Source organism: Nicotiana sylvestris, chromosome 12 (genome assembly GCF_000393655.2).
Source record: "Nicotiana sylvestris chromosome 12, ASM39365v2, whole genome shotgun sequence".
Taxonomy (NCBI): Eukaryota; Viridiplantae; Streptophyta; class Magnoliopsida; order Solanales; family Solanaceae; genus Nicotiana; species Nicotiana sylvestris.
In genome coordinates this window covers 3,229,425-3,372,953 of record NC_091068.1, presented here as the reverse complement: position 1 = coordinate 3,372,953, position 143,529 = coordinate 3,229,425, and the positions used below count along the sequence as shown (strand labels likewise).

General features: G+C 35.0%; 12 protein-coding genes and 1 non-coding gene across 32 annotated transcripts; 7 read left to right on the top strand and 6 right to left on the bottom strand.

Annotated features, from left to right (window-relative positions):
* The first annotated feature begins 18,087 nt into the window (after positions 1–18,087).
* Positions 18,088–20,808, top strand: LOC104229744 (non-specific lipid transfer protein GPI-anchored 7-like). Its single transcript, XM_009782435.2, has 3 exons — positions 18,088–18,480; positions 18,847–18,891; positions 20,592–20,808. The coding sequence occupies exons 1-3, from the start codon at positions 18,171–18,173 to the stop codon at positions 20,690–20,692; spliced, it is 456 nt and encodes a 151-aa protein (XP_009780737.1). The 5' UTR covers positions 18,088–18,170; the 3' UTR covers positions 20,693–20,808.
* A 1,420-nt stretch (positions 20,809–22,228) lies between these two features.
* LOC104229745 (FAM10 family protein At4g22670-like) lies at positions 22,229–27,599 on the top strand. Of its 2 annotated transcripts, none has more exons than XM_009782436.2 (11): positions 22,229–22,509; positions 22,732–22,774; positions 23,856–24,020; positions 24,113–24,200; positions 24,293–24,373; positions 24,486–24,550; positions 24,820–24,960; positions 25,098–25,214; positions 25,292–25,561; positions 25,759–25,816; positions 27,293–27,599. In XM_009782436.2, the coding sequence occupies exons 1-11, from the start codon at positions 22,400–22,402 to the stop codon at positions 27,388–27,390; spliced, it is 1,236 nt and encodes a 411-aa protein (XP_009780738.1). In that variant the 5' UTR covers positions 22,229–22,399; the 3' UTR covers positions 27,391–27,599. The 2 variants fall into 2 exon arrangements, with proteins under 2 accessions (XP_009780738.1, XP_009780739.1); XM_009782437.2 differs by having other exon boundaries at positions 22,268–22,509; positions 23,859–24,020.
* A 2,498-nt stretch (positions 27,600–30,097) lies between these two features.
* Positions 30,098–30,970, top strand: LOC138882612 (uncharacterized). Its single transcript, XM_070163217.1, has one exon. It carries the CDS (start codon positions 30,098–30,100, stop codon positions 30,968–30,970), a length of 873 nt encoding a protein of 290 aa, XP_070019318.1.
* A 13,098-nt stretch (positions 30,971–44,068) lies between these two features.
* On the top strand, positions 44,069–51,907 carry LOC104229747 (uncharacterized). Of its 13 annotated transcripts, none has more exons than XM_070165010.1 (7): positions 44,069–44,202; positions 45,495–47,192; positions 47,481–47,825; positions 50,246–50,737; positions 50,857–50,887; positions 51,001–51,175; positions 51,286–51,907. In XM_070165010.1, the coding sequence occupies exons 2-4, from the start codon at positions 45,527–45,529 to the stop codon at positions 50,281–50,283; spliced, it is 2,049 nt and encodes a 682-aa protein (XP_070021111.1). In that variant the 5' UTR covers positions 44,069–44,202; positions 45,495–45,526; the 3' UTR covers positions 50,284–50,737; positions 50,857–50,887; positions 51,001–51,175; positions 51,286–51,907. The 13 variants fall into 13 exon arrangements, with proteins under 13 accessions (XP_070021111.1, XP_070021112.1, XP_009780743.1 ...); XM_070165011.1 differs by having other exon boundaries at positions 50,857–50,906; XM_009782441.2 differs by lacking the exon at positions 50,246–50,737.
* LOC104229746 (MDIS1-interacting receptor like kinase 2-like) lies at positions 50,949–51,874 on the bottom strand. Its single transcript, XM_070163216.1, has 2 exons — positions 51,036–51,874; positions 50,949–50,994 (listed from the first exon to the last, which is right to left on the bottom strand). The coding sequence occupies exons 1-2, from the start codon at positions 51,872–51,874 to the stop codon at positions 50,949–50,951; spliced, it is 885 nt and encodes a 294-aa protein (XP_070019317.1).
* Positions 51,908–59,442: 7,535 nt separating the features above from the next.
* On the top strand, positions 59,443–60,968 carry LOC104229748 (uncharacterized). 3 transcript variants are annotated; one of them, XM_009782443.2, is made up of 2 exons: positions 59,443–59,584; positions 59,943–60,968. In XM_009782443.2, exons 1-2 carry the CDS (start codon positions 59,525–59,527, stop codon positions 60,555–60,557), a joined length of 675 nt encoding a protein of 224 aa, XP_009780745.1. In that variant the 5' UTR covers positions 59,443–59,524; the 3' UTR covers positions 60,558–60,968. The 3 variants fall into 3 exon arrangements, 2 of the variants coding, with proteins under 2 accessions (XP_009780745.1, XP_009780746.1); XR_011404205.1 differs by having other exon boundaries at positions 59,494–59,697; positions 59,943–60,031; XM_009782444.2 differs by having other exon boundaries at positions 59,494–59,723.
* A 623-nt stretch (positions 60,969–61,591) lies between these two features.
* LOC104229749 (uncharacterized) lies at positions 61,592–68,521 on the bottom strand. Of its 2 annotated transcripts, XR_011404204.1 has the most exons (10): positions 68,151–68,521; positions 66,337–66,402; positions 66,185–66,262; positions 65,888–65,920; positions 65,684–65,766; positions 63,131–63,192; positions 62,979–63,033; positions 62,621–62,691; positions 62,063–62,531; positions 61,592–61,850 (listed from the first exon to the last, which is right to left on the bottom strand). XR_011404204.1 is itself a non-coding variant. In XM_009782447.2 (9 exons), exons 1-9 carry the CDS (start codon positions 68,422–68,424, stop codon positions 62,498–62,500), a joined length of 756 nt encoding a protein of 251 aa, XP_009780749.1. In that variant the 5' UTR covers positions 68,425–68,521; the 3' UTR covers positions 62,037–62,497. The 2 variants fall into 2 exon arrangements, 1 of the variants encoding a protein (XP_009780749.1); XM_009782447.2 differs by lacking the exon at positions 61,592–61,850 and having other exon boundaries at positions 62,037–62,531.
* A 4,258-nt stretch (positions 68,522–72,779) lies between these two features.
* Positions 72,780–72,852, bottom strand: TRNAK-CUU (transfer RNA lysine (anticodon CUU)). Its single transcript has one exon. It is a non-coding gene; the product is annotated as a tRNA-Lys (tRNA).
* A 2,579-nt stretch (positions 72,853–75,431) lies between these two features.
* LOC104229751 (uncharacterized protein At4g22758-like) lies at positions 75,432–78,729 on the top strand. 4 transcript variants are annotated; one of them, XM_070165427.1, is made up of 4 exons: positions 75,432–75,957; positions 76,108–76,178; positions 76,888–77,095; positions 78,245–78,729. In XM_070165427.1, exons 2-4 carry the CDS (start codon positions 76,173–76,175, stop codon positions 78,481–78,483), a joined length of 453 nt encoding a protein of 150 aa, XP_070021528.1. In that variant the 5' UTR covers positions 75,432–75,957; positions 76,108–76,172; the 3' UTR covers positions 78,484–78,729. The 4 variants fall into 4 exon arrangements, with proteins under 4 accessions (XP_070021528.1, XP_070021526.1, XP_009780752.1 ...); XM_070165425.1 differs by having other exon boundaries at positions 76,108–76,222; XM_009782450.2 differs by lacking the exon at positions 76,108–76,178.
* A 739-nt stretch (positions 78,730–79,468) lies between these two features.
* Positions 79,469–84,118, top strand: LOC104229752 (protein cornichon homolog 4-like). Its single transcript, XM_009782451.2, has 4 exons — positions 79,469–79,717; positions 81,296–81,477; positions 83,093–83,215; positions 83,603–84,118. Exons 1-4 carry the CDS (start codon positions 79,646–79,648, stop codon positions 83,640–83,642), a joined length of 417 nt encoding a protein of 138 aa, XP_009780753.1. The 5' UTR covers positions 79,469–79,645; the 3' UTR covers positions 83,643–84,118.
* Positions 84,119–84,684: 566 nt separating this feature from the next.
* LOC104229753 (uncharacterized) lies at positions 84,685–88,319 on the bottom strand. Its single transcript, XM_009782452.2, has 8 exons — positions 88,092–88,319; positions 86,656–86,783; positions 86,506–86,562; positions 86,288–86,380; positions 86,089–86,167; positions 85,815–85,939; positions 85,206–85,349; positions 84,685–85,110 (listed from the first exon to the last, which is right to left on the bottom strand). Exons 2-8 carry the CDS (start codon positions 86,779–86,781, stop codon positions 84,868–84,870), a joined length of 867 nt encoding a protein of 288 aa, XP_009780754.1. The 5' UTR covers positions 86,782–86,783; positions 88,092–88,319; the 3' UTR covers positions 84,685–84,867.
* Positions 88,320–92,433: 4,114 nt separating this feature from the next.
* LOC104229754 (AT-hook motif nuclear-localized protein 1) lies at positions 92,434–98,003 on the bottom strand. Its single transcript, XM_009782454.2, has 6 exons — positions 97,814–98,003; positions 96,849–97,323; positions 95,247–95,314; positions 94,890–95,021; positions 93,615–93,776; positions 92,434–92,917 (listed from the first exon to the last, which is right to left on the bottom strand). Exons 2-6 carry the CDS (start codon positions 97,231–97,233, stop codon positions 92,687–92,689), a joined length of 978 nt encoding a protein of 325 aa, XP_009780756.1. The 5' UTR covers positions 97,234–97,323; positions 97,814–98,003; the 3' UTR covers positions 92,434–92,686.
* A 34,630-nt stretch (positions 98,004–132,633) lies between these two features.
* LOC104229755 (ACT domain-containing protein ACR8-like) lies at positions 132,634–137,098 on the bottom strand. The gene is made up of 7 exons (XM_009782455.2): positions 136,847–137,098; positions 136,029–136,074; positions 135,463–135,577; positions 135,255–135,322; positions 134,212–134,778; positions 134,016–134,120; positions 132,634–133,775 (listed from the first exon to the last, which is right to left on the bottom strand). The coding sequence occupies exons 1-7, from the start codon at positions 136,930–136,932 to the stop codon at positions 133,413–133,415; spliced, it is 1,350 nt and encodes a 449-aa protein (XP_009780757.1). The 5' UTR covers positions 136,933–137,098; the 3' UTR covers positions 132,634–133,412.
* Between the last annotated feature and the right edge of the window lie 6,431 nt (positions 137,099–143,529).

Genomic DNA, 143,529 nt, shown 5'->3' with positions numbered 1-143,529 from the left:
ATATTTGGGAAGTGGATTTAATACTTCCATACACGTATTAATTTTTCATTGGTTCTGCAGTTTTTGCAGCCTCTTTCAAGGTTTTTACGGTTCCACTATTTACGAAGTGTCAGTTATCATAATTGTGATCCTTCCTTCACTGCACTTTTATCTTTGGCGGTCGATTATCAATATAAATATAACTTCTTACCTTGTCTTTTACCTCATAAAGTTTTATTGAACACTTAATTTCTCAATTCTCTGTTTACTTCTTCTTTACATCATTCCTCTTCGCTATGTCTTCACCAAACCCTCACTCTCGAGAAGTCTCCATTGTTGATTCTTTCCCCAATGCCCCTATTAGGCATAGAAGGGGGTAGGCTTCGTAGCTTAGGATCTACTCGAGGTGGTTCGTCTATGCCTTCTTCTAGAACCAGAGGTTCCCTTTCTCACAAATCTTCTTCTAGGAGTAAAGAATCTTCTGAACCATTACGCGAGCCTTTAGTAGAAGAGATAGTCCCTACATAATTATCTTTTTACCACGATAGGGAATCTCTTAGAAACCAGATTGCTGCTTTAGATCGTGTCGATACTTACCCCACTCAAATTACAGAAGTTTTGACTCTTGTGGTTCGTAAGGACTGTCATTGGAGTAACGATTTTTCCATTATTGTCCCTAATCCGAATGAGAGAATAACTTCTTATTTAACTGGGTTTTCTTTTGTTTACACATACCCTTTTACTTTAGGGTTTAGACCAGCGATTGACCCAGTCATTCTCGAATTTTGTTGTTTCTTCAACGTCTGTTTGGGCCAAATTGGTCCGATCATATGGAGAGTTGTTGCCTATTTAAGGAATTTAGCCACTAAAGCCGAAGTTCCTTTTACTTTCCCCCATTTGATTCATCTTTACTCACCTAGGCTTTTTCGCAATGGTGTTTTTACACTAGTAGCCAGGAGTAAGAGGGTTTTGGTGACTCCCGAAGATGACAAAGACCGCGGCTGGTATGCCCAATTTGTTGTTGCCCCCACTGTTGGTTTAGTGGGTGAGGATAATGTTCCCTTCCCTGAGAAGTGGAATTTTGCACGTAAGTCTTTTAACCTTCTCGTACTTTTTTCCTTCAAGTTTGCCAACTTCTCTAATTTTGCTTTTGTTGTTTTCTTTTTTTAGCTACCATGGGAGTTGTGGGGGATGTTCCCAACTTTCGTGGTTGGGTAGATAAATTGCTGAAGATCGCACCGATGGACGGTAGGTTTTGGAAAATACTTTCTAACCGTTTTGGTTGGAAGGTAAAGACTAATGGTAAGAATTTATATTTTGTGCCTTTCGTGTCTATATTCTCTTTTATTGCTCTAATTTCTATCCTTCTTTTCGTCAGGATTTGCTATTCGAGGAGTTACTGCTGAAGCAGTTGCGGCTTCTCGTGTTTCCTCGGGAACCCGTACTCCTTTAGGAACCCGTATCTCTCTAGAAAGAGCCCGAAAAATAGTTTTGGGTTCTTCTTCTGCAAAAAGGAAAGTTGCAGAAGAGGAAGACTCTAAAGAAGAGGGAGATGAGGACTCCCTGGTGACAAGGCCTCGAGTTAGGAGACGCATCATCTCTGATGACGAAGCTGAAGTGTCGGTTTCTCTTACCGAACCTGTTGAAACTCCAATAACAATTCCTGACGATGACGTCACTCCCCACGATACTCGTGAGTCTATTGACCAACTTTTCATCAGCGGATTTGGCCATGAAGATGTAGGACCTGTTTTAGACGAAGTACCCTTATCTTCTTTTCCAACTCTCGTGCTTGTGGTTCCTTCCTTACCGGCCCCAGCTATTTCTGTTCCTTCTTCTACTGCTTTCACTTCTTCTCCGGCTCCTCCTTTGACTATTCCCCCTCCTATCGTTCATCATACAGAAACGGGCTCTTCAAGTAGAAGTGTCGCTATGAGGCGGGTAATTATTGAAGTTCCTACTGAGAACAGCCTTTTGAAAAAGTCAGGTTAGGCAGATGTATGGTTGGAGCCTTTAATCGGCCCAATTGAAAAAGCCAAGTTTGAGAGTCATAGTTCCTTGACTTTAATGAATGATATTGTACATGCTACTTTGAAGGTACTTTCCTTCTCTTCATTTTTTGCTTTATAATTCGACTATCTTTGAGGATTCTTACTTCCTTTTCCCCTTTTCAGGCCAACCTTATTGGCACAGAAATGATGAAAAGAATTGCCCCCTTAGAGAAGATAGCATGTGACTCTCAGTCGGAAGAAATCAATTGGAAGGAGCAATTTGAGAGTGCACAGATTGATATAGAAGACTTACAAGAGAGCAAGAGTACCTTAGAGCGGCGAGTGCGGGCTTTAACTTCAGAATTGGCGATTACAAAAGCTTCTTCAAGCCAAGCAGAAAAAGACAAAGAACGTCTTGAGTCCTCCTTCTCAGAGCAACTATCTAAATCTAGTGAAGAGATCAGAGAGTTAAAAGCTCTTTTGGACCAAAAGGAAGTTTACGCTGGGGAGCTTGTGCAAAACTTGACTTAAGCACAAGAGGACCTCAAAATCTCTGTTGATAAAGTGCGTGTTTTAGAATGCTCCCATGCCTCTCTTCAAGCTTCCCACAACTCCGCCTTGGCTGAAAATGAAGAGCTAAAGAATGAGACCGCTGCTTGGAAAAAGGATTATGAGATCCTTAAAGAAAAGTCTGTTGTCAAGACAAGTTGGGCATTTTTGAATTCTCGTCGTGATGCCCTACTTGAAGCTGGTCAAGAAAACTTCAACCTGGAGTTGGAGTTAGCTAAGATCAACGAAACCATTGAAACGGCTCAACAAACTCAGAACTTCCCTTCTCCCGTGGCTAAAGCTCCCATGAATGTTGAAGCTGATATGGGTATCCCAATTCTTTCAAGCCCAATCGAATATGTTGCTACAAGCCAAATTGAAACCGCATCTATTGATATAGCTACCCAAATTGAACCCACTGCTATCGATGCTCCTGTTTCGGTTCCTCAAACTTCTCACTGACCGGTTTTGAACATTCTAGTGATTTTGCTTTTGTTTTGGAAAACTATAATCAAACCCTTAACTTTATTTGAGGGTTGATTTTGAAGTCGTAAGTCCCCAGTCCTTTTATGGGGCAATCTATATAAACAATCTCGTAGTTTTATGACTAAGTTTGTCCTTAGTCTTAGATTTTTACATATTAAGAAGTTCTTCGTGTTATTATTATAAACTTCTGTTTTCTTTATTCTTGCCTTAATTTTTAAGGACTTACAGAATAATTTGCATTTTTATTCTTCGAAAATGCTTCTGTTATCCTCATGACTAATTAATTTGAACATGAGTTTTATAAAAGAGGGCCCTTTTATATTTCGACACTTAATGAAGTAGACGTCTCAACTTTATAATGGTGTTAACATACGATAAAAGAAATAGGAACACATATGTTTCTTTGAAATAACTTTGACAAGTTGTTATTGGAACTTATAATACTTTACATGTATTTGAAGTACATCTATAACTTTCTTGTAACTGTTTTTCTTGTAACAAATTTTTACAAAAGAGGAGTAATAGGTACGGGGTTTTTCCTTATAACACGTTTTAGTATATGGCCTTTACCCTAATATCCTAACTATAATGAGGTTTTTTTTCTTTAGCCTCAGCTCATGGCTCCATCTCGTAACTTTTACTCTGTACTTGACTCTTTTAGGCTTGATTTTCCCTCAATCTTCTTTGCCTTCTTTATACACATGTCTATGTATATTATGTAGTCCCCCAAGTATTTTAGTGTTGAAGTATGAAGTCTCGAGTACTTGATAGTTCCTCTTATTTGGTCTTTTTCCTGAAAAGGAAAAACATACGGGACTCGGAGGGGCGATTATAGATGAAGACTTCATACCCCATATTCATTTCTATCAGAATAGTTGTAACCCTAGGCCATAACTTTTAGGTTACTCCGTGTGTCTTACAGGTCGTGACTCATCATTTAGTACGGGATAACTTTTTGCCTATCATCTAAAATCGTTAGTAAAATTTTAACAATTCAAAAATGAAATGTAAAAGGGTTATACCTGACCGTGGGTTTCCCTTAGAAATAGTATCTCTTCAAATGAATAGCATTCCAATGTGAAGGTAGTACCCTGTCATCCATTATTTCTAGTTCATATGCTCCTTTTCCTGCAACATCACGAACTCTGTAGGGTCCTTCCCATGTTGGACTTAATTTTTCTGCGTTAGCTGCTTTTATAGATTGAAAAACCTTTTTAAGCACGAAGTCCCCAATTTTGAAGAACCTGAGGCGTGCTTTTCTATTGTAGTATCGGTCTATGACCTGCTTTTGTGCTGCCATTCTTATTAGTGCAGCTTCTCTCCTTGCTTTGAGTAAATCTAGATTGACCCGCATCTCCTCGTCATTAGATTCTTGTGTCGCCTGCGTTAATCGGGTACTCGGTTCTCCTATCTCGACTGGAATTAAAGCTTCAGTTCCATAAACCAATAAAAATGGTGTTTCTCCCGTACTAGTTTACGTCGTTGTACGATATGCCCATAAAACACCAGGTAGCACTTCTGGCCAATTCCCTTTTGCCTCTTCTAATCGTTTCTTTAAATTGTTGATAATGACTTTATTTGTTGATTCTGCTTGCCCATTACCCACCGGATGATAAGGCGTAGACGTTATCCTTTTAATTTGCCAACTTTGAAGGAATTCCGTGAACTGAGCTCCTATAAATTGAGGGCCATTATCACATACGATCTCCTTTGGTACACCGAATCGACATATGATATTCCGCCAAATAAAATCTCTGACTTCCTTTTCTCGCACCTGTTTGAATGCACCTGCCTCCACCCATTTAGTAAAATAATTAGTAAGAACAAGCAAAAACTTTACCTGTCCTTTTGCTTGTGGTAATGGACCCACGATATTCATTCCCCATTTCATAAATGGCCATGGTGCAATGACCGGATGTAATAATTCCGCAGGTCTATGCATATTGTTACCGTACCTTTGGCATTTATCACATTTGGCCACGAAATTTTCCGCCTCTTCTTCCATTTTAGGCCAGTAATAACCTACTCTAATTAAGGTTCTTACTAGTGATCTTCCACCTGCGTGATTCCCGCAATGTCCCTCGTGTATTTCTCTCATTACATACTCTGTTTGCGAACGTAGAAGGCATCTTGCTAAGGGACCACCGAACATTTTACGATATAGATTGCCTTGTTTTAAGCAGTATCGAGCAGCCTTTCTTCGAAGCGCATAAGCTTTTTTCTTGTTATCAGGGACGGTTCCATACTGCAAAAATCAATAATTTCGTTCCTCCAATCCCAGGTTAAGTTATTAAAATTTACCTCATTCACATCAGGATCAAGAACTGAATGAAATAAATGTATCACTTAGGCATTTGCATCATTTGCCACGTCGGCTGCAGATGCGAGATTAGCTAGGGCGTCTGCTTCAAGATTTTCGTCCCTGAGTATTTGTCTAACTTTCCAATTTTGAAATTGTTTTATCAATTCCCGTAGCTTTTCCAAGTACTGCTACATCCTTGCTTCCCTGGCTGTATAAGTCTCTAGCATCTGATTGACCACGAGTTGTGAATCACTCTTAATTATAATCTGATTTGTGCCAAGTTCTCGTGCCAGTTCTAAACCTGCAATCATAGCCTCATATTCTGCCTCATTATTAGTTATGGAATGATATTTGATAGCTTGCCGAATGGTTTCACCCGTAGGTGGTACCAATACGACCCCTAATCCTGCTCCTTTTACGTTAGACGGGCCATTAGTGAATAAAGTCCAAGTTCCTGGGTTAGCTCCATTGAACACCTGCAATTCTTTTTCTACTTCTAACTGCATTCCCTGACTAAAATCAGCCACGAAATCAGCTAATACTTGCGATTTTATAGCAGTTCTAGGTTGGTATGCAATTTCGTATTCACTTAACTCTATTGCCCACTTGGCTAACCTACCTGATAACTCATGCTTATGTAATATGTTACGTAAAGGGAAGGCAGTTACTACAACGATAGGATGACACTGAAAGTAAGGTCTTAGCTTTCTAGATGCAATGATTAATGCAAGTGCAAGTTTTTCTAACTGAGGATACCTCGTCTCCGCATCTAATAAAGATTTACTTACGTAATAGATAGGGGATTGTTTACCTTGTTCTTCTCGGACCAAAACAGCGTTTACCGCCACTTCCAAAACAGCAAGGTAAATGAGTAATTTTTCCCCAGCCTTTGGTTTTGCCAGCAAAGGTGGATTTGAAAAGTACGTTTTCAAATTCCTAAGTTCCTGTTGACATTCCTCATTCCATTCAAAATGATCATACTTCTTAAGGGCTGAGAAGAATTTAAAACACTTCTCTGATGATCTAGAAATGAATCTTCCCAAGGCAACAATTCTTCCTGTTAATCTTTGAACTTCTTTCTTATTTGAAACTATGTCTGGAATTTCCTCAATGGCTTTAATCTGTGTAGGATTCACTTCAATACCACGGGTAGAAACAAGAAAACCCAAAAACTTACCTGAAGCAACGCCAAATGCATATTTTCGGGATTTAGTTTCATATTAAATTTGCGCAAAATCGAAAATGTGTCAGATAAGTGTGATATGTGATCTTTTGAGTACTGAGTTTTAACAAGCATATCATCTATATATATCTCCATGGTCTTTCCTAAATGCTCTTGAAACATTTTGGTAACTAACCTTTGATACGTTGCACCTGCATTCTTTAGACCAAAGAGCATTACTTTATAACAGTAAGTCCCCATGTCTGTTATGAATAAAGTTTTTTCTTCATCTCGCGGATCCATTTTAATCTGATTATAACCTGAATATGCATCTAAAAAACTTAACAGCTCGTGACCTGCAGTTGCATCAATCAATTGATCTATATGTGGTAGTGGAAAATAATCTTTAGGGCAGGCTTTGTTAAGATCTGTGTAATCTACACAAACCCGACACTTACCGTTCTTTTTTGGAACCACAACAGTGTTAGCTAACCAGTTAGGATACTTTACCTCTCGAATGGAACCAATTTTTAGCAATTTTTGGACTTCTTCTTGAATCACCTGATTCTTGAAAGCTATTTGCTTTCTTTTCTTTTGCTTCACAGAGGGGTATGATGGATCTCCATTTAGTTTATGAGTCATCACCTCTGGTGGTATTCCTGTTATGTCAGAGTGGGACCAAGCAAAGCAGTCCATGTTAGTTTTCAAAAATTCAATTAACTTACCTTTCATTCCTTGGTCAAGATTGGCTCCTACATAGACTTTTTTGTCAGGCCATTAAGAAAATAACACAATAGGCTCTAATTCCTCTATCATTTTTTTGATATTTTCATTCTCTTCTGGTTCTTGAATGGTATCAGGCCTTGAGTCTACATCTGTTTGCCCTTGTTCAGTCGAGGTTTGTGTTGTGAAGTCCTCAACTGCCTTCTGTAATTACTATTTACCTTCATTTCTCGTGCTTGTATTTGCAACGGAGTTGATAGCCCTGGATATATGTTGTTCTCCACGAATTTGACAGATTCCCCATGGCGATGGAAATTTAATGACTTGATGCAAGGTTGAAGGAACAACATTCATTTCGTGGATCTAGGGTCTCCCAAGAATCATGTTGTAAGCCATCTCCATGTCTACTACCTGGAACTTTGTATCTTTGACGACCCCTTCAGCAAATGTGGTAAGTATTACCTCTCCTTTCGTGACAACACTAGAATTATCAAATCCAGATAGAGTATGCGCCTTTGGTATTACTCTATCTTCAGCTTGCATCTCACGTAATACTCTTAGCAAAATAATGTTGACGGAACTACCTGGATCAATCAAAACTCATTTCATATTAGTATCATGTACAATTAAAGATATTACCAGTGCATCGTTATGAGGGGTTAATACGCCATCTGTATCTACATCATTGAATATAATACTGTCTTCCTCTAAAATTGCCGCACCCGTTTTCCTTGGGTAATTGTTACTCTGGAAATTTTGTTAGCTGCAGTATATGATATACCATTGACATCTTCACTCCCACTTAATTAACAGTTCTTTTGGGAGAAGGTGATTTTGGAGGCTCCTGCCTGTTCTTCATGTAATCCTGCTTGCCTTTCTCACTGAACAATTCAGTAAGATATCCTTGTTTTAATAAATGATCAACTTCACTTTGTAAGAATCTGCAATCTGCTGTTTTATGCCCGTGGTTATTATGAAACTCGCACCAGTGGTCAGGGTTGCGCCTGTTTGGATTCGATCTCATTTCCTTTGGCCACCGAACCTTATCTCTCATGCTTCTCAAAACAGCCACGAGCTCAGAGGTACTGACGTTGAAGTTATAACCACCGAATCTTGCTTTTAAATTTCTATCATCATCTCGTGACTCTCTGTTGTTTCGTTCGTTCCTGAATTTTGATGAAGAACCTAATTCTCTTTTTCTTGATCTATGATCGTACCTTTGATTATCTTGCTTTGACCGTGAGTCTTTTCCCAAAGGTCCCATATAAGGCTCGTACCTATTTTTACCGGACCTTTTTTCGGTCTCCGCCCGTCTCGAACTTATTTTTTCTTCTTTTTAGAATTACGGAATAGTATCTTCCTCAATCCTCAACTTCGTGCTATACCTGTTATAAACAGCATTCCACGTTGTAGTTGGGAATTCTCGAAGGCTTTCCTTAAGTCTCTTCGTAGCTTCCGAACTCTTTTCATTCAAATTACTTGTGAAAGCTATCGCTGCCCAATTGTCAGGTACGCGTGGCAATGTCATTCTTTCACGTTGAAATCTATCCACTAATTCTCTAAGCAGTTCAGAGTCCCCTTGCTTGATTTTAAAAATATCCTCCATTCTATTCTCTACTTTTTGAGCTCCCGAGTATGCTTTGATGAAAGAATCTACAAGCTCATCAAAAGAATTTATAGAATTTTCGGGTAAAAGAGAATACCATGTTAACGCTCTTTTGGTGAGTGTTTCACCAAATTTTTTGACTAAAACTGATTCAATCTCCTGCTTATTCAAATCGTTGCCTTTTACACCCGTTGTGAACGCAGTCACGTAATCTCGTGGGTCTGTTATTCCATCATACTTTGAAATATCAGACATTTTGAACTTTTTTGGTATTGGGAGTGGAGCAGCACTTGGCTTCCAGGGTTGTTGTGAATATCTATCCATATCTACCCTTTTGATTATGGGCGGCACCCCGGGTATCTGCTCTATGCGCTCACTTTGCTCCTTGAGCTGTTTCTGCAAGGTTAGTACTAAATTTTGTAAATCAGAATTAATTACATTACCTGGTTCCCTCTCCTGTGATTTACTGGGAGTTCCACCGCTACCTGAATTAACAATCCCAGAACGAGGGTTTTCCACAGTGTTATTATTTGGAGTAGGTATGAGTGTTGCAATAGGTAACTGGTTAACAAGTGTCTCAACAGCTTTGTTGACCTGAGCAGCAATTAATTTCTGCAACGCTTCATCAATGGCTTCAACATTTTCAAATTGAGCATACTCGTTTATTTGAGACCCATTAGAAGAACCCTCACGAGATTGCCGTGGAGAGTCTTGCGGAGTAGGAACTTGAATATTAATATTCTGTGGACCTCCCTAACTTTGCTGGTTCTCTTGGTTTCCTGGGGTGTTGTCATTGTTATTCGACATAATTGATGCAACAAGGAAGGTTAAGTGAAAAGAAAATAGATTATTAGATTCCTGGTAACGGAACCAATTTGTTTAACCAAAAAATAGAATTTCAGTCAAAGCTAGAATTTAGAAGAACACGGGTTACTGATAATCAAAAGAATATGCAAAGGAAAGTAATTTTGGGTAATTAGAGTATAATCAGGATAAAAAACAAGTAAATCAAACTATATTCCGATAATGTCTCTTGTCCCTACAATTGATCAAATACCTCCAATTTATAGGTATCTTGAAGATATACGCTTTCCCCAAATCATAATGAGACTATTATGAATAATTAAAGACATTGAATGCTACGTTACATAATCATTATAATCAATACAAATTCTCTAACGTATCCAGTATTTAATGCCTGTCAAATTCTGTATCTGCGCTCTATACTATGGTCAGATCCATTCCTTTTGATTCTTGGATATAAATGACTTAAACAGGTATGGTCACTCGTGCCTCTTCCTTTGTCCTTGCTCGTTTCTATTGCTGCTCGTGCCTCTTGACTAATTGTAATTCTCTGACTATTTGACCAGTCCACGTGTCTCGACACGTCATCTTTATAAATGTAATTTTTTCCCAATACAAAAAGGTCACTTAATGTTTAGATATTTTTAAAATTGCAACTATCTCTAGTGTACCTGCGAGTTGCGAGAGAAATAAAGGTAAGTTGTATCAATTAAAGGATATAAATTATATGTCCTGATATTTGTTATTTTATTTTACAATATTAAGGACTTTTTCTGGTATAATATTTTTTCTTTTCATTTAATGTTTGGTACTATTGGACATCAGGTAAGATAGGATAAGGAATTAAGTTATTCGCGACAAGGCGTGGATGTGGCCCCTATTGAGGATAAGATGCGGGAAACGCGTCTTAGGTGGTTTCGTCATATGAGGAGGAAGAGCACAGTTGCCCCGTGACGAGGTATGAGAGGTTGATATTGGAGCACCTATGGTGTACGGAGAGGTATAGATAGGCCGAAGATGAGGTGAGGAGAGGTGATTAGGCAAGACATGGCTCAACTTCAGCTGACCGAGGACATGATCTTTAATAAGAAGGTATGGAGGTCGAGGATTAGGGTAGTAGGGTAGGTAGTCTTGAGTGTTCATAACAATAGTATTGACACACAGTCTCTCTTTATGTTGGTAATAGGTTTTTATTACTAACTGTTGTTTTCTTTCATTGTTGATCACCTTACTATCATGTTATTTTTATTCTGCTTTTATATGGCTTTTTTGTGTTGTTCCTTCTTGTCTATATTTTCATTAATATGGTGCTTATACTTTTCTGAACCGAGTGTCTATTGGAAACAACATCTATCCTCATAAGGTAAGGATAAGGTCTGCGTCCACATTATCCTTCCCAGACCTCACACTATAGGATAATATTGGGTATGTTATTATTTGGTGCTATTGGAGTTACGATTAATTTGGATGCGCACGTGAGGGTCATTATAGGGGGGAAATGGTTCATGTTATAATTTTTTTTATTTTCAAAGCTTAAAATCGAAACCTTCGATTATGAGGAAAAGTTTCTTATCCATCCCGTCATAACCCGAATTCCCGCTCCTGCCAGGATTCCTTCTTGTATAACGTTGCCCACTAGTTAGTAGACATTCCACGTGGCAGATAATTTTTTTTAAGTTGTTACTGCTTTTTCAAGAAATGAGGGACAAACAAAGAATCAGAACTGCTTTGGATTTTTTTTTGGAATTAAATGCTTTAGATTTTTTAAATCGTGATTCTGGGTCCATATTTATAGTTTCATGCTAAAAATATAATTATTTAGGTACCTTTTTGGTAGAATACCTATTACTGTTAGATAACTAAAAAAATTTCTTAAATATGGCCTACTTATGTTTTTTCCTCCTTAATTAATTAATTAAATATGTATATATTTGGTCGTCTTTTTTATTCAATTCAAGAACTATCGAGAATCATCTGGCCAAAGCTTTCCTTCAAAACTTGACAATCTTGTGTTTTAAATTTTTAGGTATTTTAAACTTGACATCAGTCACTTAGAGCCCGTTTGGACGTAAGAAATTTTTTCCTTTTTTTTTTCAATTTTTTTTTTCAAAATCATTGTTTGTTCATAAAATTTTCAATTTTCACTTCAAGATGCATTTTTGAATTTTTTGAAAATTAGAAAAACTCCAAAAAGTTATTTTTCAAAAATTTCACTCAGGAAACTTCAAAAACAACGCAAAATTATATTCATGTCCAAACATAACTCTAATTTTCAAATATCATTTTCACTTGAATTTGTTTGGAATTTTATAATTCTTATGTCCAAACGCCCACTTAGTGGCCTGACTAATCTTAATTCATAATATGTGCCAGTTAAGGTGGGTTAGGAATTTCTTCAGTTCTAAAACTTGTACCGGAACCTCTGATTAAGGGTGAGAGATTCGGCCAACTTCATAATTGAATAGCATTTCACACTGGACAAGCTACATTAATTGTTTTATAGCTTGTTTGGCCAAGTTTTTCTAATCCTAAAAGCATTTTTTTTCTTCAAATTAATTAGCCAAACACAAATTGTTTATCACCAAAAGTACTTTTGAGAAAACACTTCTCAAAATAAGCTGATGTTTGCAGCTTGGCCAAACAGGCTATTATTTTCTCATAACATCCCATTTACTACTCTCTCCGCGTAAAAAAAAAAGTATATAGGATTCAAGACTACAAAGGATTAATATAGTGAAATTTTTGTAAAAACTCAGAGTTAAAAATTTTCTTTTTGCAGTTTTCTACCATGCAATGGTAAATGATTGTGGTAGATGTCATATTTTAACTTCAAATTGTGCTGGTATTAATAAAGTTGTTTGATCGTAGTTTAGAGTTGGTTCCTTTTATGCTTGAGGTTGAGGGGAGAAATTTAAAAATAGCCAGATTTACAGCTGGTCATTCAAAAATAGCCTAGTTTCAAAAGTAATCGAAATTTAGCCATTTTTCATGTAAAGATAAATGTGAGCGAAAACACTGTTTAAAACCCGGAAAATACGCCCGTATATTATACTGGAGTTCCAGCATAAGTATGCTTGAACTCTAGCATATTATACGGGAGTTCCATGATAACAATGCTGGAACTCCCGCATAATATGTTGGAGTTCCAGCATAAGTACACTAGAACTCCAACATAATATACTGGAGTTCCAACAAGTATAAATGTCCAGTATAATATACTGGAGTTTGGAGCACCGGTGCTTCAATCTCCCGTATATTATACAGGAGTCAGCAAAGTATACCGGTCCAGCATAATATGCTGGAGTTCGTACACAGATGCACCGAACTCCCGTATATTATGCGAGACCGGTCTCTATTGCAGCAAAATAGTTGCTATTTTTATTGACTTCGTAAACGGTGGTTATTTTTGAATGATCAGTTCGAAAAATGGCTATACCGTGCTATTTTAGTGAAGAGAGGTCCAATTACAGAAAATTACACTCGATGACTTTATGGAAGTCTTAATTTTTTGACCTTCGTTTGCCCCCATTGGCAAATTTTTACGGTCAAAAATCAAAAGTGATGTCCATTCGGAAAGCGAGGGGTAATACTTGTTATACTTGAAGTTGTGCCTATGGGGCTAGATCAGAAAAATCAATATCACCCATTTTTAAGGCCATTCTTGCAAATCCACCCTCTAATAAAGTGTAAATATTGGGATCTTTGGGCCAAACCAAATAGTTGGTGCGTTGGATAAAATTACATACAAGTTTCGGGCTGCTAGTTTTCTTTTAAAGGCCCAGAAATGCTGGATGGGCTTCAAGAATAAGATGGGCCGACACTGAGGATTGGAAGTATTAAGGGAAAATGGTAAAACTAGCCAGTTTTCGGACTGGTTATTCAAAAATAGCTAACGTTTGCAAAGTCAATGAAAAATAGCTAGCGTTTGCAAAGTCAATAAAAAATAGCCACCATTTTACTGTAATAGGGACCGGTCCAGCATAATATACTGGAGATCGGTGCATCTGTGTATGACTTTCAGCATATTATGCTGGAATTCCAACACGCGGAAAGTTCCAGCAGAATATACTGGAGATTGGAGCACTTGCGTATGAACTTCCAACATATTATGCTGGACCGGTATATTATACTGGAACTCCAGTATATTATAATGGAGTTCTAGTACACTTATGCTGGAACTCCATTATAATATGCTGGAGTACCAGTATACTTATGCTGGAATTCCAGTATATTATGTTGTAATATTTTCCAGATTTTGAACAAAATTTTTGTTCAGATTTATCTTTACATGAAAAGTGGCTAAATTTCGATTACTTTTGAAACTGTGGTTATTTTTTGAATGACCACTTATAAATCGGGCTATTTTTGAATTTCTCCCGGAAAAATGATACTGTATAGCCGTTGTAAAAATAATAGCTGAAAAATATATAAATTTGTATATTTTTTGTATATATATACATTCTGTATGTTATATACATAAATTATACAAGATTTATATACTTTTTCGACTACCAAATGTAAATAATTTTTGGCGCATGCTAAAAATGATAATACCCAAGTATTAACGAGTACATACACACTTTTATAGTTTTGATTTCGTTTTTCAGGACTTCAAAATCTTTATGATCCTACAAATATTATAATGTATATTTATGAGTTCAATTGTTTAGTAGAAGGACAAATATTTGTTGCTTAGTAGCAAATAATCACTTATTTACAAACTTCATATGGGAAAAATAATTTTTATTTTCCATCTCATAAAGAACCTTTTTCTTTACGATTCACGTTATTCTTTTGTAGGGGTAATTTAGTGATACGTTCTATAGGAATTGGACGATCATATTTGGTCACATACCTAGAGGCAAACTCTTACATTTCTTTCATTACGGTATTTCTTTATTTTATCAAACAAACGAAAATAATCTAAGTAGTATTTCTTTATTATTATATATATCTAAATTTTGCTAGGCAAAATTATTCAATAATCATGTTGGAAAAAATAAATAATATGCAATAGAATAGTCGAGATGCGAAAAAACTGACTAGGCGCCGGTGATATTTCTTTATTATTGTTTGCAATTTGTATAGTGCTATTGGAATTTTAGCATCTAGAAAAGTAAAAGCTAGAAGTCGTCGATGAGTGTGAATACTAGAATTATCAAGTCGTTCAAAATTTCCAAAGAAAACAACAAAAGCAACAATTCCTTCATCACTTTCTCAGAATGATCTTATATTATAAATATCAAGTTATCATTTAATTCACGCAGTTGACTTTGACAAAAACAACTTCTCTTTAGTCACGTACGTTGGTGTTAGTGACTCTTTCGTTAACCACAATTAGATTTGATCTCATTAACGGAGGCGGATATAGAATTCCCGTGAATTGTTCAGGAGATATTTTTCTAATAGGGATTGAAATCGTGAGATAATTCGGTTCTCTAGATCATCCGCTGCCCTGGACAAGGGGCACGGTATTGAAAGTGTTGAACCGGAGAAATAAGTTGGAAAGGAGTGGAACGAAAGTAGACAACCGAAGACCTAAAAAGATAGGCTTATTACTAAATACTACCTGAACGAAGCCCAACCGATTCTAATTGATCAGTCGATCGAGCAAACATACACTATAGTTCGCGATCAAGTCGTTCGCTTTTATAGCGGTTTGGAATTCCATTTTGATATGTAAAGTTGTTCAATTGATTCATCAAGGGAAGAAGGAAGCATGGGTGTAAGTAAGGGCTTTTTGAATGAGATGGTTTTTTTTGGATGTCCCAGAAATAAGGCCTCCATTAAGTTTATGGGTCCGACAACAACAACAACATACTTAGTATTATCCCACACCGTAGGGTCTGGGTCTGTATAACGGCCTCAAATTAATTTATAAGAATAACTAAATTTATAAATATTTAGAGATATTTAGTGAATTTCTAAATAAATATACAACATCTAGGTAAAAGCTGTTGGATTCACATCAACTCATAAGTTAATTATAAGCTAGATTCACCCCTGAACTCGTAGCACTTGTTACTTAATTAACTTGGTTCCGAATCACCTAATATTTTTTTGTTGATTTCTTTTATCAAAACTTTTGAACCACCCTATAAGAATGCACATTCTGAAGAAAAATTAATACCTTACAGCTTGTTTGGATGGTTGTTACATATCGTTTCATAATGTATCGTATTATATTGTATTGTATTATACTATATTGAATCGTTTGATAAATACAATGTTTGGATAAATTGTATCGCTTACTGTTGTTTCATGATATCATGCACTATCAGTATGAAGAATAAACTTGCAATATAAAAAAAAATTATGATACAAGATAAAATTATTATATAAAAAGGTAGGGTAAATGATAAAATAAAATTATTTAATAATAATAAAGGGTGAGATAAGAGAAAAAGACAAGGTAACACGCGACCACACCAAATTGGTTCTTACATGAAGTGACACTTTTCGTTGTTACGTAACGACGGATTTAGCGATACGATACGATACGATAAAATTTAAGTAACAATCAAAATAAATATTATATTTAAAATAGCAATACAATAAGTAACAATCATCCAAACAAGTTGTTAGTCCATAGAAAATGTCTACGAAGTTTCCTAAAAATTAGCAAATGTAGGCTAATTGAAGAAAATAAACATTTTGGAACTAAAACATCTTGAAATTATGATTAACCCCTAATTAATATGAACAAGTCTTGTTGACTCCATTATTTATTTTGTCATTTTCCTTGAAAAAGATGGAAACTTGATTAATACGCAATACTAAAGTTAAGAGCAAATACTTAGTGGTGAAAAATGAAATATATTATTGACCATTGACCACTTCATGGTCCACCAAATAATTTTAATCTCTAGCCATTAGCCATCAGATCTTCGCAAGTATTTTAATCAAAATCATATTTTATTTTAATTTGTATAGCACTAAATAGAAAAGATTTTCTTTTTTCTTAAGAAAAGAAAGTGTGAAAAAGAATGAAGAAAAATATACATAACAAACAACAAATAAAGAAGATTTTTCTCGTTTTTTGACAAAGTTTATTAATTGAAATATGTAATTTTGATCTCTTCACATAGGAAATATGTTTATACTTAAATAATTAATACAATTATATAATCCTCACATTTAACATAATAAATAACTAATTAATTGATTTAGAAGTTAATATTCCCTCTGTTTCAATTTATATAAATTTATTTTCTTTTTAATCTGTTTAAAAAAAGAAGACTCTTTGCTAAATATATAAATAGTTTATTTAACTTTTTATTTTACCCTTAATGAAAAGTTTTTATAGCCACATAAATGTTATGGTATGTTTAATATTACAAGTTTCACAAAAAAACTTTCGGCCAAACTAATGTTAGGACATATCTAAAATCAAAAGTTTCAAAGGTCCTTGTAGACTATAAATTTGCGTCGAGAAAATAAAATCAAGACCGAAAAATATTGCAACAATCGTAGTATTTTATTTTGAATATTTTAGTATTACAATCTCTATGAATCCTTTGATTCTACTTTTCAATAGTATAAATAAATTCAAGGGCCTTTGAGCTTGATCTTGAATATGTATTTGTTGCCTCGAACGATGATCTTGTTCTTGAGCTTGAGCTAGATTGCTTGAACTTGACTTTGATTTGTTCGTCGTTCTTGAACTTGCACTTGATTTCTTGAACTTGAACTTGAAGCCTGAAACTTGTGGAGGAATTTGCAGCGTTTGATCCACGAACTCTTTCTTACTTCTTGTTATAACTTATGGTGTCTTTTCTGAGTTATGAAGACCCCTATTTATAGTTGTGGAAGGGAAGAGTTGTGATAAGAACAAACTCTTTCTGACCAATCAAATTGAAGTATGACATGGCCACATTTGATTGGCCAGAACATGTCACTTGCACACGTGACGCGATTTCATTGGCCTTTTAGCGTGATTGGACATGCCTTGTCATTTTGACACGTGACATGGTCCTACTGGCTCTTCCGCTTGACTTGGTGCGCCACGTCATTTGACACGTGGCACCAAACTGGGCCTCTAGGAAGATGACATCTTGGGCTTAATGAAGTGGGCTCATTACTTTAGCCCAATGGATAAGACTTATTTATTTAATCCATATATATTGGATTTATATAACTAATTCAATTATATTAGCCCAATAATATTTATTTGAACTAGCATATTAAAATATAGTCCATATTATTTTATCGATTTAAATTTGATAAAATTTTAATGCTTACAGTCTTTCTTTTTTATTAAATTTTATATCAAGTCAAATATATTCACATAAATTAAAGTAGATGAAGTAATTTGTTAAAATTTTGTGAAAATTCATAAGAAGAAGGATCAAAAGTACACATTTCAACTAATTGAGGGTTAAAATCAAATTTTATCAATTTTTCATGGATTAAAAGCACATATTCCAAAAACAAGGTAAAAAAAAAAATTAAGAAGAAAACCCAACCAAACCACTGCTATAAATTTAGCAATTAACATTTCCTACATAGAAAGTAGAAACACAACGTAGACCAATACGAAACCAAAACAAAACAGAAAAAACACACACGATGTTTTCTTCTAAAATGTCTGCTCTGATCATGGTGGTAGTCACGGTGGCGATTATGGCGGCGACGACGGCGGAAGCTCAAACGCCGTCGTGTGCTATGAAATTAGTTCCCTGTGCACCTTACCTTAATTCCACCAAACCGCCGGCAGAATGTTGTGATCCATTGAAAGAAGCCATAACTAATGAACTTGATTGTCTATGTAAATTGTACGAGAATCCTACGTTGTTGCCTTCATTTGGTATTAATATTACTCAAGCACTTGCACTTCCTAAAGCATGTAATATTCCTGGTGATCTCAGTTCTTGCAATGGTATGCTCTTTTCTTCTTCATGTTTTTTTTCGGTATTCGAGTCGTGAAATCAGTCATTAATGTTTGTATTAGGGTAGACGGTTTATATCACATCTTCTTGGGGCAGAGGCGGACCCATGATTTAAAACTTATGAGTTCTGAATTCCAAATCTTTTAAGTTAGTGTATTCTAAATTAATAATTTGTACATTTTCAATAAATTTCTTAAGAAAAATACTTCTGGTTTCGGCCGAACCCGTAAATTTTACTCTCCCTCCGCCCCTGCCTTGGGGTGCAGTACATTACGCGAGATGCTTCGTGCATTGAGTTTTTTTTTTTTAATTCGGTATTTGAACATATTTGGATTTATTTGTTTTCGTGTATATAGGTAAAGCTGCTCCAGGTCCTGGTTCTGAAACCTTGCCACCACCAGGTAACTAAGAATTAATTTTTTTTTATATTTATTTTAACAAATAGTCATTAATTTATTGTCCCAAACAAGGCTTATACTGCAATTTAAAACTAGAATTATAATCTGGATAGTTAATCCTATATAGTATATGGGATAAGTAATATCAATTTCTGATATAAAAATAATACTTGCTCTATTCCAATCGTGTGTTATACTTTCATTTTTATTCTGTCCCAAAAGAATGTCTATACTTCCTTATTTTAAAAAAATTTAACTTTAAACTTTCTACTTTACTCTTAATGAAATAATTTATAGTCACACAATATTTGTGGCTTATTTCAGAATACAAATTTGAAAAAAAATATCTTAAACTTCGTATCAGATCAAACACCGTCTATGTAAATTGAAACGGAGAAAGTATTGATATAAGTCAATACCTTCACGAAAAAAAAAAGAAGGGATAATTTTATCCTAAAAGTTATATCGGAATAACCCACTTAAATTCTTTGAATCAAATAACAGACTTATATTTATTGGTTAATGATGTAACTAAGCCCCCATTTTTATAGTCAATGATAAGTTTTAGTAATTTTGTTTTATTAACTTCCTTAACTATGATAAAGAAGTTTTATCTAATTTTATTTTTGTTTTAAGGGCCTATTTTGTGATAATTCTCCATGTTATTGCTTCAAATATGGACTTTGATTTAGTCTTTGTTCTATAATTTTTGGGACCCCAATGTTGAAAATGAAAGATTAGCTGTATTCCTTTACTTTTTCCAAGTTTCTAATAATGATGTTCTAGACTTCTAATTATAGTCACATGAAATGTTGGACAAGGAAAGAAGAAAAACTTTGATTTTACATGATACTCTATAGTTTTCTTGTTTATTAATAAATTTATATTTCAAAAAAAAATTAACTTTAAACTTTCCTTTTACACTTGATAATTTGAAATATCATGTGTTATAATGGTGCTTTTGACATATGTCAAAAATTAGTTTTTCTTTCTTAAACTTCATTATCATCAAGTTCAACACATCGTCGTATGAAACGAAACTGAGGAAGTAATAGTCTTCTCCATCTTGCTATTATACATATTGGACTTCCACTACGTGTTGGTGCGTTGGATATGATCCCTTCACTCTTAATCAAAGGTCTTATAGCCCGTTTGGCCAAGCTGGAAAAATCAGCTTATTTTGATAAATGTTTTTCTCAAAAGTACTTTTGGTGAGAAGCAATTTGTGTTTGGCTAATTAATTTGAAAAACAATTCTAAGCAGCAATTAGTATTTGACCAAACTTTAAAAAATTGCTTCTAGGTGTATTTTTCTCAAAAGTACTTTTGGAGAAAAAAATACTTTTTTTACTTCTCCAAAACTGCTTCTGCTTCTCCTCAAAAGCACTTTTTTCCTTTCAAAACCTTGGCCAAATACCTTAATTTTATAAAAAAGTACTTTTGATAAAAAAATAAAAATAAAAAAGGTGCTTTTGCCTTAAAAAAAAATTGGCCAAACAGGCTATGATTGGAGCTCTAGGAATAGAAAAATCCTGGTAAGAAGCGCTTTTCCCTAATGAGCGTTACGCGGTGCAAAGCTGAGTTAGTCGAAATCTTAAAGCAGATAACGGACACCGAATAAAAAACAAAAGAAACTTGTCTACTTATTAAAGTGTGGGGAAGTTTTGCCTAACAATTTTACTGTCATGATTGAAATTTTTACAGCAACACCAGGTGGGAATAATGACAACAATGGAGTAAACAAGATTGGATGGACTGGAATCTCAAGTTTATTTGTTCTTTGTGCTTCTTTGATTCTTGCTTAGAAGCAATGGTTGTGTTCAAATTTTAGGGAAATATGAGGTTTATTCCCTTACCTAATGTACTATTGAGAAAATTTGGCTGATTACATGATAGAGGCTGTGTATTGTTGCTTGTTTCACTCATTATTTATAGTGTGTGTAGTGTTACCTTCTTGGTGTATGGATTTGGTTAGAGGCTGAATTTATTTTCAAATATTTGAATTTATAGAAAAGGGAAAAGTATTATGTAATGTTAATTAACAACAACAACAACAACAACCCAGTATAGTTCCATTAGTGGGATCTGGGGAGGGTAGTATGTACGCAGACCTTACCCCTACCCTGGGGTAGAGAGGCTGTTTCCAAATAGACTCTCGGCATCCTTCCCTCCAAGAACTTCCCACCTTGCTTTTGGGGTGACTCGAACTCACGACCTCTTGATTGTAATGTTAATTAAAAATGGAGTAATATTTTTAAGATATTTCGAAAGTATATTGTAGTAATCAAACACCAAAAGATATGACTTTTTTTTTTTTTTGGTGAATCTCAAGATCCTCTAGTTGAATCCAACTAAACGTTCAATTTATTCTTTCCTCTTACACTATTCACGGCCTCAAGCACAAGATTTTCACTAAAGAGTTCAAAAAAGAAAGGGACTATGGTTAGTGAGAATTGAATCAGTAATCTCACAAAATTTTGAACCCCTTGACCACTGAGTTATACTTTTGCAACGTGGCTAGGGGATTCAAAATATAATATATAAAAGCACAAAACAGATATTGCTTTATATGTATATAGGGATGGCAAACAGGTGGATCGAGTTGGGTCGGATATGAGCGGGTCGAAAATGGGTAATGCAAAAAATGGATAAATTATCCGACCCGACCCATATTTAATACAGATAAAAAATGGGTTAACCGACAGATAATATGGATATCCATATTATCCACGACTTCTTGAATATGATCACTTTTGAGAGAATTCCTCGTTTCCCAAATTTGAAGAACCCTCAATTTGAGGCTTTACAAATGTAAAAGTTAAATTCATTAGTTATTCATTGGTTATCTATTTTCTAAGTGAATAATATGGTTTTTATCCATATTTGATCCGTTTTTAAAAAAGTCCATTGTCCAACCAATTTTTAATGGCTAATATGAGTGAATAATTATTTTCCTTAACCATTTTACAATATAGTATAACATTCCAGCGAAGGGGATTCGAACATCGTTCCGTCCCCCTAAATCCGCCCGTGGCATCAAGGATCCACCTGCACTTCAAAAAATAATTTAAACAGTAAAATTGAAAAGGAAAAAAGTCGATAAAAATCGATTAGTAAGAAAGAAAAGATAAACAAAGAAACTTTGTGGAATTTGATTGTGTTTACACGAAGAAAAAGCAAAGGTCTAAAATAGGTATTAGGACCATAAGTGCACACTTTATCAAAGAATGTAGGTTATCAGTGCACAATGTGAAAGAAGTAGGATTATTTTGAATCTAAGTCCAAAATAATGAACTATTGTGAAGTTTTTCGAATAAAAAATCTAAATTTAGAAGTTTCTAAAAATAGCTACGAGTAGAAGTTTCTAGAACACCCCTCACAGGTCCGCTAGTAAACCACAGCAGTAGCAGTAATTGAAGCTGCCGTCAGTAGCAAATTCCTCAAATTCCTATCCGATTCTTCTCAATTTGTATCAAAATTCAAAGAGCAAAAAATAGGGTAACGAAAAAGCTATGGACGCAACAAAGTTGAATCAACTGAAGCAATTCGTCGAACAGTGCAAGTCCGATCCTTCACTTCTCTCCGATCCTTCTCTTTCCTTTTTCCGTGATTACATTGAAAGGTATTTTATTTCATCCATTATATATAGATAATTTTTATGGCTCGAACTCGTGACCTTTAGATTATCATAGGAATAACTCTACTGTTTGGTATAAGGGTTTCAAATGGCATTTCGTAAGCAAATTTAAGTATATGAATGTATTAATACTACTAAGATTACTGTTATTGTGGTGTTTTCTGAGTGATTCTCAGCTTGATTTATATTTGTTTGATTTTGTGGCAGTCTTGGTGGTAATATTCCTCCAGCGGCTGGAGAATACAAAGCGGTATTTACCCTAAATCAGTAAATGTTATGGCATTATATATTTTGTTCTTTTGGATATATTTATGGTTCCGTTGTAACAGAAGCGGATCTAGGATTTAAGCTCTATGAGTTTAATTTTTAAGGTTATTAGCATTGTGCAATTTTAGTAGATTTTTACACATAATTTGTGCTCCACGTCGAAAGTATTGAGTTCAGATGAACCCGATGTTGCCACAGTAGATCCGCCTTTGCCTGGTAATCACCAGGAGAGTAAATATGCAAAACCCTCGGGCTTTGGTCTAGTGGTAAGAAAGCACCACGTGATGTGTGGTTTAGACATAAGTCACGGGTTCGAACCCTGTGGCGAAAGCCTGATATATAAGTGGAGAAGGGAAGAGGAGTGGATCCATTATCCATCGAGTTTTGAACCGTGCGCCACTGGTTATCAAGGATTTGTTCGTTATAAAGCAATATACATGCTATGTCTGGTTACTTAAATCCTCAAAACCAGTTTGGATTTCACAATTTGCAGGAGATGAATAAGAGAAGTTAAAATGATATATGAAATCTTTTCCTTGTTTAAATAGGGAAGGAGAAGAATTTTAATGTCCTTATTTTCGTTTAAATAGGGAAGATAAGACTTCCAAGTTCAAGTCATGAAATAGGGATATACGAGATGACTGACTGTAAAGCATCTATGTGGAGATACGTATTTTGAAAAGATAACCTACACTCTTTATTTTATCTAAGCAGTTATTTATTTTCTCGTGAGCTTCACGTAGCCTGTTTAAATTCCAGAGGTTAAAGTAGGTTCACGACCAGTATAAAAACAATGTCATGACTATACAAATATCAAAGCAGAATGGATACAGATGATTCACATGACTGGCTTCAACTAGTTTGGAATTGAGACGTAATTGATAGAGTTTCGGTTTTCTGTACTCGGGTCTATATCCATCCATTTTGATTTCCTTTAAGACCTAAAAAAGGCGGATCTTTTAGATCCATTGTCTAAAATAATTTGTGGTGCGTGTAAAGAAAACAAATGCTTTTCTAGGCACTCCAATTGTCTGAAACGTTGTGCACTATTATTTGTTGTGCAGAAGTCTCATGCAGTGGATGAGAGTGATGAAGAAATGGGTGATCTTGAGAATGAGACTCATAAAACAGGGACTGCTGAAGAGGAAGAGGAGCCTGAGATAATTGAATCTGATGTTGAACTTGATGAGAGTGAGGTTGTGGACCCTGACAATGATGAGCCACAACAGGTTTGGCTAACTGACATTGGCCTTTTGATTTTTTGCTATGGCTCATGTTTAAATTGACCAGTAAAATGAACTTTTCAAGTTTAATCTTCTAGATGGGAGACCCCTCTGTGGAGGTTACTGAGGAAAGCCGTGATGCTTCTCAAGAGGCCAAATCTCAGGCCATGGAAGCAATTTCTGAAGGTGATGCTGATTGATTTATAGACCTTCATACTTTCAGCGTGTATTATTCAGTTGGCATTGCATTACTCATGTTTGTTGCTTGTTGTTGATAGGTAAGCTAGAAGAAGCAAGTGAACTTTTGACAAAGGCAATTCTCCTCAACCCTACTTCAGCAATTATGTATGCTACCAGAGGTACAGTTTTCCATATGCTTCTCGACTTGGATATTATTTTTACTGGTTTCATGTTATTACATTATCCATTCGCATTCATTGAGTGACAATGTGAAAGTTTTGATGTTAACAGCCACAGTATACATCAAAATGAAGAAACCAAATGCAGCCATACGAGATGCAACTGCAGCCTTAGAGGTTGATCTTACCACTTGATTTGCTTGCCAAGAATCTGATTCTGGTCTTTATTTTTTTATTTTTTGTCTATTCCAAATATCCGCATTGAGTGATTATTACTACTCATAAAGCCTTTATTCGGAAGTATCCTGAAGGCCTCAGCAGGCATATACTTGTCATATGCTTTTCATGCTCGGGGAACAGATGGATCATTACATGCATAGAGTTTGGTCAACTTTGTGCATGATATCTTAATTAATGCATTATTTCTCATTTAATTGCTCTTACAGATCAACCCAGATTCAGCTAAAGGATATAAATCACGTGGCATTGCACGAGCCATGCTTGGACAATGGGGTGAAGCAGCCAAAGATCTTCATGTGGCCTCCAAGCTAGACTATGATGAGGAAATAAGTGCTGTGCTTAAGAAGGTTGCGTCCAGTGATATAATGTCAATTATAGAATGTCTTATTATATGGATGCTAGTGTTCCGAAGCTTTTTATTCTTAGTTGTGGTGTGCATCATGATAATTGTCAAGTGATTTAATTGCATATATTTGTGTCGCAGGTTGAGCCTAATGCACGTAAAATTGAAGAGCACCACAAGAAGTATGAAAGGCTGCGTAAAGAACGAGAAGATAGAAAGATTGAGCGTGAGAGACTACGAAGAAAGGCTGAAGCTCAGGTGAAACCTCAGTTACTTGTTTGCTTACATATTGGGCTTTTTAACTTCTCTGAACCCTCTTCTGATTTATATCTCAGGCTGCTTATGAAAAGGCCAAGAAGCAAGAAGAATCATCATCAAGGAGAGCTGGTGGCATGCCCGGGGGCTTCCCTGGTGGCATGCCCGGGGGCTTCCCTGGTGGCATGCCCGGGGGCTTCCCTGGTATGCCCGGAGGATTCCCTGGAGGCATGCCTGGGGGCTTCCCTGGAGGTATGCCGGGGGGCTCCCCTGGAGGCATGCCCGGAGGCTCCCCTGGGGGCATGCCTGGAGGAATGCCCGGTAATATTGACTACAGCAAAATATTGAATGTAAGTAGCTGTACTTTTATATATTCACTTGTGATGCTTATACCAATTAATTATGATGAATAAAGTGTAGAGTTAGTGTGCTGAAGATTGTTATCAGAAAGTTTTTTCGTTACTATGTAAACTGAGGAGTCATCTAGTCACATTTTCTTTTTGTATCAATTAAGTTAAAACAATCTTTATGTTTTTTACTTGAGCAGGACCCTGAACTAATGGCTGCATTCCAGGACCCAGAAGTCATGGCTGCGCTACAAGATGGTAATTTCCTTTGATCATAATCCATTCATTTTCTTTATTCTAGTATTTGGATTTCTTAGATAATGTGTATGTGTGCGTGCGTGTATATATAAAAGAAGATTATCAATTGTGCAAGATCCATAATCATGGTTTTGTAATTAATGTCCCAAAGCCTTAAAGTGCAAAGAATGTCATCCTATTAGTTTGGTGTGATTGACTGACCTTCTATATAGTATATATTACAGTGTTACCTCCCAATTAAGCACCTCTTATTTTGAAGTATTTCAAAATTACTTATACTTTTTTACAAGCGAAGCTTCTGCCATCGGAGCATGCACTGTACTTTAAATTATATAAACTATATAATACCTTGGATCCGTATTTCCATTCTCAGGATCCCTGTTCTCCTACTTACTATGAAAGAATTTTATAAAGGAGTTGTATACCTTATGCATAGGAATTGTTGCTCTATATGGTTCTGTTTAATTGTTATGTTCTGCAACTTTTTATCTTGTGTATCTTTCGTTTCTTCCAAGGTATGATGGAGGATTTTCTTATACTTCTCCATTTAGGAGAGTCTATTCAGACTCTTTTTTCGGCTTACCCACGTTGAACTCTTTTGTTCAATTGGACATCAATGGATAATTATTAGATTTAGCAATGAGAATTTCCTGTGTCGCTACCATGCATCAGAGGAGGATGCAATGTATTTGATGTCAATCATATATTAATGCCAGTTGGTAGCACTTGAATTAGAAACTAGTTTCTGGATAATCAAAGGATAGGTCTAATATATGTCTTCTAGGCTGCATGATCTATCGTGTAGCTCCTATACAAAAGGATAACTAATTAAGAAAGTAACCATAAATGGATATGAGAGTTAATTACGAAGATAATCAAAGTAACTACTCCCTCCGTTCCAATTTGTGTTACATACTTTCCTTTTTTATCAGTCCCAAAAAGAATGATTTCTTCTATATTTGGTAACAATCCAACTTTAAATTTCCTACCTTATCAAAAAGAAACTTTAGATTTTCCTTTAACCCTTAATGAGCGGATTTCTTTCCACACAAGTTTCTATGATTTGTAGTAGACCACAAGGTTCAAAAGTCTTTATGTATTTCTTAAACTTCGTATCCAATCAAACACCTTCACATAAATTGGGAAGGAGGGAGTATATGGGTAGGGGTGCGTCCCTCCATATACAGACTGTTGCATAGCAATGTATCTTGTCTATCTCTGTTTGTGTTCCTGTGCTCATTGAGGTGTTGAAAGAGGAGATTGGTAAACTGTTGTTGGTAAGCTATATTAGTTGTCATCTTGGAAGGGAGTAAAGTGATTTTAGATTAGTATAGTGTGGAATTTCTACTCTTGTTGGCTGGGTAGATGATGCTTATGCATCTTATTGCTTATGAATGAAATACAACGATTCATGGCTGGAGCTTTCAGGATATTCAACTCATTGTTCTCGACTGTTCATGGCTGTTTGTTTTGTAGTGATGAAGAACCCCGCTAATCTGGCCAAGCATCAAGCAAATCCCAAAGTTGCTCCTATTATTGCAAAGATGATGAACAAATTTGCTGGACCAAAGTGAGAGTTTTCTGTCTTTGGTTGTAAACTTGTATCGTCAAGCAGGTGCACTAAGTCATGCCCCAAATATGTCTCTCCAAGTATATATTTAAATGTCATGCATCTGTTGATCGATTGAGTTGATCAACTTCAATAGATTACTTGGTATCGGCAGCTACCTTATTTTTCAGAAGCCGAATGGGATTTATGCAATATGGTTTAGATTTGTTCTTTTTTCGCGTTGTTATTGTTTTTGATGCAGTAATAGTTGGTTATGATTAATTGTTCCATAGCTTCCATGGGTTAAATATTCCATACAATTGCAACAACAATGAGATATTCCGTTTGTTAAGCTGTTCAAAATCACAAGTTTCTGGTATCCGCGCTAGCTTGTGCGTATCTCAACTAATTTCACGGGATGTCTGCTATCTCTTATCGACAAAATTACCTGGTAATATAAAAACTTAAAAGCTGTCTCTCTATTTTCTTGAGTTCTCAGGCACACTCCCCGAGGAGTCTGAGAACAAGGAATCTTGAGGATCCATAAACACCATGAGCATGCTTATTCAATTCCGACCAACCCTCTGAAAACAGTTCCGACAAACAGTCTCTCACGCGCCGCCACGCGCGGCACTTTCCGGCGAGCCAAATACCACGCGCCGGCGCGTGAGCTCAATCCCGGCCACTTTTCAAAATTTTTGTTTTGGACAGCTTGCTCGCTGGGAAATTCCGAGCACATCCATACAACTTGTTCTGAATTCCGACAACTTTTATTTTTTCCGGTGGCGGGGAATCTCTCTCTGTCCAGAATTCTGGTTTTTCTGTTCTTTTTTTCAAGCTTTATAGCTCACGGTGATAACTTCCAAACAACCCCTAAAATTCCATAACCTGAGCAGCTGTTTAGTACAATATGGGAGACAACAGGATATACTTCAATGCAGGATTCAAATCTTTTGACATCACCAGATGGAACTCCAACAAAGATACTTGGTTTGAATGGGTGGAGAGAAGCCGCAACATGATGAGAAGATCATCCATGGGTAGAAAGGCAATGGAATGGATATGCTTTGCACTTAAAGAAGCGTCGACAGATCAAAACAATCTAGTGAAGAGATGGAAGTACAAGGAGCAAATGACAGAATATTTCTGTACTAGGAAATTTAACGCCCATGGAAGATATATGAGTATTCTGTCACTGAAGAGAGAAGGGAGGTCAGTGATTATAATCCCAGAGTTAACTTTGAATTCTGGCTGGAATGACATAGCAGCTAAGATAGAGAGATTCATATCCACCAAGTTGAATCCCATAGTACCACCCAGAAATACTGTGAAAAATTTCCCTTATGCCCAAGCAGTTAAGGAGAGTAAGTGGCAATCCAATACTCTTCGAGAGGCAAGGGTCAGCACGAACAATGGCGATATCACTGTTTTGGAACCTACTGGAGGAGAGGATACATGCCTACTAAAAAGATGCATTATCGGGTCTTTAGGGAAAGAAATCAATGAGAGACCCACTTTAGCAGATATAAGGCGATGGGCTAGTGCTTCATGGAACAAAGCATACGGAGTAAACATATATGAAATGACAGGAAGCATGTTTCTTTTTGAATTTCCAAACAGATTCATGGCAGAGCAGATTGTGCAAGGAGAATGGAGATGGAAAAAATACAAGCTTCATCTGGATTGGTGGAATCATACAGCCGGTTGCATTCCAAACTCACAAATTGAGGAAACATGCTGGATTAGAGCCATGGGGATTTCTTTACATCTATGGTCACAAAAGATCTTCAAAGAAATAGGAGATCTCTGTGGGGGTTGGTTAGCTACAGAAGAAGAAACTGATCTCAAAAACTATCTTAAGTGGGCGAGAATCAAAATTGTTGGTGATGGCAGAAAGACTCCCAATGAGGTGGGGATTGAAAAAGACGGTACCAAATTCTTCATCCCAATCTGGGCTGAAAGAAAGACACGGTATGAGGTAAACACTGGTAAAGGAAAAGCAAGTGGACAATTTACACAAGGTTCAACTTCGATGAATCAAAGCAGTAAAGTGTCAAAAGTCAAGCTGAAATCCTATATGACCCCGATATGGCTGCACAAGTCATTTTTAATGACCTCTCGTGTGAGATCTCTGATGATACTGGGCTGAAGCCTTATATCGAGGAAATGGGAGGACCTTCTCAATCGGGGGCAAAAGAGTCACCTCCAGGGGATCAAACCCTTAATGTGAATCGTGAAAGTATGCAAAAGGAAACAATTACCAGTTGCAGTCAACCAGAAGGTGGAGTAGATTTAGCAAGATTGGAACAGAAGGAAGTGGAGCAAAGCATAAACTCAAAGATGGGGGATGATCACGTGGGAAGTACTTTGGAACATCTAAAGCAATTTAGCCCTATTTAAGAGTGGGAAATTGAGGAGGTGAATCCTTTAGCAGTTCAGCAACACAATCCATTATTGGATAAAGACATGGATGCAACAATATGGGTCCATCAAAATATGATCAAATTGGGGAAAATGTTTGGAGTAGATTTCCAAGGACATGAAGAAGAAGCACTGGAATTGTTAATGCAAATTGACAGCTGCAGACAGGTTAGAAGGGTGGAGACAGAGTTGGAGGTGAAGAAACAAAGATTCAAAGGATCACTGGAATTAAAAGGTTTGACTTCTTTCGATGTCAAATTCAAGAGTGACGGGAAAAGGAGTAGGGGAAGAGATCTATCAATTATTTCTATATGAGGATCAAAGTAATTTCCTGGAATGTAAGGGGTCTAAATGATAAGAAGAAAAGGGAGATAATAAAAAGTCAAGTGCAGAATTGGAGGGCAGACATTATTTGCATGCAAGAAACAAAAGTCGAGGGGGATATCGAGGAAATAGTCAGGCAAATATGGGGTGGTAGATGGGTTAGGTATGCAAGTTTAGAAGCTAGCGGCACGAGATGGGGGATTTTGATGTTATGGGATTGCAGAGTATGGAAAGGGGAGGTGTTACAGACTGGTGCATACACTTTGACGTGCAAGTTTGACGCTCTTCTACAGAATTTTCAATGTCACATAACAGGAGTGTATGCTCCAAATTGTAGAATAGAAAGGAAAAAAGTATGGAGTGAAATTGGTGCAGTGAGGGGATTGATGGAAGGTCCTTGGGCGGTTTGTGGCGATTTTAACGTTACAAGGTACCCTTCTAAAAAACGGGAATGCTCAAGGAGGTCCAGAGCGATGGTGGAGTTTTCGGATTTTATAGAAGATATGGAGCTGATAGATCTTCGACTTGAAGGAGGAAACTACACTTGGTTCAAAGGGGACAATCATACAGCGGCTTCAAGAATTGATAGATTTCTCATTTCAGAAGAATGGGATGTAAGGCTCAGAAACATCAAGCAAACTATCCAACAAAGGCTGATTTCGGACCATTCACCTGTGGCTCTAGACTGTGGTGCGTGGGAACAAGCTAAATCATACTTTAAGTTTGAAAATTGGTGGCTGAATGTGGAAGGTTTTGAGGACAGAATTAGAGAGTGGTGGGGATCTTTTGAATTCTCAGGAATACCTGATTACATTTTAGCTTGCAAGTTAAAGGCTCTCAAGGGCAAGCTAAAAGGATAGAGCAGAAGTTACGAAGGCAATTTGGGACTGCAGAAATCAAAATTGCTAAGTCAACTAGCAGATTTTGAGACAACGCAACAACTAAGAGCGTTGACAGAGGAGGAATCAGTCAGGAAAGCAGCCACTCTAATGGAGATTGAGGTGCAACTCAAGAATGAAGAATTTGCATGGAGACAAAAATCAAGAGCTTTGTGGCTCAAAGAAGGGGATAGGAATACAAAATTTTTCCATCGGACTGCAAATGCACGCAAGAGAAACAACAACATTGACCAAATAATGATTCGACATGAAGTAATCGAGGATCCAGAAAGAATAGAGAACGAGATTATTGAATTCTACAAGGAGCTATACACAGAACCTGAACAGTGGAGACCAACAGTCAATTTCGAAAATAGTCCAAGCATTTCTGAATCGGAAAGGGAGTCTTTACAGAGTAACTTTGAGGAACAAGAAGTGCTGAGCAGTCTGAAGACGTGTGCAAGTGACAAGGCTCCAGGTCCAGATGGATACACAATGGGTTTTTTCAGAAAGTGTTGGGACATTTTGAAGGAAGATATCATGGCGGCTTTTAACAACTTCCATTCACAGGAGATGTTTGAGAAAAGCTTCAATGCAACATATATAGCATTGATTCCAAAGAAGACAAGTGCGAAAGAATTGAGAGATTTCAGACCGATCAGTCTGATAGGGAGCTTCTACAAACTACTCTCAAAAGTCTTAACTGAAAGACTTAAGAGGGTGGTTGGGAAACTTGTTGATGCTCAACAAATGGCGTTCATCAAAGGAAGACAAATAATTGATGCAGTGATGATTGCCAATGAAGCTGTGGATTCAAGAATAAAAAAGAAAGAACCTGGAATCTTATGCAAATTGGATATCGAGAAGGCCTATGATCATGTGAACTGGAGCTTCCTACTAAGAATGTTAGAACAAATGGGTTTTGGGCAAAAATGGATTAGATGGATGAAATTTTGCATATCTACTGTGAAATTCTCCATTCTTATAAATGGAAGTCCTAAAGGTTATTTTCACTCACACAGAGGTCTCAGACAAGGTGATCCGTTATCTCCCTTTCTATTCATCATAGCCATGGAAGGATTGAACAACATGATCAAAACAGCTAAAGTCAGTGGATGGGTTAAAGGTTTTGAGGTAAACAGGAGTGGGGCTAACAATCTAGAGATCACACATCTCCAATATGCTGATGATACTCTAGTCTTCTGTGATGCTGAAAAAGACCAACTTAGATTCTTAAGGATCATTTTGGTTTTATTTGAAGGAGTATCAGGATTACACATTAACTGGAGAAAGAGCAATATTTTTCCCATTAATGAAGTTAACAACATGGGGCAACTGACTCAGATATTGGGAGGAGAAGTTGGGTCCCTACCAACTGTTTACCTTGGGATGCCTCTTGGTGCAAGATCCAAATCAAAAGAAATCTGGAATTCAGTCATAGAAAAGTGTGAGAAGAAGTTGTCAAGATGGAAATCGCAGTACCTATCATTGGGGGGTAGGCTAGTTCTAATCAACTCAGTATTAGACTCTCTACCTACTTACATGATGTCTTTGTTCCCAATTCCAGCAGGCATTTTACAGAGATTGGACAAACTCCGAAGAACATTCCTCTGGCAAGGCAATAAGGAGAAAAAAGGTCTTCCATTTAGTCAATTGGAAGACACTAACAATGGATAAAAAACAAGGTGGATTAGGGATAAGGAATTTGAAGAACCAAAGCAAGGCTCTTAGAATTAAATGGTTATGGAAGTACTCTAAAGAACCCCAATCTTTATGGGCCAAAGTGATCAAAGCAAAGTATGGTGAAGAAAACAACTGGGTGTCAAAAAAAGTCAGTACATCATATGGAGTAAGTGTGTGGAAATCCATCAGAGATCTTTGGCCAATAATGAAGAATCACTCCTCCATAAGAGTGAACAACGGAAGGAACACATCATTTTGGAATGATAACTGGCTAGGAATGGGAAGCTTAAAGGAAAGATACCCAGATATGTTCGGTTTAGCACAAAACCAGCATAAGACAGTCGCTGATATGAGGAGTTGTCAAGGATGGGAAATAGCTCTAAGAAGACAGCTGAATGACTGGGAGATAACAAGATTAACTGACCTCTACAAAGAGCTGGAAGCATTTACAGGACTACAGGAAGGTTTGGATTCACTATGGTGGAAGAGGCACAACAAAGGGATTTACCGAGTGAAGGATGTATATAAGATTTTGAATCATGATAATCAACAGGTAGACACATGGCCTTGGAAACATATATGGAAAACAAAGATTCCATACAAGGTAGCCTGCTTCACTTGGCTACTAGCAAAGGAGGCGGTTTTAACCCAGGATAATCTCATAAAAATGGGAATTTCTCTGAGTTCAAGATGTTTTCTGTGTGGGGAAAATGCAGAAACTGTCAACCATTTGTTTCTACACTGCAAGATTACAGACCAACTATGGAAAATCTTTATTAGTCTTAGGGGTATTTCATGGTCAATGCCATACATGATTAAAGATGTCATTTATAGCTGGGAAGAAGCTGGAGCTGAAGCAATTAGCAGAGATAGATGGAGGACTGTTCCGGCATGTATTTGGTGGACAGTCTGGAGGGAAAGGAATACTAGATGTTTTGAAGATAGAAGCAATTCACTACAGAAGATCAAACTCAATTGTATTCTTCTATTTTGTTTTTGGTGCAAACAGATGTACACAGAAGATACATTGACAATCATAGACATACTAGGATCCTGCTAGGTCTCAAATTAGAATATCTATAAATTCTCTCTATGTAATTTGGTTTTCAGTGCAACCTATGTACTGATTTTTATAATATATACAATAGTTACCAATTCAAAAAAAATTACCTGGTAATTCTGTCCACCAAAACTTGGTAAATAGTGTACTTTCTTTGACTACCAAATTCTAAGAGTAGATAAAGGCTCACCATCTAACACTTAACAAAATTTAGAACACTATTTACCAAAAATTCGTAAGCAACTACCTGCTAGTGACCTTACATTTTTTTTTGTTATGACTTATGCTCCTACGTAGGGCTGTCAAATTTGGCCCAAGCCCAAATGATCCGTCCAAGGTTGGGTTGGTTATTGACCCGCCCATTTATTGAACTTAGCCCATCTTGATCCAACTCATCTCAACCCAATTAAAGTTGGGCTAATTTTTAGCCCAAATTGATCCATGAACAAGTTTGTCAAAATATCTTAGAAATAATTTTATTTTTTGTTTAATATTTTAAATATGACCATAACAAAAGCAAAAAAGCTTTATTTAGTAATTATACAATTTATAAGAAAATAACACATATTAATTAAAGTTTAATAAGAGTTGGGCGGGTTGGGTTATGACCCGAATTTTAACCCATCTTGACCCAACCCATTTTAGCCCAAATAACTTTTGGGCGGGTCAAATTATTGATTCAACCCATTTTAACCCGCCCAAAATTGACCCAACCCGCCCATTTGACACCCCTACTCCTACGGTAGAATTAAATATTTTCATACATATATAAAATGTTTAATCCCTTGTTAGAATTCTTGGCTCCACCACGATCTTAAAGAATTTTCATTTTTGAGCCAAGTAGTATAACTCAAGTGAAAAGAGTCGATAGTGATTCAAGATTCTAAAATTAACCTCTCGAAATATTTCAAGATCTGTTACAAAAGAGACGCTATAGCCAAACCCAAAAAAATTTATGAAGATAAAAGATATACCTCTAGGGAGACAGAAAAAATCATGACTAACTTGAAAAAATGGACTTAGAATAGGGGAGTCAGGTGCTCGAAATATCCTGTATTTACGCAAAGTGCGTGCTACTGTAATGGTTGAAAGTTGAAACTATAAGCTTCGGACATTTGCAAGTTTCTTCCTATGATTTTCTTTTAATAATCGTGGTATTCGAGCTAGCTTGTGCGTATCTCAACTAATTTTATAAGGTACTTGCTATCTCATCAGCAACACGGTAATTTCATTTACCAAAATTTGGACAGGAGTTTCTTCAGAGACAAAAGGAACAATTTTCAAGCACCAACTGACCAACATATAACTTAATCCATCTGTCAATAGAATATCTAATTTTTTATGATTGTCTCGTCATTAAGCCACTAATTACGGAGTTGAATTTCTAAAAATCTTTTCATACCTTACTCTATTCTGAACTCTACTTTAACGCTCTTTAAGTGCAAAGATCAACTAATCTCGCAAGCGGTGGCGGATCCATAATTTAGACACAAAGGATTAAGTTAAGTGAGTGAATTCTAAAATATATATATATATATATATATATATGGTTGAAGTCGAAGATAATGAATGCCAATCCATTGTATTAATGCCTAATTAAGTAGCTAGATTAGCCCATGCGTGTGATTAATTCGGTTTAATGATGTCTGCAATACATACAAATGATATCATAATAGTATTCTTTAGTTATACTTTTTTAGATATCAGAAATCCAATAAATAGGGAGATTAAGATTTACACTCATTGGTTTGTTAGCTAATCAATCGCTTTGAGAATTAAGATGATGCTTAAGCCATATTGGTGGGGCTTTTCTTGCATTAAAGGGGATTATATTAATTAATGAACATAAAAACATAACGTAGATGAATTGCTCTTAATTAAATTACACTACTATACATTGGTCCTAATTTTCCCTTTAAGATTAAGGAAAATTATGTCTTATGAGTTACATTTTTGCACTAATTTCACCTTATTTGAAACAAAAAAAAAAAAAAAATCAAGGTTTACTTTCTAAGAATTAATACGCACTAAATAACGAAACAAAGCCAAGTGATCAAGATAAAACTAATGGTCATCAGCAGGTCCATGTAGTACCAGAGGAGTACAAATATCACAGCACAGAGTACACATGTCATAGCAGAAAGTACAAATGTCACAGCCTCGGCTGTTGGGAATAAACCCGCAACAAAAATAATATTCACGATAATAAAAGCGGAATAAGAACGTAGCACCGAGATACGGTAATTAACAAGAATAAAAAAGTAACAACGACACCAAGATTTTTACGTGGAAAACCCTTTTGAATAAGGGAAAAAAACCACGGCCCTGAGAAGAGCAACTGATATCACTATAGCAAGGAATTTTACACTTTGTAGGTCCGAGTAAAATACTCAAAAGGCCACTACAACACTCAAAAGAAATAACCCTTTTTTTATATTCCCACCTCACTACAATATCACCCACTCTCTATTCTTCTCACAGACTATTTTCTTATACCCTGTCTGTGAAACCTCACTCTTTCTTTCTAACTCTCAGATATATTTTTCTTCTGAGATTGGTTTGTCGAGATGAGAGCTGAAGCTCTCCTTTTATAGGCAGAGCCTCACTCTCTTACGCCTACTACATTTGACATTTTCTCTCATGCAGATCTGCTATGCCTACCAATCTTGACATTTTTTTCCCTTGACAATTCAAGAATTGCGGTGCCTTCCAATTTCAAAGAAAAAGACTTAGAAGTCTTTATCAATACCTTAAATCATGGGATGGACCCCACAAATCTCCCCCTCCAGTCCCATTCACCTGAAGGAGGTAACACCGGAGGTTCTAGTTTGAGTGTATGCCGACAAGTTCTTTGCATAGCTCAAACTTGTCTCTTGGTACCACTTTGATCAGCATATCCGAAGGATTCTCACTTATATGGATCTTCTTTACCTGCATAGACTCATCCTCTATCCTTTCTCGAATCCAATGATATCTCACGTCGATATGCTTCGTCCTTGCATGATACATGATATTTTTGCTCAGGTCTATTGCACTTTGACTGTCACAATAGATGACATACTCCTTCTGATGCAATCCAAGCTCTTGAAGGAACTGTTTGAGCCATACCATCTCTTTGCCAGCTTCAGTAGTGGCAATATACTCCGCTTCAGTTGTAGAGAGTGCGACACACTTCTGCAACCTCGACTGCCATGATATAGCTCCCCCATTGCATACATCAAGCTTCCGACTGCTGAAGAATAAGGAACTCTAGCCATGTTCCCATTCGTCTCTTCTGTTGTAGGACACATCTTTTTGCTCAACTTTAGATGACTAGCAAGAGGTGTGCTGACTAGCTTATCATTCTTCATGTTGTAGCGTTCTAGTACACGTTCAATGTACTTCTCCTAAGATTGCCACAACTTTCTACTTGTTCTTTCTCGAACTATCTTCATCCCTAGAATTTGTTGTGTTGGGTCCAAGTCCTTCATATCAAATGACTTGGACAAATCTTTCTTCAACTTTGCGATCAACCCCTTGTCTTTTCCTACAATTAACATGTCATCCACATACAACAACAATATAATGAAGTTATTCTCAAAAAATCTTTTGAAGTATACACATGAATCAGAATAGATCTTTAGGTATGCTTGACTTTTCATGAATGGGTCAAACTTCATGTACCACTGCCTTGGTGCATGCTTCAATCCATAAAGACTCTTATTCAATTTGCACACCATATGTTTCTTTCCAGCTACTTCAAATCCTTCTGGCTGCTCCATATAAATCTCCTCTTCCAAATCTCCATGAAGAAATGCAGTTTTCACATCCAACTGCTCCACTTCAAGATCTAGGCTAGCTGCTAAGCTCAAAATTGTTCGAATAGAAGTCATTTTGACAACAGGTGAGAAAATTTCGTCAAAATCAATACCTTTCTTTTGTTCGAAGCCTTTAACCACCAATCGAGCTTTGTATCTGACCAGCTTGCCATTTCCATCTTTCTTGAGTTTAAAGACCCATTTGCATTTGAGTGGTCTTTTACCCTTTGGAAGTTCAACCAGCTTGTATGTGCCATTTTTCTGTAGAGATTCCATCTCTTCTTGCATAGCTTTCATCCACTGGTTCTTTTCTGGATGGGACAACACCTCCTTAAGACTTTCTGGCTCCCCCTCATCACTGATGAGGACATACTCTGTGGAAGGGTACCTGCGTGACTCTACCCTTGGCCTCTCTGATCTCCTCAGAGGTTGAGGTTGTTCTTCTCCCTGAGTGGGGTGCTCCACTTCCTCGACACCTTCATCAAGTTGCTCCCCCTGCTCAATAACCTCACCAGGTTGCTCCCCCTGCTCGGCAACCTCGTCGGTCGTACTTTCTGCACTTGTGGGATTGTTAGAAGTAGAAGGAATAGTAACAAAGTTAGGAATTATACCATTCTTCGCCTTTTCTGACATATCAGCAGCAGTTCCAACTTCACTTTCTCGGAAGACTACATCTCTGCTTCTGATGACCTTCTTCTTTACAGGATCCCACAGTCTGTACCCGAACTCTTCATCTCCATATCCGATAAATATGCAGGGAACAGATTTATCATCCAGCTTTGTTCTCTGCTCTTTTGGTACATGTGCAAAAGCTCTGCAACCGAACACCTTCAGATGCGAGTAGGACACCTCCTTGTTGGTCCAAACTCTCTCTGGGATTTCAAACGCCAACGGAACTGATGGACTCCTATTGATCAGGTAACAGGCTGTCTGAACTGCTTCACCCCAGAATGACTTAGGCAGTTTAGCCATTCTGAGCATGCTTCTCACCTTCTCCACAATGGTGCGGTTCATCCTCTCGGCTACGCCATTGTGCTGTGGGGTTCCAGGAACTGTCTTTTCATGTCTGATCCCATGACTTGAACAATACTCTTCAAATTCCCTTGAAGTGTACTCACCTCCATTGTCACTTCGGAGACGCTTTAGCTTTCGACCCGTCTCCCTTTCTACTAGAGCATGAAACTTCTGGAAAACTTGAAACACCTGATCTTTGGTTTTCAAAATATAAACCCATAATTTTCGTGAAGCATCATCAATAAAAGTAACAAAATATTTGTTACCGCCCATTGATTCAATTTCCATTGGGCCGCAAACATCAGAATATACTAAATCAAGTATATTCAATTTTCTTTCAGACGATGTCTGAAATGAGACTCTATGCTGCTTACCAAATAAACAGTAGTCACAAGGTTTTACCGTTGTACCTTTGGCATAAGAAATGAGTGATTTCTTGGCAAGAATCTGCAATCCCTTCTCGCTCATATGACCCATTCTTTTGTGCCACAAATCTACAGAAATCTCATCTTGTGCCGCGTTCAATTCACCTTGGCATATTTCTGCATTTGTCCTGTACAACGTGCCACGAGCAACTCCCTTTGCAATCACCAATGATCCCTTAGTGAGTCTCCACTTTTGATTTGCAAAATGTATCCATCTCGGTCTAAAGCAATTCCCCATATCAAGTTTATCCGCAAATCAAGTACATGCCGCACATCCTTTAGAACCAATGTGCATCCGACATTTGTCTTGATACAAATATCACCAATCCCTGCAATCTTTGAGTAACTTGTGTTACCCTTTCTCACTGTGCCGAAATCACCTGTTACATATCTGCAAAAAAGATCTCTTACCGGTGTGGCATAGTAAGATGCCGCTGTGTCAACCACCCATTCCGACATTGGACCTGACAGGTGCATGCATTCCTCGTCCTCATTTATAAAGAGGACAACATTATCATTGTTTTGCACCATGGCGACTGTGTTGTCGTCATTCTTCTGGCCACTGGTTTCACCTTTGCCCTTCCTTGGATTTGGGCAATCTCTTTTGAAGTGACCTGGTTAATCACAGTTGTAGCAATTTTTGGCTCTTGATTTGGATCGGTTCTTTGACTTCCCACGAGCTCCGGATCTACCATAGTTGCTCGAACTCCTTTGATAACTCCTGCCTCTACCTTCTGTGATGAGAGTCTGTCCTTGATTTTCAGGCTTCTTTCTCATCTTCTCATTGAGTAGAAGAGCCGATGTGACATCTTTCAACTCAATAGTAGTCTTACCGTGCAGGATGGTTGTTGCCAAATTATCGTACGAAGATGGCAACGAGTTCAATAGCAAGATGGCTTTATCTTCTTCCTCGATTTTCACTCCGAGGTTGGCAAGCTGTGTGATTAGTCCGTTAAACACATTTAAATGTGACAAAAAATTCGTACCTTCACTCATGTGTAGGGCGTATAACTGCTTCTTCAGGTACAATTTATTTGTCAGCGTTTTGGACATGTATAGGCTTTCCAACCTTGTCCAAATTCCACGTGCAGTGTCTTCATCAATGATGTTATTTACCACATCATCTGATAAGTGCAACCTGATTGCACTAGCAGCTCTTTCAACCAAGTCAGCCCAATCCTCAGCTTTCATGGTATCAGACTTTTTGGCATCAACATCTAGTACCTTGTGTAATCCTTGTTGAATAAGCAGATCCCTCATTCTTCTTTACCATGTTGAGAAACCGTTATCTCCGTTGAATTTTGCTACCTCGTACTTTACTCCAGACATTTTTATTTTTCACCGAATATAGTATTACTGACAGTGAATAGTATTTCAGTGAACGAGCAGAACATGTGCTCTGATACCAGTTGTTGGGAATAAACCCACTACAAAAATAATATTCACGATAATAAAAGCGGAATAAGAACGTAGCACCGAGATACGGTAATTAACAAGAATAAAAAAGTAACAATGACACCAAGATTTTTATGTGGAAAACCCTTTTGAATAAGGGAAAAAACCACGGCCCTGAGAAGAGCAACTGATATCACTATATCAAGGAATTTTACACTTTATAGGTCCGAGTAAAATACTCAAAAGGCCACTACAACACTCAAAAGAAATAACCCTCTTTTAATATTCTCACCTCACTACAATATCACCCACTCTCTATTTTTCTCACAGACTATTTTCTTATACCCTGTCTGTGAAACCTCACTCTTTCTTTCTAACTCTCAGATATATTTTTCTTCTGAGATTAGTGTGTCGAGATGAGAGATGAAGCTCTCCTTTTATAGGCAGAGCCTCACTCTCTTACGCCTACTAATTTGACATTTTCTCACCTGCAGATCTGCTATGCCTACTAATCTTGACATTTTTTTCCCTTGACAATTCAAGAATTGTGGTGGCTGCCAATTTCAAAGAAAAAGACTTAGAAGTCTTTATCAATACCTTAAATCATGGGATGAACCCCACATCGGCCACCTCTTTAGAACTAGAGAACTCATCAATATCTTCATCTTTCTCCACAAATGAAAACTCTTCTTGCATTACTGATGAAACTCTGCTTGTTCTTGACACCTTTAGTGATGATGATACGCTGCTAAGTACCAACCTGTATATCGATATTGCTCCTCTTGTTGATAAAGGCGGAGCCAGAATTTTAAGTTTATGAGTTCGAAATTCTAATCGTTTTAAATTATTGGGTTCTAAATTAATAGTTTATACATATTCTATGAACTTTTTAAGAGAAATACATAGTTCGAACCAAAGCTACTGTATTTGGCTGAACCCGCTCCCAACACTCTAGCTTCGCCCCCTGGCTGCAAATTTTACAACAATATTTATAACTATGCGTCAATCCCAAGCAAGTCAGGATCGGCTATATGAATTCTTACCATCTATATCGCTCCATTGAAGCATGTCTTAGTCCCTGCAGATTTTCTCAGATGAAAAATCAACGGGAGTAAAGAAAGAACATACTAAGAAAATCTAGCTAGACTTTACAACATAGTGATCTTTTTACATGCTTGTTTAATTGTTTACTAAGGTATCATGCCTAGAGTACGTATTAAATAGTTAGATTTTGTTTATATTGTACAATATTTGTAGAATATATTCTCGAATGGGTTGGCTGTCTATAGGTTACGAGTTCAAACCATAGAAGCAGTTATTAATGCTTGCATTGGGGTAGACTGTCTTCATCACGCTCCTTTTAATGCGGTCTTTTTCCGAACTCTATGTGAATACAAGATGCTTTGTGCACTGTGCTGCCTTTAATATTCGCGGAAGGGTCCAAAGATAAAGTCTTGGATCAACCATACACAAAAAATGAAAAATGAAATTGTATATAGCTAGTATGTAGTAGCAATAGTTAATTGGAATTACTCCCATGCCAATAATAAGTTTGAGGCAAATTATAATGGGGTTCACGAGTATATATCAAGAAAACTTTGTAAATATACTGTATATATCTATGTTGAAATTAATAAAAGATAATAACACTTCTCTTGTTTACCACTTTCATTTTCTCAATTATTTATTGTTTGTACAGAGTTCACCTTTTTTATGTATGACAGTGAAGTGTTAACCTTACGCTAGTGAATTCATTCGACATGTAACCAATTTATCTGAACTTTTTATAATTAAGGAAATATTTTGCGATAGAAAATTCTACTTTTTTCGATAGCCAAGTACTTAAACCCATCATATTCGGGGATTTGCATCTATATTTGTTTTTTGGGTCACGTTTTAACTTATACCCACTTTACAAAAAAAATTGCAAGCGTACCCACTTTTCGCGTAAACTTCAGGCATACGGGCCTGAAGTAGCAAACAGTGGCGGAGGCAGGATCTCCACGAAGGGGGTTCAAAAAAAAATTGTATCTAGTGGGAATTGAACTCATGACCTTATGTAGATTTTGAACCCCTTTGACCACTAAACTACACTTTTGGATTGTGTTAAGGGGGTTCAAAACTAATATATAGAGGTAAAAAACAGATTTTGCCTTATATATACAGTGTATTTTTTCGGCGAAGGGGGTTCGGGTGAACCCCCCTGCGCCCCCTAAATCCGCCCCTGGTAGCAAAGACAATCACGCAAACTTCAGCATTCTAGTAGACGGGCCTGAAGTTGTTTGTAATTGCCGAACTTAAGCATTCTACTAGCTGAAGTTTTGTTCTCTATTTGTTGAACTTCAGCATGTTTTAGCTAAAGTTTTTCGCGTAAACTTAGTATTGGCTGAAGTTTTTGTTTGTAATTGTTGAACTTAAGCATTCTACTAGCTGAAGTTTTGTTCTCTATTTGCTGAACTTCAACATGTTTTAGCTGAAGTTTTGTTCTATATTTGCTGAACTTCAACTGATTTATGGACTGTATTTAAAGTCACAAACTCGTTATAGGTCTACTGCCTCAAAGAAGCTATCCCTAAACCTGATGTGATCTTATTAAGTTTGTAGCAGTAGCTTGAAAAATTTCATAAATTATACCATTTATGTTCATCAAGAGGGGTTGTTCTGATGGTAAGCAACATCCACTTCCAACCAAGAGGTTGTGAGTTCGAGTCTACCCAAGAGCAAGGTGGGAAGGTGGGAAGGTGCACTGCATTCAAACTATCGAGTCAGAGACAGTTGGAGAAGGAAAACTTTGGAGGCGATGAAAGTGATTACAGCGGCTATTCTTTCAGGACTCATGTGTTTTCTTGTGAAAAAAGATGAGAAGTTTTTTCATGCCACATATTTGCTAAATCTCAAGAATCATCAATTAAATACTTTCTTAGTTTATCAGTAAGCACAAGACCACATAAGAAAGATCCTAGAGCCAGGCAAAACATGAGAGTTTCATTTGCGGAAGAGGAAAAGAAATGAAGAAGAAAGGAGCGCACAGGTAGCAGAAAGAAGGAGGGGCCTAAAGTTGTAAAAATTAGGGTATAAGTTAAATAATTTTAAAAATATGGGTATAGATTAAATAGGGACGACCAAATAGGGCGCGTCGTGCAATTTTTACATCATATTCCATCTAACGCAAATTAAGATTTACTTTAATAAAATGACTTCATTGTACAGCATACCAAATTTAGTACCTTAGTAACATGCACTAACACCCATTAATTACGTTACATTATTAATTTTTATTATAAACAAGAAATATTGTTTCAGAAAATATTACCCCTAAAAAGTTGAGAGACGTTAGTAATGAATAATTAGGGGTCTTTACAAAATAGCCGATCTAGTTCACTATTTACTTTTTCTAGCCAATATATATAAATAATACAATGATTATATACGATTATACACATATTATATATGAATTATACATATATTATATATCCACCATCTATTATAATTTTAAGTTATTGGGTGGACGAATATTTAAGTTAATTATACCGACTAAGAAAAATAAACAGTAAACTCAACTGGCTATTGCGTAAAATTCCAGTAAATGAAGAATTAATAAAATCAAAATATGGGCTGGGCACCGACCCGAATGCCAAAGACTTCGGGAGGAGCCCAAATATAATGCACGTGAGCATCACGTGAGAAGGCAAGGACCGATCTTCTCGTTAACTCGCCCTAAAAAATCGGCTGGGCGATTACAGCAAATTCATCGCCGTGGTCTTTCATTTCCTCGGATCGCCATCACCGACTTTTCTTACACCACCGTCAAACACCGTCAACAACCAAAATAACCACCAGGTAAATAGTCCTCTCCGTCGAATATTCTAGATCCTTCTATAACTAGATGCTATAATATTAAAAATTAGCTCATTTTGTCGTAGTTGTGTAGAAGGGTTTGATATTTTTTAGTTTAATGCTTCAAACTGATAAAATGAGCTAAACTTAGTATTTTGATTAATTACCTGGCTTGTTCCTTGAACTTTGTAGGTGGTTAATGCTTATTCTTGCTTATGTTAGCATTTTATATGACGGTGTTCGACTAGATACTAAGTTTAAGCTATTAGTTTGACTTGTATATTATATTAATTGAAGTTGAAGAAAAGTATTAGAGTAACAACAACGACGACTCAGTATAATCCCACAAGTGAGGTTTGGGGAGGGTAATATGTACGCTGACCTTACCCCTACCCGAAGGGTATAGAGGCTGTTTCCAGGAGACCCTCGGCTCAAAAAAAAAAAAAAAGCAACAGGAGACGATATATTAGTACCATAAAAATGCATAATAAAATAACAGCAATATAAGAGATATGAAATACGAAATAGATGGCTGGTATAGTAAAAACTAGCAGGTAAAACGCTGCATCAATAGAGTAACAGTTGGAAAATTAGTTTGACAGGGAAAATATCACCTCAAAGTTTTAAAATTTAAGTACTAAAAATAAAATTGAAGTCTCTAAAGCTATATAAAGTAACATTATTACTCCATTTGTCCCTATTTATGTGATACACTTTCTTTTTTAGTCTGTCCCAAGAAAATAAATACTTTTTTTATATTAAGAAATAATTTAATGTTAAACTTTATATTTTACCTGGTTCTTGTTTGTTTTCCTTAGCGGTATAGTAAGGCACATGGGAAATTACAATCAGAGAGAAGCAACGATACGATAGATCCGCAAGAAATAGTGAAGTACATGAATTCTCTATCTCTTTCCTTAGCTGGGAGCGAACTCTCGACATGCAGGCATATCTCGTTGAATCAGTATTTTTCGCAACATCGCGTATAACGACATGATTTATAGTCACACAAATATTTATGACTTGTTCCAGACCATAAGTTTCAAAAGTCTTTCTTTCTTTGTTAAACTCCGTTAAACAACATCAAATAAAATGGGACACATGGGATATTGGTTATTGCAATGTCACATATTCTTGTCAATTCCATACTTTATAGATCTGTTGTGGTAATTTCATTCCTGCATACCAGACTACATATTACATATCCAATGACAATGTTTTTATTTTGTTCAAGTTTTGATATGATGTAGATAGCTTTAATTTACAGCTCATTTATATTATTACTACTAGTACAGGGGAAAAACCTCTTTTGCTTAGTCTAATAGTTATGGTTAGAGGAAGAGATGCCTGTTGGGAACACTGTCTCCTTGGTGATGCTACAAGACAGAAGGTAAGATGTAACTACTGTCGGCGGGAGTTCAGTGGAGGAGTTTACAGAATGAAGTTTCATTTGGCTCAAATTAAAAACAAAGACATAATTCCATGTGCTGAGGTCCCGAATGAGGTGAGAGACCACATTAGAAGCATTTTAAACACTCCGAAGAAACAGAAAAATCCTAAGAAACCAAAGCTGGATCAAGCTGCCAATTATCAGCAAAGAAGCTCTTCAGCTAGTGGTGGAGTCCATCCTCTTCGTGGATTTAGTGGAGAGAATGGTAGCCCTTGTCCTTCTATTATGTTTGCGCGCCATTCTCCGAGTTCACAGCCAGCAATTGATGATGTTCAAAAGCAAAAACAGGACAATGCTGATAAGAAGATTGCTGCGTTTTTCTACCACAATGCAATACCTTTTACAGCTGCAAAGTCCTTGTACTATCAGGAAATGGTGGACGCGATTCTTGAGTGCGAAGTAGGGTATAAAGCTCCATGTGCTGAAAATTTGGGCGGTCATCTTTTGGAAAAAGTCAAAGTCGATATTAACGACAGTTACAAGAGATTAAAGGATGAATGGAAAGAAACGGGCTGTACAATCCTGTGTGATTGCTGGTCCGATGGAAAGGCTAAATCCCTTGTGGTACTTTCTGTGGCATGTGCCAAAGGGACATTGTTCCTTAGGTCTGTAGACGTATCTGATCACGCAGATGATCCTCATTATTTATTTGGGTTGCTTGAATCAGTTGTTCTGGAAATTGGCATGAAAAATGTTGTCCAAGTTATTACTGATAGTTCTGCTAGTTACGTATATGCGGGAAGGCTTCTGACAGACAAGTACCCTTCGGTTTTCTGGTCTCCGTGCGCTTCACATTGTATCAATAAAATGTTGGAGGATTTTAGCAAACATGAGTGGGTGAATGTTGTTCTTGACGAGGCAAATACTATCACAAAGTACATATATGGTAATGACTGGATTCTAGATATGATGAGAAAATTTTCAGGTGGAGAGGAGTTCGTTCGACCAAGAATCACAAAACATGTGGCTAATTTCCTTTCCTTAAGGGCCCTTGTGACCCAAGAGGATAATTTAAAACACATGTTTTCTCGTGCCGAGTGGTTGTCATCTATATATAGTAGGCACCCCGACGTCCAGGCCATAAAGTCATTGTTGTGCCTTGAAAGATTCTGGAGATCTGCACGTGAAGCTGTCACGGTGTCCGAACCATTACTTAAACTGTTAAGGATCATGGATGGAGACATGCCTGCTATGGCATATATGTATGACGGAGTGGAAAGAGCAAAGATGTCCATCAAAGCATTCTATAAGGATATTGAGGAAAACTATGCGCCGGTTTGGGATATAATTGACAGGAGATGGAGCATGCTTCTTCAATCCCCATTACATGCAGCAGCAGCATTCCTTAATCCTTCCATTTTCTACAACCCAAGCTTTAAGATTGATTCAAGGATCAGGAACGGTTTTCAAGAGGCCATGATGAAAATGGCTTCCGAGGATAAAAATAATATAGAAATTACTAAAGAACATCCCATATACATAAATGCTCAAGGTGCTCTAGGGACTGATTTTGCAATAAAGGGAAGGACACTGAATGCCCCAGGTATATATGGTTAAACTTCAATTGCCAGAAGTTCACTTGCATAATATTCACTTGTTAGGAAGTGGATCTCTGGTTTGATTTATAAGCTGTAATATGTACATAAACATCTAGTTTATACTTTATACTGTAAGTCAAATAATATATTTATAAACTCTAGCATAATGTTTAGGAAAGAAGTTGATAGGCTTATTCTACCATTAACATATAGGAAACAAGATTTCTAGTTGATTTGATATTTTATTCCTTCAATCGTCATAGCATTTTAAAGTCTGCTCTATGTGTCTTCAGCTGATTGGTGGATGTGTTATGGTTACGAAATTCCAAGTCTACAGAGAGCTGCTATACGGATTTTGAGTCAACCTTGCAGTCTGCACTGGTGTAGATGGAACTGGAGCACTTTTGATAGCGTTCATAGCAAAAGACGGGACAGGTTGGAGCTTGATAGATTTGACGATCTTGTTTATGTGCACTGCAATCTCTGGTTACAGGCAATTGTAAGAAGTAAAGATGGCAAATGTAAACCAATCAATTTTGACGAAATAGATGTCGGCGCTGAATGGCCTACTGAAGCTGAAGTTGCATGCACTTTCTTGGATGATTCCTGGTTGCACACTCCACCCATTGAAGTCAGAGGTATTCCTTCATTTAGTGAATTATCTATAAACGCAGATAATAAGTTCTATTTCTCTATTTTTTTATTGGCCTATCTGAAAAATAGATACGTCTGGATTATCTATGGTTGCACAATTCATCCCTTATGTGAATACTTCTGGATTCTGAATTGCACTGATTCGAGTATCATAATTTTATTTCTGATATATGTTTGTGACCAGGCAGTGATTGTTTTTTTGTTTATAAAGCTGGAATATTTTGGTATCTGGCTTAAATGTCGTTATACAAATTTACAGTGTGAATCATATTTTATAAGCACCCTAACAATATAGAAATATTAATCCCAGTAATACTTTTGTCATGGACCTTTTTTTTTAGAATGGTAACAGTAAGGAAGCGCTGGGCACCATATTTACAAAGTAGATTAAGCAAAAGAGAACTTTACCCTTCTTACGAGGTTACTACAAGGCTTCTAGAAAATCTAGTAACGAAACAGTATCTTCTAGATTTTGTCATGGACCTTCTCATCAAATTACTTGCATCACAACCACTTGGTGTCAAAGGTTATTCATTTCCATAAAAAGACACCTTACGTATCAGGGATTATATAGCTCGCCTTACATGGGGGTTTATCTGATGAGTAGGTGGACGTAGATCCATTGATGATAACCTATGAGAGATGAAGTGCATTGTTGGCCTTGATTTTGGAGTTTCAAGCAAACAAGAGCTTGCTAGATTGATGATGAAAACCAAAACCTCTTTTACTCTATCTTCAGGACATGGAAGGCGTTCATCCAACAAATCACTAAGCTGCACATGATCTCTACTCGATGAATTTGCTAGCAGAGTAATGCATTCCCCAAGATGCTTTCCTTTGATTATCTCCAATGTTAATACTCCAAAGCTATAGACATCACACATTTGTGTAACCTTCATTGTATATGCAAGCTCTGAAACAATACAATTTCCAAAACAGTATAAGAATTCAAACGTGTAAAATGAGATAAAAACAGCACAGAGTGTGCGGCTATACTTCATGAAATTGTTAAAAAAAGGGTAAAAAGTTAGACCGTACCAGGTGCAACATAGCCATATGTGCCTGCAAGCACAGTGCAATTGGATGAGTCTGGCATGAGAAGCTTAGCTATGCCAAAATCTGAAACACGAGCTTCATACTCAGAATCTAGCAAAACATTACTGCTTGATATGTCTCGATGAACAATCGGTGGTGAGCAATCCTGGTGCAGGTAAGATAAAGCAAAAGCAACACCTTTGATGATATTCACCCTTTTAAGCCAATCCAAATTCTTGGACTCAATTTCATTACTCAAAATACTAGACAAACTCCCCCTCTCGGCGTACTCGTAAACCAAGAACGAGTGTTCTGCATTCGAACAATAGCCATAAAGTTTCACAATGTTCCGATGCTTAGTCCCTATCAATGCCCTTACCTCATTCATGAAGCTTTTGCGATGTGTATTCTCAAATGAAGAATGAAGTCTCTTCACAGCTATATTCCCTAATGATGGAAGGTTTACCTTGTAAACGCTTCCATGTCCTCCTTTCCCAATGCAAAATGTTGAATCAAACTCCTGTGTGGCGTTTAAGATATCCTTGTACAATGCTTTTCCATCTAACATGGTTATGGAAAACAAACCATCATCCCGTCTTTCAACATCTTTAAATTTCCTTCTTTTATTACACATAAGTAGAACACCAATGAAAGCACAGAGAAGTACTAGTGCTCCCATAACAGGAAGTACAGTGATGAGGATTTTTTTACGTCTTGAGTTCTTCTTCACCACAGAAAATGGACTTTCGCAAGGCTGGAATCCTGTTACATTGCCACAAAGACCTTTATTACCTTCTAATAAGGCAGTCAAAAAAGCTTTATTATTTGGTATTGGACCTTCCAACTCATTGTATGACAAGACAACATCCTGCAAAGCAGTTAAACTTTCAAATTCTTCAGGAATGCGGCCAGAGAGGCCATTGTGAGAAAGATTCAAGTCTGCCAAGTCTAGCAAACTGGCTAATGGAGGGGGTATTTCTCCATCAAGAAGGTTATGGCTCAAATCAAGTACACTAAGATGAGTTATCCTACCTATCTCTTCTGGAATTTTCTGGCCGAACTTGTTGTTGCTCAGGTTCAAGAGAAACATGTTCGTGTAACCTCCTATAAATGTTGGAATCGGCCCGTTCAATCTATTATCTGACAGATCAAGGGACTCTAACTTTGTTAGTGACTCAAGCTCCGTAGGAATACTACCATGAATGTGGTTGTTTTTCACAAATAAGTTAACTAAAGAGGTCAATTTTCCAAAATCCTTAGGAATCTGCCCAACTAATTGATTCGATGAAAGATCAAGTCCTAGAAGCCCTTTGAGATTTCCAATCTCTGGTGGTATGCTACCACTAATGTTATTTCTGGCTATCTGCAGATCAGTCAGATTCTTGCATTTCCCCCAGTTGCTGCTGAGTTCTCCATGAAAGTCATTGTCACTCAAATCGATGAACTGAAGCTCTGGATAGATGCCAAAAGCTTCAGATAAATTCCCAGTGAAACTGTTGTTAGAAAAACGAACCCATTGGAAACTCGAGCACTTGCTCAAGCTTCGTGATATTGGCCCTGTCAGCTTGTTACTAGTCACCGAGAAGCTCACAAGCTTCCCAGCTTGGCAAAGATGCTCTGGCAATTGGCCTGAAAACTGATTTACACCCAATGCCAGCACAACCAAGTTATCTAAATATTCAAGTTCTTTAGGAATGGAACCTGAAAGTTTGTTGTGATGGAGAGACAGAACTTGCAAGTTTCTCAAATTGCCAAATGAAGCAGGAATTGAACCAGTAAGTTGATTACTGGATATATCAAGACGAGTGAGATTTTTCAGATTCCCCAACTCACTGGGAATGAGACCAGACAATTCGTTTGAGTAAGCATAGAACAGTTTTGCATTGATCATGTTACTTATTTCTACAGGAATACGACCTGTTAACTGGTTTGTATCAAGATCAGCTTCAATAAGATTGACAAGTTTCCCTATTTCGGCAGGAATGGAGCCAGAAAGTTTGTTAACATAAAGGTACAGAGTTTTGAGCTCAGTTAAGTCACCTAGAGTTTTTGGAATTTGACCAGAAAGATTGTTAGCCTGTAAGATTAAATGCTGAAGTGACTTCATCTTTCCTATTTCTGCAGGAATGGAGCCAGAAAGTCTATTAACATGGAGAAACAGAAATTGCAATTTTCTTAAATTGCCAAATGAAGCAGGAATTGGACCGGTAAGTTGATTACGGGATAATTCAAGATCCATGAGGTTTTCCAGATTTCCCAACTCACTAGGAATGGAGCCAGAAAGTTTGTTAACATAAAGGTACAGAAGTGTGAGATCAATTAAGTCACCTATACTGTTTGGGATTGGACCAGAAAGATTGTTTCTATATAACAATAATTGCTTAAGTGACTTCATCTTCCCTATTTCAGCAGGAATGGCACCAGACAATTCATTGGAGAAAGCATAGAAAATTTTTGCATTGATCAAGTTACCTATTTCTGGAGGAATATGATCTGTTAATTGGTTTTTCTCAAGACGAGCTTCAACAAGATTGACAAGTGCGCCAATTTGTGGTGGGATTGTGCCTGAAATCTGATTAGTCGACAAGTCAAGATAGACAAGATTAGTGAGTTTGCCTATTTCAGGTGGGATAGTGCCAGAGAGCTGGTTCATGCTAAGATCAACATATTCAAGAAAAGGGAGGGACGAACATGGAAAATCATAGAGCGTGCCGATGACACCAGCATTTGTAATATTCAACCTGTTTACCCTATCGTTAACGCATATAACTCCATACCAGCCCCTGCATGCACCAGAACTCGCCGCTCCAATGCCGGAAGAATTCTTGGAACCAACAGGACTTAGTTTCCATGAAGCCAACAAGGTATTATTCTGGTTTTGGAAAGTGGCTTTCCATTTGAGGAGAGCAGTTGCTTCCTCAGTGGAAGCAAGAGTAAATGTGAAGAGATATAAGAAAGTGAAAAACTGAAGTAAAAAAATTGTTCTTGGAATCTTCATTATGGCTAAAGGATTTAAGCTGTTTATTTTGTTTATTGATGAACTTGTGTGCAGAGTAGAGTTCTCAGCTAAAATACAGGTAGAATTAGAATGACTCGGGAGTTAATGATTTAGTGGGCGTTTGGACATAAGAATTATAAAATTCCGGAAAAAAGTGAAATTATTTTGTAAGTGAAAATGGTATTTGAAAATTAGAGTTGTGTTTGGACAGGAATATAATTTTGGGTTATTTTTGAATTTTTGTGAGTGATCTAACGTGAAAATTTTGAAAAGTTAGCCTTTTGGAGTTTTTCAAATTTTCAAAAAAATCCAAAATTTGTTTTCAAGTAAAAATTGAAGATGCTATGACCAAAAAATGATTTTTAAAAAAAGTGAATTCTTTTTTTATGGCCAAACGGGCCCTTAATGTTTCACTAACTCCTGCCCAATAATACTTGATTTGACGTATGAATAGTATAACATACATAATTGATTGAAATTAATTATAGAATAAGCAGCAGCTTTACTTGTTAGTACGGAGGTTTCCTCCAAGTTTATTATTATAACTAATAAATTTGTCCGCGCTTCGCACAGTTATTAAAGAAAAATAAATATGACTAAATAATAATAATAATAATTATATATAAGATCAATCAATTTTTACCTTGGCAATTATTCGAAGAACTTGATGTGCATGCTATATAATCTTTTTATACACGATAGGAATCACGTATGATAAAAGATAACTGCATTTTAAAGATATGAGCATATGTAAAACTACATTAATTAGTACAAAAATTGAAAAGGTTAATAGTGGTACCTTTTACCAAATAATATCGTGTACTTTCTCCGTTCCAGTTTATGTTAACCTATTTCCTTTTTGGTCTGTTCCAAAAAAGAATGACCTCTTTCTAAATTTGAAAACAATTTAGTTTAAACTTACAATTTTACCCTTAATGAGAAGCTTTTATAACTTCACAAATACACTGGGCACAAATGCTGATTTATAGGCATATAAGAGTTATAATGATTATAAATTGTAAGTTGCAACTAATGTAGAGTTGGCAATATTATTACTTTATTTTTATAAGCCTTTATTGTGGAGTATATTATAGTTGTTATGATTATAATCAATTTTTACTCATGTATAGTTTTTTTCGAATAAACTCATGTAAAATTTTGATAAGAAGTTAGAGCCAAATTTGATATAACTTTTTGCAACATGAAATCTTATGTGAATGTTTTTTTTTTTTTTTTTGTCTTGGTATTCCTCCCTTTTCTCCATTGAAGCCCTTTGAATTTATAAGAGATAATGATAAGGGTATTTTAACGAAAAAATTAATTTTTAGGGATTTTTACATAAAATTAGGAGGAGATATTAAAGGAAAAATATAGGCAAAAAAGGTAACCAATATGTGTAGTAACGGGAGGGAAAAACATATGAAAACAAACAAAATAGAAAAATAAAAATTACAAGAAAAGAAAATTGATATTGTCCAATCTTTGAAAGCAAAACAGAAAATGAGACAACAATTGCAATCCAACAAAATGGAAAAATGAGGTTATTTAATGGCATAAGATATAATTCTATGAATTAAATCTGCCAACTTAAGTGTAACTTACCCTAGGATTTCATCCCCCATGGCTGGTTTTGTTCCAAAAATAATGTATTAACACCGCTGTTTTGATTGGGTATTGCTGCAAACGATCGAGAATATTCTTTCGAGTTTATATCTCAATTTTGAAGGGTTTTGGTGAAAATTAGAGTTGATTTTGGATGAATTTATAGATTGAAATCGGAAGATGTATTAAAATTGTATTTAAGTTGTGTTATGTTGTAGTTATATTTTTATTATTTGAATATTGTATGAAAGTTGAAAAATAATTGTATCATGTATGAAATTTGTATTTTAGTTATAAATACTTTCTTTGTGTAAAGTTATTGATATATATCAAAATTGTATTAAGAGAGGAAGTTTTGATTGGAATTTCAGAGAAGAACAAGAACACACACATAAAAAATATATATAAACCATATACAAAAGACATATTTGTATAAAATTTGTATGAAAATTGTATTTAAGTTGTATGATATTGTATTTATTTTTAACAGGGTAAAAATGATGCATGAAAGTTAAAGGTAAGATATAAATAAGTTGCATACTATATAATTAGTTGTATAAAATTTATTTTTAGTTTATATGTTGTTGAGGATGTATCAAATTTATATCAAATTTAAATATTCCGGCATTCAACTTGTTTGGTTTAGGTGATGTCTATCGTCATTGTATCTATTGCTTTGGTTTGATGCTACTTTCTGGTTCAAGCTATTAAAATAATTTTATAAAATTTGGTTCTCAATTAATTCTTGAACTATTTTACGTTACTATGGTTCGACTTTATTGGAATTGTTGTACTACAGTTAAGGCACTATTGAAAAGAGGGTACGAGAGAGGAAAATAAGGAAAACTGGTGTAATTGAATCCCATAATTTAAAGCTCTAATAATGGATTGTATATAAAGAAAAGAAAAAAGAGAAAAAATGAAAAGACTATAACTGAATCTCCTAATTTAAAGCACTAATAACGAATTGTAGATAAATTATAAAAAATTCTTATTTAGGACGGATAATATACAAATTAGAATAATTTTAATAAATAAATTTCAAATATTATATATGAACGAAAAAAATCTTATTTTTATTACGCTGGGCCTCTATTTGGGCCATTGTACATTAACCGGAACGTTTGGAATTTAGACATTTATGTAGAGTTGTTGTATATAATGGCCCATTTTCGCCATTAGAGCTCTCATATGTATGGTGAAGGGGTTCAATTATATCCTTCTGCCGGAAAATTGTACTGTATATATGCATAAAATTATTTCTTTTAGGTATATATGTAACTTATTCCTCTTTATAAAAAGAAAATTTTTAGTGTAGTTTTTTTTAAACCCTTGTTAAAGTTTCTAGACGCCCGCTTCTATCTTCGTTTATTCATTCTTCTTTTATTCACTATTCACGTGGCAAATGCACAAATAGCCATTCTCAGGGAAGCTATTTAGAGATTAATTCATATTTATTTTGTCCTGAAATATTAAACTAAAAATCGTAACTATAGGACAATTCAGGATATTTTTGTACTGAAAAATTGAACTGAAAAAATGAAATTCATAATATACTGGCTAATTTCTAAATAATACCCTTTAAAGTGGCTAACTGGTGTCATTTCTACACTATTCACGGGTCCACTCTTATCCAAAAATAATAATTGTAAACAAACAAGAATTTATTATGGAAAATGGCTCATGCTTCTTATCCAGAGTTGAAGTAACAAGCATATGTTATAGTGAATGGGTGGCAATTTGAGCCCAAACTCATTTAACCCGTCCAACCTGCCCAGAGATTAATGAGTTGGGTTACAAACATTTTAGCTCATTGGTTAATTTGGGTTCAACCCAAATTAACTCATTATATTTTATAGCTCATTTTGACTCATTAAGCAACCCAAATACAATCCATGAAACTCACTCAAAACAAAAAGGTATCTCAACCCAACTTATGTAGAAATTTATTTAGTTACCCCAATTTTACTTTTTTTTTTTGTTTTGTATTTTCAATTTTCTGTTATTTTGTTTTTCTGCACCATCCACCCCTCCCCCCTCCCCGCAAACCCCTCAAAAAAAAATTTACTTTTTTTTATTTTTAATATTCTGTTTTCTGTTTTTTTTCATTTTTTTGCACCGTCCACCCGCCCAACCCCCCAACCCCACCCACAAATTCTTTTTCAACTTACACATTGTAAGGTAAAAAGGCTTTTTTATGCAAGATGAGCATGGTCTAAAACATGGTTCAAGTTGGGCGAGTTGGGTTATGACCCATTGTTTAGTCCATCTTGACCCAACCCATCTTACCCAAGTACACTTTGGGTTGGGTTAGGCAATGACTCATTTATTGACCTAACTCATCTTGACCCGCCCAAATTCAATCCAACCCGCTCATTTGTCACCCCTACACTTATACAATTATCTTTTAACCATGATCAAATCTTACAACTATAAACTCGTGTATTTTGTGACTATATATTAAAAGGCAATACTGTTAGGATTAAAGTATTGACCACTAAATATGGGACCATATATAAAATAAAAAATGAAGCTGTAAAATCTTAGCTTAAATATTAAGCTATGATGCTTAATTTATACAACAAAAAGACTCCAACTCCTTAGCCAACATAAAATAACAAAAATATTATAACTTTATTGATTGAGGGATAATAAATATATAAATATATCCTGCTTGAATCTTACATAAACGTGCATATTCAATTATATTAAAAGGCAACACGGTTTGGAGTCTATAAAACCATACTATATAAAATGAAAATGAAGGTTTGAAATCTTAGCTTATACATAAAGCTATGATGCTTAATTTATATTTAAAATCTCTGGCTTTCACTAACGTTGACTTTCTCAAAAATAAAATAAAATAAAGTTAATAAATATTATAACAACATAAACCCTTGGGATATAAAATTAAGTGATATTAACAAACTATAAAAAGAAATGTGAATTGAAAATTTCTCTTTTCAAACAACAGATAGAATATTAAATATGCGGCAAAAATACATATATAGTACTTGTAAGTAGGTGTTGTATGGGGGTGGGTGGGTCCTTGGTGACATGAGAAAAGTTACAATATTAAGTAGGGGTTTCGTATTAGAAATTTCATTAAATATAAATAAATATTTAATTCTAAATCTAATAATTAAAACGAGCTAGGTTTAATGATAAATTTAAAATTTATAAACTTTAAATTCTGATTCTGCGTCGCGTCTGTTCTAAACAACAACAACAGAGAACAATGAGGAAGGAGTACTAGATAATATAATTATTCAAAGTCAACAGGAATATATATATATATAATTCTTGACTTACGACCATTAAAAAAAGTTATAGTGGAGTAGTAAATATTCTTTTATTTTTTAATTGAGATCTCAAGTTCGAGTCCTAATTATGGAATAGCCTTTCATAAAGACCGCTTTTCAGAATTCGGGACCTAACGATTTTCAGTTCGTCACATGAACTGAATGACAATAGTCTTTTATCCTTTCACTTTGTTTGAGCTGAATTACATTCACCCTCTACCTTTTTGTGAAATGCATGTTGCAATCAAGGGCGGAGCCGGAGTGTGCAATGCGGGTTCGGTCGAACTCAGTAGCTTTTATTCAAACTCTATATTTATCTTAAAAAAATTCATTGAATATGCACAAATATTATTTGTTTAGAACCCAATAACTTAAAAGCAATATAATCTCGAACTCATAAGGTTCAAATTCTCGCTCCGCCTCTGAATCTACAATCACAAGTAAGTGATTTTTCGAGTGGAATTTTACCTCCTGAAATGAAATTTTTCGACGTGAATCCGAATTAATCAGACTAGTGAATACCGAACATCAAGCGAAAACAAAAAAAATCTGAAACTAGAGGTGATAGTACAAAAGATATGGTCATAGGAAGTACACATGACATGGCAATCTCACCGAGTAACCGGCCAATGAGGTGGGAGTATATAATATATGGTTTTTTTTTTTGGTAAAAGATAATATATGTTTTTTTTTCTTTTTGGTTAAAAGATAATATTTGTTTTTTTTTTTTGGTCAAAAGATAATATATTGGCAGCAAAGATTCGTTTAGGAAGAATTGGATTACATAAATAATGACACTAATTGGTCTTAGCCTCAAATAAAAGTAAGCTCCTATATACGCGGTGTTTACCTAATTAAATGACATTTTAAGGGGTGAAATTCAAACATAGCCAGATTTACGAGAATCATTCAAAAATAATCACAATTTTAAAAGTAATCGAAATTTAGCCACTTTTTATGTAAAGATAAATCTGAACGAAAACACTGTTCAAAATTCGGAAAAATACTCCAGCATAATATACTGGAGTTCAAGTATATTATGCTGGAACTCTATACTTGAACTCCAGTCTAATATACTGGAGTTCCAGTATAATATACCGGTCCATCATAATATACTGGAGATTGGAGCACCGGTGCTCCAAACTCCAGTATATTATACTGGAGCCAGCAAAGTATACTGGTCCAGCATAATATGCTAGAAGTTCATACACAGGTGCACTAAACTCCAGCATATTATGTTGGACAGTCTCTGTTACAGCAAAATAGTGACTACTTTTAATGACTTGGCAAATGTTGGCTATTTTTGAATGATCAGTGTGAAAACTGTCTAAATCGTGCTATTTTAACCATTTTAGGATATGTTATATACACCTAAGGGGTTGTTTGTTTGATGATAATTGATGATAAATTGTAATATTTCACATGAGATAATATAGTGGCGTTTGATTGGCCGTATAAGAAGAATTAATTGCCTCTTAACTAGTGAAGTATTTCATTGACTGTATTACATAGTTCCCTATTATGAGCGTGTTTGAAACTTTGAATTGTCTTTTAAGCTGGTCAAATCAGTTTTTAAGCTTTTTTTAATGGTTGGTAAAGTTAAAAAGTACTTAAATAAGTTAAAAAATCTTTAAAACAAGTTTTGGCTCAAAAGCTATTTCTGCTGAAAAGTCATATTTTTTAATCCAATCCAAATATGCTCTAAGTATTTCATATCTCCTATATTGCTGTTATTTTATTATGCATTTTTATGGTACTAATATATCGTCTCATGTTGCTTTTTTGAGCCGACGGTCTCCCGGAAACAGCCTCTCTACCCTTCGGGGTAGGGGTAAGGTTTGCGTACATATTACCCTCCCCAGACTCCACTTGTGGGATTATACTGGGTCGTTGTTATTGTTGTTGTTGTTGTTATATCGGAATCTATGCATTACTCCCTTCGGTCCATAATTAAGTAATTTGTTTGCCTTTGGCACATCCTTTAAGAAAATACTATTGTAAGTCCTATAGAAAAAGGGCATTCCAACTAAATTACCCGTAATTAATATTTACAAATTATTACACCTTGGCATATGTAAATAAGGGCGAATTTTAAAAAAATAAAACTAATTCATTCTTGATTATGTAAATAACACTTATTTTGGACTAAAATAAAGAGTCTAAAAAATCACTTATTATGTACCCCATTAAGTTATATCGGAATCTATGCCTTACTCCCTTGATGACATAATTATACATGCCATCACATAGGGATCAGACTATTTAAAAGCAAGAATTTCTTTTTAAAATAATTCATATATATATATATAATATTTTTTTATTATTAATCACCGCATAAGCACTCCTTATAATGATTATCCATATATAACTAATATGAGAACCAAACCACCCCTAACAGCGAGAAGAATTTTGTATGTCCTATGCAATTTTATTGATTATAACAAATTATTACTTTAATTTTGAAATTACTAAAATTTAATATTCAAATTTTAATCCAAATCTTCCCACGTTGGATTTGCCTGGATTTAATGTCAACTCTCTCAAACTGACCTTTTCCCTTTCATACTTATTTAATTTTTGGAAGGTCACCAATTATCTTCTCCTATAAAATCTTAGACACAAATTTAGACTTTTTTATCTTATCATAAGCATTATCTATTTCACCACCTTTGAAACTTCGCAGCAAAGAAAAACACAACCAATATAAAGAAAATTTCCAAGAAAAACTCAAGTATTATACAAAGAGATGAAGATGGTTTGGTGTCCTGAAAAAGCTTCTAAAGCTTATCTCGATACTGTCAAATCAGTAAGTCCATCATTTCTATTTTTATTCGACAATATATATGAAGCGAAGAAGAGCCTTGGCACAACGGTAAAAGTTCAAGCCGAGAAAACAGCCTCTTGCATTAGAAATGCAAGGTAAAGTTGTTTACATAAGAGCCAATGTGAGTCGGCTCTTTCCTGGAGAGCTTATTGCGTCAGATATCTCTTAAAATATACATGAAACTTATCCAGAAATTAGAGTTAATGGATTTAGAATCCAAAAAAAACTTTTGTCGCATGCTAAAAGTATCCTGAAAACTGTGATCTTAAACATGTCATGATATTTATTTTTTTACCATAAAAGTATCTCATTTTTTTTTCTTTTCTCAATCTTCCTGCAGTGCGAGTTACTTCAAGAATCCAACGTAGCAGAATTAATCTCAGCAATGGCAGCAGGATGGGATGCACAAATGATTGTAGAAACATGGTCACGACGTGGGGACGACGCTACATCAACCAGTATCGGCCTCTCTATCGCCAGCAAACACACAGGTGGCAAACATATTTGCATAGTGCCCGACGAAGATTCAAGAATTGAGTACACATTATCAATGGAAAAAACTACCGGAATATCGCCGGAAGTTGTCGTTGGCGAGCCGGAGGAAACAATGGAGAATTTAGTAGGAATAGATTTTTTGGTAGTAAATTGTGAAAAAAATGATTTTTCAAGAATATTGAAGGTGGCTAAGTTAAGTCATAGGGGTGCAGTTTTGGTATGTAAAAATGTGAGTTCAAGAATTGTTTCGGATTTTAGATGGAGAAGTGTACTGGACGGAAAATCAAGAATTGTACGGTCCGTTTTTTTGCCGGTAGGGAAGGGACTGGATATTGCTCATGTGGGGGCTGCCGGCTCCGGCACCGGCGAAGGGAAGCGTGGTACCGGCGGGAAGATGGAGAAGAAATGGATTAGAAGGTTTGATAGAGAATCTGGTGAGGAGTTTGTGATTCGAAAGTGAAATTCTTTTGTTTTTGTTTCTAACAAAGAAGAGGAGCCTGGGCTGCCTTTTTTTTTGTTTCTAACAAAAAAATTGTTCTTGTTTTTTCTTGTCTTTCTCTTTCATTTCTTTTGCTATTGTTTTTACTTTTTGGGGCATTTTTGGGTGATGTACAAAGATCATACAAAGTTGACAACAGATCTGTGGTTTACCAGTATTGGTTTATATGCTGGTGTGATTTTGTTGACATTGAGTTCATGAGCTGTACATAATAGTTTGAGATTGTGAGTGAACTTGAAGTAGCATTTGTAACAAAGAGAAAATCATTAGATGTGTTATGAAAGCTAGTATTTTGTATTTGCACATGACCTTAAATTAGTCATTCCTTACTTTTAGTCCCCAGTTGTATATAAAGGCTCGTTTGGTACGAGGGATAAGGAATAGTTAATCCCGGGACTAAATTTAAGAAGAGTTTATCCTATGTTTGGTTGGTAGAAAACTGCAGCATAGTTAATCCTGGGATTAGTTATCCCGGGATTGTAGTGTCTTTTTATCCCCATAGAAATGTGGAGTAACTAATATACGGAACAATTAATCCTGAGATAACTTCTTTCCAATCAAACGACCGTTCATCCCCTCCCGTGTTGCAGATCTAGAGATAGAACCCACTAATCAGAAAGACATGATTTACCGAGACTGTTCAAATAGGCATAGGCCAACTAAACAGCATTCTCATGGAAATTGATTTTATGCTTATGGGAGTAGTATGAGATCCGTAATTGGAAAAATATCACCTGTATGGGATCGTAGTATGGATCTGATTGAACACGCTCTGCGAGCCTGATAGACAGCTCGCTCATTGTCAGAGGCATCTTCCACTTTGTAATTGAAGGGTTCCAAACCTCGCTTGCAGAGCCTGATAGACAGCTCGCTCATTGTCAGAGGCATCTTCCACTTTGTAATTGAAAGGTTCCAAACCTCGCTTCTGATGGCTGATCAACAAAGAGTATATGATCTACTCTTGCTAACCCTCTATCGACAAGCCTTCCATACAATATGCAAAGTAGGAAGAACCAATAAATGGAACTATCTGAATTCGTACACGGATAGTAACTAGTTGGCAGAATTTAAAACTGAAGACTACTGATACAAGAACCAAGTCGTTCTAATAAAAGCATAAATAATGAAGATGGTGACACTGACAGCCTATATAAAAGGACATCCCATGTTTACGCAGACTCCGAAGAAGGGCCACATTCCAAGGGATGTGATAGAAGCAACCTCCTACCTTGACACAAGCATTACGGCTCGAACCTGTAACATAAGTCACGCAAAAATAACTTTATCATTGCTCCAAGGCTCCTTCTATAAGGAAGACCAATTCTAAAACCTCCACTGATATAAGTATTAGTTAACCAATGAGAGTAGCAAAACTGTGGATTGCATTAGCATATCCACCTTGGTACTTGTAAAGTGAAAAACTTATCCAAAGAAAGGAGATTTGAAAACTTAACATGCTAGCTTACCTTAATTTTTATTACAGCCCTTGAAGTTCGTGCTCTTAGAAACAATGAAACTTGTGGTTACAGCCTATGAAAATAACAATAGCATGCTAGCTTACCTTAATCTTTATTACAGCCCTTGAAGTTCATGCTCTTAGAAACAATGAAATTTGTGGTTACAGCCTATGAAAATTACAATAACCATACGAGTGAAAACAGCTAGAAGCTAATACGTGACGTCTGTGAAACTGTCATCTAGTTATATGTGGATAAAAAGAAACAATGTGCCAGTCTTTCGACAATAGCTCTTGATTTTTTTAGGACTGGCACATGGATCTCTTCCGCCACGTCTTTCAATAATAATCAACAGCAGAAGAAACTATTGGCCAGAGTTCAGCAAATTTTTGATATCAGAAATCAATCATCAGTTATAACTTCTTTTATATATGCACTTGTTTTTCATGCAGCATTCTTTTCCTTCCCCATGACAGCCCTGAAACCAACAGTGTTTTGGCACTAGATTACGGATACAGGAGTCATGAAAACAGAATCTGTGGAGAAGAAAATGGTTAGAGCTCTTACAACTTAGAAAGTTTTTTTGCAAGCCCGTCAGAAGGTGGCAGCGGAGCATATGAAGCAGCATTGATTATTTCCTGTTTCATCACCCATCGGAAGTGGATATTTACTATTTAGGTTTGCTCAACAAGAATCACAAGCCAATTAAAGACAACATTACGCTTCTTAGTGCCGATACATGATACTATCATTATATCCAACTGTGCTTATCTGTGGATACTTATCGTTATTCTATCTCTCTGAGCTAGATTTTAGATAGAACAGCCGCACCATTTCGAGAAATGTTAATTAGAGATTCTTATATGACAAATTTTCTCCTTCCTCAGTATATACCACATTTGTGCGAAAATACACACATTAATACCTGAAATTTCCCCAGCAATTTCTGCTTTTTTGCCACAACATCTTCAAAATTATTCCTGGAAAACAATAGAGCAGGATAGTATTATTACTTGGTAAACAACCAGGAAAAGAAAGCAAGAAAGAATTTGAAATCAGTAGAGAGCAGATTCTAACTCTTGTTTTCTAGTCTTAGTTGAAGTAAGCACAAGCTCCCCATCCTTGATCCGACTCTTTTCCTGTTCATGGCCATCAGAAAGTCATTTTCCTATAATAAAGTGCTAAGAAGGGGACGGCTTGATTTTGAAATTAAACACAACATAGAAGCAGTTCAGGTATTTTTGACATCCTAATTATCAGAACCAGCAGAGATTTTCATAGTTACATCAAGTAAGACAGGAGATAGTGCATGTGATAACCATCTCTAATTGGATACATATGACTTGTTTAAGTCATTTATAATGCTTTATATTCTCTAGCACTAGCATGTGGAATAATACTTTGGATGGAGGAGGAAGACCTAATACATTTTTTTACTAGTGGCTAACCAAGACCGTTTCAACAGGTACAGCCAGCCAGAAGTGTTAGAGTGGAGATACTTTATATTCATTTATCTACAGCTTTGCTCTCTCAGGTGCGAGCCTGATCCTTTTCATTGGACAAGCACATGAAAATACTAGGTAACAGGTAGTGGTGAGACTCAAATATAGTACCTCTACCTACTCTGATACAATGTTGAACTACGTAATCACTTCATCTAAAAGTTTATGTTGTTAAAACGGGAACACCTTTATCTAATTATTCTAGGTCTGCAACAGTTTTTCTACACTAAGGGCGTGTTTGGAAGCCCACTTATAATTGGATTTGGGCATAGTTGGATGTAATTATACAGTTTACTTGGTCAACATGCAATTGTGTGTAATCGAGGGGGATCGATTACACTCTACAATTACCGGAAGACTTTTCAAATTCTTTTTAATACTTCTTATATATACATATATTTTTTTTTGAATTGATAACTTTTGTATATATTGATAACATCAGTACAACCTAAATTTACAAGTAGGTGGTAAGTAGATGTGCTGGTGTGCAACCTAGCAAGATCCTAGTATGTCTACGATTGTCAATGTATCTTCTGTGTAAATCTGTTTACACCAAAAACAAAAAAGAAGAATACAATTGAGTTTGATCTTCTGTACTGGGTTGCTTCTATCTTCAAAACATCTAGCATTCCTTTCCCTCCAAACTGTCCACTAGATACAAGCCGGGACAGTCCTCCATCTATCTCTGTTAGTTGCTTCAGCACCAGCTTCTTCCCAACTATAAAGAACTTCATTAATCCTGCATGGCATTGTCCATGAAATACCCCTAAGACTAACAAAGATTTTTCATAGTTGGTATGTTATCTTGCAATGTAGAAATAAATGGCTAACAGTCTCAGCGTTTTCCCCACATAGGAAACATCTTGAACACAGAGAAATTCCTCTTTTTATGAGATTATCCTGGGTTAATACAGCCTCATTTGCTAGTAGCCAAGAGAAATATGCCACCTTATATGGAATCTTTGTTCTCCATATATGCTTCCATGGCCAAACATCTATCTGAAGATCATTTTGATTCAAAATCTTAAATGCATCCACCTGATAGACCACTCTGTTGTGCCTCTGCCACCAAAGTGAATCCACCCCGTCCTGTAATCCTTTAAATGCTTCCAGCTCTTTGTAGAGGTCAGTTAATCTTGTTATCTCTCAGTCATTCAACTATCTTCTAAGAGTGAGTTCCCATCCTTGATAACTCCACATATCAGCTGTTGTCCTATGCTGGTTTTGTGCCAAACCAAATATATCGAGGTATCTTTCCTTTAGGCATCCATGTCCCAACCAAATATATATACATATATTTGTCACACAATAAAACTAATTTACATGTTCATATGAAAAAGCTTATTTAAATATTTATAATTAGCTTTTATTTAAAATAAAAGAATATCCAACTATGTAATCACACTTGTACAACCAAACATGACACTGGGAATTGCACATTGATTACGTATTGGCAAACACAAGGTCATTGTAATTAATATACTACTCCCTCTGTTTCAAAAAAATTGGCATAATTCGGAGTACGATGGTCAAACTACTTAACTTTGACTGTGAATTTGGACATAGATTCTTCAAGTTTTTGAAAATAAAATTTATATTTTTGGAAACTACATAAAAAGTATTATAAGTCATAATAATTTATAATTCAAAATATTTATAAAATATTAAAGAAAAGCGTGGTCAAAGAACAACCTCGTAGACTTCCCAAATAGTAATAGTGTCAATCTTTTTGAAATGGAGAGAGTATGTAATTTAAGTCATCGTCATTCAACCAGATGGCATACAATCAACACATACACAATAAAGATTCAGAGGTCTAGTTTTTTTGTTTTCTTAAGGATTCAAAGGTCTAGTTATTTACTTTTTAAGGATTCAAAGGTCTAGTTATTTGCTCTTTAAGGATTCAAAGGTCTAGTGTTTTGCTTTTTAAGGATTCAAAGGTCTAGTGTTTTGCTTTTTAAGGATTCAAAGGTATAGTTAATTCCACTTGAACTTCCATGAAGTCAACTTGGAATTAAGAGAAAGAATGGAAATCCAAAACTACTGAAGCAAGATGACGAAAAACAGGGCGACCAAATTTCACCTGACATTTCCTCAAGGACATAACGTAAAGATAAAAAACACTAACCATGAGCATGATCCTCTCCCTGACTCTTTCACTCAACCAATGAGCATTTTTGACATCAAGCTTCATAATAATTTTTGTGCCAGCTGCAGATAAAAACAACTGTCTTTGGGATTGCATTTACAGAAGACATGCTGTTCACATGTTATGTCAAGTCAAAGAACAACCTTATCAAAAAAAAAATGTCAAGTTAAAGAACTAACAGACCTGTGTTAATACTTCTAACACGAGCTTTGCTTGCTGCAAAAGGAAAACAATTTCATTGATATTACACTTTTAAGAGTCAACGTAACAACAACAACAACATACCCAGTAAAATCCCACTAGTGGGGTCTAGGGAGGGTAGAGTGTACGCAGACCTTACCCCTACCCCGGAAGGGTAGGGAGGCTGTTTCCGGGAGACCCTCGGCTCAACGGAAGAGACAATAATATCAGAAAAGAAACGAAAGAAGAGATATAGAGTCAACGTAACTGCTGAACATATTCTCTAAGATAAATCTTTACCTGTACTAGTATTTGGCTTCTGATTTCCTTTCTTCCCTTTCTTCGTGTTAGGCTTGTTTGTCTTAGTCTTTGTGCTTGCTACACAGAATATCCAACTTTCTCAGACATATGCTCTGCTTACATTGGCCAATATTGTAAACCAAGAAGTCTACCTGTATTAGTGTCTTCTGTATGACTTCTGGAGTCAACATATCCCGCAAAGCTCACAGAAACATGACCTGCATGTGACAGTAAACGTGAAAAGCAAGCGGACCACCAATAACTAACATCTTCAACATACAGCTCCTCTCAAAAAGAAGCCATACTGTTAGAAAAATCTACTAGATAGCAATTGTATAAGTGGCAAGCTCAGAAATTCTAGGCAGAACACAATCACACATTAATATCAAACAAGCCTGCCCAATATGTATTTTCTAGTTTTCCCACCCATGCAAAAACATCACCCTTCTGTAATATGAATTTTAATTAAGCCAAATGATGACAAGCTAACGCCCTAAACTTTCCGCTCAACAGAAAAAGATTTAATCAAAGGGGTGTTAGGCTAGTGGCTGTTGTATAGTCACAAAGCTCGAATCCCTGAATTTACCTAATAACAAAGTGAATTATCAAATATATTTTTATTTATCGAAGATTAGCATCCTCAACCGCTCCTGAAACTTCATAGTAGAGAACCAATGCATAATGTTTCACTCATTAGAAAATAGGATCATTGAAAAATGCTTAGCTTCTCTATTTCACGTAGCCTACTCCGAATTCATGTAAATCATACAATTTAAATCTCCCATGGTGAAACAAAAAGCTAAAGTTCAACTACTAAAAGAGGCGGATGTAAGGAACTGAAATAATGGATGCATCTGCACCAATTGCCAAAACTCTATATCTGTCATTCTGCCATTAACTTCAAACTTCAGCACAAGGAACTTATCATAAAATCTCAAGCTAAAGATTCATCTCCTCACGCCAATACTCATGGGGTCCCTAAACTCTATGCATAAATTTACACTAAACTCTACCTATATGCTCCATCTATCCCCCAAAGTGATTGGCCCCTCAGAATATTCGTTCCTTGATTACAAACTCAATAAACTTTTGACCATTGGTCTCAGAATAATTGCAACTTATCCTAGTTTTCCAAATATCTAAATTTTAATTCAAACAAATGCATTTTTTTTAATCAGGTAAATTGTATTAATCAAAAGGGAGAGAACTCCCGTATACAAGAAGTATACCAAAAAGTAGAGAATTTACATCAGAACATGATTCTCTACAAAAGACGCCCAATCTCTATACAAATGGGGCCAAACAAATGCATTAATTTAGCCTGATTTATCTCCAAACATCTTGCTTGACATTGAAACTAAGTAAACTTTGACCAACATTTAGAAGAAATTCACCTTTTTTAGATCATGGTGGTGATTGGGCTGTGCACCTCAACTACTCCGTTGGGTACCTGCTATCTCCCACTACAAAGGTATTGGGTACTCCGCCCACCAAGTTTTAGATATATGGGAAGAAATCACCTAGGTATTTTTTCCAAAACTGGGATTTGTAACTTAAATATTTTTCCTTTAATTTCCAAAAATCTTAAGTTTAACTTTAAACAAATGCAATAATCTAGTCCAATTTAGCTCCCTTAAGCTAATCAAATCAACAAACAAATTGAGTATAACAAAATTCGAACTTGCGAATAAAGTAAAATTGAAAATATGGAATGTATTTAGGGTTATTTTCGCAATAGGTTCATTTCTGGTAGAATGAGTTCGTTCATCTGCTTGAAGGAGGAGTTTATACTTTTCCTTTAATTTCCAAATAACTGAAGTTTAATTTTTGAAAAATGCAATAATTTAGCCCAATTTACCTCCCTTAAGCTAATCAAATCAACTCTCTAAGCCAAAAGCAACACGCAAATTGAGTATAACAAAATTCGAAATTGCGAATAAAGTAAAATTGAAAATATAGAACGTACTTAGGGTTATTTTCGGAATAGGTTCATTTCCGGTAGAATGAGTTCGTTCATCTGCTTGAAGGAGGAATTTGTACACCGCCGGTAATCGTCGAGGAGCTGTTTTCTTCTCGAGGTAGCTGAAACTTGATGTCGACGACGCAAACCGTACAGGACCGCCGCTGACGACGGCGCGTGGCAAGGGAGAGCGCGTACCGTTGAAACTTGCTGCTGTTAACAATTTTTGATTCGACAATTGTCTGGCGATCTTAGTAGCTTGTTTTAGGATTGCTGCCATTATTGTGAAGAAGAAGACGTCAGTGGCCTAAACCCTAGGGACCCAGAAATCACAATTTTTAAGTTACGGTTGTTTATGGTTTATACTACGGCGGCGGAACCTAATTTGTTAAATACCGAATTACTATACCAAAATCGAAAATTTTGGTATTCCTTATGTTATTTGGTTTAAATTTTAAAAAATATTTGTATTAGATATAGTATTAGGTATTTTAAAATAAAATATCGAAATTTCGACACCGTACCGAGGTATATGTTATATTACATAATATACATATTACTAATTATAACATAAATATAAAAATTAAAATTTTTACTTTCCTTTATTTTCTAAGTTCATCGCTTAACTCTAAGTAAGTAACAAGATATTTTTAATGATCAAATTTATTCTTTTATGTACAGTTTTCTCTCTCTAAGTTAATATTTGCTAGTTTTGGACAAAACTTTTGTCAATAAATATTTTTAGTTTTGTACTTTGGAGCATTTTAATTCAGAATATTACATTCTATGACTTTATGCACTAGTTAGTATTCAAACTGAATAAACTAAAGTTACTAAACCGAATAAACCGAAACCGAAAGGATAAAAATTGAATCATACCGAATTTAATTAGGTACGGTATTGATATTGTATTTTAAGAAACCGAAAATCAAAAATACCGAACCAAAATATCTAAATACCGTACTATACCAACCGAAAAACATCCCAAGTTTATACTACATCGTCGCAAATGAAATGACAATTTTACTATTTAAAGCTTTTTCAAAAATGTCGTCTTACAAAATAGTTTAAAAATAGGATCTCTTGATATAATTTATCGTAAAAATTTACTTACTTAGCATAGTTTGACACTTTGACTGGAAGCAAAGTTTTAAGAAGAAATAAAAAATTTAAAATTTTTAATTTTAAATATATTATAATATTTGTGTTGTTATAAGATTTTTGAAATTTATGATCTTAATCATTTCATAAAATATGTGCCGTTACAAAAACTTATTATTAATGATAAAATAAGAAGATTATAGCTAAATTATTTTCAAATGAGATTTAGGAGCACTTTACCCCTTTTATAGCACCTATTTGGCACAAATGATATGTTTTTATATTTATAAATAATTTAAATTTAAATTTTTATTTTATTAGTAATGAGGAATTATCTTTTCTTATTTTATTTCCATCTTTCTAAGCCAAGGATCTATCAGAAACATCCTCTTTGCCCTATCGAGGTAGGAATAAGGTCTGCGTCACTATCCTTCTCAGACCCCATTTTGTAGGATTTTTACTAGGTCATTGTTGTTGTTGTTGTTGATTTTATTAGTAATGAGAGAAGTATCGACGTAATTTCATAGAGTTATTCGGTCTGAATGTTGTATGAAGAACATTAGCCAGATGACGGAACAAGAAGACCAGGATGTAGAAGATCATAACATGAGTGATTCAGCAGTATATATATATATATATACTAGTTTCTATGAACGTGCGTTGCACGTTAATATTAGCACATAATGGCTCAGTCAATTATTTATGTGAAGCAAAACCAAGTTTTATTAATGAGATAATTATATGTGATTCAGGAAGAAAAGATCGTGGTAAAGAAATTGACATAAAAAATACAATAATCAGTTAAATGCTAATAATCAATGTTACTATATTATGTTAGCATAGTACTTGAACTCAAAATAATTGAACATCTTCTAAACGGGTAAAATTAATTAATTTAACTAAGGTAGATATATTATTATGTACTTATAATTTAGAAATATACAATATGATCTTTCACAACCATTTATGGTGTAGTAGCTTTTGTTTTGTTCTAATATATCCTTCCACTTCATGTTCATCGAGAAGTACCGTCTAGACAAGTTATCAAAAAGTAAATACCGATAACTTAAAAATATAATACAAATGTACAAAAAAATATTATTTCTTCGCCCACAAAAGCTTAATTGCATACACAAACCTTCACCTCTTGCGTTTTTATATCCTATTAATGATCAACTTCCAATGTCATCCTCAAAACACCTGTAATAACTAAGAAAAAGCTACGAAATAATACCTAATCAACTTTCTATTATCTATTGAAATCCATCTAATTTAAAGGAAAAATCAAATAATTTGTAATCAAAAGTGGCAACTTGTGCTGGCAATAGCAATAACAAGGAGTTATAAGATCTAACCGGATAATAACATAGATTAGAAGATCTAACGATTCTATAATATAAACAAAGCTACCAAGATAACCTTTGCAATATTTGGAGATTCAAAATATTTTTTTGAAATCGGCTAATCAAATTGAACTATATAAAAGCCAACAAACCTACGCGTCTTGATAAGTTGACTATAATTTCTGGATTAAATATCTAAACAATCAAGAATAGGCTACCCATAATTTATAAATGTTATTTTTCTCAGTAACATAAAAGAAATATTTACCACGCAATCAGGTCTCTATAAAAAAACAAAAAGTTAATACCTCTCGAGAAGTTTGCCGAACTTTATTTTCTTCTTCTACCAAAGCTAAAAACTAATACTTCTTAAAAAGTTTATGATCTAGCATTTGGAATACGGGCTACTTTTATAGAAGTGTTCACTCCTCATTTTTCAGAATCAAATTAAATTGTAAATTTGTTTCAAATAGAAAATGGAAAGGAGATCAAAGTTATCTAAACCAATATGGTTATTCTCAATTTTATTCATATTTAAAAAGTTGAAATATACCAACTTGAAACTTGGTAGCCCCAACCATTCGGGATTTGCAGCGTGCAATTGTATAGAGTTTGATATAACATAGATTGTAAACTTCACATAAAATATCATTATTTTCTAAAATCAAAGAACACCTGAATTTTAAGACTTTCAGTAGGTGGCAGCAATTGCCTTTCACCCTGTCGGTTTAGTACATGATGGAGATATTAATCTCACATTACAAGAAAAAGCAGAATTTGCCATTTAGTTCTGGTTTTGTATTTCCCGTGAATATGTATTCTCATAAAAGCACCATGTTAAGTTATCAAAATTACAGAATGTGATTCTGTGAAGACTAATTTTATTTTATGCAAAGACTAATTTGATCTTATAAGATATCAATATTACAGAATGTGATTCTAACTTGGACTGTCAAAAAAAAAAAGGATTCGAATAGACTAATATGTTATGTAGATGAGTTAATCATAGATTTGATTGTATGATTTGTGTACTAATCATTGAAAGCGAGTTCTAATTACTCATTATTTGAGGAAGTTTTTTTATTATTCGCTACTTAAATATAGGAATTAAATCCCAACAGGAAAAGGTTTACTTGGAGTACTTTCTATCCAATATTATATTTATATCCTTTATTAAATTGCTTTAAGTAAGAAATATTTGAGGGATATTTTTGTCCACCAACATCACTATTTGTGCTTTTATAATAATATCGATATGTGTGTGTGTGGGTGGGGGGGGGTACTTCATTGTACGATATATATAGAATCCATATGTATAGATATCGTCATCTACATCCAGAAACCCGTATGGTTTGGATGAAGCTTGTACAGGTTGGGAAGGGGTTTTAATTGATCAAAAGAAGAATCTACTTCAACCGATATGCCCTTAGGCACGACCATAAAATCACTATCGATTAGATCTGTTGACATGCGTTTTTTCTTTCATTGCTTAAACGAATAAACTACAAATTTCAAAATTTTGTGTCAAGTTAAAGTGCATCACATTACTTAGGTCGGAAGGAATACTTATTTTTTACAGCTGAGTTGTTTGGTCAATGATTTTAGAATAAGCGGGTGTTTGGCTAAGCTTATAAGCTGGCCAAACTGGCTTATAAGCACTTTTTGGCTTATCTACTTGTTTGGTAAAATTAAAAGTGCTTATAAGCCAAAAATAAGCCAAAAGTCATAAGTTGGTCTCCCCCAACTTATCAAATTTCAGCTTATAAGCACTTTAGGTTTGATCAAAATATTTACCATTCTATCCCTAAAATACTTTTTTTTAAAAACAAAACTCTTCATATACCCAGTTCTTCAGTTGCTTATTATTAATTTCAACACTTTTATCCAAACACATAACTGCTTATTTTTTAAATCAGCTTCCACACTTAAAAGTGTTTATCAACTACTCTAAATCAGCTAAGCCAAACGAGCTCTAAATATAACTGCTTTTGAGTAATTACACAAACTCAAGAAAGTAATCGTTTGCCCAAAAACACTTTTAAAACCTTAATCATGCAAAAAGTTATTATTCTAATATTAACAAAAATATTATTTTAATTGATTTTGGGCCATCTTTATTCGCTATAGTCAAGAGGAGGTGATCTGTTTTTAGAACCAGATAAGGTGAATTTGCAAAGCCAAAAAAAAAAAACGCCCACCGTGGGGCTCGAACCCACGACCACAAGGTTAAGAGCCTTGCGCTCTACCAACTGAGCTAGACGGGCTTTTGTTCTGTTCTATATTATTTATTTATTTATATAACAACATCAGATTGGGCTTTACCAAAGCTATCAAATTCTCAAAAGTCAAACTTGCTGTGCTGCCGTTATGGAGTCACCCAATGCCAGTAAGGAGTCGTTTGGTAGGGTGTATAAGAATAATACTGAATAAAGTGTACTAGTAATGCAAACATTAGTTATGTAAAGATTATTTTTTATCCACTATTTGGTGTGGTATATTAAAAATTAAATTACACTGTATATTTTTTTTCTCTAAAAATTAGTTGTTTACAAAAATGTCATCTATATTCTTTAGTTTTAAGGGACTTTAAGAATAATTTTATCTTTAGTAGCCATGCTAATGCATATATTAATAGCCTTGGTATTACTAATACCACAGTTTGCTATACATTAGCTATACATAGGATAATGTCAAATAAGGTGTATAACTAATGCTTGTATTAGTTATACATAGGTTGAAAAAGTGTACCAAACAAGATACTCCTATTACTAATACACAAAGTTAATGCATGCATTATTTTCTCTAATGCACTCTACCAAACGACCTCTAAGTTATATTGGAACTCCTGAGCTCAAAAGTTAAGAATAACAATTGCACAACTCTTTCTTCGAGCTACGGGTGTACAAAGGAAACCGACAAACTGCACCAACCCGATAATCCGAGTCAAACCGAGAAAAAAAATCTGACTATGGTTTGGTTTGATTTGGTTTGGTGTTGGAAAAAAAAACCCGACCATAATTGGTTTGGTTTGGTTTTAACTAAAGAAAGTCAAACCGAAACTAAACCAACCCGACATTACATATATAGAATTTTTTAGATATATTTAATATATAAATATACTTATTGTGATGTAATTTATAAATATTTCTAAAAAATGTTCATAATTTTATCTTTTAAGATATTATTTTAAGGTTGTATTTAGAACTTTTGAATGTTCTAATAAGTTTTATAGCCATTAACACTAGAAAATAAAGTAATGCTAACAAAAGTCCAAACCAAAATCAAATCAATACTAATGCTAACAAAAGACCTTCAATTTAATACTACGAATGAGGATGTATTGAATATCTATTTTTTATTTTGCAATAATTTAGATAAAAATGCATAACTTATTTTTATTTTTTCTTTAGCGTTTAATCATGTAATTGATACTCCCTTATTAATCTACTTATTTTAGCATTACTTAGTACTTTTATATTATGTTTATTTTTATATGGTTTTTTAATTAGCAATATTTATATTAGATAATTTTATTGTCTTTATTGTTGAATATTTTAGGATAATGCCATGACACATCTCATATTTTGTATTATTTTCTTGGAAAATACTTTATATAGTTGTATCTTACTAGGATTAAAAAAATATTTTGAGCATAATTTTATATATTTTGTTCTACGAAGATTTTACCGGAAAAAAAATACGAAAAAACCCGAATAACTCGAAAACCCGAGAGGAAAAAACCCGAGTTTTATTGGCTTGGTTTGGTCTTTAGATTTAATAACCCGACACAATTGGTTTGGTTTGACAATTATAAAGTTCGAACCACCCCAACCTATGTACACCCCTACTTCGAGCCTTGTATCTCCCTTCCCCCTCTATCTATTCCTACACAAAACAGGCCTATGAAATATAGCCAAGTGGTAATGTATCAGTTTTTGGTACTGTCGTGCAAAGGTTCGAATTCTTTTAACTCCAGCTTATTTGTTTAGTTGGTGGGATGATGATTAAAATAGTCGGCATTTCCTTTGAAATTCCCTTAAGTATTAAAATACTCCATCTCTCTTGAGTCTTAAAAGTTAGATTTTGTGCAAGATATTTTACCTCTAATAATTCAAACTAATACTATGTATCAATGTTGATGTTTATATTATTAAATTTGGTAGCATATACTTTCTTACCTTTTTCAAATTAGTTGTTTCAATGAATTTTGAGTTCTTTGAGTTTTCATGGTTTATACACTATTTGTTTTGGATAAATAATGTAACTATGCTTCTCCTGAGTCGACACTACTAGAAAACTGCCTAAAACCGTCCAGAAATACCGACTGAAGCTGGTCGATTTCGTTAAAAAAATTAAAAATTAAAATATTTTGAAAAACCGACCCGAAGTCGGTCGGTTGGCCGCAGTCGGTTTTAGCCGAATTTCTAGTAATGCGAGCGTTTATCAGAAACAATTTCTCTATTTTCACAAGCTAGGCATAAGACTTCGTACATATTAACTTCCTCGGACCTTACTCGTAAAATTACATTGCGATTGTTATAGTTGTTGTTGTTGGGCATTGTACTAATACATCTTTCTCGAGTTTAGCGTGTCTTGTCCATTTCAAGCAATGGTCCAGGAACATGAATCTCGGTTTTCTCTTCTTTGTCCTTGTTCTTCCCCTATGCAGTAAAAATAATGTACCAAAAAAAAAAAGGAAAAATATTACTGATACATTAACCATTTTCCACGCAACCACGTTAAACATCTCAAACAACTGCCTCTACCACGAAGCAACCACCTTAAAAGTCCCAAAAAAATAACTTTCTTTACTATGAAGCAATATATGAATTCCATTCTAGACTTCCTTCTTTCCTTTACATCACATAGAAAAATTCAACCACGGGTTTGCAGGTTCGACAAAACTCAGTATTTTGTGTTTAAAGATCTATATATATGTACGAAAAACAAGCACTATAAAGTTAGATATATATTTCAGAATTCACTCTCTCATCCAGAACTCACAACGTCTAAATTCTAGAGCATTGCTCGTTGATTATATGTCCGAAAGACGTCTCGGGCAAAGAATTCCAATGTGCGAGAGAGCTAGCAGTAGCAATGTACGAAAACCATCATTTCCCCCCTTGAGTTATGGGAAGAATAATAGGACCGTGCCGCGACGAACATCAAAGCAGAATAGGAAGAGAAAAACTATAGAAAGATGTAAATCTGAGCCTTGTCTTTGGAGAGTTAATGGAGTTGGTGATAATGACGATGATCGTCGAGATGTGACGACGTCGTTGGAGGTTCTTTTCCGGCCACAAACTTGTTCAGATATATTTTTTTCACCGGATTATTTGAATAATATTCCTTCTCCGCAGGGTTTTCAGGTAATTTTCTTGTTTGAGACTGAAGCGTTGAAGTTATTATTGAATATGAAGCCTTTTATTTAAGTATCTAGATAAACGATATATATATATATTTATCACAAAAAAAATTGTGAGATAAACTCCTTACCTCACCCCCCTTGTCACTTAAAGGAAAAGCCAGAGAAGGGGGCCTGCTGGAAACCCTCGCCTTCGGCTCCATACTGAAAAGGCCGGCCATGAAGGTATCTCAATGGTCTATCGGAAACAATCTCTCTGCAGGGTAGTGGTAAGGCTGCGTACATCTTACCCTCTCCAGATTCTACTTGTGGGAAACTACTGGGTTTATTGTTGTTTACTTTGTTGTTGTAAGGGTTTTTTTAGTTGTTCGTTATTTACATAACACTAGAAATTTTTTTGTGATAACCAAATACTAGAAAATGATATAAAGATGGTAGTCACAACAAATCTCTATATATAGGAATGGTAATGATAGTTGCTATTTATACATAGCGAAGAAAAAAAATTAAAAATTTTGGTAAAACTTACTCTCAAGACTGAAGTAAGAAGAGTATAATTTAATTGATGACAGTTTGGTGCACTAAACTGTCATTCTGTAAGGGTCAGAGCCAGTGGCGAAGTCAGGAATATTTCTAAGAGTATTCAAACTTGATAAAAAAAGTAAAACAAATCTCCGGCAAAATGGTGTTTAATATATGTTGTATACCTTTAAAATCTAATATTTTACCTATATACCAATAATTTTCCGACGAAGGGTGGTCAAATGACCATCCTTACCAGAATGTAGCTTAGCCCCCCGTCGGGGCAAGGGCCGGACAATGTATATCTTAGTATGCAACCTTATCTCATATTTTTGCAAAAGGCTGTTTCTACGACTTTATATACATATATACTGAGTGATTCCTAAATTCTATGAAATTTAACTTGTTGCAGGGGTACAATAAAGATGCCAAAGTTGTGATTAATGTCACAGTTGAGGGCACTCCTGGACCAATTCGAACCATGGTTAAGTTAGGATCCAGTGTGGACGAGACCATAAGATTTGTGCTAAGCAAATATAAAGAAGAAGGTCGCAATCCTCATCTTGATGAAATTGCTTCTTCATCATTCAAATTATACTCTTCTTACTTCAGTCTTGAGAGTAAGTCCTACTAAAATTTTAACTTTTTTTCATCTCTATGTATATAGATGACAACTATCATTACCATTCCTATCGAAATCTGTTATGATCAGAGTCGGATCCAGGATATAAATTTTTTCGGTTCAACTTTTAAGAATCTTAACGTTAAATTCATTATATTTTTTAACTTATGACAAGAGGGGTTGCTCTGATGGTAAGCAACCCCCACTTCCAACCGAGAGGTTGTGAGTTCGAGTCTCCCAAGAGCAAGGTGGGAAGTTCTTGGAGGGAAGGATGCCGGGGGTCTATTTGGAAACAGCCTCTCTACCCTAGGGTAGGGGTAAGGTCTGCGTACACACTACCCTCCCCAGACCCCACTAAGTGGGATTATACTGGGTTGTATTTGTTGTTGTTGTTATTTTTAACTTATGAGTTCAAACCTACAATTTGTTGCGATTTTAATGAATTTTTACTCATAAATTTATATTCAGATGAACCCGACGCCTCTAGTCTACATCTACTCCTGGTTGTGACTACCATCTTTAAATCGTTTCTAGTGTTTGAGTTATAAAAAAGATTCTCTTGAAATGGGGATACTGACTTGTTCGGGCAGATCAAAAGTTATTTTCCTTGCAACTATCTTAACTCTTTTAACATAATATCACTTATTTCAACACACTTAACGTTGTTATTAATCTTTAGTATAAAACATTTCATCAAACTCTCTCCTATTTTTTACTATTATTAATCTTTAATATATACTTTTCCGTAAAAAAAAATTCCACTTAGTATTAGCCAAATAATTTTCAAGAAAATGTTTTCTATGAAACTTCCATTGTACCAAGTACCAGAGGCGGATTCGGGATTTAATGTTTATAGGTTCCTGCAACGACCTCGAGTAAATTTTCAATAGTAACTGGGTTCACATTGAAATATTTATAGATATAGTGAATTTTTCGAATACATCTATACTGTTTTGACAAAAGCTACTGGATTCACGTGAACCCATAAATCGCACGATGGATCCGCCCCTGCCGAGCACCCTAAGTTGTATGCACATTAAGTGTGATAATTATTGGTTAAACATATTGTTTTAAAATTCACTTGCCATGGGTAAAATTTGTCTTTCAAGTATTTTAATTATTTGTTTTTAATTATGTCTCCAAATAGGCTTGAGTAATTCAGATATGATTGGAGATGTGGGGAGCAGAAGCTTTTATCTTCGCAAGAGTAATAATAATGGAAATAATTCAAGAAATGCAGAAATAGCAATGGAGATTACTTCAATGGAGGCAAATTCTAATCCAATTCTTGCTATCCCAGGATTATTTGCTTTGAATATCAATAAAATGATAAGAAGAACAAGCAAGTTTTGGAAATTCCTTGGTTGCATACAGTGTTTTGGATAACTGGTTAAGTCAGAGGCGAATATAGAACGGATTCAACAGGTTCAACTGAATTAAAGGAAGTATACATGTCTCTCCCTCACGGATATTCTCCACAGGGAGAGAACTCAGTTTGCCGCCTGAATCAGTCCCTTTATGGACTTAAACAAGCGTCCCGAAATGGGTTTGCAAAATTTTCTTCTGCTTTACTGGATGCTGGTTTTCTTCTATGTACTTTCAACTGGAATCTCTGTACTTGTGCAAAAAAATGTAAATATATCAAAAATTCACATTTATTATGAATGTGTATTCACATTCAGAAAAATTCACATTTACTATAAATTATTGTTTGAGTAACATGAGTATTAGAGTTGTTACTCTACATATTATTGCTCCTTTCCTCTTTACTGTATCGAGGGTCTATCTGAAGCAGTCTTTCTACCCGTTCAGGATAAGAGTAAGGTTGCGTATATCCCACCCTTTCCAGATCCTACTTGTGGGAATTCACTAGATTTATTGTTGTTGTTGTTTCCTCTTTATTTGTCTTATATCAGTCAAATGCATATCTTAAAGATGTGAAAGCGTGTTTATCTTATTAAGAAGGATACGCGTTGCGAGGTGTTAAGAAGGATGCGCGTTATGCTTTTTTTTTGTGCACACTTAATTGATCCAACTATTTCATATTCGCGCCGATATGGAGTCACTAATAGAGATAAAGCGCTCCCTCCTAAAAAAAATTATAACACCCATTTTCAAACGTCTAACTATTGTTTCGTGTTGTCAAAGATTTGAACAATGAAAATAAATGACGAGTGCGTGATCGAATCGATCACGTCATGTAGGAACAAGGTTCAAGTCTACCGGCTTGTTATCTGGACGAGCTAAGCAAGCCAAAAATCTGCCACGTCTACAAAGAAGCAAATCATGTAGCAGATGTCCTAGCAAATAATAAAATACTGTTATTTACTATAATTAAAAATCCAGGCAACTATGTGATTAACAGAGTTGACTTTTAATTTAATTAATTAAGTACTCAAAAATTAATCAACAAAACTATTGACAGCTATCTTCTAGGAACGATTCCGGCTCCGGTTCAGAATTAACAGGGGGCGCAATACGCACCCGGCGTTCCGATCACGATCTCCAGTTATAATCCACTCTTATCGTGCGCCAGTAGGTAGAAACAATGGGAGATGTATGGACATGGCTACTTTTCTTCTTCATTGTCATAGCTATACTTATTATGCTTATTTTTCAGGTAAATTTCCTTAAACCCTTACATTTTTAATTTTTTTGGAGCAATTTTTTACTTTTTTTGACTTTATGCTGCATCCTTGTATTGTAATTGTTGATATGTTTTTCGAATTTAAGTTCTATGCATGGGCGGTGTAAAAGATATTTATACAATCAAAGTCATTTATTAGGTAAAATCTTTTTATAAGCATTAATTTATATTCTAGTAAAGGGCATCCGGTGCATTAAGCTTCCGCTATGCGCGGGTCCGGGGAAGGGACGAACTACAAGGCTCTATTGTACGCAGCCTTACTATGCATTTCTGCAAGAGGCTGTTTCACGGCTCCAACTTGTGACCTCCCGATCACATGACAACAACATTACCAGTTACGCCAAAGCTCCCCTTCATTAATTTGTATTATAGTAAAAATGATAATTTGCCTGCTATCACAGGTTAAAAGTCAATAATAGTATAAAAAGTTCCTTACACTAACTTAATTCCTTTTCCAATCTACTGTAATTATTACTCCCTCCGTTTTATTTTACGTAAAGAATATGATGAACATTGTCGAATCTTATGGCCTTAAATTATAGGTGTGTATAACATGCAAAAAATACCTATTAAGGGTAAAAATGAAAATGTTGAAACTAATAACTTACCTAGATATAGAAAAATACTATGTTGCTCGAACTCTTCAGAAATGTTGCCGGGTGTGTGTCAGATCTTTCAAAAGTAGTGTATTTTTGGAAGATCCGACACAGGTGCGGCAACGGTTTTGGAGAGTCTGAACGTCGTAGGAAGTAAGAAAGCAGTTTTCGAGTTTCTGAATTTTCTAGTTAAAAGTTAGAAGTTCTCATAAGTAACTAAGAGATAAAGGCATTGTCTTGTTAGTTTGGATTAAGGCTTTGTTGTTATTGTCACACTTACATTCTGTCTTGTGTTTGCGGTGGAATTTTTTATTCTGGTTACTGGTTAGAGACTTTATTAGTCCTTTGTAGAGGTAAAGGTGAGTTTTTTTAGAGCGCGCTTAGTGTTAAGGAATATCTAATTTGCCTTAAAAGAGAGATTATTGAATACTGGAATGTAATGGGGTTGAATAAAGCAAACTGATATAAAGAATTCATGTAGTTGATCCCAACTAGTTTGCGACTGAGGCCTAGTTGATTGATTGATTGAATTAGCTAAAAGGTTTAAGCTCCTAAGAGTAAATCTTATGTTTGGACATCGCTTCATATCAATCGTGGGAAGGTTTCAGGAGTATTTTGTTGCAACGGACAATAGAACTTAGTCTTGGAATTACAGTTATTCTTAAGTTGGCTGCTATGGTTTGTAGAGGAATCTGATCTTCTTCAGCTATTTCGTGGCATATGCTATATATTTGTGCCTAAGGTTTTCGTCGAGGAATATGCAAAAACAATATCTGCATCTCTATATTTGACAATATTTGCACTCCAGTGTGGACTCCGAATCCTTAGATACTCTGCAATCACATTTTTGTTCCAAAAACTATTCGGCTTTTACTATTACTTAACCAATACTGCTGTGAAGTCACGCGCATTTCTGTTTATAACTTGAAATCTGACAATTTGATATTCATTGCAGCTCATTTGCTTAAGTGATCTAGAGTTTGACTATATCAATCCATATGATACTGCTTCTCGTGTAAACAAAGTTGTTTTACCAGAGTTCATCACGCAAGGAGTTTTGTGCTTCCTCTACCTGATTACAGGACATTGGGTTATGTCGCTTTTATGCGTTCCATATCTATACTACAATGCCAAGTTGTAAGTTCTCTTTTCCTTTAGTGCAATGGTGAAGTTAAATTTCTTAATGCATTTACAACAACAACAGCTACGCCTCAGTCCCAAACAAAATTTCTTTATGCACGTATGTTTAAGAAAGTGCTCAGATGGCATGATTCACTGTATACAAATTACCATGTTGATCTTAAAATTTCATTGGCTTCAAATATGTTGGAGATGGTTTAGGTCATATTCCTCCATTTATGCACATTCTTAGTTATTCTCTGCAGTATTACTACCTCCGTTCCTTTTTACGTGGCTCTATTTTCTCATGAGTCCTTAAAAAATAATGATATTTTTATGTATTTGAAAATATATTAACTTTAAACATCTCATTTTACTCTTAATGGCAGCTTTTATAGACATAGAAATCTCATGGCATATTTACGAACCACAACTTCCAAAAGCCTTTATTTCTTTGTTAAACTCTATTTCCAGTCAAACTACACCCCATAAATTTTGACGGAGGGAGTATTTCTTATCATTATTTTTATAGATGCTTGTATGTAACTAAACACACTAAGTTTCCTTTCCTTATTTATTGATGGTTTTTGTGGATCTTCATTTGTCCATTATTCTTTGGAATGGAGGTCGGATCAATATGTTTCTTTGCTAGTTTAGCTTACACTAAAACTTTTTTCTGTCTACTTTTCTTGTGGTGTCTCTAGATGGATATGTTACTTGAGTTCTTTGAGATAAAGTTTTTAAGTTTCAAAGCTGCACTGACTTTAGAAAATCTGGGCCATAATGCGTCGAGCTTATCTCAAGTTTCATCCAGATTGCGGGCATTAAGGCCTAGGTGCAAATGTAGCATACAGTTGCAGGTCTAGATTTCGATTTGTCAACCTACCTACTGCATTAAAGCTTTGACTAATGCAGGGATGATTCTTGAACGTCGGGAGTCTCAAGTCTTACCTATATACTACTAAAATCCAGGTCTTAACTCCCTACTCTTTGGTTGACCTGTTGAAGCCTTGTGTCTACTAATGGTGCCAAAGAAGAGTGCACTGACTTGAGCAAACTTGGGCTCTAGCGAATTAAACTAAGGTTACATAACCTTCATTGGGTGAATGCAGTTATTCTTAGAAAGGCATTGTTCATGTCTAAAGTTTCCAAATAAGATCGTGATGTGCCCATTCAGTAAGGTGAATGTGAGAGATAAGATGATAAAAAAGCAGAAAAATATGATAAAATTCTGTCTCTTCCTCCGCTTCTGCATTCCTGTTATTCTGTTTCTATCATTTCACTTTTAAGTGTTTTTGGTTAATGGATTTTCTGGTGTTCGGACGCAACTATTGGACTAGAATATATCCATTTGTCTCTATCCACCTTGATTAGATTGCTTTTCCTTTTCTGTTTGCTAACTGGCAAAATTTGCTTAAGTGTTTGATGGTTTACTGCAAATGGAAGTTTTCGTTAACCTGGTTATAAATAGTAAGTGGTAGACATTCCACAAGTGACTAGTAAACTATGCCTCACTAGGCACTACTTGTGCTTGCCAAATAACTTAAGTTAATGCATTTAATTAAATGCCAAGCTAATTTATCTGGTGCACTTGATCATTACATACATGTTATATGTACTCTTCTTGTTTTAGGTACATGCAAAGACGGCACCTTGTGGATGTTACTGAGATTTTTAATATGCTTAATTGGGAAAAGAAACAGAGGCTTTTCAAACTTGGCAACATCGTAATTCTTCTCCTCATTTCATTATTTTGGTAAGTTACTGTGTGCGAAGCTCTTTCTTGCTATCAAGGATTTTTTCACCTTCTTTAGCCGAGGGTCTATCGGAAACAGTTACTCTGCCCTTCCAGGGTGAGGATAAGGCTGCGTACATCCTACCCTCCCCAGATCCCACTTGTGGGATTACACTGGGTTGTTGTTGTTGTTGTTGTCGTACTATGTGAGAAGCTCTTTGATTGTTAAAGAACTTCTAGTCTATGTTGCGCGGACTCTCCAAAAATATTGCAGCACCCGTGTCTTATCCTCCAAAAATGCACTTCTTTTGGAGGATCCGACATGCAGCCAGCGACATTTTTGGAGAGTTCGAGCAACAAAGCTTCGAGTATGACACTACTGACTAACTCCATATGTTCATTTTGTAGGGTGATTTATAGTGCCTTAGAGGATCATGATGATTTTTAGCTCTATTTCGACAAAGTATAATTGCCACCAACTCTGGCAAATATGATCTATATTCTTTGGTGTAACTTGGCCTGTCCTAGTTCATTTTTCTTGGAAGTTTAGAGTTAACTAATGGTAGATTAGGCAGCAGATCATCTTCTTATATGATTTGAGCTTCCTCTAACCTTGTTGCATTTTCAGCTTTTGAGCAACCATAGATTTTTTTAGGATCCATATATGCTGTGAGGTCCGAGTTCTCGGACACAGAAAACCTGCAAGAAACAAAATTTTGGCTTAAACCATGGTGTAGTTTGTCAGCCTGTTTGATCCTTTTGTGTTTGATCTCCAGTATTATTACATTGGTGAGATTTGAGAATGCAATTCGTAGGATAATGGATTTTGAGTTCCATTTTTCTCTCTTTTTTAACATTGAATTGGAACAAGACATGAGATGCAATTCATTGATTTTATCTTGATGTCATCTTTTGTCCGCTTTACCTAGGGGTGTTAATGGTTCAGTTCTGCCAATTTGTATCATACCAATTGTATGGATACTCTATTTTGCATAATTAAAAACTTTTCAAAACTGTCCCAATTATCTCTGTTTTTCTTAGGCATCGGTACAGTTCAATTAATTTTCGATAACCGTGTCACATGTTCGCGACTTGCCATAGAAAAAACCTACGAGTAGTATTTAAGTAGAGAAGAGTAGAAGGTGCGCCCACTATCCATAGAGTTCCGAACCATGTGTCGCTCAAGATTAGCTTTAAACGAACAACACAGAACCAATTTTATAATTACTCTATTTTGTATAATTAAAAACTTTCCAAAGCCGCATTACTCTATTTTGTATAATTAAAAACTTTCCAAAGCCGCCCGGTTTCTCTTCGGCATCGATACGGTTCGGTTAATACATAACCAACTTGCCATAAAAAAAGCCTAGTATTTAAGTAGAGAATGATAGAAGGTGTCCACTATTTATGGAGTTCTGAACGACGTGTCGTTCAAGATTAGCTTTAAACAAACAGTACAAATAAGCATCAACCACTGATCAAGAAGACAATCAACGCGAAAGTGCTTCAAAACTAAATTCCAATCTAACTCTTACAAATGATCGCATTAACACTATAGAATTGATATGACAAGTTTGGGTTCACCTCTACAAAGCATTCAAGAAGTCTATTTGCACTATGCAACAAAAATTAGTAAGGTTGAACTACTATATCTAAGTAATCTTTGAGCTATGTCATGGTTCATCTTCATGAGCTTTTTCAGCGGCTTCTATCTCCGAATCAAGCTTGTTGATTAGCTGCTCGCTTACATGTTTTGCCACAGATATCATGTCAAGTATGACACTAGGATCTAACCCGATGCCTCCTCGTTTGGTCAACCCACATACTAACCCTTGTCTATTAACAGAAATAGAAACAGCCGAGTTCATTAGGGACTCCTCCTCTGAAGTTGCATCGACAATGTAGTGCCTTCCAACCTACAATTATTGACGGGACAATGTCAATGTCGCATGTAAATTGGCAGTTGCGCAAGAAAGCTCAAAACAGAAGGCTGGCTTCAAACTTCAATTACCTTTATCAAAGTAACTATGACTGGTATTCCGCTGGTGTCAAATTGCAGAAATTCTTCATCACTAACATCCACATCTGCCTGCTCATCGGATGAAGCAGCTTCACGAACCTGAACTCTTGGAATACCCGTATTGCTCAGTGCAGCCTGAAGAACATCAGTCATAGAGATAATAAGACATTATTAAGAGATGCATCCATCGCCAAACTGCACCACTGCTCAAAGTGTCAAAAGTCTCATTTAATATATTTTCTTTCTACATTCCCATCTTTCCTTGCAAAAGCTTCTTGATTAATCATAATCAGAGGCGGAGCCAAAATTTTAACTTTATGGGTTTTGGCTTTTAGACTTCAAGTGCTAATAAGTGGTTCTAAATTTTAACGTGTAAACATTTAATGAATTTCTTAATACAAATACTGTGTTTGAACAAAGGCTACTAGGTTCGGCTGGACCCGTATCTAGGTTCCTACCTCAGCCCCTGGTCAGAATAAGGGGAATAGTGCTTTCATGTAGCATTCTCAAGCATCACAGCATCTCTAAAAACAGTCAAAGCAAGTAATTTTCGCCATTTCTTTCCTTGTTAATACAAGATGACAAATTATTAGAGTATACCTTGATTGCAGCACCTAGTGCGTCGAGAAGATTCCCGCCAGAACTAATGACAAGGCAATCAATATACAGATCCCAACATACTTTTCCTTCTTTGATTGAGAGAGACGACGGATCTATTCCAGCCCCTGCGAAATGAAATACACCACAAGATTATCAAGTTGAGAGGCACATAAGTGTAACCTTACATCTAAAGTTGGTCATGGTCAACAGCTCTTGACATTATATTTTTTTTCATACAAAAGTCGGGTTTTCCTTTCCTTTTTAAAGTGAATACCTGCTCCACTTTTACCACCCAAAAGACACCCCTCAAGTGCAGCTGTGAGTTCTGCGGACAATTCCTCGCCTCCTCTGCCCTGCATGGATCAACACACAGGAAAAACTGATAACTAAGATTGGCGCTTAAACCAAATTTTCTACAATAACTATGAAAAAGATAAAAATACTTGCAGGTAAACCGAATCCAAGTACAGAACCTCAAACGATGGCTCTGCTGTGGGACTGCAGTCGACGTGAATATAAATTTTCCCTTGGTCAGGATGCGCTTGACTTGGTTTTCCAAGTTCCGCCTGAAATAAGAATTTAATAGGACAAATGAAACAACTTACATGACAAAATTACTCATCCAATGATTATCAAGGAAAAATCAAGATAGCATAGAGCATGTGTTTCAATGTATGGATTGTAATAATACCTTGACACCGGCAATAACATCAGTTGGACCCAACTTGATTCTTGCAGATCCATTTGCCTTGTAAGAACAACAAAGTTCAATATTGAGCTTGAGTTGTTGTAAAAGAAACATTCAACGACGGAAAGCTGATATAAAAGAAAAGGATTCTACCTGAGGAATAACACCTGTTTCCACATAAATTGGTCGATAGGTTAGTCGCTTTCTACCATCATTGCGCATATCCTGGGCAATACCACCCTTAATAAAGTTTTTTTCTCCAATAGATAGCCCTACCATCTCTGCAGGTGAATGAAAAACTATACACAATTACTCCTTATACCACTTCATAATATTGGCAGAAGGATTAGGGTAAATAATATATAGGGATGGCAATTAAGGCGGAGCAGGGCGGGGCAGGTCTTGACCCACTAAGATTTTAACCCACCATGCCCCGCCTCATTTAGCTTTTTTCAAAATTTTGCCCGCCCCGCCCTGTCCCCTTTAGACTCTCTTTCATTTTTTTTCTCTTTATTTTTTATTTTGCAGTGTGTTTAATTTTTGTTACTTTTCAATTGTCTATTGAAACATTTAATATTGACATGTCAATAAGTGTTGTTTATGTATATCGATTGAATAAAATATGACTTTTATCAATGTTATATTGCTTATTAACGAGTAAATCTCCTTAAACTAGCGCTTCAGCCCAAGTAAATGGCTAACTGCTTAAGTCACCTTTGGAACTGTTTGTTTACTTCAGTTATCATATTCCTTTATTAAGTTAGTAAACTTTGTAAAATTGCACGACATCACTTTCATTCATTTCATTTGCTATTTTAAAATACAACATCAATTTATTAAATTCAATACAATAATAACTAGACGTAGATTTTCAAGTTTTGAAAGTTAAAACTAGTTCGCCACCAGCCAATAGCCCATACTCTGAGGTTATATGATTAAGTTAATAGGACACCATAAACTAAAAATGACCAACTAAAGGGCAGCCTGGAGAAGGGCCGCTGAAAATGACCAACTAAAGCTCCGGCTATGCGCGGAGTCTAGGGAAGGGCTGGACCACAAGGATCTATTGTACGCAGCCTTACCCTGCATTTGTGCAAGAGGCTAGAACCCGTGACCTCGTGATCACATGGAGATAACTTTACCAGTTACGCCGAGACTCCCCTTCTTGACTTGTAAATAACTATTCGGCCTAAAACCAGCTGTACACTATTAAGCAATTTCAGCAACTCCAACGTTCCAATTCTCACCTAAATCTGTTTCAAAAGGAACTCAGTTTTCTTAAGCCACAAATTCCCAGTAACGGTTTTAACAAAACTCAGCAATTAACTGATTCAAACACTCACAAGATTGTCAAAATCAGTTCAATTTTTAACCAAAACTGGTTTAAAACTGCAGCTAACAAAGAAGAATTATAAGTTATAGAACTTGTCAAACACCAGGTATACAAACATAGTTGTTGCTATAAATACAAAAAAGTTTTCCCTCTGTATTTTTGTAATTCCCAGAAATAAGGAGAAGCTAAAAAATGCCAGAAGCAAAAAATAAGTTCAGAAAAATACCTAGAGAAGCTGAAAGTAAAAGAGCATTACCTTGTAACTTATTAAGTTGTTGGGGATTGAATTTTGCCTGGAAGAACTCGAGAACTGAAGAGAAGAATGGTTTCCGGGTTTGAGGGTTTCGGCCGTTGGAAGAGTTAAACTGCCGAAGAGGCTTTATCGGCGGTGACCGGCCGCCGGCGGCAGGATTAACTAGCGGTTAAACCCTAACTTCCCCCAACTCTGAAAGCAACTGAGCAAAAGGCAGTCCTAAACCCTTTTTTTTTTTTTTAATTCGGAACAATTAATATATATATATATAGATATAGATATAGATATATATATATATATAAAGTAATAATAATAATGCATGTATAATATAAAGAAATTTGCATAAAATTACTATTCACTACTAAGTACTATATATTGTACCTGTGTAACCATATTTAAGTTTATAGCCACATAACCCATTATATCTTTATAACAATATTATACATTTATTATAATATTGTATAGAAAATTAAATTTTGTCTCCTACAAAATTCATTAAAAAAAAACATGATTAAATAGCTAAATTCTTTATGAATAGCTTCACTTATAAATTCCAAATGCCATATGCAACCAACACCAAATATTAATTTGTCAAACCGTTTATGAGTTTTCAAGCTTTGAAAATCTTTTAAAATGGAATTCTTAAATTTTCCTTTTAATTTACTAAATAATATTTAAATATGTGATGATAAGCGTGAATACAACAACAACAACCCAGTGTAATCCCACAAGTGGGGTCTGGGGAGGGTAATATGAACGCAGACCTTACATCTACCCCGAGGGACAGAGAGGCTGTTTCCAGGATAAGCGTGAATATCACTTACAAATCAGTTTTAGACACATATCTTCTTAATACCCTATTAATAGGTTAAAAAAATTTATATTACATGCAAAATATGCTTAATTGGATAAGAAAAAATATAGATTAGAATTGATTGAGAAAGTATCCCACATTTACTTTCCCGTAGTTGTTTTAAAAAAAAAATCGAACAATAATCGTTTATTAGTTATTCGTATGATTACTTTTTCTTATAAAATGGTATATCCTGGTTAAATCATATATCGCTTATGTGTTATCTAGAAATTATTTATTATTTATTTATAATCGTCTAAGTGATTTTCGGTTGATCACTTACTAGTTATTACTGAAGGATTGCATATAGGTGTTCGTAACACGCAGCGGAAGACAATAACAATCCTAGGCAGATCTTTTCGTGTTTAAAATTTATTTACATGTCAATAGATCGGATCTAAGACGTACCTGGTGAAGAAAGTTTCGTTTCAAATTCTTCGATAATGCGAAGACTCTATGCGTATCCACACCGAGACTGATCCTTGCTATCAACTCTTTGATCAATGAAACCCGCGAACAAATTGATTCAAAAACTTGTGCTGAATTTTTTCTCAAAAACTTCGAAGCAATAGTAATAAGACAAGAAAACAATTTTCCTCGTCAAAATTATTTCTCTCGATTAGTAGTAACTGAACTTTTCCATAATTTACTATTGAAAATTATATATGATTATAGTGGCCGACGAGTCCTTCTGGACTTACGTAAATCCAACTTTGGATTTGATTTATGACTCTTCATTAATAGTATATACACATTTCTATATACATATAAATATATATGTATATAAATATTAATTATGAGTATCAAATATATATCACATATATATTTCATTCAAGAGATATAATTTTTTTCTATTCCAAATAGAAAACTTCAATTTATTCACAATATTAATTATATCCTTTGTGCTAGCAGAGAATATAATAATATTTCATTTGGACTAGTAACTAAATTTATTTGACTAATTAAATTCTTTAATTTAATTATCAAATAACAAAGTAATTAATCCTTTAGCAAAGATCAGAACACTCGTTAGTGTGCGACTTCATAGGTTCTATACTAAGCCGGTAGTAAATTGATCACATCAATATACTAATCAAGGGTGGCGTCTAGCAACACTCCTTAACGACCGGATAATATGAAGTATACAATTTACTCTTACGAACCAGTAGAAGAATAATGTAGTAATTCCTTCTGTCCTTATAGCTCTGGATCACCCTAGGATATGGTTCAACTGTCAAATCCTAATAGGCGACCAATTATGTGTTCATGTCAAATATAATCGACCATCAAATGACCTAAGAAACTCATTTCTTCTTTCATTCAATTGCTCTGGCCAAGGTCTTAATTTCGTCGTTTATAATTCATGACAACATGGAGCTTAAACTCATTACCAAGAGTTGATAGATTCCATCTTGAACAATCACTAATTCTACAAGCATTTAATCATACCCAATATCCTTTCAACTATCGCCCTAAGGCCATAGGTGTCTAGTATCAAAGCACAATAAATAACTTGTCAATTACTATGACGATCTCAGGTCAAAGAAAATGGTTACATCACATTCTTCAAGAGAATATCTTATTGACAGTTTATGGTAATTTTAACCATTAGGAATTATCCAATGAGTCGGTTCAATGATCATATCTCTATATGCATCATCTATCTATGTAATTTAGTTAATGAGATCAACTAATCTTTATCCAATAAAGACGATCACATAAATATTGATCTAACCGGATCACTAATGTCCAAGTTAATAATCCTATGATCAAGAACAAATTTAGATTAAATTGTAAGAGACTTTGCTCTCATTATCATGATCTCTATCACGATGACAAATCTCAAAATTTAATCAAGGACCTTATCAAATTAATCAAACAATTAATAATAATGATAAAAGAATATCAAATGCCATATATTTTATATCAAATAATGTTCACAAAAAATATGTTCAAATCATCAAATATGATATTGGATCTAGGGCATATCTACTTTATCCCTAACAATTACTAGTATCATTTTTTTTATAAAGTCGAAAATCCTGATAAAATCATAGATTGCCTATGAGTTATCTAGAGATCGCTCGTGTATTATTTATAATCACCTAAGAATCTCTGATTGATCGCTTATTAGCTATAAGTAGGATTATGTTTTAATGAAGTTGATCCTGGTGAAATCACATGTGTTATCTAATTGCGCATGTATTGTTTATTATCGTGTAAGTAATCTTCAATTGATCGCTTATTAGTTGTTATTAAGATTTTTTTATATCAAGTGAGAGATCTCGATTAAATCATATATCGCTTATATGTTACCTAGAAATCTCTCATGTATTATTTATAATCGCCTAAGTGATCTCTGATTGATAGATTATTAGTTGTTATAATAACTATATTTTATAAAGTGAAAATCTTGGTAAAATCACATTTCACCTATGTGTTATCTAGAAATTACCCATATTATTTATGATTGCCTAAATATTTTCCGGTTTATAACCTTTTAGTTATTACAGTGATTATTTTTTTTAAGTGGGAGATCCTGGTGAAGTAATAGATTGTCTATATTAAATCTAGAAATTATCCATGTATAATTTATGGGTGTCAAAGTGATATGCGATTGGCCGCTTATGAGTTATGAGTTATTATTAGGATTATTTTTTTTTTTTATAAAATAGAAGATCCTGCTGAAATCATAAATCGAACCTATGATTTATTTAGAAGTCTCAGTCGCTCATGTATTATTTATAATCACCTAAGTGATCTATAGTTGATCGTTTATTAGTTATTACCATGATTATTATTTTATAAAGCAAGAAATCCTGGTGAATTCATAGATCGTCTGTGTGTTACATAGAAATCACCAATGTACTAATTATTATCACCTAAATGATCGAAATGCATATATTATACGAAAAATAAATAATACGTGATTGCTATGCGAGAAAAGACAAGAGGGGTTGCTCTGATGGTAAGCAACCCCACTTCCAACCGAGAGGTTGTGAGTTCGAGTCTCCCCAAGAGCAAGGTGGGAAGTTCTTGGAGGGAAGGATGTCGGGTTTCTATTTGGAAACAGTCTCTCGGTGGTTGTTGTTGTTGTATGTGAAGAATAAATAATACTAGAAATTATTATGCGGAGAACAAATTATTCATGGATTGTTATATGCTCTTATCCACGTATTACTAATACACATGATACTTACCCCATGTTCTATCCTATATATTTTTATATCTAGATTTTTGTACAACATATACTTACCTCTAATTTCCGGTATTAAATTTCGTATACGGACGCCAGACGGTTAAGAGAAGGAAAAAACACTTCCCGGCAGTTATAGCAGTTCACATCACCAAAGGATGTGGTGCAGTGGATGAAACGCTTCCCCCCTAATGGGGCCCTACACGGGCCTAATCCGAATATAATCGGGCTCCAATGGAGGTATCAGACACCAGGTGGGAAACCAAAAAAATCTATAGCAGTTCACACACATTCCATGAAAAGAAGATGATCAATCTTACCTACTAAAACTATAAAGCCTTTAACTAAGATGAAATTCATTTCTGGGACCAATTATACATCTAAAATTCTACAACAAAAGACCAAAGAAAAGAACTAAGTGGAAAACTAGTTCAAATTACTACACAAACCTCGTCGGAAAATGACATGCTCCGGTAAGAGGTTGACAGACAAATTAACAACGAATGGATGGGAGAATTAAGGATCAATATGAACTGTGAAAGATATACCTTATGCAGGTAGAGTTACATTGATGTCAGCTGGCTTATTTCTTGAGTCGGGAGCTAACGACGATGACCAGTTAATCGAGGAAGCCGGCATAATTTGTTTTGCAGAAGAGTGATTATAAGAGTCTTCATTTTCTGCACTAGATAGAGGAACAGCAGCTATTATAGGCTCCAATTTGTTTTTCTTGGTGGTCTGCTGGTGTTGATTTCCAGCAAGAAAGCTGCCTACAACAATCTGATTGACAGCAACAAAGAAAGAAATATGTGAACTGTTACAACTGGAAGAACAACTTATGAAAGAGCTAATTTGGTTCGGAACATCACGAGAATACCAGTACATATTTGTCAAAGTAGTTTAGTTTCTTGTCCACTGACCGGTGTAATTAAAAGCTATTGCTTAGCAAAGCAGGGGTTTATCACTTCATGGGCGAAGCCATGCGCTTCAAAATGACGAGCAAAGCCCGAACGAAAAAAGGTCGTTTCTATGTATCTCAATTTGGAGGTGCTGAATTAATATTGGCATTACTGAATATAGGATTCTAAACTTAGTTATTTCAGTTTTAATTTGATTATTCTAGTGCTAAATTCATATATATGCTTGGTATCTTTAGTTTTCCGGAAACTTTCAATTCAAAGAAGTGTAAACTTCACTTCTCATCGCTTTTTGCTTCCCATGGACTTTGTCTTTTTTTAGCTTTTTTTGGGGATTTTTTCGCGTTTAAGAACACTATAATTGACAATGTAAAATAATCTTTACACATTCAAGTTACACATTTAGTGTTGGATGGGTAACCTAGAAAAAAGAGTAGATAACATGCTGCAATTGGTCGAACTACACAATTCGTTTTGGATGGGTAAATCAAATTATTGCCACAATATGCACAATGGGATTCCTTAGTAAACGAGCATACTGAGCATAGGGGAAACGATACCTGCACTGGACTTGCAGCAACTAGTAGACCGGCAACTCCACCTCCAACAACACGTCCATCAGGGCTTGCTAGAGAAACACTCATTCCGCCGGATCTGTTTCTCATTCCTCCCGTCTCAGATGGCATAAATGATCCAGTCAATGACAGTATCTCAAACCGGCCCTACACGATCAATGGGAGAGGACAGTTACGTACAAACTTCAACCAGAGTAAACACGCGCAGAGACAATGCCTTCAATCAATTCTCCGAACAGGAACAAAGGTTTAATCCCAGTATTACAATCCCTGTATTATAAACCCAACATAATTTTTTCCGCGAACTAAACAACCCCTCAAAGTCAAGTAGATAGTGGCTTCTACATAATCATAGTCAACCGATGATGTATCCCTCATGATAGACTTGTACACTTAGTAACTAGAGGTAGACTCAACCCCATACAAGAAAAGGATGATAAAATTTACTTCCTCTGGAATTTAATGACCTAATTTGACTTAGCACCATTATGAAAATGGCCTAAAATGGCAGGGACACTCAATTAGGATGACATTATTAGATCATGGTATGGTTTCAAGCTATGTAGCTCGAACTCGGTCGCGGGTACCCAATACGGGTGTGGATCTAAAGGTTGGATTTTTCATCACTTAGATTTTAAGATTCGGGGGTATGAATCTGAGTGCAGATGCGGATGCTGGGATAAGGTCAATAAATGTATACTACGACATATATAAACATATATTTCGATCAATTAAACTTATTGAACTAACACTATAAACTTTAATTCTTTATAAACACCTAATATTTTATTCGTAAGCTATCTCGTGTAATAGTAAAACATTAACATACTTTATATAACCCCCCCCCCTCTCTCTCTCTATAAAATACTTCTTGGTCATAGATGTAGTCAAAGCACAAAAGTTGACTAAATCCAGTGTGGATCCCACACCTATTTCCGATCATAACGGGTGTGACAGGGATTTTGAAGGGTCCGAGCAACATAGGTTTCAAGTACCAGTTTTTCTAAACAAATGAACTTGAAGACAATGGAGGAAACGCCACACCAATAGCCTTAGAACGAGTCGGAAAGAACATGCTTGCATGTGCATAAATAAATGCAATGTTGTTCAAATATAAATGAAGTCTAAACATATGCAGTAATTATTTAAGACAAACAACTGATCTAAGAGATCACACATTAAGCACAGAGGTAACGATGACATTAAACGGTGCAAATCAGAAGATTAACCATAATAAGGGAGAATAACTAGTTGCAGCACCTCATACGTCAATGTGCCCCCGGAAGAGTCAGGTTGACGCAGCGTAACACTTGAAATTACACCGTTTGCTGAGAGAATGCATATTGCCCGAGGTCCTTGTTGAGAGAACGATATAATCTTCATAGTAACATCCTAAAGGAAAACCAAAAGGACAATCAGCAACCTTCCGTGAAGTTCAATATATAATAGTTCCCTAAAACATGCTTATGTATATGGTAGCCACGAGAAATCCCGCTTATGGAAAGAATTTATAAAATATGATGTATGATAATCAAGAGTTCAAGACACATTACGCCACCAAATTATGAAAAATTCCCATAAAAATCACAAATGTACCAGCTTTGGCTAGTATTTTACCTCTCCGGTATTAACGGTGATAATATGGGGTGTAAAATTAGCACCAACAGAGCATGAGACCCATTCACCTACAGAAAGAAACTCAAACATTAATATTTTCACATGAATCTTTACAGACCAATATTCATCCGAAAACATATGTCACGTTCGGGGCTGGGGGACTCGAACTAAAGAAAAAAATTCAGCTGCAAAGCATGAAACATTATGACCATACCACCTTCAACCCGCCCCTCAAAAGGAAAAAAAGGTCACTTGATAATATATGGCAAATGATTTGAAATACTTCTAGGTGTGTAGAAATGCATGTTTACCATGAAAGTTCATTAATTCAAAAGAATTATATATATATATATATATATAAAGCCTGTCAAGGGTCTATCGGAAACCGCCTCTCTTCCTTGATAAGGTAGGGGTAAGGTCTGCGTACGCATTATCGTCCCCAAACCCCACGTGTGAGAATGCACTGGGTTTTTTGTAGTTGTTGTTGTTGTATATATATATGAAGCCTAACACAAGGAACTTCCAAATACTTTAGTCGCTAAGACACATTAGAAGTTAACTTAGCTCAACAATTAGATCAAGATTCTAAGAACATAATTCCTTCCTTTTATAAGCAATAGATCATGGAACTAATATTAACCCTACAATTTCCTTGTAAGCAGTAGATCCATGAGGGTACGTCTTTATTCAATTATCAAGAAAACAACTTCCAGAATTACACTTCAAAAGACTAATTTTTGGTAAAACAGATCAAAATTAGGCCATTTAATCAACACGTGTTGCAAAAAATTAGAACTGTGCACATAACTAAACACAGAGGGAAACCCAAGATTTTAATTAGAACATTTACAGCACAACTGCACTTATATTCTCTTGTCACAATGAATACCAACATAGTCTAAATATGTACATTTCTTAAGAAAAATTTAACTATATATAGTACAAGAGCCGTGTTCAACCTACAGGTTCTTACATCCGAACGAATTACACTTTTAAAATTACGAGCTCGAAATTTAATATCTGTTAAAATTTTAGCAAATACGTATTATGCTGTGTCAAAAAGTTGGTTCTATTGAACTCATTGATTAATATGCTTCAAATGTCTCTACCTAAATAAATGTAGGAACTCAATGTGGTCCAATCTTTCACTGCACCCCACACATAGCAAGAGCTTAGTGCACCGGAATGTTTCTGATTGCTTTACCTAGCATTAGTTTTGTATATCCCCTCGGTTGTCAGATTAGTTTGCTTGTTATTGCCCCTTCCCTTTATCCTTCCTGAGCCGAGAGCCTACTGAAAATAGTTTCTCTGCCTTCTTATAAAGGCAGGAGTAACGTCTGCTTACCCTCTACTCTCCCTACAACCCACTTGCGAGATTACACTGGGCATATTGTTATAAATATTTCAAGAGTATCTGCAAGCAAATGGCTACATCCACCACTAACTATAAACCTATGATACTTGGACTCGACAAAAATGTTGTTGGGTGCGTGTCGGATCCTCCAAATTTAGCGCATTTTTGGAGGATCCGACACGGGTGCGGCAACACTTTTGGATAGTCCGGCAACACAGCTATAAACAGTAAAATGTTCAAGTCTTTACCTGAATTTTCAACGTCCATCTTAGGCATATGAGGCTTACTAACCAACCCAACTGGCCGGATTTTCCCCCGTTGTTTCTCCACAGAAAAATCAATCAGCGGCGACGGCGCGGGCCCCGCCGACGATATCGGCTTAGGTGACAGTGCCCCATCTGGTCCATACTTTCTTGGTCTACCCCTCTTCTTCTTCACTACCATTATTGCTCCGCCGCCAGCTCCGCCACCGGTGACGGCGACGGCCGCCGTGGAAGTGGCCGGAGTTTGTGAAATAACCACCATTTGAGCTGCTGATTCAGTGGTGGTTCTGGGTGCCACGTGGTAATCTGAAGGTGCATCTGATCCCACTACTGTTACTCCACTCATACTCATATTCTCTCTTCCCTCCATAACTCAAATATTTTCGACAAGAAAATCACCCCAAAAAGAATTTTTTTTTTCTTTTTTATTTCACCTTGTACTCAAAAACCCACCATTTTCCTATAATCCAAACACCAAAATAAAGATCACTTCAGAACTTTTTTTAACAAAATACTAATTAAAAATCAGAAAATCAAGAAAACTAACAAAAAAATATCATCATTTTCCTGTAGTTAAAACGCAAAAAATTACTCCAAAAATCTTCAAAAATATTAGAAAACTAACAAAACAACAGAAAGTTGAATCTTTTACTCATAAAACCATAACTTTTCTATATGCAGAATGCCAAAAAGCACTCAAGAATCAGAAAAATTATTTTAAAAAATTATTTTCACTATGTACTCAAAAACCCATCATTTTCCTATAGTTAAGACACCAAAATCACTCCAGAAACCTTCAAAAAAATAAAAAATAAAAACCAAAAAAACAACAAAGTTTTCTTACCAGAAAATTTTGAGGGGGTGGGGTAAAACAGACTAAAAACCACAGAACCCAAATGAAAAAATAAAATAAAAAAGAATGAAGCTTTAGGTACTTTTGATAATCTTACCAGCTGAACAGAAAATACAGAAGGATTAACTGGCAAATAGCTGAAGCTAATGGGAAAAATCAGAATTTTTTAAAGGATTTTTAGCTATTTTCAAGAAATAAAGAGTGGGGATTAAAGGAAAAATATTGAATTTTTAACTTAAAGAAATGATGAGAAAATGTGAAAAATGGAGTTTTGTCTTTGTGGAGTTAAAAAGAAAAGAAAAAAGGTAATTTGGGTTTTTCCTAACTTTCCTCAGATTGTCTGAATCGTAATTGAAGGGAAATAATAATAATGACAGAAAAAGAAATTATTAAATATTAGGTTAATTAATAAATAATGGAAAGATGGAAAATTATGTATTGTGGTTAAGAAAATGGTTTGAAGTCCGGTGAAAAGAAAATTTTGAAAATAGAAAATTTTAAATTTATGAAGTAATAGTATAAAAAAAATTATGTCATCACATTAGTTTAAAATTAATTACAAATAACTTTATTTAATTAATATTTACTGAATGATAACTAAGTAATAAATGATAAATAACCCAATATAATAAATTAAATTATACTGATTATTACTGACAAAATATTAATTTGAATTTTAAAAAAGTAAGAAGTTGTTGTTGGAAAAAGTGAAATTAGGTTGCCAATGCATGAAGACAACCATCACTCTCTCTCCTTTTTTTATTTTTTTAAAAATTGAAAAGAAAAGAAAGAGAAAGAGGGGGGAAAATAAATAAAATATATATCCCTACATTTTTATATTAATCCCTTCAATGGTTGCTTATTATTTAATGTTTTCTTGATAAGCAAATAGAGACAAAATGTACGAAATATGAATATAAAAAAAGGAGAACCAAAATAAGAGAAAACATTTTTTTTTATTTTTTGCTTTATTTAAAGTTCTTATAGGGTGGGATTTGACTTGTGAATAGTGAAAGAAGAAAAAGTAAAAGAAGAAAGATTCTAATAAGCCACAATTTTTGGAAATTTTAATTCAAACAAACTTTTTGAAAATATTTGTGCAAAAAATAGATGTTTGAACTATTTTAACTCTTTTGAACATTTATGAGTGTTATTACTGAATAGAATAACCTTTTAAAAAAACTTTAATTTCGTAAAAAAATTGAGAAACTTTTAATAATAACGCATGTTTATTTATTATTTTCTAAAATTTCAAAAAAATGCAAAAATGTAATTTATCTTTTATTTTATTATTTTTCTCTTGTAAATATATTTTATATTCCAATTCTGGTAATTATATTCCTCCTTTTACTTCTTACATCATTAGTGTACTATTTTCAAAGTGCACATTAATAGCATTGCCATATTTATAGCTTTATCTTTTATTGTTAGAAAAAAGTGACTGCCTGTAAACCATTTTCTTTACTTTTACTTTCTCCCTTTTTTGGTTAGAGATTTATTTTTTATTTCATTTTTTATTTTTCCTTTAACTTTTTAAATTGAGTAAGTTATTAAATATTATAGAAGAGATAAAATTATAAGACATGAGGATTTCAGGTAAACTTATATTTTTTTATCTAAGTAATCAAATGAAATTGTAATTCCTCGAGCCGGACGGAGATTGGCCCTTGAGTCAAAAGGCAGAAAGGAATTTGACTGCAAAATTCACCAGTTGAGCAAGGACGAAAGTCGACCTTAGTAATTCGACAGTGCTGAGTAGAAAAACCGAGTTCAACAGTTTTCTCTCAAAGAAGTTTTTTGATCATACATCACTTGACTCTAGACATTTATAGAGTTGTCTCTTATCTCATAGCAAGGAGTAGATTTAATTGACTCAGCCTTTTATATCAAACCAATGAAAGCAAGATAAATATATTTTCATACACAAATTTATCACATAACCATAATCAAGGGCGAACACAATGTTTTGACACCGGGTTCATGCGAATTCAATATTTTTGATATAGAGTATATAATTTTATTTGAAAATTCATAAAAGTTTAATAAATATTAGATCTGAACTCATAATTTTAAAAGTACAATAAATTTAATGATGAGAATTTTAAAGGTCGTATTCATCAAGTTAAAATTTCATATGTTAAATGATATATTTTCTTACGTTTATTTTTAAATATTAACATTAAATTATTTAATTTAATATAAATATCGAATGTAAATATATATATTTGTTAGTTAAAGCTAAGGCAATTCCATAAAAGGGGTTTATGCTAAAAACCCTTTAATGGAATTGAATAAATTAAATCGCCGAATTAGTTAGTAGAAATCATATCATTTTCAAATTAAAGCAAAAGGCACAATATGTGGTCATCATGATTACTTAGAAATATTAAACTAAGATAATACTAATTAATTTCACAATATTTGATATTAATTTAATATAGAAAACTAAATTCATAAGGTTGATAATTGATGCTCTCTATTTATTATAAAGAAGAAAATTGGCCCTGTGTGGGACCACTGAAATTGACCAACAATAAAGCAAGTACTAGGGGAAAAATAAATGCTTATGAATTTGTATAATTATGTAAAGAGCTTTTCGATAATAACAATTATTCTTTGAAAATGACTAAAAAAATATTATGTATATGGTGATGAGTGGATTAAGATTATGTTAAGCTAAATCTAAATTTTCTTCCTCCTTTTTATGGACTACTCTTTTCGTCATATTTTAACTATTGTTTTAGCTCTTTTTACGTTCATTTTTATAAATTAAAAAAAAAAATACAAGGTATAGTTTAATGAGTTAACCCTATTAAATACTTTTTAAAAATTGAGTAGTATTAAAAAATTTAGTATTTGCTTAATATTAAGGTATAGTTGAAAATAAATACAAATTTTAAAATAATTAACAAATTTAGTCTTAAATTCCTAAAGTGTTAATTATTTTGGAATAAAGTTTTTGAGCTAAAGCGATAATTAAAATGGGACGGGGTGAGTATATTTTATTATTAGTCCTTATAATTTTTTGGGTAATTGAACATGACTTAAAGCTTTTACAAATTCCAACATGGGTGCAAGTGGAAGGAATTAAAAATATAATTAAAAAGCATATAAAAATTTAAGTGTCCTGATAACACTTTGATGCCTGCTACTTTTCAAGAAAAAATATTTATTTCCTTAATTATTACTTTGATTACCACTTGGCAATTTGGCATCCTTATGTTTCCACCAGAAATATTAAATTAAACTGCTATATACCATCAATATAACTAACTATATTAAATAAAACCTTCATAAGTGAATAATGAAATAAAACATTGTATATGATAAAAATATGATCAATAATATTGATACTACATATATTTGTTGAGATAATAATTAAGGACTGACAAACTTCTAGATTAACAAATTTTACAAGAAAGAATATATATGATGCCATCGACAAATCCTATATCAGAAAAAAGAGCGAAAAAAATTAAAGCGCTACATGAAAGGAATCACAATTTTTTATGGTATTCACACTTTTAAGCTCGAATTAATATAATCCAAATAACAAACTCGTGGGACAAGAGGGGTTGCTCTTGGGAAGACTAGAACTCACAACCTCTTGGTTGGTCTGAGTTCTAGTCTTCCCAAGAGCAAGGTGGGAAGTTCTTGGAGGGGAGGATGTCGGGGGTCTATTTGGAAACAACATCTCTACCTCAGGGTAGGTCTGCGTACACACTACCCTCTCCAGACCCCACTAAGTGGGATTATACTGTATTGTTGTCGTGGGATATGTTGTTGAGTCAAAATTGAACAATTCATGTCATGGAGTTGGGCTTTAAGTTATCATCATAATCTTTGTAAAATTATTATTTTTTCGTGCAATCAACAAAAAATTGACTTGTGAGCATTTTGTAATTTTGCTTGTTTATTTATTTACTTATTTTTTACTATCTTTTGTTTTGTTTTTAGCTGGTGAAGAATAAAAGGAAAATCGCTACTGGTTACCTAGAGTTTTGGGTGGACCAGCGCTTATGCTTAGAATGTAAAATATTTTGGAAAATTTTCATAAAACACTATCTTTTAATGGTAATTAGCTATTTATAGATATCATTTGCTATATTACAGCCTGTAGATACATTTTTAGATGTTTTGAGATGTATTTGATGTATTTAGAGTACTGTAATCTTGAATACATTAGAAAAAAGAGGCGTGAATCATGGAAGTCCAGTTAATAAGATGTTGTATTCAACTGTATTCCAGAGTTATATCATTGAATACAATAACGTATATTCCTTAAAAAAGGGACCTTTCAACTGATTTAAAACGGAAAGAAAATCAATTTAGCAAATAGTCTCCTAATATAACTCAAGTAACGCAATTATATCACCCATAATATGTATTTCTCCCTTCATTAAATATTTTTCATCCGAAAGTATCCAAAAACAGAGCAATCTGTGGATTTTCAATTCTCCCTCTTTCTTTTCATGTTCTTTTGTTACAATTCGTACAAATCAATTTTCAACTAAGAAAAATTGAGATTGATACAATTGTATAGAGAAATACGTTCAAATTCGATTTTGCATATGGCAAGTTTAACAGTGTTATTGAGTCATTCTAGAAAGTGGAACAGTGAAAGTAACTACGTCGATTATTCGATTGAGGGAATGCTGATAAAGGAGTATGCGTCGTATAATAATGTGGTCGCGTCAATTTCTAAGCAACTGGACATAGATTTGAGCTCAAAGTCCATTAAAATTCAATACAAAGTAGAAGAAAATTGCACGCCAATGAAAATACACAATGATATGGGTTTTAGGGTGTATGTAGAGTTGAAAAAAGAGAACAGAGAAATCGGGATGTATTCTTTGTGCATAACAACAATTGACAAAGAAGTTGTAGCTGGAGGTAGTTTAATTCAAGGCGACATTGTCCAAATGGAAGAAGCAGTTTAAAGGTATAATTTTGATATAGATGATACCCTTGCCCTTGATGTTGTCAATTCAGACGAACCAATTGGGGTTTTCGAACTGGACAAGGATTTGATAATTTCAAAAACAAATCAAAGGGAGATTATGGTTGGACAAATATATAAGGATAAAGGTACATTGAAAGAGGTGATGGAGCATTACACTATATCAGAAAGGTTTCAATTCTGGGTTGATAGGTCTAATACAATCTGGTTTGAGTGTTCTTAAGTATTCATTATTTTTTTGTATATTGTATTTCTAGTAGGATTTGTAAAGCGTATGTAGATGTACTTAGTTGTATTTGTGAATTTTTACTTGACCTATATTGTTGTGCGTTTTTATTTATATATGTATTAATAATACATGTATTATTGTGGAGCATTACGCTAGTACAGAAGAATTGAATGTAAAATCAAACTGTATGTAGATGTATTTAGCTGTATTGTGAATGGTTACTTGACCTTCATATTTGTTCTTGCTTTATTTTTTATGTATTAATAATACATGTATTCTTGTGAATTACAGTGGCTCTAACTATTTTTTATTAAATGTATTGGTTATATTTAAATGTATGCTTATAAGTATAGGTGTATTCAGACATGTTTAAATGTATAACACTGTATATATTTGTATTGTATACTACTCTATATGTATATATAGATGCAATAATATATTCAAATGTATATGAGTGTATTTTTGTAAGTATTTATACTGATCATATATGTAATGATAACTTCTTTGCAGCTATGCATTATTATGTATGTAAGAAGATTGTGAATGGAGGTTTAAGGCTTCTAGCATTAACAAATCACAATTATTCAAAGTGAGAGAGTTCAATAATAAGCATACATGTCCGTTGAAGGATAAGGTATATGAGCAACGTCAGGCAAGTAGCAGCTTTATAGGTGGTATGATTAGGCCCAAGCTTACAAATCATAAGAGGAAATATACCCCAAAGGATATAATTGATGATGTGAAAACAAATTTAGGTGTGGATGTTAGTTACATGTTGGCATGACGGGCTAAAGAAAAGGCAATGAATTTTTTGAGGGGTGAACCGACTGATTAATACAATAAATTATTGGGATACTTGTATACAATGGATATGACATTGTGGTTGTGGATGGAAGCCACTTAATATCGTATTACATTGGGACTTTTGTCTCGGCCAACACTTTGGATGGTGCAGGTGAGTATGTTGGTTATAATAATATATTATAATATTACTGCATATTAAATATTAAAATACATATTTATAATATGTATGCAATTTTATTTACAGGTCATATACTTCCACTAGCATATGGTGTTATTGATTCAGAGAATGATGTTGATTGAACGTGGTTCTTTGAGCAATTCAAGGAAGCATATGGTGAGAGGGAAAGCGTGTGCATCATTTCAGATAAGAACGAAAGTATCGTCAAGTCTGTATCAAGAGTGTATCCAACTGTACCGCATTTTGCTTGTATATGGCATCTTTGGAACAACGTATATAAGAAATTCAAAAAGAGTCATTCAAAGTTGAGCGAGATATACTTCTCAATGGCAAAAGCGTACACACAGGCTGAGTTTGACAGTCTAATAGAGAAAGTGGAGAAGGTATATATTAGGGTGAAGGAATACTTGGAGTTAGCTAGATACGAAAAGTGGGCTAGGTTATATGCACCTATCAACAGGGGATGGACAATGACGTCAAATATTGTTGAGTCAATCAATGCCGCACTTGTGTCAGCAAGGGAATTACCAATATACGACCTCCTCGAAGAAGTTAGGAAAATGTTTGGACGTTGCAATTGCAGCAATCGAAAAGAAGCTCTACAGATATACACAACGCTTGAGAAAAAATACAAGGAGATGCTTACCTTGAATGAGTCAATGTCTACACGAATGACTGTAAGTTGCCTTTTATTTATGTATCTCTTTCCTATATGTATCCATGGTACAAGATATTTAACTGTATATATTTCAAGGTAGCTATGGAAGTTGTATCCTATATTCAGTCAAGACTACTCTATAATATTCTACCAGCATTCATATAGTATGTATTCTAATATATTCAAATGTATATAGATGTATGTCTTTGAATTCTGTATGTACAAATATGTTTGTATCTAATATAGTTGTATTTTAATACAATATATGTTATGATTCTTAAAGCTAAATAAAATTCTAATACTCTATATTAAAATCATATTTAATACGTCTATTCTTTGATATATATATGATTTTTTTTAAATGTAGGTGGTGCCATCGACTGAATATTTGCATACGGTGAACGATGAAAGAAGGTATTACACAGTATGCCTTTTAGAGAAAAAATACAGTTGTGGACGGTTCCAAGTTGACGAATTACCGTGCCCACACACTTGGGTTGTCCTGAAGAGCAAGTTTCTAATGCCAGAAGATTATTGCTCTGATTATTACAAGCCAAAGTCTGTTGTAATGACATATGTGGTGCCCGTGTATCTTTTGCCGGACCGGAAAGAATGAAATATACCAGCACATGTAGCAGATGAAGTTTTATTACCACCCAAATGGAAAAGACCTCCTGGAAGATCAAAGAAGAAGCGTGATAAGTCGTTCATTGAATTGTTGCAGAAGAAAAATCAACATTCGTGTAGCATATGTCGGCAGGAAGGACATAATAAGTGTACTTGTAGAAATGCTCCACGTAGAAATTAGTTCACATTCTGACTTGTATTAATGAAAAACGATTTGTCATAGATTCTGGTGTCATTTCGAATATATTTTGGATATACTTAGTTGGTGTATTAAATTTGAATACGTAATTAAAATATGACTATTATATCTTTATTATATATGAAGATAGATGAATATAATTATTGAATACATATGATTACACTCAGTTATATACATAGGGTATAATTGTATCATAAACAGAACTAATGATTTTTTTGGAATACATATCATATATCAGAGATTGAATATGATTTATGAATGTTAAATACATGTATTCAAGTACACCTGAATACATATTAATACAATATGTTATACACGTATAGATGTCTAAATATGTATTGTACAAGGGTCTAAATAGACTTGAATACATATGCATATAAGTGAATACAGATGAATAAAATCAGTTATATACAAAAGACATATTCAAAATATAGCTGAATACATAGTAATGCAATATATTATATAAATATGAAGGTCTAAATGCACCTGCTGAAAATATGTTAACATAACCTGGTGAATACATATAAATACAAGTTGATGATAAATATATCATATTGAATACTGACTGATACAATAAGTTGAATACATATCAATACAACATATTGCATACATACTAATATAAACTGATATAAACATACAAAAAACCAACAGGTTGAAGGACAGATTAGTTCAGAAGCACAAAAACAGTCAATACATCGATTGGATGCTTGAAATGATAATATATAAACATTGTTGATACGGTCACTAAATTAATTTTTTTTTGCTAAACTAACACCATCTTTACCAACACATTGTCCAAGAAAAACAATATTCACAAAAACTCCTATCGAAAACTACATTCACCTAAGACTACTCTAACATTATCTTCACCGACGTATCAGAATCGGTGATGTGCCTAAGAATATTTGAAGGTGCTTCGCTCTCGCTTACGGCATCAGCCTCTATCTTCCGCATAGCATAGTCCCAAAGGAGGGCACCATATCTTTGACGGAGTAAATTGGCATCAAATTTTATGTGTGGAACCTGCCCAACAGTGCTAAGAAACTCTGCGTATGCCACGACATGCACCCCACAATCCCTAAAAGAATACATCAAAATAGTTACAAATAATTCATATTATTAGGAAAATGATACAAGGAAAAGGATTAAACACATACATGCTCCCGGATTTTGTTGAGACAGATCTGAAATGAAAACAACATCAAAGAGATCAGTTGGTGCCTTGTCAGAGTATGTTGAGTCATGAGTCCAATGTATGCCTTGCTTATCTCTGTGAAAACCACTGATCGATAGATACAGAGGCTTATCTATCTCTAAAGAAACATAAGAACATGCAATGCTGATCTAATGGAGTCATACACTTTGATACATCTATCCTTGAATGAGACAACTGCCAATACCCAATGTAGTTTTTCCTTCAAGTTGACTGGTATCAAGACGTTGCCAACAGTGTACCACAGTACTTTAGCCAGCAATCTGTAGCCCCTTATGTACTCACATACTACATCCTCTTCTTTAGCTACATTTGCATTACTATCTATATTAGCATACCTGTCGAATATTTCAGCTATTCTTATCTTGAATATACAATCAACAGTTGTATACGTGAAGTTGAGTATTTGGTTGTACTTTTCCTTCTTTCTTAAGTAGTAAAAGATGACATCAATATGATACATTTAAAACTAAATACACCATATCGGTACATTGAATGAACTTCAGAAAATAACAATTGCTGAAAACATAATTAAACACATGCATTTGTATGTAAACTATCAACTACTGAAAACAGATTAGTAAAATTGTATGTTACATACATAATACATGTATGTATTTGATAGCAGTGTACAGTTAACAAACTGAATGTGGAAGGAGTTTATCTTACATTGTCATTCCATAGTTTACCGTCAAATGAGAGAAGGTAAAACCAATTTTTTGAAGTGACTTGATCAACGCCAAAATCCAATGGTATATGCAGTGTTGACTTGTTCTTTTTGTAATGGTCTTCCAAATCACTTCTATAATAAATTTTAAAATACAATATGTCTATTATTTAAATTATAAATATATTGAATAGACATACAGACTAAAAAACTTAATTTTGGAAATGTTTAGTGAGATAACCATCACGAACCCATTTCTCATACTCCTAAATGACTAATGTAGGATGTGGTCCCAAAATCAAATCATCTTCAAATGGGTGTTTCTTGTCGAATATGGGAGTCAACTTAACTAAGGTACCTATTGTTTAGTAAAGTCATGAATACAAACATTTAATTATAGATACAGGGGGGAAGAAGATCATAACTTTATAATTCATTGTTTTTTAAAGTAATTTACTAACCCGCGGAGTCGAAATTTAACTCATAAGGTGAAGAATACCATCTACTTGGATGCCGATTCCTATGTGAGGCTAATGGGGTTGCATCTACTGGATTTTTTGCTGCATGATGTATCACAATTCTAGCTTCTGGAATTTGACTTGGAAGAAACTTGTCCGACAACTCTAACTGTGATACATGTACTTCTTTGAATACACATATAGGTGGTATGATACACAACATCTCAGATGTATTATTTTCACCAACCATTGCTTCATCACAAACAAAATTAACATCTGCATTTTGTTAATGTATACAGATGTATATGAGTGTTTTATAAAGTGTAAAATATGCATACTATATTCTGGTAATGTATACAGATGTATGTGAGGATTAACATTTGTATCCTGTTAATGTATACATATGTATGTGTTTCAGTTACTGTATTCTGTTACTGTGAATTGTAGTTTCAATTATAATAAATACTATAATCTTTTAATGAATACTGTATTCTGTACACCTTAAATACAACTACATTTAGATTATGTTGTATATAGCTGTATGAAACTGTAGGTTGTATGCAACTTGAAAATACATTATACATTAATAGAATACATCTTGAAATTAATCATATATACAACTACATACATGTCTCGGTGTATATATGTATTTATATAATATTGAATACTTATGTATAACTTAATTAACATATATTTACTTGTATTTCAAAATATGTATGGTGTCTTATAGATGATTAATATGAATAAATAAGAAACATATAGTCTTATTATGTTCATATAAACATAAACTAACAGAGGTTTAAGAAAATGTTAACCCCCAAATTCTTGCCGACAGTTATATCACTCTTTGGTTGGTCTTTGGGATTATCTTGCACGTCGACATCATGCGACATTTGAATACCATTATCACGTGTCACTGTGGGCTGATTTGCTTTAATCTGATCAGAAATCTTCTTAAAGTTTTCATTGATCAATGTTCTTAAAGACGTGAACTCGCCCATCACTTAATCAAAACATAAAAAGTTAGATAGGTGTTGGAAAAATATATGAATGTTAATTGACAAAACTGTAATGTTTACTAATGGCAGACAAAACTCACGTAGTCTTTGAATGAATTTAGATCATTCCTCAAAGAAGATACTTCATCTGCTTTAGAATCTGTCGGCTTCTTATCATGCAACACATTTTGATTGACTTCAGATATACCAGCATCAGGAGTCTTAGGTTTAGTCTCTGCCTTTGAGTGATCTATAATCTGCTCTTTGCGCTTCTTGTGGGGCGGAGATGAAGAAAGTCCAACACTTGCATCATATTTCTTCTCAGGCTGAAGATGCGGTGTAGAACTAAAGTCATCTGAATCATCCGAATCATCTGCATGCTTGTCTAAATGAGTATTGGTAGAACTGGTATCTACCTCAACGCCTCCCAGAGGAATCTAAATAACAGCAAGCTCTACATCGCTTGGTTGGATGTCGTTGTAAACAATCTGAATTGAAAATTGTATGTTATATCCAACCTATATTTAAAGTTGATCACTGTATTGAAATGTATATTGTGTGCAACTGTAGGCTATAGCAAATGGAAATTATAAGTTTTATGCCGATGAATGGTGTACTGTATATGGAAAATCTAGGTTGTATTTAGATGTATATTGTATGCATATGTATGTTATCTGTAGATTATCATGTATTTATCTGTATGGAACTGTTGGGTGTATGCAACTTGAAAATACAGTACATATTCAGATGTATGTTATATGCAGAATAGACTATACTTAGCAAGTATTGTATGCAAAATTAAATTTCAGAAACTTATAAAATATTAATTTACCATGTTTCCCTGATCTTTGAACATGTCATTCATCAGATAAGCATAATGTCACGACCCAATTTAGGATTGTGATCGGCGCTTAGGAGCAAGTGCTCCCAAGTAAGCCTCATCGGTAATTTTATAGAAAATCGAATAGAGTTCCCCTGTTTTTGGACCATCCCAAAAAATTTCCTGTCTCAAATAAAAAACCAAACATCCTAATATCATATCAAACAATTGACAACTTGTCAATTAACCAATACAAGTCTCCACCATGATTAAACCATCAACTAACCACTAGAAATACTAATTTATCTCCAACTTTGATAAATGAGAACGATACTCAACATAAGACTATAATAACAAAAGAATACTTACGACACTAAAATAATGACTATGGAGCGACTCTAAGAGTTCAATGAAAAGACCATAACAATAAATAAAATCTATGCCCACGCGAACAGTGCGAGGCTCACCGAGAAATATCAACATGTGCGCTCTAATTAACGAAATCCTCGCCTGCGTCAACTGCTGTCTCTGTAAAAAAAATTAGCGGGGAATGAGTCGCTAGCTCAGTGAATAATAACACTTAACCACAACCATTTTTATTGGGGACGAGTCAGAAAACATGCTAGTATATCAAACAAAAAATAACATAAAAATGCCTTTTCAGAAACAATAAATAATTTTCAGTCTCGTCATGCTTTTCTTGTAGTATAACACAATTAACAGTTCGGTAATAAGCTCGATAACCACTGTCTAATATCAATATTCACATTTGGGAGGTTTCAATGAATGGATCATGTAATTGGTATAACTGTGGACTTCTTCGCAAGAAGTCAAATATAATAGTAGTCCCTACTCGAGGAAATCGGTAATGGTATGCTAGTTCTACCTTCCCACTAGCGAAGGCTATAACTGTAATCTATAATTATAAGGTGCACCAGGTCTAACGAACCCGCCGTTAGCTACGGGATCCTTCAATGTCTACTCCCATTTATATTTATATCTGTAATTCATATATACTCATAGAAAATATTTTAAAACAATATAAGGCATTTCGGTTCTTACCAAATCATATAATTTCTTTTCGATAACAGTAAATTCAAGTAACGGTAAAACAGATCTAGTGACAACGAAAATATTTAAAACAACAGTAATCTTCTCAAATAACTATTTCGATATCATATCGAGTAAAAGACTTGTCCCACGTGCAACTTAAAATAATCGGTAACATATTCATATTAAAAATCATGTATAAATCATGCAAGTTATGAAAACACAAATTGCGGTAGGATTATGACTCACAGTACTCGTGCCGAAATACCAAATGCTTCACCTCGAGCAATGCGTACAAATTCCTCTAATCAATCTATAATTACATAATATCCATCTCATGTTAATTTCCTTATTTAGGCTAATTCATAGCTATTTTAGAACACCAAATCACCGGGGTTCATGTTTGAGTCTTAATTTATGGATTTATATTTAATCATAGAACTAATCCATAATTCTATCAATTTCAAACTATTTAGTGTGAGCACGTGATTTTTGCCTCACACGAATTACTCCAAAAGAATTCCCAAAATTAGGTGTTTTTTTCTTTAATTATGTGTTATTCTAGGAATTACTGTGCGATTTTCCTGATTGTTTGCATATCTTTGTGTGCATATTTAATTTTATTAATGCATTAAAAAATACAAAAAGAAAATAAAATATAGCATCTGCTCTTAGGATTTGATTTTACATTTTTTTGGTTAATTTAGTAAAATGTTGTTTTACAAAATAAAAAATTTCACAAAAAATAACGTATTTTTGCATTTTTAGTGTTTAATGTCAAAATTTTGCGATTTTTCTTCTAATTTGGTATTAATTATGTGTAATAATTATTATTTAGAATTAATTAGTATTTTTGATAGGATGATTTGGTTTTATAATTTAATTTAGGATTTTAGTCTTAATTTTTTGAAGAAAAAAAGGAAGAAAAGAAAAGAAAAAGAATTAAAGAGAAGGAAATAAGAAGTTGGGCCAATTTAATTTAAAATCACAGGCCCAAATCAAATACACTTGAAACCCGCCCCAACCCGGTCCAGCCCCGTTGCCACCTAAACAACGTCGTTTGGATAAGTTTTGATCAGGACCGTCGTTCTCCTTTAATCGAACGATCCCGAGCTTCACCCGTTACCCGACCCAACCCGTCTTCCCCAACCCGGTCTGCCCCAGTTGCTACACCAAACGACCCCGTTTCATTAAAGGATCAATCATGGCTGTTGGATTCTCGTTGGATCAATCATGGCCGTTGGATTCTCATTATCCAACGGCCCTAATCTAATTACCCCTTTAATATACCCAAAACCCCTTACCCCTCTCGGAACCCCCCTCCTTCGTCTCTCTTCAGAGACCAACTGACACACCACCGTCTTTCGCCCACCGGAAATCGCCCACGGCGGTGGATGGTGCCCAAACAACCCCAAATTAACACCATCAACTCTCCTTCATCTCACCGTCCCAAATCCACAAACCTTATCCCTCAAATATCCCTGGAATCCCTCGAATTTCAAATCAAATGGATGAACCCTAGCACCGCCCTAACTTTCTCCGGTGGCGGCGCCGGCTCCTACCCACCTGAAAATAACACCCCAAGACCCTCTATGTCCCCTCGTCCCCAATATGTAGTTAGTTTCCCTCGAATCACCCTAGTACTTCTCGAATCTTCAATCGAAGCAGTCTGGTCCCAAAATCCCCGAACCCTAGCTCACCCAATCAGCCCCAAATTCACACCGTAGAACCCCCTCACTCCCCTCTTCCCTAATCCATAACCAGTTTCCTTCGAGTGGGGCCCAATATGCTCAAATCTTAAATCCAAGAGCCAAACCTGAACTCAAGATTGATAATAATTTTAGAGCCGAGTTCATCACAAAATAGTGTTACTCACTTGTTTTGACAAAAAACAAGTGACTAACATTATTTGGCGATGGAATCGGAAAGTCAGGGTACCAAGCTTTTCCAGTTTAATCGGTAAGTTCTTTCATGTTTCTGTGTTTGTTTGATTAATTTTATTCCAATGGTCATTTCCCTCTTCTCATTTTCTTTGGTCAATTTCAGTTGAAATTCGATCAGTACTATGGTATAAATTATGTCTATTCACTGGTTGTTTCTTTATGATTGGTTTTGTTGATTTATTTCGTACAATTAGGACATCAGCTTGTTTTAAGATTGTGAAATTGTATCTCGTTTAATCACTTAGTCAGAATAATTAGGATTAGTTCAATAGTTTGGTTTAACTTCTTGTTTAATTATGTTGATAAGAACTGATTAATATAAGTATAATTCAAGTGTTTACCTACTTAAGAAGCTTCTAATAGTGGTAGGATTGGGATTGCAATAGCTGTTTAAATTAAGAAAGCACTAAGTTAGTGGGTAGTTAAAAATAAAAAGGTGAATTGATAATGGAGGATACACTAAAATGAATGCTTATAAAAAGGCTGAACTTGAGAGGTGTTAGAGGACGGACAAGAGAACATTCTGAAAATACTGAAAAAATACAGAGTGGAAAGAAAGAAAGAATTTCTGAAAATATTGAAAAAGACAGAGATTTTAAGATTGAAACATACATAGATAGATATAGAGAGAAATTCTGAAAAAATACCAGGCAGCTGTAGAAATTACTGTTTCATTAAGTTACCTTGGCGATTTCTTAGATTTCGAATTCCTGAAATGAATCCTAGTTTACTGTTTCATTGATCTCTCTTGTTTCGATTTTCAAATTTTCAATCTGTCAAATCTATTTTGGTTCATTTTAGTGTTTGGAGTGGATTAGATTTAGTTTTGAGTGGGGTGTGAAGTTTGCTGAACAAGTCAATACTCTATTGGTTTCTGGATTGATCTCAACACTTGGTTGTTTGAATCTGAGGCTTATTTGTTGTACTGTTGTCGCTTGAGCTTGCTGAATCTCATTTCTTCTTTGTTTATCCTCTTTTCCAGGCATATGATCCTGAACTCTATTGTTTTTGTGAAGTAAATTTGAAGAAATGAAATGAGAATGAGGTCTAAAGCATGGCTCTCATTTAGTTATTTAACAACACTGTTTCAATTTGTCTCTTTTCAATAGGTTCTTTATTTAACCTTAGTTTGAATAAGTTAATTTTTCATTCTGTATCAGCTTTGGGACTGTTACAAAGCTTGGAAAATAAATTGCCAATTGAATTAGACCCTAGATTATGTGTTTGAATATAAGTAAACTTGTATTGTGAATGGTATTGGGTCTTGTTAATTTGGTAGTTCATTCGAGCTTTGATAGCATGATTAGTTGTCTGGGGTGATTATATATTCAGGTGATGGTTTGAGTTGAATGTGTACTAACTGTGGCAAGAATGAATGAACTCCAATAGAATAGGGTGAAGGCAGTTAAGGTTTGTTTTGTGTTTGTAAATGGTCCTTAAGGTTATTGTTAAACTTGCTATCAAAAATACTTAGAATTGATATGGTTTGGGTGTTTGCCTTTATTCTTACTTGAAATGGCCTTTTGAGTGTACAGTAGTACTAATTTCTGGAATTTGCTAGTATAAGAACTAGAATGGGGTTGAATCAAACTATGGTTCAAATGGATTATGGAATCTGTCTTTAATGTAATAGGAAATTCAGGCTAGGTTACATACATCTCTTATATTATGGAATCAGTGTTTGCATTTCCTGTTTTGTGTTAAATTTGTTGGAATTATTGCCCAAGCATGTAATCAGAATGGTCTTGTGGGGATATCTATATTAGCAAAGGCTTGTCCTTTACTTGGGGAATCCTGATTATTGTGGTGTCCTTTGCTAGATTCCAGGAGTTAAAATCATTGTGTTAAAATGAATGTGATTAAGAACTGCATTAGATAAATTTAGCACCATGAATAGGCTTGTTTGAAATTGTAATTATATTGTTAAACATGTTGATCAGCAAAAATTTCCTTTTTCTTAAAAGGTGATTTGGACTCATTTACTAAAGCTGGGCTATGGTTTCAGCCCAGCTATTAAAGGTCGTTTTGTGTGCTATGAGATGGTTTGGGCTTCACTCGAGCCCAATGGTTTATTCCAAGGTTAAGATGTTAAGTGTCCCATGTAGGCAGTTGGATCAATTTTGTGGTTTGTTCACTCGCATATATAAGCTAAAAATTTCATTCTCTTAGACTCCTCTGCTAAAATTTCATAAAATTGGAATTGAGGAACCTCTTAGATAAGTTACCATTCTTGGGATTTTCCTTTATTTCTATGCAAATGTTGTCATGGGCCCAAGTCGTTTCCTTTAAGCATTAAAAATAAAAATAAAAAATTTTGAATTCCGCTTAAGGTTCAAGTAATTGGATTCCTTAAAATAAGTTGGATGTGTGCCATGTTAGATCATATAATAATTTACGGTCCTCCGAAGCTTAGTTTGAATACCCTTTTATATTATAATTAATGTGTCCCATGCCAAAATCACAATTGCATGACCTTCATTTAATTAATTTTAGTCTTATCTTAGAACTCAGGGCGAGCCATTCAGTGAAATTTCCCTGGCCTTCAAAGATGTGGCTTTTTTTATGGATCAAATAACCATAGTTTGCTTTAGGCCCGATTTAGATTAGTATTGTGATTATGTATACGTTCGCGTAACACAATTACAAATTAAATTCTTAAAAGATTTGAGGTATGCGTTCGCGCAACTTCAACCAAATTTTTAATAATAATAAAGCATTGTTAATTGTGGAAAAGATATATATAGTATCCCTAAGTCATAAATAGGTTAACTTTTTCTAATCATCCTTGTGAATAGACCATAAACTATAATAAATTTTCTTTATAAGATTATAGTAAGTTTTCTTTACATAAAGAAAAGCTTTCCTCTCTAAGTATACAATTTTTAAACTGCTTAGCCATGAAAGTTGAAAATTTCTAAGTAGGAATATTTTTTTTAAAAAAAAAAAAGGAGAAGAAAGATTACGTTCTTAAGATATATAATTCATAAAGTGCGTTAGGTAGCTTGTTTAAAGTTTTGTTTTAATATCAAAAGACTATAAAGTTTTATTTTTTATGTTCTTGCTCAGTTTTCTATGTTAGCCAGATTTGTTGCTTTGTGTGATAATATTTTTGTTTTCTATTAACTTAGTTCTTAAAAATGCAAGTATTTAATTTTGAAATTTTAATCCTAAAATGCAAGAATAAGGAAGGCTCACTGTTGAGCCATGAAAATCTTACTTCCATATATTTACCTCAAAACCAAATCGATAGTATGCTTTTAGGTACGTTTTTAACAAATCAATCATCGTGATTGTGTACACGTTCGCGTGACATATTTACGATTTTCAAAATAAATCAAGGTACGCGTCTGCGCGACTTTGACCAAGCTTTTTCTTAAATAAACTAAGTGTTGTGAATTGTGTACACATACGCGTGACATGACTCTTGACACGCCAAACCATACGAGTATACGTATGCGTAACGCGATAATTCTTTAAGTACAAATAAATCACGCAATTAAAAGCGGTAAAGGTAAAATGCATGTAGGTTATAAACACGTAATTAAATAATTTAAGCCAAGTGTAAATTGTTAAGTGACCGTGCTAGAACCACGGAATTCGAGAGTGCCTAACACCTTCTCCCGGGTTAACAGAATTCTTACCTAGATTTCTGGCTCGCTGACTGTAATACAGAGTCAATATTTTCCTCGATTCAGGATTCTAAATGGTGACTTGGGACACCATTAATTATCCCAAGTGGCGACTCTGATTTTAAATAAAATAATCTTGTTTCGATTGTCACTTAAATTGGAAAAAAACTGTCATATACCCCTCGGGGTATAGGTAAAAAGGAGGTGTGATATTTAGTATACTTTATTCCTTCAAAATTAGACCTATCAGTACCTAAACCAAACCTTTATAGCCTTACTGTCCATAGTAATTATTTATTTATTTATAAAAAACTGATATGAAATTCTTTTGTACTACATGAAATTGCGCAGATGTAGTAAAATTCAACTGATAAGAAGAAGGTTAACCTCTTGAACCGAAGGATTCAATTTCAACTCCCACTTCTTCTTAAAGTCTTTGTCCAAAGCTTTCTTCTTCTTCCCCTCTTTTCTTCTTTTCTATTTTTTTCCTTCCCTGCTTTTGTATTTTTCCCATTTCGTGAAGCTTCTGCTTCATCCCCTAACCCTTTTTAATATTTTAGGGCAGATGTTTGTTATGGGCTTCGGCCTTTTGTCTTAAATTCCTTGTCCTCCCCTCCCCTCCCCTTTTTTTTTGATTTGTTTTGTTTTGTTAGTTTCTTATTGTTATTGTTATTATTATTATTATTATTATTATTATTATTATTATTATTATTATTTTACTAATGACAAATACACCCTTATTAAAAATATAGGGTATTACATCCTCCGCACCTTATGAAATTCGGTCTCCGAATTTAGCTCAAGTATGTACCTGTAGACTGAAACAAATGGGGATACTTCGCTTGCATATCTTTTTCTACTTTCCAAGTAGCTTCTTCAATTGTATGATTTCTCCACAAAACTTTAACGAATGTAATTTCCTTTGATCGTAGCTTTCTTACTTGTCTATCAACAACACGCAATGTGCAAGAAGTGTAGTATGAGTACAACTGATCTCATGTACTCAATAAGCAATAAATCTAAACTCAGGTTGAAAGCAGTGACGGGCTTGTACCAAGGTTAGGGTCCATACCCACATCCAGTAATACTTCACAACAATATTCATAAGCAACACAAAGAATAAATTAATAATAAAATGCTCAGCTCGTTCACAGTTCAGAAAAAAATAAGCATTTTCTTTTTAAGTATAACAGTAAAATCTTTTCACTGAAATCACCAAAATATGAGTAAGTCTGAAAACTGTGATTTTTCCATAAAACTTTCTTTCAAAATAGGAGATTTCATTTTTCAAATGGCATGAAGAAAGTACATCACTATGCCTACATGTCAAGATACACGTAAAATCATGAATGTCACCAAAACCAGGCAGCATAAAGAAATGCAACTCTATGCATATATCTCAAGTACACATGCCAAATGCAATGCCTCTCAGTAATGAACTCATCTACTCACACTCTCAGAGTACTCAATCTCACTGCCTCGCATTATCTTTTACCTTGCCAATACTCAACACTCTCAATCACTCAGCACTGTACTATACTCATTGCGGCGTGCAACCCGATCCATATATATATATAGCCCGAAGGCTCGTTGCGGCGTGCAACCCGATTCATTTATTTATAGTCGACTGCACTCACTAGGGGTGTGCAGACTCCGGAGGGGCTCCTACAGCCCAAGCGCTAAAAGCTGCACGGACAACTCACATGCTATAGTATCAATATCAGTATCTACACGGACAACTCACGTGCTGCACGGACAACTCACGTGCTATAGTATCAATATCTCACAATCTAGCCTCGGCCTCACTCAATCATCAATCTCTCCAGTCTCGCTCACGGGCTCACAATGTCATGAAAATCAGCCCAAAAATAATAATATAATGTATCAATAATAACAATTGAGACTGAGACATTATATGAATACATGAATATGACTGAGTACGAAATATCAATAAAATCAGTGAGATGACAGCAAGAAACGACCACTATCGGTCTCAACAATATTGGCATAAAGCCTAGACATGATATCTAGCATAATGTACAACTCAATTTACTTATCACATGGTGAATACACATATATCAACAAAGTAGGACCACTACACAGTGTCCTGGAAATAAGAGAGTCATCATTCACAGGGTGCACGCCCACACGCGCGTCACCTCAACATCAATCACATAACACATAATTCGGGGTTTATACCCTCAGCACTAAGTTTAAAAGAGTTACTTATCTCAAACCGTGAAGTTCTTTATTCTGCTATGCCCTTGCCTCGTAAATCGGCATCTGAACGCCTTGAATCTATCCACAATTAATGTGATTCAGTCAATACAATTTATATAAATTAATTCCATGTAAAAATATTAATTTTTCACAAAAAAATCCGAAATTTAACTAAAAATTGCCTGTGGGGTCCACATCTCGGAATCCGACGAAACTCACAAAATCCGACATCTCATTCAACCACGAGTCCAACCATACCAAAATTACTAAATTCCGATAACAACTCGGCCTCCAAATCTTCAAATCTTATTTTCAAATCCCTAGGTCCAAATCCTCAATTTACACCTCAAAAACATGTAATCTAATCGGATTATTCGATGATAATTCAATATTATGGAGTAGAAATGATCACAAGTGACTTACCTCAAGATTTTCCATGATTTCTTGCTCAAAAATCGCCCTAGGCCGTGTTCTTTCGCCCAAAAATGTTAAAACGGGTAAAAAAAACCAGAACAACATTAAAAACACGATTCTGGTCGCTAAAGGCCCCATTCCCGTCGCTAAAAGTGTCAAATCCGGTCGCTAAAGGTGCGCACCAGATCCTGCTGCACCACCAGTCTTTAATTTTACTAAAAATGCTCTAACTCCATCATACGAACTCGGAATTCGACGATTCTTGTTCCTATGAGTCACAAATAATAATACGGACCTATTCCTTTAATCGAAACTCAATTTGGAGTTCGTTTGCTTAGTGCGATACCCATTTTGCTCGTTAAATAATTAACTCATATTTCACGTTAAAAACCCAATCGCGACTTGACGAAATTAGACCAAACTTTCCAGATCGCTCCTATAATTCATTATAAAAATTTAAGTCTCGAAATCAAATTTCGATCTCTAGAACTAAAAATGGACCTTTGGATCATTACATGTTTATGCTTAAAAATCCAATTTCTTCCAAAAACTCTTCCAAAACTCATCCGAGCCCATAGGACCCCAACCAAATATACTAACAAGTCACATAATATGACACAAACTTAGTCGATATCTCAAATTATATTGAACAATACTAAAACATGAATCACACCCCAATTCAAGCCTATTCAAAACTAACAAATTCCAAATTCTACATTTGATGCCGGAACCTATCAAATCAACTCCGATTGACCTCAAATTTTGTACACAACTCATAAATGTATAACTGAGCTATGAAAAATTTCAGAACTGGATTTCGACCCCGATATCAAAAAGTCAACTCCCCGGTCAAACTTCCAAACTCAAATTTCCTATTTTCGTCATTTCAAGCCTAATTTAACTATAGACTTCCAACAAGAATTTCGGACACGCTCCTAAGTCCAAAATCACCATACAGAGCTATTGGAATCATCAAAAATCCATTTCAGGATCATTTACACATATTTTATCATCCGGTCCATTTATTCAACTTACTCTTCCAAAACATGAATTATTCTTTCAATTAAATTTTGAATCATCTGAAAATAAAAATTGACCACTCTCGCAAGTCATAATACACAAAACAACGCTACTCAGGACTTCAAATATCTAAACATGATGAAAATGCTAAAAATGACAGGTCGGGTCGTTACAACTTAACATTGAGATATGAAAAAATGGATGAATAAAGGACAACTCAGGAGGAAATGCCAAATGATAAGCCACAGCTCCCACTCGGTCTAGTATCTCATACGGTCCTATAAACCTGGGGCTCAACTTGCCTCTATTCCCAAATCGCATCACACCTTTCATGGGAGAGACTCGTAAGAACACTTTATCTCCAATTGTGAACACTAAATCTCTTCTTCTCTTATCAGCATAAGAATTTTGTCTACTTTGAGCTGTAAGAAATCTCTGTCTGATCAACTGGACTTTGTCCATAGCTTCTTGTACTAAGTCGGGTCCCAAAAAGTTAGTCTCACCAGCTTCAAACCATCCGATAGGAGAACGATATCTTCTACCATATAATGCTTCGTACGGTGCCATTTGAATACTGGACTGGAAGCTATTGTTGTAAGCAAATTTAGCTAAAGGTAGATAAGTGTCCCATTTACCTCCAAACTCAAGAATGCAAGCTCTCAACATATCCGCCAAGATCTGAATAGTACGTTCAGACTGCCCGTCTGTCTGTGGAAGAAATGCAGTAACAAGATCTACTCGTGTACCCAATGCTTCTTGAAAAGATTTCCAAAAGCGTGAAGTGAACTGTGATCCTCTATCAAAGATGATGGATACTGGAACTCCATGAAGTCGGACAATTTCGTTCATAAATATCTGTGCATACCTGACTCCACCATATGTAGTCTTTACCGGCAAAATGTGTGCTGATTTCATCAGTCGATCTACAATCACCTATACCAAGTCATAACCTCTAAGGGCTCGTGGTATCCCGGTGACAAAATCCATAGTAATTCTTTCCCATTTCCACTCTGGAATCTCAATTTGTTGTAGTAGTCCTGTGGGTCGCTGATGCTCAGCCTTGACCTGCTGACAAGTCAAACAACTATAAACAAAGTTAGCAACATTTGTCTTCATACCTTCCCACCAATAAAATTTCTTCAGGTCATGGTACATTTTTGTGGATCTAGGATGTATATTGTATTTAGTATTGTGAGCTTCTTTAAGAATAGCATGTCTCAACCCATCTGCGTCTGCTACACATAGCCTGTCACCCATTTGAAGAACACCATCACTTTCAACAATCATATCCTTTCTTTTACCAACTAAGGCCTCATCTCTATATTTGCATAATCATTCATCCTCATATTGGGTGGCCTTAATGCGCCCAACTAATGAAGACTTAGCTTGAGCACAAGACAACAATGCCTCTGAATTTCCGACACTAAATCCGATACATGTATCTTCTAGTCTCTGAATATCTTATGCCAAAAGTCTCTTTGCAGGGGCTATATCTGCCAAACTCCCCATAGATTTTCTACTCAATGCATCAGCCACCACATTGGCTTTTCCAGGATGATACAAAATAGAACAATCATAGTTTTTGAGTAGTTCCATCCAATGATGTTGCCGAAGATTTAGATCTCTCTACTGAAAGATATACTTCAAACTTTTATGGTCATTATAAATCTCACAAGTTTCACCGTATAGATAATGTCTCCGAATTTTTAGAGCAAATACCACTACAGTCATCTCCAAATCATGTGTAGGATAGTTTTGCTCGTGCCTTTTCAATTGTCTCAAAGAATAAACAATAACATGACCATTTTGCATGAGAACACATACTGATCCTACCCTCGAGGCGTCACAGAATACTGAAAATCCTCCAAAACCTGATGATAAGGCTAATATTGGTGCAGTTGTCAGACACGCTTTGAGCTTATGAAAGCTCTGCTCACATTCCTCCGTCCACTGAAACTTTGCATTTTTCTGTGTTAGCTTGGTCATCGGCGCTGCTATTCTAGAGAAATCCTGCACAAAATGCCTGTAATAGCCTGCTAAGCCTAAAAAACTGAGAATCTCTGTAGGAGAAGTAGGTCCAGGTCATTTCTGCATAACTTCGGTTTTCTTAGGATCTACCATAATTCCATCTTTGGATACAACATACCCCAAAAATGCTACCGAGTCTAGCCAGAATTCACACTTCGATAACTTAGCATAAAGTCGATGTTCTCGTAATGTATGCAACACAGTCCTGAGATGATTCTCGTATTCTCTTTGGCTAAGAGAATATATCAATATGTCATCAATACTATTACAAATCTATCCAGAAACGGCTTGAACACCCTATTCATCAAATCTATGAATGTAGCTGGAGCATTTGTTAGTCCGAAAGGCATCACAAGAAACTCACAGTGCCCGTATCGAGTTCTGAAAGCAGTCTTAGAAATATCTTCATCTTTGACTCTAAGTTGATGATAACCAGAATGGAGGTCAATCTTGAAAAGTGGGCAGCTCCTTGTAACTGATCAAACATGTCATCTATACGAGGCAAGGGATATTTATTACGTATTGCTATCTTGTTCAACTGCCTGTAGTCAATGCACATTCTTAGGGATCCGTCTTTCTTTTTTACGAACAGTACTGGTGCACCCCATGGTGATACACTAGGTTTAATAAAACCCTTATCTAACAAATCTTGTAATTATTGCTTTAGCTCCCTCAACTCTGCTGGTGTCATTCGATATGGGGGTATCGATATGGGCTGTGTGTCAGGTAGCAAATCAATACCAAAGTCTATTTCTCGTACTGGAGGCAATCCTGGTAAATGCTCAGGAAATACATCAGAAAAGATACAAGTCTCTGGGACCTTTCTTCAGAAGTCATTGAGCCTTCATAAAAGATACAATTTTGCAAGTCTCTAGGACCTGACTCCTTATTAGAATAAAACTGGGTTCATTTAATATCTCAAACTTAACTATCTTTGCATGACAATCGACTATAGCATAGCAAGAAGATAACCAATCCATTCCCATCAACATGTCAAAGTCAATCATATCAAGTACAATAAGGTCAGCTAGAGTATCTCTACCCTCAACCCGGATTTGACAAGCACGATACACGTATTCAGCTAATAGAGACTCTCCAACATGAGTAGCAACTAGAAAAGGATCATTCAATAGCTCAGGCTATCTACTAAATCTCAAAGCAAAGTACGAGGACACATAGGAGTGAGTAGATCCCCGATCAATCAACGCAAGTGCATCAAATGAACAGACAGAAAGAATACCTGTAACCACTGCATTCGAGGCCTGAGCATCCTGTCTAGTAAATGCAAAAATTCTCGATTGACCTCTACCAGCATTGCCTTGTCCTTGATTCACGGTAGCACGTTCTCCAACACCTCGACCTCTATTTCCTGTACCTATAGCACCTGAAGTATTACGAGTAGTCTGAGTCGGTGCAGCTGACTGAATAGAAGCCTGGTTGAAATTTCTCAGAGGCTGAGGGCAATCCCTCAAGTGATGTCCCAACTGACCACACCGAAAGCACTCTCTAGTTAGAACACGACATTGGCCCAAATGTAATCTACCAAAAGTTTGGCAGACTGGAGTAGTGGCATATATCTGCCCAGAATTATGATGTCCAAAAGATGATGGTCCCCTATTACCTTGTCTGTAATGTGGTCTGTATGTGGACTGTGAAGACATGTGTGTCCCTGTCTGAGAACCCTGTTGTTGTTGTTGTCCCTGATTTCCTGCTCTTCTATTTTCACTAATACCACCATTGAAAATGCCTCATGTCTTGGCCTTCTTACGTAAATCACTAGCTGCACGCTCCTCACGTCCCTTGTTTTCAATATTTCTAGCAAGGTTGACTACATTAGAGTAGGATAAAGTCTTCATATGTGGGGCTACTACAGTGTATAGACGACCAACCAATCCATCAACAAACCTCTGAACTCGAGCTTCTTCGGTAGGCACTAAATGAGGAGCATATATATCCAGCTTACAGAACTTAGTGTTATATGTTGACACATCCATATTTGGAGTCTGAACCAATCTCTCAAAGTCTCTAGCATATTGTTGCATCAGACTGTCTGGAAGAAAATGATTCTTGAACAACTTAGTGAACTCGTCCCATGTCAGTGGTGGTGCTCATGCTGGCCTTCCTACCAATACCGTTTCATACCATGTGTTGGCCATATCCTCTAGTTTGTATGCTGCGAGCTCCACGGTTCTCTCACTAGATCATCCAAGAGCACGTAGTGCCTTAAGTGTCCCAACCAAGAAACTTTGAGGATCTGCTAAATTATCGGAACCTGTGAATTTTAGTGATTTCAATTTCAGAAACTCTTGTAGGGATACTTCCTTATTCCCGAAAGTCCGAGTCTGTGCAGGTGCTTGTGTCTGTAAAGTAGCCCGAGGAGCTGAACTTCCTCCCTGAGTAGGCATCAATGCCTCTAACATATTCAATAACCTTGTCACTGCATCTGCAAGTAAGGCAATAGTAGGTACAACAGTTGGCACTGGTGGTGGATGATAACTAGGGATTTTGACGCATTTTATACTCCTTCTTGCTCATGCTTTGATTAGAAACTCATACAAAATAGTCCCAAAAGACTCATAAGTTGTGCTTGATAGCAGGTTTGATCAACAAAGTGACAAGATATCAAAGATCGGCTCAAAAGGAGTGAAACTTGCACAAGTACCAAAGACAAGACAAGCTCAGGCAAAATAGGTTCAGTGCGTCCGCACACCACTTTGTGTGGTCTGCACTGGGAGGTTCAAAGAGCAGGTATTTAGGCTAAAAGGTAATGCGACCGCACTGGAATCCATGCGGCCGCACTGGAATCCATGCGGCCGCACTAGCATTCTGTGCGGTCCGCAGAGCCAAGATTCAGAGAAGTTGCAGTTTGGAGCTTTCAAGCCAATGCGGTCCGCAATCCATTTTGTGCGGACCGCACTAGAAGTCACCGCGTCCGCAGTCCATTCTGTGCGGTTCGCGGAGCCTGAGTTCAGAGAACTGGATTTTGGATCCAAGAGTCCTAATGCGGCCGCAGTCCATTTTGTGCGGTCCGCACTAACCCCACAGGGGCATTTTTGTCTAGATTTTTCAGCTTAGTATAAATAGATCCCTTTTCCATTTTTAGGTCATCAGATATTGTAATAGCATAGTTGCGCGCTCGTGGGTTGACTTTTCTTAGTCATTTTTGGCAACTTTAACTACATTTCATCATTGAATCTTTGTATTTAGCTTAGCAATTAATTAATATTTGTTTATCTTCATCTATTTCTTATTTTTCTTCTTTGAATATGAGTAGCTAGACCCCATAGCTAGGGTTGTGGCTCAACCCTAGTATGGGTAATTGATGGGTCTTGTATTTTAGGGCTAAACTGATTATGAGTGTTTGATATTTGGGTCAATTTCATGGTTAATTACTGAATTAGTGGTTGCAAACACTAGTTTGTGTTTAGTTGACTAGGGCTCTTCTTGAGAAATGGAGCCTAAGTCTCCGAAATTGATCCAACAAGGAATTGAGGCGTAATCAAGAGATTGATAGCCCCAATTAAAGGGTTAAACCTCGAGAGAGTAATACCCGACTTAAACCCTAGTTGCTTGTGCAAATTTGCATACCCAGTTGGTCTTGAGAAAGTCAATTGGGCAAAATCACTTGAACCACCAAGAGGTGTAGAGTGGGTAAAGTAGTGTAACAGTTATATCATACTCCTCAATCATGTCAATTGTGCCTTAGACTCAAGTACCCGTCAATTGACCACCTAGGCGGATGTCACTACCCTAGTGCCCTTTAAACTATTTGAACAACTCGTAGCATTTAACTCTTAGCTTAATTTACAATTTGTAGTTTGTTAAAAGTAGAATTATAAAGAAAAACCCAAAAATGATAAGAAGTGTAATTTGGAACTCTACGCAATCCTAAGCTAAATAGATACACCACTCCAATTCTAGCTCTCTGTGAAAATTGATCCTGACCCAAAATCGGGTAAAAGCTGCTCCGACCCTCTCTCGCTACATAATTAGTAGTGCGGAGTAGGCTGCGATCAGTGGAGCATTCTGAACTCCCTGCTCTTGCACTTGATCTGGCATAACAGCTTGGGTTTGACCCATGTTCCCAACTTGAGGTTGAGGAGCAGTCTGTCTTCTAGTTTGATGAACCCCAACTTGACCGCCACCCCTGGTAGCACCACGTCCAGCACCACGTCCATCAGATGAGGGTGTGCGTGTCCTAGCCATCTGCGAAAGAAATATTCCAAGGTCAATCTCAAGTTATCTCAACACACGATCAAAGAATAAAAGAAGGGAAAACATTCCTAGATGTTCAGTAGCCTCAAGATCATAAGTATGGTCACCTACATACCCATGAACAAGACTCTACTAAACATTGCTCCATGTCTCGGGACTCAAATTCTAAGCTCTGATACCAACTTTGTCACGAACCAATTTAGGATTGTGACTGGCGCTTAGGAGCAAGTGCTCCCAAGTAAGCCTCATCGGTAATTTTACAGAAAATCGGACAAAATTTTCCCTGTTTTTGGACCATCCCAAATATTTTCCTGTCTCAAATCAACAACCAAATATCCTAATATCATACCAAACAATTGATAATTTGTCAATTAACCAATACAAGTCTCCACCATAACTAAACCACCAACTAACTACTACAAATACAAATTTATCTCCAACTTTGATAAATGAGAACGATACTCAATATAAGACTATAATAACAAAAGAACACTTACGACACTAAAATAATGACTATGGAGCGACTCTAAGAGTTCAATGAAAAGTCCATAACAATAAATAAAATCTCTGCCCACGCGAACAAGTGCGAGGCTCACCGGGAAATATCAACATGTGCGCTCTAATTAACGAAATCCTCGCCTGCGTCAACTGCTGTATCTGTGAAAAACAATTAGCGGGGAATGAGTCGCTAGCTCAGTGAGTAATAACACTTAACCACAACCGTTTTTATTGGGGACGAGTCAGAAAACATACTAGTATATTAAACAAAAAATAACATAAAAATGCCCTTTCAGAAACAATAAATAATTTTCAGTCTCGTCATGCTTTTCTTGTAGTATAACACAATTAACAGTTCGGTAATAAGCTCGGGAACCACTGTCTTATATCAATATTCACATTTGGGAGGTTTCAATGAATGGATCATGTAATTGGTATAACTGTGAACTTCTTCGCAAGAAGTCAAATATAACAGTAGTCCATACTCGAGGAAAATCGGTAATGGTATGCTAGTTCCACCTTCCCACTAGCGAGGGCTATAACGGTAATCTGTAATTACAAGGTGCACCAAATCTAACGAACCCGCCGTTAGCTACGGGATCCTTCAATGTCTACTCCCATTTATACTTATCTCTGTAATCCGTATATACTCATAGAAAATATTTTAAAACAATATAGGGCATTTCGGTTCTTACCAAATCATATAATTTCTTTTCGATAACAGTAAATTCAAGTAACGGTAAAACAGATCTACTGACAACGAAAATATTTAAAACAACGGTAATCTTCTCAAATAACTATTTCGGTATCATATCAAGTAAAAGACTTGTCCTACGTGCAACTTAAAATAATCGGTAACATATTCATATTAAAAATTATGTGTAAATCATGCAAGTTATGAAAACACAAATTGCGGTAAGATTATGACTCACAGTACTCGTGTCGAAATACCAAATGCTTCGCCTCGAGCAATGCGTACAAATTTCTCCAATCAATCTATAATTACATAATATCGATCTCATGTTAATTTCCTTATTTAGGCTAATTCATAGCTATTTTAGAAAACTCAATCATCAGGGTTCATGTTTGAGTCTTAATTTATGGATTTATATTTAATCATAGAACTAGTCCATAATTCTATCAATTTCAAACTATTTAGTATACTTTATTCCTCAAAAATTAGACATATCAGTACCTAAACCAAACCTTTATAGCCTTACTGTCCATAGTAATTATTTATTTATTTATAAATAATTGATATGAAATTCTTTTGTACTACATGAAATCGCGTAGATATAGTAAAATAATTCAACTGATAAGAAGAAGGTTAACCTCTTGAGCCGAAGGATTCAATTTCAACCCCCAGTTCTTCTTAAAGCCTTTGTCCAAAGCTTTCTTCTTCCTCCTCTCTTTTCTTCTTTTCTCTTTCTTTCCTTCCCTGCTTTTGTATTTTTCTCGTTTCCTGAAGCTTCTGCTTAATCCCCTAACTCTTTTTAATATTTTAGGGCAGATGTTTATTATGGGCTTCGACCCTTTGTCTTAAATTCCTTGTCCCCTCCCCCCTTTTGATTTGTTTTGTTTTATTTTTTAGTTAGTTTCTTATTATTATTATTATTATTATTATTATTATTATTATTATTATTATTATTATTATGCTAATGACCAATACACCCTTATTAAAAATATATGGTATTTCACATAAGTCGATTGATTGACAATGGTTCTCTAATTGAGCAATCTGGGTACCCGATTACCAAGGCGCTTTGCAATTTTGGGGTCAACCTTTGAACAACACTCATAAAACCAAACTTGCATGGCGAGAGGCATACCAGCAATCCTATAGTACTTCTTGTGATAATCCATTTTCTTACTAATAGATTTAATAAGGCTGCTGAATGCAAAAGTACCCCATGGATAATTAGAGTATCTCCTACTCTCGACCAAGTCAAAATGTAGTTGTGGGATGATTGTGGTTTTCTTCTCTGATGAGAATATCCATGTGTGTATGAGATACAACAATGCTATCTTGATGGCATCCCCATCATTGCCATCACCCCATTTCTTTTCATCAAAGCATGACAACAAAGCTTCCTTTTTAACCAGCTTTGAACCACCAAAGTATGTCTGAACAATACGGTTGGGCACCTCTCTGTTGAACTTAAATTCACGTGGATCGCCAACATATTTGAGACCAATGACGAGGGAAAACTCCTTGATTGAGAAGGAAATTGTTGTACCATTTACGTATATTGAAAATACGTCATCAGTACTTCCTTCTAACTGCAAAACTATGAAGCACCTGAAGAGCTAATGTTGTACCTCACACTGATCCATATCAAGGACACTTCCGAAACAAGTAGAACTTAATAGTTTATACTGTTCTGGAGTAAGCTTTTCTTTGAGATCGGATACTATGTTTGTGTTTGTATATGAACAAATATGCGGTGATAATCTTGGCGGGTGTTTCACAAATAGTTTAATTTCCTGCATACAAACAAGAATTTAAAAAAGGTTTCATATTCATCATCAATACATAAACTCATTAAGTGTTATGAAAACATATAAATACAACAAGATACAGTTAAATATTGAAATATATATTAATACTATTTAGTACAAAACAATGAATATCTACATACAACATGCAAGGAAACTGTAATAAAGTACGAAAATACAGTGAATGTAAATTTGAATACATCTAAATACATTTAAATACAACATATAATATTCAAGTAAGTATAACTCAGTTAATGACATTGTAAATGTGCAAATGAGTTTTAGATTGTTTTAATACTTATGAATACATCATCATACATATAAAATCACATGAATAATTATGAATATATCAATGTACCCCTAAAGCACATCAACAACTTTGAATGCATATTGATACAATAACAATTACCTTTTCGTGCCATGTGTTCGAGGTTTTTTTTGCATCAACTTCCTTAACCTTGACACATGCAGAATCATGCATAGGTTTTTTCCTCTTTTTCGCAACTGGACTTTTTGTTTCTTTTGAAGATTTCTCAACTTGGACTTCTTTCGATTTGTCATTGTGTAATTTAGTTCTTCTCTCTGAAGTTGTAGTTGCTGATACACATGCAAATTTCGACTCCGTTTGAGTTATTTGCAACGAGAAAGAGGGCCCATCAAATTGAGAATTTTGGTGGGTATACCTCTGGTTACCATCTCGTGTGACGTTGAATCCGACATTGGAGAGAAAAACGAAAGCTTTCTGATGAGTAAACAATAACAATGGTTATTGTTTAAGAAGCAAACAAAAATCTGTATCAAAATCGAAGAAACTAAATAATTGTATCAAAATCTAAGAAGCTAAATACTTACCCCAAGAACTTGTATCAGGAATAAAACCATGATTTTAGAGAGAAACTAACTGGAGAGTGATAATGGGTGAGACCTAGCGAATTTGGGTGGGAGAAGAAGTCTGAATCGTGGGTTTGTGGGAGAAAAGAGTAAAGTGTATACAAAAAGAGAGAGAGAGAACGTGGTTTGTGAAATTTACCGTGATTATGTGAGAGAAAATTTGAAAAGGGAGAGAGAGAAATATTATTTAGCGTATATGGTGCCTTAAGTGTAGGATATAACTATAATTAGATATTTTGCTATAAAGGGTAAAAGGTAGCTATATAATATAATTTTTTAAAATAGTATTTATTTAAAATAAATAGGGTACTAAGATTTTTTATAGGGTGTAAAATTTCCAATATTTTTCTATCCAATAGTTGTTTAAAAGAAACAAAAAAAAAGGTAGAAGAATCAAAACAATCGTTCATCTAACCGCTTAAACTAAAAATAACAATGAACATATATTTTATATAAAAAATTTATATATAATATGTGTATAACCATTACAATCAATGCATAGTCTATGTACACAACCTACGAAAAGTAAGCTGTAAATTTGACATGTTGTTTGGACTAGGAATTTGGTTATACCCCAGTTTTCGATCCAATCCGTTGTCCTCGACAATTTTGGCAAAAAAAGCACGGGCTAGCCAGTTTTCGAACTGGTAATTAAAAAATAGCCATCATTTGCAAAATCATTGAAAAATAGCTACTATTATGTTGAAATATGAAAAGTTCCAGCATAATATATTGGATTATGAAGCTAGCATGTAAACTTCCAACATATTATGTTGGAATTCCAGCATATGAAAGTTCCAGCATAATATGCTAGATTATGCAGCTCCTGCCTATAAACTTCTACATATTATGTTGGAACTTCAGCACATTATGCTGGAATTTCATATGTAAAAAAAAATTCGAACTCTAGCATATTATGCTGGAATTTTTCCTGATTTTAAGGATGTTTTTGTTCAAGTTTTATATTTACATGAAAATGGCTAAATTTCGTTTACTTTTGAAACTATGGCTATTTTTCAATTATCAGTTGTAAATCTTGCTATTATTTTTATTTTGTGTTCTTTCATAACAGGCCGGTGTTGATCACTATCCAACTTGGAAGGGCCACTGTACTGTAATGCATGAGGCTAATTGGATGAAACAAAGCCCATTTCATTTTTATAACATAGTAAGCCTCACACAAAGAATTTTGGGATCGTTACATAAATAGCCAATTGAATTTATTGTATATTTTCTCTAGCCGATATACATAGGATAGTGCCATTAACAAAAGATGCGACAAGAGCATCCTTTTGGGACATTGTTTATAGAAGATGCCCTTTTATCAACACTTGCTACTAGGTATGAATTAAATGGTGGATGCCAAATTGAGGATGTAAAAGATTCCTCGCAAATTTGTTTTATTTTTTATTATACACAGGGAATAAAAGGGCAACCCAATGCACTAAGCTTTTGCTATGTGTGGAGTTTGAGAAGGGCCGGGCCACAAGGGTCTGTTGTACGCAGTCTTACCCTGCATTTTTGCAAGAGGCTGTTTCTGCAGCTCGAACTCCTGACCTCCTGGTCACATGACATCAACTTTGCAAGTTACGTCAGGGCTCTTATTCACAAGAAAAATGGGAGGAAAATATAAAGCGAAAAATCGAATTACACCAACAAGGTAAAAGTTCAGATAGCCGATCAATTGAACCACCATAATATCTTGATTCCTTGCAATTTGAAATCCCTATTGGGACAAATATTAGGAACAAGTGACAAATTTAATATATTAAATAAACTTATAATTCAGCTTTATTTGTTATTGAATTAATGAATTCCTTAGGAGTATTAAAAGCTGAAGACTTTCTCAAGAAATTTGGTTAAGAAAAGTTAACAAAGGAAACTGCCTTGTTCCTACTTTTCTTTTCTTAAAAATGTTTTTTTTTATTTACTCCTTTTGTTCCTTATTTTATTGTGCATTAAAAGGAAAAGCTCATTTACATAGCCCAGCCGGTAGTAAAAATAGCACGAGTTAGCCAGTTTTTGGACTGGTAATTGAAAAATAGTCAGCGTTTGTAAAGTCATTGAAAAATAGTCATTATTTTGCTACAACACGGACAGTTCCAGTATAATATACTAGAGATTGGAGCACCTGTGTATGAATTTCTAGCATATTGTGCTGGACCAATATACTATGTTGGAATTCCAGTATATTATACTAGAAGTTCACATGTAAAAAATTCGAACCCCAGTATATAATGCTGGAATATTTTTCGGATTTTGAACAGTGTTTTCGTTCAGATTTATCTTTACACGAAAAATGGCTAAACTTTTCGATTACTTTTGAAACTGTGACTATTTTTCAATACCGCTTGTAGATCTGACTATTTTTTAATTTCACTCAGCCGACTGGGAACAAACTAAGACTAAAGAGAAAGTATTAAACAACCATCTTTGCAAAAAGATTATTTTTCAATTTGTAAATATAAGCTATATAAAATGAAAATAAAAAATTATTGAGTGTTGGATAAAGACAGAAGTAAAGCATATATTCTCAAAGAAATTGCTAGCTCTAAATGGACAAACTACAAAAGTGCTAGTTTGGAGTCATTTACTTTGCCGGATAATGCAATACTAACTTCATAATCGTATCCAATAATAAACATTTAATATTCTGAAAAGGACGACTTATATGCCAAATTATTAATAGCCGCCTAAAATAGCAGATGGATTATATAAATTGATAAGATAAATTTTTTTACACAAATTAGTGTAGTTTTATCTGCTGTAACAAGTTATTTACAATTTTTTCAAGATTATGGAGCGACATAGACAGTAAAAATTCATGTAACCGGTCCCACCTTGCTCGGAATTGAGGCATTGTTGTTGCTTACCAGTCGTTTGCTTAAATGGAGGGACAAAGACAATGAAAATTCATGTAGCCAACCTCAACTTTTCTCGGGATTGAGGCATTATTGTTGCATATCCATCCACTGGTTAAAAGGAGCGCGTAGACAGTGAAGATTCATGTAAGCCAACCTCAAGTTGCTTGGAATTGAGTCGTTGTTGTTGTTGTAAACCCATTCTTGGCCAAACAGCCTTTATGTTACATTGCTTTTGTCTCCTGCTCTATGTTTCAAATTCTAACTGTTCCTAGCTATCCAATATGGTGGGCAAAAGGTGGCCTCAAACAGTCAAATACCATCCGCCTACTGTTAAAACAACTAATGACTTTACAATAATCTTTAAGCTATGTACACAGGCCACCGAAATTAGTTGTCCTTTGAGGCTTCCACAATGTGAACTCGGAGGAATATGAACTTCTCGCATTCTCTTTTTGTAAGTTGGCATGAGAAGATTCATTCTTCTTGCTTCAAGAATATAACTTGATCACTGAAAATAGGTGTCCTTTGAGACTTCCATAGTGTGAATTCCGAGGAATATGAACTTCTCGCAATCTTCTTTTTGGTAAGTTGGTATGCTAAGATTCATTCTTCTTGCTTCAAGAATATGAATTGACCAATCCCAAGTTGTAGAGATTCCTTCTGAATATGCTACCAAGTGACAGCAACATAGCCCCACCTACACCAGCTGTCGGGTCGTCTCTATCAACCTTTTGATGATTGACCAATGGAAATTCCTTCACTTTCAAGTCACTCAATCCAATCTTTTGCCGAACAGCCTCAATGATCTTTGAATCGGCTGGATTCCCCCTTGCATCTGTTACGTAGAACATATTTAGAGCCAATTCCCCTGTGGTTGATATCTCAGCCCTTGTCACATTTAGGCCATTTTCTCGGAAAGTTCTTGTTACATTGGACAATAATCCTCGTTTGTCTCCAGTGCTTAGCTCAAGCCTCACTCCCTGAGATCAGAATTGGAGTACTATGTTAGAAGCACATCCTAAACAGAGGCGAGTCCACTACTTTTGTCTCGAAGTACTTATCATATATAAAAATGATTTAAACGTGTAGATATAAGACATCACATCCATTCTGAACTCGTTGACTCTAGACATTGGATACATTTTTAATTCTTAACACTCTTGAGAAAATGTATAATTGAATGTTCGTTTTCACAGAGTGAAAATGGAGGAGCACAATACCTCAGATGTTCTTCTTTCAATTGCAGCTCGTAGACATAGAATAACACGCTGCTTTTCAGCATCCGAACTAATTGGGGTTCCATCCGTATGCCTAGTGAAGAATTCCTGAGTCAAGATTGTGACAAAGTTGAGATAATGTACAATTCATCCAACATAAATTAGAAAAGCAAGACAGTTCGGTTAAAGGAATATATACCAAGTATGCCCTATCCGTAGCTGTATTAGCTGTGGCATGGAACACGTCATACTGCATGTCTGTTAACGTGCAAACAAGATCAAATAAAAGCTTTGTTCGATCTTTGCACTGAATATTTACCACAGAATAACCCTTTTCCAAGCAGTTCATCACCGATACTACTGGCGTGTCATTGCTAGTCCTAATCATCGGCTTTCTTTCATAATCACGGTCTGCATACATCATTTGGTGAAGTCTTCTTTCTGTATGTGTGACATCCATAGAAACTGATGTTTTAGCACTACGAATATCATTATCACCCTTAAGCACATTCCTTAGACGAGCTTTGATTCTGTCAATCTTCTGGGAATCCTCAATGGGGAACCCCGTATGGCTTTCCTTCACATAAATTAGGGAGGCAATTCGGCCATTGTGAGTCCACACTTTAGCTTCAACAACGTTGCATTGTAAATCTGATAGTACAGCAAAAACCTCAGATAGAAGGCCAATACGATCGGTACCAGTTAATTCCAGAGCTGTCAAGCCATCACAACTTTTTGAACTTGCATAATAGGTTCTTCCCAGGGACTGTTCAACAATAGCAAAGAGTTTGGATTTAGCCTAAAGACTTGTATTCAAGTATCTTCATAATCTAAGTTAACCCGATACGGCTATAAGTAAGTATTTCAGTACGAGTAATTTTACTCCCTCTGTCCCAATTTATGAAGCACTCTTTCTTTTTTAGTAAAGAAGCATGTCACTTTCCTTATTTAGAAATTTTTATCTTAAAATTTCCCTTTACTTTTAATAAATTGATTTATAGCCACACAAATATCGATGGTTTTTTTCGACCACAAGTTTCAAAAGTTTTCTTTTCTTTCTTAAACTCCATGACGAGTCAAACACCGCCATACAAAATGGGACGGCAGGAGTAGTATATTTTGAAAAATCTCCACGAATTACCCAAATATATGTCATGAGAATTTGATACAAACACAACTAAAGGATCCAAATAACATAGTTTTAACGCAATTACTGTTCAAATTACTGCTATATAAATATACCTGTTTGATGTGACTGATGACACTGTCGTCTGTTAACTTGTTACCATCCAAGTCAGTAACATGAAAAACTGCAGACCACAAAGAATTGAAACAGTAAAAACAAGTTACTGGAAATGCTGTTGAGCCTATAACTTAAGGCAATTAAGCAGCTAATGTGTGCCTAATTTATTAAAATATGCAGCCAAAAGGTTCAATGGATTGCACTCACCGTCCATAAACCATTGACCATCGCAAGAGATGTAAGCTTTCTTGATTGAAAGATTCAGATCTGTGAGAACTTGAACTGCTTCAAGAAGAATTCCATGTTTCCTCGCACTATCAATCTGTAAATATCACGACATCAAAACTGAAAAGATTAAGACTAGTTAAAATGAAATTAAGTATAATTTACAGACATTCTGACTCAAAATTAAACTCGGCCTATATAATTTGTAAAGTATAGCTGGCTAAATCCCGATAAAAGAAAGGGCATGTTAGCTTGACAATTGCATTGTATAGGTCAACTAATTCAAGGTTGAAGCATAGTTAGTTTCTTTCATTCTTTTTTTTTCCCGACAAAATGGAAAAGTTCTCGAGGGTGGATTATAGGCCCATCCCTCTACCCTTTTCCGCTGAAACACAGACTTTTGTACGCAACGGGTTTGATCCATCACCTGCGGCTAAACCACACATCATGTGCTTCTTAGTTCTTACCACTAGAGCAAAGTCCGGGGGCTTGAGGCATAGTTAATTGACTAACTAAGAAATTCAAGGACTACAACAAAGGTGGCTTACCATAATGCGGGTGGCGTTTGAACAACCAGCATTGTCGATCATGACCCTGAAGCAGAATTGACAAAGACTAATCAGAAAAGGAACACTAATTTGAAATAAATATTGCAAATTTTGAAATTTGGGTTATTAAGTACTCCCTTCATCCCAATTCATGTGATGCTATGTGTGTGCTAAAAATTTGATACCTTTTATATTTACAAAAAAAAATAACTTATAAACTTCTATTTAGCCTTAATGAGATTGGTTTATAGCAACACAAATATTGGCATGTTCTAGAAACAGGGCAACCCGATGTACAAAGCATCTCGCATTCAATACAGGATGCCGCACCCCAAGATATGTGACGTAGACAACCCACATTAATGCAAGCATTAGTAACTGTTTCTATGACTCGAACCTATGACCTATAGGTAGCATAGAGACACCTTTACAATTGCTCCAAGCTCCCATTCTAACCTGTTCTAGAAACAAGTTTCAACCCTTTTTTTTCCTTAAGCTCTGTGTCCAGTCGAATAACGTCACATAAATTGAGATGGAAGGAGACAGGAAGTTAAAATTTGACTAAAACTTGGGACAAATGTAAGAAAGTCTTACTGATAAAACTACTGAAAAAATACTTACAAAATCAACGAAATTTCCGAGAGAAACTTTCCAAAAGATACAAAAAATGAAAACTTGCATAATTTGAGCAGAAAAGCAGGGCTAAAAACAGAGCAAATTCATTACAGTGGTGAAACTGAACCAATTATTATTGGATTAAAAAACATGAATAAATTGGAGAAAATTATAGAAAAAAAAAAACGAAGGGGATATAATACCTGGGAGTAGTCATACGAAAAACAAGTTTTTCATATTCATCCAAAACTGTAGGCCATTCCATATTCTTTTCTGTGTTCAATTTCATTTCATTCAACTTTTAATTTCTTCAGTACCAGAGACAAACAACAGTTTCAAAATCCCCTTTTCAGAACTGAGAAATTTCTTCCTCTCTCTATATTATATATGTATGTATATGTGTGTATATATATACAGAGAAAACGAGTTCTTGGTTTGGTGATGGTATTTCTCTCTATATTATATAATAATATACTGTCGCAACAAATCAAAGACTGGGTATTTCCTCTTCTCTTTCCTCCCACTTCTTATAACAACTACAACCACCCAGTATAATTTCAAATATACGGTGTACGCAGACCTTACCCCTATCCTGATACTTACAATAACTACAACAACCCAGTATAATTTTAAATATACTGTGTACGCAGACCTTACCCCTATCCTGAGATATCCTGAGGTAGAGAGGTTGTTTTCAAATAGAAACCCGACACCCTTCCCTCCAATAACTTCATACCTTTCTCTTGGAGAGACTCGAACTCACAACCTGAAGTGGAGGTTGCTTACCATCAGAAACCCCTCTTGTCCCACTACTTATTTATAGGAAATATTATAGTATTTCCTTTTCCTAATTATTTACTAGACTGGGTAAATACTCCTCTCTCCACATACACCCACGTTTTAAATTGTTAAGTAATCGCGATCAAAAAAATAAAAATATATATATAAATATATTTTTCATAAGAGTGTTCATAAAAACTCGAAAAATCAAACCAAAACAAAAACCGACCAAAAAAATCGATACTTTTTAGTTTTGGTTTTAATCATAAAATAACCGCAAAAAAATCAAATCAAACCGACCGTAGAAGTAGCTATTTAAATTTATTATTACACACACACACACACACACACACACACACATATATATATATATATATATATATATATATATATATATATATATATATTCTAAAATCTTATGGTACGTATTAGTCATTTAGTCTAGTTCTTTGCTATTATAATAATCTAATTCTCTGCCTCTACATTCAAGTTTGATTGATAGTTTTCTTGTGCTAAGTACAAGAATTTATTTCATGTTAAAAATAATCGATTTTTAATTGAGTACTTGAATTATTCATCACTATTTGATTCAATTATCATTAATATATCTTGGTAAATGATATATTTCTCAAAGAGCAATTAGTTTGATAGTGTTACGGTGAAAATATAGTCGTCGGAATATGTGTTTGGTAGTATATGTCTCATATTTAAGAAAAAACCCGACAAAAACCGAATCGCTAAAAAATCTAACTTAATTGGTTTGGTTTGGTTCCAATATTTGAAGAACCGACTTACTTGGTTTGATTTATCTTTAGTGAAAAACTGATCCAAATCGAACCATGAACACCCTTAATTTTCTAGAATCAAACTACAAACAATAGGAGAACATTTTTAGGATTCAGGTGGCGTCGTTTAAACTTTTGGCCGGATAAATTATAATCGGGATGCTGATTTTACGACATATTTGACCTAATTTGTCAAACAAATATAAAGTAAAATAGAAAAAAATCATAATTTTTACAAAAAATATAATAATAAAAAGTATTTTAAAAGATAAAGAGTGATAGTTTAGAGGGTAAAATATGTATTTAATTACTGAAAGTTTGAGAAATCTAGTTGAGTAGCCTTGTAAGTGCTATAGAAATAATTAAGTTATTCTTCTATTACAAATAAAATAAACATGATTTTAGTGTATAATTTCAGACAGCTAAGTGATTATTACTTTAATGGACGTGTCACATGCCATGACTAATCTTTGCTTGACCACCTTGACCTAATTGAAAATTGGACATGAAAAATTACATCAAATTTTCATTTTCAGCTATTCGAGTTTGTTGGAAAAATGATTAGGGAAATTGGGGGAGGTAATTAACATGTTTTTTTGCCCGGTTTTTTCTTTTCTTTTAAATTTTATTTGCTTTGACTTTTGAAATTCCCTGTAAATATTCATTTATTCCCAATTAAAATTTCGTTACAGTTCATTTATTATAATTCTTACACTATGATTAAGTCTTAATTCATTTCATTGACTAAATAACGTGGTCAGTGTGAGATTTGCATGTCCCGTGGTATATTATATTCTCTGAGTTTAAATTAGATAAACTAATAATACAAAAAATATTTATACTAATCAGGTAACCTGAAATATAATTGTATATAAATTTACTTGATAAGTATTTATTGTTAATCAATATTAAATGATATGTTACTCACTATAATATTAAATTACATTAATAATATAATACTTTTATACCATCCGTATATATAATTTTACGGTCTTTGGTTGGCGTTATTATATGGAAAAGACCGCGATTTTCTAAAAAATTAGAGATGTTACTATTACTATGTTTCTGTTTTTGACATATCGATTAAGAGGTACTTCTTATTATATTTGTATCTGTAGTGCGCACTATCACCCTGAATCTAAGCTATGGAAGCCTCGTCATATTTTTGTATGTTTTCGCTACCCGTTATCATTAAAATTGTGATATAAGAAAATTCTATGTATCAATGGCATAGGTACCTACGTGACTATACAATGAAGACTTTTGCATAATAAATACATTTACGTTACATAATCTATTGAATTTCAAGAGATACCATTAACTTGATACTCCATTTTAATAGAACAAAAATGTTGTCGAGTAAAAATTCTAAAATTCTTCTAATTACTAATTTTGATTTTAAATAATAAAAAATGACTTTTTCGAATTTCAAAAATAAATTTGCTCCCTCTGTCTAAAATTATGCATATTCTTTACAAAAAGAATTATTTTTTTTATATTTAAAAATAATTTAATTTTAAAAACTTTTTTTAATAAGATAATTTATAGTCACACAAATTTTTATGTCTTATTTTAGACTATAAATTTTAATTTTTTTATATTTATTTTTTAAACTTCATGCATAGTCAGTTATAATCACACAACCAACAGCATAGGCGGATGCAATGTGGTAGCTACGGGTTCAATTGAACCCATAACTTTCGACGCGTAGTAGAAATTTATGTGTAAAAATTCATTAAAATTGCCAAAATTAATAGATTTGAACCAATAACTTTAAAAATATAATGAGTTCAATATTAAAAATTTTAAAAGTTGAACTCATAGAATTTAATTACTGGATCCGCTTCTGACCAAGAGAGTAATTAGCATTGTTTGCTTTTCTGTTTTGATTCAAAGTTTTGGTGGGAAGTGAAGTGGCATGAAATTCCCGCCAAATCGGTCATGGTTTTGATCCACATAAAATATTTGACGTGGATATTATGCTTGGCCTACAAATGACGGAATTCCAAAAACAAAAGGGCCAAAAAGAACAAAAAATAAAAAAGAGATACATAAGAAAATATCATCCACAATCAAGATGGCTTTTTCAAGAAACCAAAGGGCAAAGGAATAAGGTACGATGTGATTTGTTAAAGATACGAGACTAGTGGATAGGAGTATTTTGATATGTGGATCCCCACCTCACACTCCATGTCATATTGACAAATTATATGATCTATACATGGCGGCGGAGTAGTAAAAACAGTCACTGATTCTTGCATTAGATATTTATATATGGTTGCGGAGCCGTAGAAGCAGTCACTAGTTCTTGCATTGTATTAGGATAGATTAATGTCTACAACATAGTGCAGCCCTTACCCAGATCCTGCGTGAATGCAGGATGCCTTGTGCACCACGCTGCTCAAAAAGGCGGAGTAGCAGAAGTGTAAGCACGTGATTTTTGCCCTATTTGAGAATTACTCCCAAGAAATTCAAAAATAAAATGATTTTTCTTTGGTGTGCAATTTTGTGATATTTTGAAGAATTATTTGTATTTGTCTGTTCGTGTTTATTCGCTAAATTAATAAAAAAAATACAAAAATATGTCGCATTTTGCATGTAGTATTTAATTCTACAATTGTTAGTAATTAAATTTGTTTTACAAAAATTAAAAATTACAAAAATAGGCATCGTTTGCATTTTTAGCATTTAATGTCCAAATATACAATTTTATGCTTAATTAATACTTAATTGTGCGTTAATTGTTATTGGGAATTAATTTGCGCTTTTATAACTTAATTTAGTTCTTAATAATAGTTTAAGTATTTTTATAATTTAGTTTTAGAAAAATAAAAGAAGAAAAGAGAGCGAAAATATAAAGAAAGTCGGAATTGGGCCTTTTCTTCGATTTCAAGCCATAGGCCCAAAAAATGGCCCAACCTTCCCTACGACCCAGTCCATTTCGAACTGGGTCGACCCAGTCCATAACCCAACACCCCTTTTATTTTACAAACAAAATAAAAAAAAAAAAATTAAGAAAACCCTAAGAAATGCCTAAAGCATCCGCACCCCCCCTATTCTCTTTCTTCTTCCTCAAAACTTCAAGCTCCAATGGCTGCCATAGCCAACCATGGCTACTCACCTTCACACCACGAACACCCCCTCACGTCGTCACACTCACACACACATACACAAACAAACGACGCAACAGTCCATCGCCCCAACGTTGTTTCTCCATTGAAGCTCAAGCTCGACCATGGACTACCCGTTGCTTCTCCTTCAGCATCCTCTTAGTTGCTGCCTCACTTCGTCTTCTTCAACTCGAATAGCCATAGCCACTGCTTCGTCGTCCTCCACACCGTAGCCGCTGCTCCTCCACACCGTCGACACTGTTCCTCCTCCTAGCTCCATAAACTCAGTCACGTCCAAACAACCCCGTCGCGGCCAGCTGCTCCTGTTCTGCGAGCTTCATTTTCTTCGTGCTGCTGCCATGGTTGTCGCTGCTATTGCTTCAACTTTCTTCTACTGCTGCTCGCGTTTCATGGCTGCTGTCGCGACTGCGTCTTCTCTTCGTCGCCGCGGCTATCGCCACTAATTCCTCCGTCGAGCTGCTGTTGTTTCTACCTTCATCAAGGTTCGTTGATGCTGTTTCTCCTCCTTCTACTAAGCAGCTGCTCCCAGACCACACGACTCTATGTGCACGTCGAACAGTTGAAAACAAACCACGCTGCTGCATCGACTATTGCTTCACTTCGGCGTCAACGCCAGTCGAGTTCGCGCACATGGATGAGTTTTGGTCGATGTCGTCGATCACTGTTCGAGTTCGTTGTTGGTTGGTCACTTGTTCGTTCGTTTCAATCCGGTTAGTAGTTTTTGAATTTTATTTTTGTCCGTTATTTTGTTTTGATAGTTTTCGGATCTAAAATCAACAAATGTTTGTTTTGTTTATCGTTTGAATTAATTTTTAGTTCATGTTTATGTGTTGTTTGTTAAATTAATTTTCAGATTTCAAAATAGAAGTTTAATTAGTTGTTTTCATGTTTATTTCATGTTTGTATTATTGTTTAAGTAAGTATTTGTTAGTTTGATGTTTGTTAGATTCAAATTGAAATTTAATCAACTATTTCTTCAATTTATTTCATGTGTTTATGTATTGTTAGAAATTGTTAATATTGTTAAGTTCAAGTTTAAGTCCATAATTGTTTCTTCGTCGATCTTGTTATTTGTTTAAAGAATTTAGTTGTATTAAAGGAATATATTGTTTTAATCGTTTAATCCGTCATGTTTGTTGTCTTAAAATAGATTCATTCATGTTCATACTTTGTTTGGATGATCTTGAATCCGAATTTTGTATAGTTTGATTTCTTGTTTACCATTTATGATTATTGCTTGAATTGTTCTCATAATCTTGTTTAAAGTTTAATATAAGAATTGTTTGTTGTAATGTTGTTAGAGTTGATTTTAAGTTCAATATGATTGAATTTAGAAATCTTCATACTTTGTTTGTTGTTGTTGTTGAATCCGAAAATAGGATTGTTTGTTGCTAAAATATTGTTCAATCAAATTTTAGTTATTCTTGGTTGTTCAATTTGTGTTCATATGATTTGTTGTTGAAATGTTGTTAAAATCATGTTCATGTGATATTGTTGTTATGATGTTCATCCATGTTCATATTGTTGTTTGAACATTGTTAGAAATTGATCATATTGTCTATATTTTGGTTAAGTTTGATTAATTGATGTGTTATAGCTGATGGGTAGTTTGGTAAATTTGTAATACGTTCAGGGGTAGTTTGGTAATTTCAGTAGGATCGGAAGGGGTAGTTTAGGAATTGTACATTTTGAAATTGTTTATTTGAAGCATGGGGGACAAAATGAAATGGGGTGGGTTGTGATATGATTATTTAATATAAAGGGGGGACAAGATTTAAATTAAAGGGGAATCTTGTATTATTTTAAATAAAGCATGGGGGACAAAATATAATGGGGTGGTGTGATATATTTATTTAATGTAATGGGGATGAGTGGGAAGATAATGGGTTTGGTAGAGAAAGGGATTGATTTTAATTGATTTATGGGATGGGATATATATATGTGAAGTCTTGAACACAAGAGGGGAGAAGAAATACACAAAAAAAAAAAACGGGAGAGAGAAACAAATCTGAAAATAAGAGAGAGAAAAGGGCTGAACATTTAAGAGATAGAAAATTCCGAAAAATATTTAAGCTTTCAAATATAAAAAAAAACTAAAAAAAAATATTCTGTTTTCTTTTGTTGTTTGAAATCAGAATTAATTGTTGTTTCATAAAAGCTGGAAGCTTTTGTTTTTTTTGGATTACTACT

Excerpts from the sequence above, each read along its gene's own strand:
- LOC104229744 (XM_009782435.2), top strand. The coding sequence starts at position 18,171 with ATGTTTTCTTCTAAAATGTCTGCTCTGATCATGGTGGTAGTCACGGTG. Across the intron at positions 18,481-18,846 it reads TGATCTCAGTTCTTGCAATG|GTAAAGCTGCTCCAGGTCCT; the intron begins GTATGCTCTTTT and ends TCGTGTATATAG. Across the intron at positions 18,892-20,591 it reads TGAAACCTTGCCACCACCAG|CAACACCAGGTGGGAATAAT; the intron begins GTAACTAAGAAT and ends AAATTTTTACAG.
- LOC104229745 (XM_009782436.2), top strand. The coding sequence starts at position 22,400 with ATGGACGCAACAAAGTTGAATCAACTGAAGCAATTCGTCGAACAGTGC. Across the intron at positions 24,201-24,292 it reads CATGGAAGCAATTTCTGAAG|GTAAGCTAGAAGAAGCAAGT; the intron begins GTGATGCTGATT and ends TGTTGTTGATAG. Across the intron at positions 25,562-25,758 it reads ACTACAGCAAAATATTGAAT|GACCCTGAACTAATGGCTGC; the intron begins GTAAGTAGCTGT and ends TTACTTGAGCAG.
- LOC138882612 (XM_070163217.1), top strand. The coding sequence starts at position 30,098 with ATGAGGATCAAAGTAATTTCCTGGAATGTAAGGGGTCTAAATGATAAG.
- LOC104229747 (XM_070165006.1), top strand. The coding sequence starts at position 45,527 with ATGGTTAGAGGAAGAGATGCCTGTTGGGAACACTGTCTCCTTGGTGAT. Across the intron at positions 47,193-47,480 it reads AAGGACACTGAATGCCCCAG|CTGATTGGTGGATGTGTTAT; the intron begins GTATATATGGTT and ends ATGTGTCTTCAG. Across the intron at positions 47,826-50,784 it reads TCCACCCATTGAAGTCAGAG|GAATACGACCTGTTAACTGG; the intron begins GTATTCCTTCAT and ends TTATTTCTACAG.
- LOC104229746 (XM_070163216.1), bottom strand. The coding sequence starts at position 51,874 with ATGAAGATTCCAAGAACAATTTTTTTACTTCAGTTTTTCACTTTCTTA. Across the intron at positions 50,995-51,035 it reads TTAAGAAAATTGCAATTTCT|AAATAGGAAAGATGAAGTCA; the intron begins GTTTCTCCATGT and ends CCATTCCTGCAG.
- LOC104229748 (XM_009782443.2), top strand. The coding sequence starts at position 59,525 with ATGAAGATGGTTTGGTGTCCTGAAAAAGCTTCTAAAGCTTATCTCGAT. Across the intron at positions 59,585-59,942 it reads ATCTCGATACTGTCAAATCA|TGCGAGTTACTTCAAGAATC; the intron begins GTAAGTCCATCA and ends ATCTTCCTGCAG.
- LOC104229749 (XM_009782447.2), bottom strand. The coding sequence starts at position 68,424 with ATGGCAGCAATCCTAAAACAAGCTACTAAGATCGCCAGACAATTGTCG. Across the intron at positions 65,921-66,184 it reads GAAGCCAAATACTAGTACAG|CAAGCAAAGCTCGTGTTAGA; the intron begins GTAAAGATTTAT and ends TTCCTTTTGCAG. Across the intron at positions 63,193-65,683 it reads GGGAGAGGATCATGCTCATG|GAAAAGAGTCGGATCAAGGA; the intron begins GTTAGTGTTTTT and ends GGCCATGAACAG.
- LOC104229751 (XM_009782450.2), top strand. The coding sequence starts at position 75,628 with ATGTCCGAAAGACGTCTCGGGCAAAGAATTCCAATGTGCGAGAGAGCT. Across the intron at positions 75,958-76,887 it reads CTTCTCCGCAGGGTTTTCAG|GGGTACAATAAAGATGCCAA; the intron begins GTAATTTTCTTG and ends AACTTGTTGCAG. Across the intron at positions 77,096-78,244 it reads TTCTTACTTCAGTCTTGAGA|GCTTGAGTAATTCAGATATG; the intron begins GTAAGTCCTACT and ends GTCTCCAAATAG.
- LOC104229752 (XM_009782451.2), top strand. The coding sequence starts at position 79,646 with ATGGGAGATGTATGGACATGGCTACTTTTCTTCTTCATTGTCATAGCT. Across the intron at positions 79,718-81,295 it reads TTATTATGCTTATTTTTCAG|CTCATTTGCTTAAGTGATCT; the intron begins GTAAATTTCCTT and ends TATTCATTGCAG. Across the intron at positions 83,216-83,602 it reads CTCCTCATTTCATTATTTTG|GGTGATTTATAGTGCCTTAG; the intron begins GTAAGTTACTGT and ends TTCATTTTGTAG.
- LOC104229753 (XM_009782452.2), bottom strand. The coding sequence starts at position 86,781 with ATGGTAGGGCTATCTATTGGAGAAAAAAACTTTATTAAGGGTGGTATT. Across the intron at positions 86,381-86,505 it reads ATGTTATTGCCGGTGTCAAG|GCGGAACTTGGAAAACCAAG; the intron begins GTATTATTACAA and ends TTCTTATTTCAG. Across the intron at positions 85,940-86,088 it reads GGGTGGTAAAAGTGGAGCAG|GGGCTGGAATAGATCCGTCG; the intron begins GTATTCACTTTA and ends TTCATTTCGCAG.
- LOC104229754 (XM_009782454.2), bottom strand. The coding sequence starts at position 97,233 with ATGGAGGGAAGAGAGAATATGAGTATGAGTGGAGTAACAGTAGTGGGA. Across the intron at positions 95,315-96,848 it reads GATGGACGTTGAAAATTCAG|GTGAATGGGTCTCATGCTCT; the intron begins GTAAAGACTTGA and ends TTCTTTCTGTAG. Across the intron at positions 93,777-94,889 it reads GGGGCACATTGACGTATGAG|GGCCGGTTTGAGATACTGTC; the intron begins GTGCTGCAACTA and ends TTGATCGTGTAG.
- LOC104229755 (XM_009782455.2), bottom strand. The coding sequence starts at position 136,932 with ATGAAATTGAACACAGAAAAGAATATGGAATGGCCTACAGTTTTGGAT. Across the intron at positions 134,779-135,254 it reads TCATCAGTCACATCAAACAG|TCCCTGGGAAGAACCTATTA; the intron begins GTATATTTATAT and ends ATTGTTGAACAG. Across the intron at positions 133,776-134,015 it reads TTGAAAGAAGAACATCTGAG|GGAGTGAGGCTTGAGCTAAG; the intron begins GTATTGTGCTCC and ends TTCTGATCTCAG.